General features: G+C 50.2%; 5 protein-coding genes across 10 annotated transcripts; 2 read left to right on the top strand and 3 right to left on the bottom strand.

The window, feature by feature from the left end:
* Positions 1-2,270: 2,270 nt before the first annotated feature.
* Positions 2,271-76,613, bottom strand: KDM4B (lysine demethylase 4B). 2 transcript variants are annotated; one of them, XM_071451578.1, is made up of 23 exons: positions 76,490-76,613; positions 67,211-67,361; positions 65,134-65,309; positions 64,074-64,188; positions 62,638-62,831; positions 48,712-48,761; positions 46,281-46,384; positions 44,267-44,404; positions 33,229-33,425; positions 32,725-32,757; positions 29,604-29,773; positions 24,501-24,940; positions 23,351-23,471; positions 19,674-19,852; positions 18,173-18,395; positions 15,294-15,370; positions 14,079-14,134; positions 13,487-13,595; positions 8,216-8,401; positions 7,605-7,769; positions 6,783-6,902; positions 5,856-5,948; positions 2,271-5,180 (listed from the first exon to the last, which is right to left on the bottom strand). In XM_071451578.1, exons 2-23 carry the CDS (start codon positions 67,349-67,351, stop codon positions 4,995-4,997), a joined length of 3,273 nt encoding a protein of 1,090 aa, XP_071307679.1. In that variant the 5' UTR covers positions 67,352-67,361; positions 76,490-76,613; the 3' UTR covers positions 2,271-4,994. The 2 variants fall into 2 exon arrangements, with proteins under 2 accessions (XP_071307679.1, XP_071307680.1); XM_071451579.1 differs by lacking the exon at positions 32,725-32,757.
* A 1,860-nt stretch (positions 76,614-78,473) lies between these two features.
* Positions 78,474-95,234, bottom strand: UHRF1 (ubiquitin like with PHD and ring finger domains 1). Of its 4 annotated transcripts, none has more exons than XM_071451901.1 (17): positions 95,146-95,234; positions 94,398-94,470; positions 87,589-87,852; positions 86,668-86,840; positions 86,041-86,256; positions 85,798-85,904; positions 85,441-85,627; positions 84,604-84,727; positions 84,422-84,529; positions 83,551-83,655; positions 82,842-82,948; positions 82,195-82,357; positions 81,970-82,107; positions 81,495-81,606; positions 81,221-81,378; positions 80,868-80,966; positions 78,474-79,913 (listed from the first exon to the last, which is right to left on the bottom strand). In XM_071451901.1, the coding sequence occupies exons 3-17, from the start codon at positions 87,850-87,852 to the stop codon at positions 79,767-79,769; spliced, it is 2,208 nt and encodes a 735-aa protein (XP_071308002.1). In that variant the 5' UTR covers positions 94,398-94,470; positions 95,146-95,234; the 3' UTR covers positions 78,474-79,766. The 4 variants fall into 4 exon arrangements, with proteins under 4 accessions (XP_071308002.1, XP_071308000.1, XP_071307999.1 ...); XM_071451899.1 differs by lacking the exons at positions 94,398-94,470; positions 95,146-95,234 and adding exons at positions 90,453-90,615; positions 91,520-91,624; XM_071451898.1 differs by lacking the exons at positions 94,398-94,470; positions 95,146-95,234 and having other exon boundaries at positions 87,589-89,377.
* A 4,636-nt stretch (positions 95,235-99,870) lies between these two features.
* Positions 99,871-104,145, top strand: LOC139602078 (perilipin-3-like). The gene is made up of 9 exons (XM_071451586.1): positions 99,871-99,930; positions 100,363-100,558; positions 101,138-101,220; positions 101,501-101,602; positions 102,245-102,370; positions 102,488-102,584; positions 102,996-103,195; positions 103,380-103,508; positions 103,585-104,145. Exons 1-9 carry the CDS (start codon positions 99,871-99,873, stop codon positions 104,143-104,145), a joined length of 1,554 nt encoding a protein of 517 aa, XP_071307687.1.
* Positions 104,146-105,344: 1,199 nt separating this feature from the next.
* On the top strand, positions 105,345-109,111 carry TICAM1 (TIR domain containing adaptor molecule 1). Of its 2 annotated transcripts, none has more exons than XM_071452231.1 (2): positions 105,345-105,537; positions 106,606-109,111. In XM_071452231.1, exon 2 carries the CDS (start codon positions 106,779-106,781, stop codon positions 108,858-108,860), a length of 2,082 nt encoding a protein of 693 aa, XP_071308332.1. In that variant the 5' UTR covers positions 105,345-105,537; positions 106,606-106,778; the 3' UTR covers positions 108,861-109,111. The 2 variants fall into 2 exon arrangements, with proteins under 2 accessions (XP_071308332.1, XP_071308331.1); XM_071452230.1 differs by having other exon boundaries at positions 106,252-109,111.
* A 2,205-nt stretch (positions 109,112-111,316) lies between these two features.
* On the bottom strand, positions 111,317-115,359 carry FEM1A (fem-1 homolog A). The gene has a single exon (XM_071452233.1). It carries the CDS (start codon positions 115,187-115,189, stop codon positions 113,180-113,182), a length of 2,010 nt encoding a protein of 669 aa, XP_071308334.1. The 5' UTR covers positions 115,190-115,359; the 3' UTR covers positions 111,317-113,179.
* Positions 115,360-121,896: the final 6,537 nt, after the last annotated feature.

Raw genomic sequence — 121,896 nt, 5'->3', positions numbered from 1 at the left:
AAACCAGATTATAACCATGGAGCTGGGAAAGGTGGCACAGAGAGGGTGCACTGCAGGGAAAGGAACAAGGAAAAGGGAAAAAGGGAAAGGGAAAAGGGAAAAGGGAAAAGGGAAAGGGAAAAGGGAAAGGGAAAAGGGAAAAGGGGAAAGGAGAAAGGGAAAAGGGAAAAAGGAAAGGGAAAAGGAGAAAGGGAAAAGGGAAAGGGGAAAGGGAAAAGGGAAAGGGGAAAGGAAAAGGGGAAAAGGGAAAGGGGAGAGGGGAAAGGGAAAAGGGAAAAGGAGAAAGGGAAAAGGGGAAAGGAGAATGGGGAAAGGGAAAGGGGAAAGGGAAAAGGGAAAGGGGAAAGGAAAAAGGGGAAAAGGGGAAGGGGAAAAGGGGAAAAGGGAAAAGGGAACAGGGAAAAAGGGAAAGGGAAAAGGAGAAAGGGAAAAGGGAGAAGGGAAAAGGGGAAAGGGAGAAGGGAAAAGGGAAAAAGGGAGAAGGGAAAAGGAGAAAGGGAAAAGGGGAAAGGGAAAAGGGAAAAGGGGAAAGGGAAAGAGGAAAGAGGGAAAGGAAAAAGGAAACAAGGAAAATGGAACAGGGAACAGGGAAAAGGGAAAAGGGAAAAGGAGAAAGGGAAAATGGAAAAGAGAACAGGGAAAAGGGAAAAGGGAAAAGGGAAAAGGGAAAAGGGAAAAGGGAAAAGGGAAAGGTCCATCAGTGCTGGGAAGCTGCAGCAGGACATGGCAGCTCCCAGGACGGGCTGATCCCTGTTCCCAGGCTGGCAGGGCCCAGGTGTGGTGCCAGAGGTGTTGTCACCCCTGTGCCACCCCTGTGCCACCCCTGTGCCACAGCAGCTCCCAGCCGAGCTCCCTCTGCCCTCACGCCCAGACTGAGCCCCAGGATTTCAGGAGAAACTCTTGGGAGAACGTCAGGACTGAGCACAAACACCTGCAGCCAGAAAAATCCCGAGGACATCTCTCACTTCTGAGAAAAACCACAAGGAAATGCATGTGGACAAAATGGACCAAGCCCTTGGTTTGGGAGTATCACAGAAGTGAGAGAAATTGCAGTGTTTAACAAGCAGCCAATTGTCTCTAAGCTGAATTAGTGAAAAATGTGATGATAAATTGCTCCTGGAGCCCAGACCCATCCCTGAGCCGAGGGATCTCACACTGTGGTTCTCAGGCAGATTTTTCACTTTGTGCTGACAAAAATCTCACACTAATCACCCAAGCCAGGCCACAAAGCTCCTGGATTGCAGTGTTAATTCCATGTTTCAGCTGAATCCCAGATCATCCAGGCACACCACAGCTCCAAGAGGCTCTGAGCTGTTCAGGTGACAAAGGGAAGGAAACCTCAGCTCCAAAGCAGAGCCAGGAGCAAATCACACCTGCACAGAGCCCTTCTCCAAAGAGAAAACTGGGACCCTCCTGGACCTGAATCAGCTCCAATCCATCTCTTGGGCCCTTCTCCAAAGAGAAAACTGCCCAGGGACCCTCCTGCACCTGAATCAGCTCCAATCCATCTCTTGGGCCAGGCAGATGAATCCCTGCAGCAGCATCTTGGCCTGGACCAGGGGCACTGACCATTCCCTCCTGATCAAAGACAATTTGCTGCATTTTCCAGCGATGGCTCTGTTAAATGAAGCAGATGAGCAGAGGATCTGGCCATTTCTTTATTTTTAAACGCTGATCTGGGGCACAGGGGAGGGGATCACTCCTGTTTCAGGGACAGGCTGGCTCGTTTGCTGGGGGATATCAGCAGCTGGCATCTGAAATGGCAAGGCTGGGCTGGAGAGGTTGAGCCAAAGTGAACTGTGCTGAAGCAGAGCCAAAATCCTGTTTGTTCCACAGGAAAAGTGGTTAAACTGTGGTCACTGTGCAATTCCAAACAGCATTTGCACAGCGACCTTTACATTTCCCCTGATGGAAACCAAAAATTTAATTGTTTTGCTGCTTTCAAGCAGAATAAATAACTCCCACTGATTTTCTATTGGTGAGCAAGTAACCCAAGGACTTCTCTTCTTCTGCTACCAAAGCTGCCAAATAATTCTGTGTCAACAGCTCCAGCTCATTTGAGTCTCAGGATTGTGCCAAAACTGCCTTTTTTTGTGTGCCTGTGCCAGCACAGTCATCCTTGGGAACAAGAGATGACCTGAAAGCTCTGGAGGGGAAATTAAAGGGGTTTAAATGGAGTTTCAGGAAGATGCTGTTTGAGGAGGTTCAGCGACCTCCTGCTGCACAAGACTTCAAACTTAGAAATGAAGAGACTTCAACCCCCCAAAAAGTGTCATTCTGAAATGCTCAACAGCTTTTAATTCATTTTGAACCTAGAGGCAGAGAAAAAAAAAATAGGCAAAAAATACATCACAGCCTTAATCTAGGGGGAGAAAGGAAAAAAAAAAATCATTATTTTTATAGCACATAATCAGACACAAATATATTTCACTGGAGGAAGGGGTAGGAATGTGCATTTCCTATTTCCTTTTCAACAGGCTGATGCCCAGGGGCCATCAGTATGGCCACTACCCTGAATCTGCACAAGTCATTCCTAAACCAAAATGAGGGATTTTAAAAACCAACAAAAAGAGAGAAAATCCTTGCACCAAGGAAGGGCATTCGACAGTTCCAGGTTCACGTTTCAACATAACTCAGCATCTGAATATGGGGTGAGGGAACACACTTGTGTTTTTACAATATAAATAGCATTTGGGAAAGGTACTACACATGGATACAGCTACTGCAGGACTCCAGCATGCAGAGGAAATTCCCCGTCGCTCACAACCACTCATCCCATCCCACCCTTCCCTCCCACCTCCAAAAAAATTCCTCTGCTGGTTAAATTTCTCTTTCAATTGTTTTAAATATTTCTCTCGTGGCCTGGCAACATTCTTAGTCTTTTATACAGCAAGTTTTCTATTTAATCACATTTCAACCGACAGGAGACAGCTCTGTGGGAGGAACAACCCAGGCTCGGGAGAACCTTGCCAATTTTTAAACTTTTATTAGTCTCAGTTTGGTTTTATTCGTGGAGACATCCACTGAAAACGTCAGAAACTCAGAAACAAAAGAACCCAAAAGCAGAGCCCTGTTTGCAGGGTCTCACAACCACGCAGGCGCAGCCAGGCACAGGAAAAGGACCCGTAGCAGAGGCAGGGGAAAGGATGGGACCTCCAATCCTCCAGGGAGAACAAAACCAAAGTAAAAAAGGAATTAAATCGCTTTATTCTATCTCCACTCTTTCACTAGGACAGTTTAATACCCATGGAGTCTCTTAAGATGCTAATCTACCATCTGCTAGCCCACAAATCCTTCCCACTTATTCCCTTAAAGATCCAGCCAGAGCTTTGCTTAACAGCCTCTCCCCAGAACGACAACCACCTTGCAAAGGGGCTTAAAAATAATAATAAAAACAAGAATATTGTCTCTCTCCATCCAGTAATTTCAGGGAATTAAGTGGAAGAGATTGCAGGGCAGCATTCCAGGCTGGGCTGTGGGGAGAGGGGAGGGTCTGGGTGCCCTCTGCTCTGCTCTCCCCCCTGCACCTGAACCTTCCCAGCTCTGCCATGGCCCCTCCAGCTCGGGACCAGCACTGCCTCCTTCTCTCCTCTGAACTGACTGAGCTCCTCCAAAGAGAGGGGAAGATTTTCCAGTGGCTCCAGCAGGGTTTGGAGCAGGCTCTTTGCCAAGCACTGCTCCACAGCAGCTCTTCAGCCCAGGGCATTTCCAAACGTCCAGGGGGGAGCTGCCCCCTCAACACTTCAGGGCTGGGCTCTGCCTTTAATGCTCCTTCAATCCTCAGTGAGCTGAGTCCAGTCAAGGCAGGGCTTGCACTCCTCTTCCCCAGGAGGAACTCACAGGCTCAGTCTTGGCTTAAGGAAAGGATGTCACGACAATCAGATGTTTGAGGAATTTCTTCTTTAATAGGATAAAAGAAAAACATACAAACACCTCCCAAGCTTCTGTCATGGAATGATTCTCACACTGTAAGGAGCACAACTCAAAAAACAAAAAAAAAAATTAAAATTAAAAAATAAAGAGACAAAGGAAAGAGAAAGGAGAAGTGCTGAGGGAGAAGCGCTGCCGGGGAGCCTCTGGCTCGTGGGGAGCTAACACAAGCAGCAACAGAACACTTGCCAAACCAGGGTGGCACACTGGAACTCAAAGCCATGCTGATCCTGAACTAGAAAGCAACTGTGATGGCAAAGATGGGGAAGGAAGGTGAGAGGAATGACCCAAACCTGGTCACGTCTTCCCTAAGCCCCTCCCTGGGGACGTGACAGCGATGCCAGGGCCCATCCCAGGGCGTGCAGAGAGCCAATGGCAGGAACAGCCCAGGGGAACATTGCTGCCCCACCTTCCCCAGCTTACAAAGATAGTGTTTCTTTACAAAAGAAGAACCCAGAACATTCCAGGACATCTGCTCTTGCTCTCCCTCTCCCCGCTGTAACATCAGTCACAATTCATTTGGGGGTGAGGGGGGAGGATTTAATTTATTTTCTGTTTTAAAGCCATAATCTAGAAAAATGTTTTGTGGAAACTTTCATTTTCCTATTTTTGCTTGCTTTTTTTTTTTAATAATGCTCATTCATAGAAAACTTCACAAAGGTGACGTCTATGTACAGAAAACACGATTCCAAAGGCTGCTTCAGTAGTCAATGTAATAGCACCTTGAAAGACAAAAGTTTGACAGATTTGAAAAAGTCCTTTTGTTAAATTTTAACCCTTTCCTCATAAAAAAAGAACCAGTCACAAAGCTCCATCTGTAGAAACTCTTCCAAAGTCTCCATGTGAAAAGCTGAAGGGTTTCCAAGCTCCCCAGCTCTTGGTCAGCAACTCCTGGCAAGGTCGAGGTAGCAGCCAGACAGGGATTTCCTGCAGTCCAAACCAAGAGGAGATGAAAGAAATTCACAGCAGGCTATTGCACAGGGCTGGTCTTCCATTCCACAGTTTCCTATTTGTTTTTCCACTAACTCAAAAAGGGTTAATTGAATATTTTGGATGAATCCTGGTTAAAACATGTTGCTCTGAGTCCCAGGCTGGTACTGTGTCTGCAACAGGCTCTCCATAAAGGCCAGGTAGTCTGGGGTTTGTCCATATTCCTCAGGATTCCTGGGATTCCCCAGCCGGGGACGCTTGGCTGCTCTCACTTCATCTCCCGAGAACACATCTTCCTGAGGGGCCCCGGTGCTAAGGGACTGCAGGAGACACAAAACAGCCATTAGGGGCACAGCAGGAGCACAGGGAGAGACCCACAGTCCCCCTGGGCTGGGAACAACCTGGGCACTCCCCAGCCCCATCACCTGGTTAAATGGAATGGCTTTAAAGGGTCTGAAAACACCCAGCAAGTCTGGAATATATTTTAAAAAAAAGCTAAGAAATAAATCCCTCATCTTTTCTAGGCTCACTAATTCCACTGTATGCACTCAAAGACAGCCTGATCTTGTAGATTAAAAGATTTATAGGTAAGAGCCACACTCTAAATCTCCAGTTTGGTGAGAAAAGGGGGTTTGGTCCCACGGAGATAATCAGTTCTCCAGAAAGCCCTGAGCTGCAGCCCAGCTCACCTCACCCTTGGACAGGATGACTCCATATAACTGAATTCATATGGTGTAAAATGATCTGAACATAATCTTTTAACCAGAGAAAATAAAACTCTGAGCTGAACACATGCAAGGGGAAATCATTTCTGTGATTCTCAAGCATCCGTGGCCAGGATTCCTTCCACTCTGTGTATTTTGGGAATGAAAAGCAATTTTACAGCCACAGAAACTGGAGGCTGCATTCACCTAATGTCTAAAAAATACATGAAGAAAATGTGAAGGGGTTCTGCAAGCTGCAGCTGGTTTCTTGTTTGCTATTTTGGTACCCACCAGGCGAGACTTGACTCTCTTGGGAAGCTCTTCCTCCAAGGTATAAATATCCCCACGCTTCACCATCAGCTGAGAGCCATCTTCAAACTCCACCTGCAGGGGGGCAAAAGGTGAACTCAGAGCCACGTCTGAACAGCCCAGTCCCAGCCTGTGGCACAGCTGGGCCCCCCAGGCACACCCAGGAAGCATCAGGGGCCAGCTCCCGTGGGTGTCTCTGTGGAATGAGCACTCCCAAACCATGGGGAGGATGCTGAGCCCAAAAAGTGCTGCTTTCAGTGCTGTTCAGGCACCTCTGTCTTATCCAAGTGGATTCATTCAGTGCTCCATGGATCCCAAAATATCTGTACTCCAGCTGGCCCAGCACCTCACATTTCTGCTGATTTTTGATTCATACCCTGAAAAAAGCAGCTTTTCACTTATGATAAAAGCAGCCCTTTATTCAGGCCAATATGGTAATAAGAATTTCTTTCATCTTAAACAAAGCATTTTTACAGGTCACAAGGAAACAACTCCAGCTACTAAAGTACATTTGTATTTCAACCAGCAGAAATAGTCAGCCAGGTACAAAAAACTCCTCCCATGAAACCCTTTCTGCTAAGCACTGATTATATCATGAATTATGCATCAGATGTTCCAGGGATGTTTATTCATGGAAACGTGCACAGCAAAATGTTAAAACTATTAAAAGTTTTTAAGGGATTCTTATTTCCTTTGCCCAAGATTTTAATACACTTTTCTGCATAAAGCAGAAGGACACAGAGCACAGTTTAATAGGGGTGTCAAGTTCAGGCTGGACAAACTCAGAGGGAATAAACCATCTGCTCCCAAATCCTCCTCCTGCTCTGCCCAGCTCCTGTAGCCCATCTCTGGTGCAGGCTCAAGCTCTCCCATCCTGGAGCAGAGCCCAGGGATGCCTCTGGCACTCACCTGGTAAATCTGACTGATCTGGGCTGCAATGAACTTGGCCTTGTAGATGATCCCGTCCGTCCACTGCAGCTGCACCAGCTCCCCCTCCGGAGGGGGCCCCATCTGGATGCAGTCCCTGCTCTGAGGACAGAGAGAGAGGGGTCAGAGACACAGCTCCAGCAGAGCTCAGGGGCCAGAGGTGTGCTAAAATCACATGGTAATGAGCAATGGGATGCATTTCTGCACTTGTGATTAATTGTGGGCATCTCAAACAAAACCAGCCTGAGAGAGCAGCAATTGACTCTGGCAGCTCCTTCTGCTGCCAGCACCCAGTTCATGGACATTTCTCATTACAAATCCCACAGCATCACATCTCCTGTATCTCAGAAACAAGCAGGGCAACTCAGTGAATCAGTGGCACAATCAGGAAGGCAATGCATGAGCTGACAAATCAGCCTCTTCTAGACATTCCCTCTATTAAGTGAATTCCCTGTTTTGAACCAGAAGTGCTTACGAACAATCTGCTTCCCCCATGAATCACACTTGTCAGTTGAAAAATAAGATTATTCAACCACAAAACAAATAGGATGAAATTTAGAACAAACACTGCTTTCTGTGAAGTCATCTGCATTCAGCAAGATCACATCTTTGTAAAGCAACCAAAAAATAAATGAGATAATGTCAGAAACAAGATCTGTCACGAAGAGCGGGATGAGATTTTTCTAGGCGAGCAGCAACTTAAAAATTAAAATGAAAAAGTTAAGCTTTGCTTTGCTGTTCCAGCCCAAGGCACAGCTCAGTCTGTAGTGCCTGTGCCACAGCAGTGTCCCAGCAGTGCCTTACAATGATGCTCTCGGGGTAGACGTTGTCGCTGTAGGAGCCGTCGTCGAAGTTGACCTCGTAGAAGGTCTGGGTGCTGGTGCCAATGACCCTGCAGCGATAGTAGAGCCCGTTCCTGTTCTTGGTGATCACTGTCTGCCCCAGGGCCACCTCCCTGCGGAACGGGACCTGCAGGGACACAGGAACAGCTGCCAGACACAGCTCCAAAAGCTGGGTCTGAAATTCCATGGAATCACAGAATGGTATGGGTTGGAAGGGACCTTCAGTCCCACCCAGTGCCACCCCTGCCATGGCAGGGACACCTCCCACTGCCCCAGGCTGCTCCAAGCCCCATCCAGCCTGGCTTTGGGCACTGCCAGGGATGCAGGGGCAGCCCCAGCTCTCTGTGCCACTGTTCCACCCTCTTCACAGCCAGGAATTCCTTCCCAATACCCCATCCAAACCAGCCCTCTTGCAGATGAAAGCCATCCCCAACAACGGCTTCCTGGACAATCCTTCTGCATGAAAAACACAAAACGTTTGGAGCCAATACAGGTGGGGGAAAAACTATTTTTAAAAAACCCCAGGAACCAAAAAAACCAACAAAACCCCAAATCCCCCAGCCCAAAACCTACATTCTGGTTTGCTGCTTTGTGCTTGAAGCAGGTGATGGACACCACGTAGGGCCAGTCGTCGGGCTCCATGGGCACGCCGGCCGCGTGCGCGCACGTCACGTGGAAGGACGTGGAGCAGTGCTCGTAGGAGCACTGCACACAGGCCCCAGACACCTTCTTCATCCTCTTCCTGCAGTACACACACCTCTGCAAGGGAACACAGCTGGGGTCACAGCCAGCTTGGCAGGGGAGCACAGCTGGAGTCACCTCTGCAAGGGAACACAGCTGGAATCACACCCAGCTCTGCAAGGGGACACAGCTGGGGTCACACCTCTGTAAGGGAGCACAGCTGGAATCACCTCTGCAAGGGAGCACAGCTGGAATCACCTCTGCAAGGGAACACAGCTGGAATCACACCCAGCTCTGCAAGGGGACACAGCTGGGGTCACCTCTGCAAGGGAGCACAGCTGGAATCACCTCTGCAGGGGAACACAGCTGGGGTCACAGCCAGCTCTGCAAGGGGACACAGCTGGAGTCACCTCTGCAAGGGAACACAGCTGGGGTCACAGCCAGCTCTGCAGGGGGACACAGCTGGAATCACACCCAGCTCTGCAAGGGAACACAGCTGGGGTCACCTCTGCAAGGGAACACAGCTGGAATCACCTCTGTAAGGGAGCACAGCCAGAGCTCAGATCTCTCCAGGAGCAGAGCCTGGAGCCCTGCAGAGACCCCACAGCCCCCACAGGAGTGGCACAGGGCACAGGGCACAGGGCACAGAGCCCCTGGCAGCAGTGCCACAGCCAAAGGATGCTCTGTGCCAGGACTGTCTGTGTCACCCACTCAGGATCCCTCCAAGGCAATGTCCAGCAGCCACTGTCATTCCCTGCCTCACCACTCCCATGGCCCTGCAGAGCCACACTGGGCACAGACAGACTGGACTGGGCAAACACCCACCAGTGGCACCAGAGAACTGCTGCACCCTCATCCTCCTCACACAAACAGTGCCCCTTCACTTCATTAACTCCAACAGCAGCTGGATGCTCACAGGTGCACTGCTGGAAAATAACATTTCCATTTTTCTGAAGGAACAGAACACAGTAACTGGGTGGCAATTTGCTCGATTATATTTAATGGGACATTGTATTGATCAGATCTCATGGAATATAAAATCATATAATGGAACAAAAATACTGTGTGTTTATTTTAGATGCATAAGCACATCAACCATAAATATTTTATTGGCATCCATGTCAGATGAGCCACTGTAGATAATTCAGTCAGTTTTGCAAACAAAAGAAATAAAAACATTGTAGGGAAAAAAAACAGAATTATCAGGGAAAAGGTCTGAAATCTCAGAGACATTTTCACACTCATTTTCTGCAAAGCAGATCCAGTTATGAGGTAAATCGATGTAAGATGTGGGACTGCTTTAAAAAGAAATTACATTTTCTCAAAGCTAAAAATCCTGAGCCTGATGGCACTGACAGTGAGCAGGAGCTGTAGTGGGAACAAGACAAATTTCCTCACTCCCTATAACAGCACCATTTCTTGTTTCCAGCCCCTCAGAAATACAGAAAAGGAGATTTTGGGAATCCCAGTCTAAAGAATGGATTCTTGCATAATGTTCCCAGGGATCCACTTGGAAACACCACTCAGTTTTTAATGTTTCCAGGAATCTGTCCCTGATCAGCAAATCCCAGAGTGGTTTGGGCTGAAGGACCCTAAAGCTCATCCCAATCATCCAGTCCATGCACTGGCCTTGGACACTTCCAGGGGTGGGGCAGCTTCTTTACCTTATCTGAGGCTGGCACAAGGCAAATCAGGGCAAAATTAATACCAAACATAGGAGACAAATGTGCCCTTCATGATTAAAATGAACAAAAGGTGTCCCTGATCATGGCAGGGGGTGGAACTCCAAAGCCTTCAAGGTCCCATCCAACTCGAATCATTCTGGGATTCTGGGATTCCTTCTCCAGGAACAATTCTCTTCCTTGAAAGCAAAAGATGCCAAAGAACAGAAGATTTGTTCTTCCTTATTCCTGTGCAACACCCCCTCCCTGCCTGGGCTCTGCCCCACATTTCTATGAAATAAGTCCCATGAATTAACTGAAGGCAGTTTGTTTACACCAAAGATTAATTTGGCCTTTTTACACAAACGAACAAAAGCCAGGAAATTCAAAGCCAGAGCCTGAGTGCTGCCAGAACGTGGGTTTAGCCTTTAATAAGCTGAGCCTTTATCACTCTGCAAACCATGTTCCAGAGCTGATAAGCAGCAGGAAAGTGCACAGCAGGACTGAGGGGAGTCAATGGCACTGGTGCCATTATTAACCTGTCCATATCCCCCTGTCCCAGCAGCAGGGACAGCTGCTGACACACAGGGGGCTCAGGGAGCATTAACCCTGCCAGGGCAGGAGGAATCTGCCCCTCCTGATGCCAACAGGGATCTGCCAAGCCAGGATTAGCACACACCCAGTGCCTCCCTGTGCCCACACAAACTCCCTGTGACAGGCACAAGAGCTGCAGCAAAGGGATGTTCAGAGCAAATATGATCAACAGATAAATGTGAGTGACAGTGAGCTTGATGTGTAAGGAGTGATGGAGCAAGTGACAGTTCTTGGCTGTGAGGGTGGTAAAACACTGGCACAGGGTGCCCACATCCCTGGCAGTGCCCAAAGCCAGGCTGGACAGGGCTGGCAGCAGCCTGGGACACTGGAAAGGGTCCCTGACCATGGCAGGGGTGGCTCTGGGTGGGATTTAAGGCCCCTTCCAACCCAAACCAGTCTGGGATCGTATGAAAATGCAGATCTGGAAGTGTGGGAGATGGGATGGACAGAAACACCAGTGCCAAGTGCTGTGGGAAAGCTGCACAAGGAGATTTAAAAGCATTTTCTGTGGGAGGGAAAAGAGTCCAAAGCACAGAAGAGAAATCTTCAGAATAAATGCACACCAGAGTCAGGTCACTGCTGAGAGTAAGAAATGGGCTGTCTGCTGCATGATGAACACTGCAATTCATTTACTCCACTGAGGAATGACAGCTAATTATTCCAAATTTCCACGTCATAAATAATTTACGTGCACAGGCCTGTAATGTGCCATCAATCTGGGAGCAGGAAACTGCAGTTCTGAAAATGGTGCCATACCCACAAATGGACTGAAAAGTCTGTGCTTGGTCCATGCTTAGAGAACAGGTTATACCTTTCACCAGATCACTGCCACTCCTTGGCACCTCAGCCCTCATCACAGGAAAACAATACAAACATATTAAAAAATCAAATTATAACCATGGATAACCCCTGCCCCCTCTCTCCTCCACTACCCTCATCTATTTACATCAACTATCCTCACCCTTCACATCATTCCTTCTCTCCTGTTCCAGCTTTTCCAGCCACAAAGGTCATCTTTCCAATTTTATCAAGTACTGCACCACGTCCATCATTGCCAAAGTCAGGAGCTCCAATGCCATCACCTTTCAGTCTCCCTCAGTTTATCTTCCTAACTGCAGCTGCTCACCTCCAAAGCTCTCAGCCCCCAGCTCCTCCAGTGACTCCCCACATGCTCCAGGAATCACCTGGAAATTCCCATGAAGAATCCTAAACCTGCCCACCATGGCTCATGAGTCTCTGCACACAATCTTGTCCAATTTACACTCCCTTTGTACCTCACACCCCACAGCACTACTGCCTCTGTATTCTGCCATCCAAATTAATTGTTTAATCCTTACCTAATTGAAAACTCTAAAACTTTCCCAGTGAAGGGCTTAAAGCCAGGCTTTGACATTTGAGCTACAAGCCAGGCTCTGGCTAACAGCAGCATAAGGAATATGTGCCTGTAAATTCCAACACTGGCCTGTGTAAATCAAGGCACTTCATGTAAAAATTCTCCAGGTTCCCTGAGAAAGGAAGAAAACACGAGGTGCAAATCGAATACAACAGAAGAAATCAAACAAAATTTCCTTCCAGAGCTCCAGCAGCATTTGGACAACTCTCTCAGGGTGGATTGTTGGGGTGTCTGTGCAGGGCCAGGAACTGGACTGATGGCCTTTGGGGACTCTCGTAACTCAAGATATTCTGGGATTCTATGAAACTTTGCAGTTTTAATTGAGGAATGAAGGAGAAATGAGTGCAGTGGGTCCGTGCAGAGGCTCTGGCAGGCACAGGCTCTGCTTTGGAGCAGAGCAAAGCAGCAGAGTCAGACACACACAGACACTGCCCCGGCTCTGCAGCACTGCCAGGCAGCCAAGGAAGGGTTAAAGAATTAAGTCATGTTTCCTTGTGAGGCTCCATTAAGCAATACAAGTGAGTGTTGTGTAAAAGGATTTTAAGTTCAGCGTTACAAGTGCTGGTAATGAAGAGGATGCACGTTGGAAGTGTCAGCTGATCCATAAAGAGCCACGGCTGCAAGATTTATCACCCTGGCACTGCGCTGCCCCATCACTCCTGCTGAATAATGGATGCTTTTTACATTCACATTTGTGTACAAAACCCATTTGCACAACAGAGAAATAACTCTGGAAGCAGGGATAGGTTCCTCCTAATCTCTCACCCGGGCTGGCTGCACTAAGTAGCAGCTCTGTTAACGAATCCATCAGCACTAACCCATCTATCACTGCTCCAGCACCTTCCCCATCCCACACTGTGTCACCCAGCTGACTTCTGTACCAAAAAAAGCAGCAAAAGCACAATTTATTTTGCAATAACACACTATAGTGATGGAGCATTAACTAACATTAAGATAAATTGCTCTGAGCTAATGAATCGTCCATTACTAATCCCTCGGATGAGGCCACACAGCTAAATAACAACTTGGAGCTGGGCTGGTATTAAAATCCTTGCAGTCTTGCCTTGCAGTCGGGGTCACAGAAATGTTTATTCATTTCTACAAGAGGTTTCTTGATAGAAAGAAAGAAATGTTGCAAGGAAAGGTGAATTAGAGATGAACAATTCAGCTTCTCTCTTGTCACCATGTCCCTCTGCACTCCTGCTGTGCAGCACTTGGAGTAAATGGAGCTTTTAGGCACTTTCCACCTGACTGCAGGTGGGAAGGAGTCCCAGGCTCTGCCCAGGGTACAGCACACTCACAGAGAGTAAAGGCACATCTGGAAATCAGAGCTGGTTGTGAGTCAAAGCACTGACAGGGCTCAGCAGACACAAATGCAGCTTTTGTTTGGAAATGAGAGCGAGATCGCCTCCAATCTCAGCTGCTTCACGAACCCACACAATGATTTCCTGTCTAGTTACAGCTTTTCCCTTTGGCTCCTGTTCCCAACCACTGTCCCCAGGAAAAGGCACCCACCAGTTTCCACCTCTGCTCGGGGATGGCGCTGATGTCCACAGGGTGACGCTCTATGACATTGAGGAAACGCGCCTCGGGGACAGCGATGGCACAGATCACATGGACCCACCTGGGGAGCAGAGTGAGGACACAAATCAGGGCCTGCCACCATCTGAATGAAATGCTCAGGAGGGCAGTTAACATTTCCCTGCCTCCCTCAGCACCGAGGCACATTTCCAGGGGTTGGCAGCCGTGGCAATGCTCCCAATTGACTGTTAATCAGGGTGGCACAAAGTAAATGTCTCTGGAACAACAGAGATCAACCTTCCCCTACACCTCCTACACCTGATACTGCACAATGCTGAACATTCTCTGACAAGACTTTTCTCTGAGCAACAACCACATTCAGCAGGAGTTCAGAAGTTCTGCTGTCAAGTAGCCTGGTGCAGTGTAGGGCAGTACAGTCCCTCGGGCTCATCCTGCCAAGTCAGCGAGGAGCAGTTCCCTCCAGAACCCCAAAATTTGCTGCTACACTGAGCATTAAGACCAAATTCACGAGACAAGGAGATCAGGTGCAGCATGGACGGAAAACACCCTCAGAACCAGCACTCACCGGCCATCAGTGGTCATCTGGAGAGCTCCTCCCCTGAGATTGCACAGGCAACATTCCTGCGGGAACACAACTCCTTCAGAACGGGCCCAAAAGCTCTGCCAGGCTCTTCATCCTCCCCAGAAAGTGACCACACCCCACCTGGGACGTCAAAGGCAATGTGAATCCTCCCCCCTGTGTGTGTGGAGCAGTGGGTGGGTGATGCCAGCAGTGCCAGGGCTGCTGTGCCAGTCCTTAGCACTGCCCATCTCCCACCTGGGATGTCCAAGGCAATGTGAATCCTCCCCCAGCCATGTGTGTGGAGCAGTGGGTGATGCCAGCAGTGCTGTGCCAGTCCTTAGCACTGCCCATCTCCCACCTGGGACATCCAAGGCAATGTGAATCCTCCCCCAGCCATGTGTGTTTGGAGCAGTGGGTGATGCCAGGGTGCTGTGCCAGTCCTTAGCACTGCCCATCTCCCACCTGGGATGTCCAAGGCAATATGAATCCTCCTCCCCTGTGTGTGTGGAGCAGTGGGTGATGCCAGGGTGCTGTGCCAGTCCTTAGCAGTGCCCATCTCCCACCTGGGATGTCCAAGGCAATGTGAATCCTGCCCCAGCCATGAGTGTGGAGCAGTGGGTGGGTGATGCCAGGGTGCTGTGCCAGTCCTTAGCACTGCCCATCTCCCACCTGGGATGTCCAAGGCAATGTGAATCCTGCCCCAGCCATGTGTATGGAGCAGTGGGTGATGCCAGCAGTGCCAGGGCTGCTGTGCCAGTCCTTAGCACTGCCCATCTCCCACCTGGGATGTCCAAGGCAATGTGAATCCTGCCCCAGCCATGTGTATGGAGCAGTGGGTGATGCCAGCAGTGCCAGGGCTGCTGTGCCAGTCCTTAGCACTGCCCATCTCCCACCTGGGATGTCCAAGGCAATGTGAATCCTCCCCCAGCCATGAGTGTGGAGCAGTGGGTGGGTGATGCCAGCAGTGCCAGGGTGCTGTGCCAGTCCTTAGCACTGCCCATCTCCCACCTGGGATGTCCAAGGCAATGTGAATCCTCCCCCCTGTGTGTGTGGAGCAGTGGGTGGGTGATGCCAGCAGTGCCAGGGTGCTGTGCCAGTCCTTAGCACTGCCCATCTCCCACCTGGGATGTCCAAGGCAATGTGAATCCTCCCCCTCTGTGTGTGTGGAGCAGTGGGTGGGTGATGCCAGCAGTGCCAGGGTGCTGTGCCAGTCCTTACCGCTGCCCAGGCGCCGGCCGAGCATCGCGAGCAGGACCAGCCCTCGTTCACCAGCTCCGGGCGTATCCCGTAACAGCCTGCAACAAACAGAGCCACAGCCTGTCAGAGCAGCCCTTCCACAACGCCTCTGTTCCACTCAGTTTCACTTCTCAGTTCCACTCCATGACTTTTCAGTTCAGAAGCAACTCTGAGAGCGTTCGAGGAACTGTATTCCAACAAAATGGGAATTGGGACCAGCAGGTCTGAAAAGAACAAACCAAACCCCCCCACACAGGTAACCCTCACATTTGTTTTTCACTTTTCTAAGGACTACAATAGTAAGATTTTGTTTCCTTAGGCAGGAACTGGGCTCCAAGGTGATGCCACCACTGCTGGAGTGCACTCATGCATGGAAACACGCATGAATTTTAGCAAAGTTGAAGCAGTTGAAGCAGTTGAACTTTGAAGCAGTTACTTTTGCTGAGTGGTGTTATGAGGAAGGACAAGGCAAATAATACTGTAAGGAAATTAAATACCTGCATTCCACATGGTTACCAGTATTTAATTTATGGTTATAGGAAGTGTGAAAACCATCTCATTTTACAGAGCATCAATTACTGTAACATGCAAACACCAAATCCTCCTACAACACCACCAAAATAGTAAAGTGGTATTATGCCCATTATAAAGACAGGGAAATAAGAACAAAAAAAAGTCCTTAAAATTCTATAAAAGGCACTGAGGTTTGTCACCAAAAACAATGGGGAAAAGACACAAGTACAGTTTTGGAAAAGTAGATTTGTGATTCCTGCAAGCTTGTAAAGTGAGTAGAAAATTGAAGATAAACATCTCAACTAACACACAACTCATTCCACCCAGGCTCTATCCCTCCTAACAAAATCTCATCCAGCCTTCACCTATCCTAACAAACTGAACAGAAAATTTCAGCTGGGAACAACAGTCTCAAATTACTGAATTAAACTTAAAAGAAGACATTCAGAAAGCAGTGGGATTGCCACCACAGCCTGATTTATAAATATCATCCACTTAACCAGATAAACAGCATGTCAAAAAAAGTCAATACTATGGATCTGCAGCTGCTCTCCACATCTGAGGTCTCTTTTCATCATATGGCAAATCAGGGCAGCAAATTCCACCCAGGCCTAGAACAGGGACAGGGGTGTTCAGTCCAAAACTGAGCTGAGGGAGAGCCAGACCCTGAGCACAGCCTCAAGCTGCACCAAGGGAGGTTTAGATTGAAAACTAGGAAAAATATCTTCATGGAAAGGGTTGGAACAGCCTGCCCAGGGCAGAGGTGGAATCACCATCTCTGGAAGGGTTAAAAACATCCATGGATGTGGCACCTGGGGACATGGCTGCTGGCAGGCAGGGTGGTGGTGCTGGGCTAACGTTTGGCCTTGATGGCCTTAAAGGACTTTTCCAGCTTCAGTGATTCTGTGAGGGCAGAACAGTCCCATTTACTGAGCCCCAGGTTGTCCCATAGGGATAATCCAAGAAAAATATGCTCTTTTTATAGCTTTTGTCAGTGCCTCAAAAGCCCAGAAACCTTCCCAAACCTTCCCCTCTCCACAGGGCCTGGCTGCTGGAACCCAGCACAGTTTGAGAGGGCACTTCCCAAGAACACACAGGCTGCCAGCTGCTTTACAGCCAGCCAAAATACACCTCACCACTGCAATCCTGCAATAAAAGCAAATGGATTCTCTGCAGCAAAGTCAAAGGGATGTCACAGAGCACAAGGAAACAACCAGGCACTGGAGCTTCCATCAGATTTAACACCTGTCCTGTCCTACCCTCAAGGGGAGAGTACAGCCAAAATATAAAGCTGAGTTTCTCTAAAAACAGATGGATCTCAGGTCTGAGCCTGCAGATTAACATCATCTTGCCCACAGCCCTCTGTCCTTAAATAGAATTTGGCCACAGAAACCATTCTGATAGACTGGACTATTGCAGGCCTAAGGATAGAGAAGATGCAGGAGCACTGAATGGTGAAGGCAGGATGAAATCTTCCTCCTCACACCCACTCTGAATCCCATGGCCTGATTAGCCAGAAATGACCATAATCAGGGATTCAGCACAGAAACCAAAGTTGCTTCCAGTTCCCCAGCCCTGCTGAGCTGCACAGGGACCTGCAGGCTCTAAAATTGGAACAACAAAAGTAATTCCAGCTGATGCAAGTCAAATAAGATTCCCCATCTGTCAAGATCAAACAGCTGAACAGTAATTCGTCACAAATGTTAACTGGATGCTGTACAATCTCCACTGAAGGTACACTCCACCAGGATTAATCAGATCTTCTTTTAGACATAACTATCAGGGAAGCAAACAGACATACGTTCCCTTTTGTAATCAAGTGCCATTACTACAAACACTATCACAGACACTAATAAAATATATCTCAAACTACTCCATAATCTCTGCTGCATGCAGGAACAATATAGCCTCCCCCAGCAGAACAATATTGGAACAAAATATGTGAGAGAAAAGAGTGCAATAAAGCCTTTGAGTTCTGCTTTATTACAAAAAATGAAAGGTATCAAAAGAAAGAATCTTTTCTCTGAGACAGAGAAGAATCAACCAACAAAATAAGCAGTAAAAAGAATATTGGTGTGTATTTTTAAGATCAGTGGCTGCCAAGATGGACTTGAATACACAGATGTGCTTTGAGAGAAAGGTTCCCTGCCCATGGCAGGGGATGGGAACTGGATGAGCTTTAAGCTCCTTCCAACCCAAACCTTTCTGGGATTCCTGATATCCTTGTACCAAGAAAGATAAAAATGGAAGTGACAGGATACAAACCTGACAAGAAGGAACTCAAATACAGCAACACAAACTCCTGGTTTCTGGGGAGCCAAAGGCTTTGGGGAAGGTGAAACACTCACTGGCATGAACCTGCAGGCAGCATTTGGCACAGGATATCAAGGGACTGGTTCCATCCTCTCCAATGTAGGAGTTTGAAGGAAGGGGCTCGGTGTTTTCTCCACTTGAGGTAAAGCACATCTCTGGGATCAGGGGCTTGGTCTTCTGCCCACACTTGGAAAGGTGCACAAATGAGGATGGCTCCCCTGTGGAGCTCGGGGCAGCTTCCTTCTCCACCTGTGAGGACTGCAGAGAAAAGCCCATCACTGGAACCTCCTCTTCCTGGCCATGGTGCTCACTGTCCACTCTGAGCACTCCCCTTGCACAGAGGTCACCCACACCTGACACCAAACAGCCAACAAGCAGCCTAAAATCCTGATTCCCCCCTTGCTTGTCCCCCTCAGGCATCAACTGGGATCTGTAATTTGTTGTGGAAGCTCAAAGAAGCATTAGAATAACGAGCAGCTTCTCCTGGTTTTCTTCTGCAAAAATCTAAATTCCTAAATTGCAGCTGAAAACACCAAGGAAAAATAAAAAGGAAAATATTACTAAAAGCAAGGCTTTCCCTCCCTCTCTCCCATCCCCTTGGCATCCTTCCCTACTTTTCCTGCAAGAAGTTCTCCTGAAGGACATTTCAAGGTTTCTGGTAGCTGACAGAGTTAATAGCAATGGATAAAACCAGCTCAGCTGCACCCAGCTTTCCTCACAACAGCCAGCAATCAGAACAGATATTTTCTTTTCAGTCTGTATAATAAATCAAGAGATTTTATTGAAAGGGGAGGTGGGTTCTGCTTTCCTCAGGAAAAGCTTCCAACACAGCTACAAGTATCTAAGGCACGAATTCCTGGTGGACACACAAAGCCAGATTTGGCTCTATGTGAGAACAAATCAATGCACAACTGCACAAATAACTAATTCATCTGATGAATTTTGCCTTTCTGCTTATAACATCTCCCAAAGCATATTGGTAGTTTCCAAAAAAAGGTGATGGATGTGCTTACTCAGTAAATTTTTATTTTGTGGCTTGTTTGCATAAATTCAGCAATTCGGGCCCGTATGGAATCAGGAGCCTGGTGTGACTTTTCTCTGCATGGAACAGTGTTTGCAAAGCTCTTTCAGTGTGATTTCAAAATGAACACTGAGCAAGGCAGAGAAGCCAGGAAAGATAACAAAAAAAGGCTCCAGCCACTGCCAAATCCAAACACATTTCTTTGGTGTGCAAATTTGTGTGGGTTTGTCTGTATCAGAAATGTCTGCATCCTAACTCAGCCATCTGAGCAGTGGCAGAGGTTTAGGTGAGATATATGGGGAAATCTCTTCATGGAAGGTGTGGTCAGGCAATGGCACAGGCTGCCCAGAGAACTGGGGTCACCATCCCAAAAAAAACATGGATACAAAACCCATGGATACAGAGGGGGGGACGTGGCTTTAGGGTGAGCACAGTGGTGGGGGATTAACAGCTGGACTTGATCCTAGATCCATTTCCAACCTTAATGATTCCCTGACTCACTGATGAGGAATTACCTGGTTATAGGGGTAGAAGAGGGTGCAGACAGCACAGTATGGCTCACTCAGGGCAGCAGCTGCATTGAACTTCCTTTCAGCTGGGAAATTAAGTGCTTTGTTCTTCCACTGGAAGGAAAGTAAAGATTTCAAAGCCTCTGGATCACTCATATCTTCCTCTCCAGAAAATGGAAACATTTCTAGAATGAAAAGGAAAAAGAGAAATCCCAAAACAATGAGCAGTAAGTAAAGACAAAAGAGTTTATGGTGAGAAGAGGCAAAAGGAGCAAGGGTGAGTTAAACAGCTCAGGTCTCAACAACACAAGAAGTGCAATAAACAAAAACATTCAACTCCTCCATGGCCTCCCATATGCCTATGCCCCAAACACTTCCTTAAATGGACAGGACATCCCCTTTGGGGACAGGACACACAAGACAGGGGCAGCAGTGACCTGAAGGAACTGGCCACGAGGAAGGAGAGAATGGAGATTTACTGCCATTTACTGCCTGTGCAACTCCATCCCCTTCCCAGCTGGGAAACCTCCACCATCCTTTTCATGAAGATTTCATTTGAACTTTGCTAAGTTCCAACCACATGATGCCAGTGCAAGGAAATGCCCCTTTCCTGTCTCCAGCAGGGAGCTGTGTGCTCTGGGGATGGAACTGGTGCTGCTGGGGGCCAGGCCAGCTCCCAGTTCTCAGCTCCCAGTTCCCAGCTCCCAGTTCTCAGCTCCCAGCTCCCAGTTCCCAGTTCCCAGCTCCCAGTTCCCAGTTCCCAGTTCTCAGCTCCCAGTTCCCAGTTCCCAGTTCCCAGTTCTCGGCTCCCAGTTCCCAGCTCCCAGTTCTCAGCTCCCAGCTCCCAGTTCCCAGTTCCCAGTTCCCAGTTCCCAGTTCCCAGCTCCCAGTTCTCAGCTCCCAGCTCCCAGTTCTCAGCTCCCAGTTCTCAGCTCCCAGTTCCCAGTTCCCAGTTCCCAGTTCTCAGCTCCCAGTTCCCAGTTCTCAGCTCCCAGTTCTCAGCTCCCAGTTCCCAGTTCCCAACTCCCAGCTCCCAGTTCCCAACTCCCAGCTCCCAGTTCCCAGCTCCCAGCTCCCAGTTCCCAACTCCCAGTTCCCAGCTCCCAGCTCCCAGCTCCCAGTTCCCAGTTCCCAGTTCTCAGCTCCCAGTTCCCAACTCCCAGCTCCCAGTTCCCAGCTCCCAGTTCTCAGTTCCCAGTTCCCAGCTCCCAGTTCCCAGTTCCCAGCTCCCAGCTCCCAACTCCCAGTTCCCAGTTCCCAGCTCCCAGTTCCCAACTCCCAGCTCCCAGTTCCCAGTTCCCAGTTCCCAACTCCCAGTTCCCAGTTCCCAGTTCCCAGCTCCCAGTTCCCAGCTCCCAGCTCCCAGCTCCCAGTTCCCAGTTCCCAGCTCCCAGTTCCCAGTTCCCAGTTCCCAGCTCCCAGTTCCCAGTTCCCAGCTCCCAGTTCCCACTCCAGGCTGGCCCAGCTCTCCCCAGGTGCATCCCAGAGCTGCCCTGCACTCACCAACCCTGCCTGGGGGTGCCTGGGCTCAGTGCTCTGCACAGCCATTCCCACAGCACTGCACCTCCCACTGCACTCCCCACCACCCAGAGCTCTGCCACAGCTCTGCCAGCAACTGCTCCTGCTAATTAGTTTGCTAATTCTTTATTTTATAAACCTTTCAAAGGTCCTTGGCATTTCATGATTAAACCACTGCCGAATCCATCTGTGGCAGTCTGGGGGTCTGAGTTCTTTACCCTTCCTAATGAAGGAGCTTTGAGTCACTGTAAGTGTTAAAGACATTTTCCACACAAGGCTGAGTGTAAATCACTCCCTGCATCACCAATCTGCAAAGTTTCCAAAAGAACAGAGAACTCAAAACCATCTTGGAAGAACATTATCCCCAGAGCTCAGCACATTAAACCAAATTGTTCACTGCTTCACTGTTAATTACTGGAAATAAGCAGTTTATGTTCTGCTCTACAAGTCTAAGTCTCCTCCTCAGTTCTCCCTCCCTTTGAAGATTTTCTGACTCTTGGGTTACCTGAAAGGATAAAAGGAATTTGGAGTAAAATGTTAATGGCTGAGTTTACATCTCAGATTTTAAATGTTGCCCATAACATATTTGTCAGACAATGTGGAAATTTTATTGTGTTTTATTAATCCCTTTTTTGAGATGATGAGTGCTGGGTGTGTGGCTCTGTCACATTTCATATGAGGGTTACCCTCTAAAAAGTGTTTATTTACAAGACATGAATCAAAACCCACATTTCTTCAAATTTCAGTCGAGGCACATCAGGTGACAGAGCAGGATTTATGACACCAGTGAAATCAGTGAGAGCAGCAGCCTAATCCAGAGTGACAGATGGAGAGAAGAAAGGGAATGGCTGTCGTGTGCTGTCACCTTGGCTCCTCCTAGGATGGATCCAGGGGGACACAAGGCATTCAGGATGGCTCCCACATTGCAAACAACTTGTCTGGGCTGAATCTTTGTGTAAAATGTGCATTGCCTTAATTTACATGCTCACTGTTCCTGCTGCAGCCTGCAGCTCATCCTGCACATCATTCCCTGGAAAAGCCTGGGGTGCAGAGAGCTGCCTCTATTCCCTGCTGGGGAGGGAAGAATCTGTTTGATCAGGTTTTGCCCAGCAGAGCTGGAAATCACTCCCCAAGAAATGCCAGCTTCCACAAGAGCTGCTCCTGCTCCACCAGCCAAGTCCCCAAACAGCATCCAACAAGTCAAAGCAGTGAGAAGAATCTGCCTAATGAGGATCCTCCAGCTCTGAGCTGGTTCCAAGGTCTCACACCAAAACAAGATAACAAGTCTCAGCTGCCTCTGCACACTTAACTCCATGTTACACACTTGGAAGGCATCAAATGCATCCTCCTTGGTGAGGAAAGGAGCTCTGTGAGCTCAGGAGAAGCCTTTCCTGCAGGAGGGAAAGGCAGGAAAAGGCTCTAAAATCAATGGCTGCACTCCTGAAGGAGGGTGAATAGGAAAGATAATGTCCTTTGGAATGAGGAGCTGTGAGCAGAGACTGCCAGCTACACCCACTGACCAGCACACAAAAGCTCTTTCCTGGGGCATTGTCCATATTCTGAGTAATGTGGAAAAGGCCTCAAAGTGGGGAATACACCACAAAACAGTGTGAGAGGTAAGAATCTTTTCTTTCCCCTTGGTCCACACTGTTGGAGACTGGAATGTGGGGAAAGAAGAATCAGTTAAACACCAAAAAACATTTTAATTCTCATTTCTGCATCTGCCAAGGAAAGCTGGACCCCAACACTGATGTGAATTAGGAGACAAGCAAAAGGTTAGAATTGGTTTTCTTCACACACATGGGAGCAGATCTGACCTCCACTGCCTCCAAGGACCAGCTCTCAATCCACTGCAATATCCAAGACAGAGCTTTGCCTTTAAGTTATTATTTTCTGCAAACTCTTTTTTTCCCTTTGCCCAAAATGCTGCCTCATTCTGCAGCCAGCAAAATATTTTTCTTGAGTGAAAAAAGGGTGGGAGGTGAGAAGTGACACTTCCCACGGAGGAGTTTTGTTTCCAGCTGGGTTATCAAAACGGGAACACGCTGCATTTCCTACCAGCTACATGTAACACAGAGTTTCAGGCCACCCAGTTTTGTCAAGAGGCTGCAGCAATTCCCTGGCTCAGACAGGACCTGCCCAGGTCCCTGGTGCTGCTCACTCACCCTCGTCACTCGAGGTCTCCTGCTTGACCACGGACAGCGGCGAGCGCGTCGGGGGCTTGCCCAGAGGGTGCCGACGGCTCTTCTTGATCTCCATCTTCATCTTGGAGAAGGCAGAAGCAGCCTGGAAGGAAGCACAACAAGCTGGATGGGCACCCCAAAGGAGGGAACAGGACAAGAGAGTCAGAGCCCCTGTCAAAGAGAGTTCTCGGATTCACACGGAAAACTTTTCTGCCTTTTGGCTGAACCACTGAAGCCTTCCAAGCCAATTCCTGGAGCAGATAAAAGCCAACACCAACTCTTAAGAAGTTGGGTAAACTACAGAGTTTTCTTCAAATCAGGACAGCCTCAGAACATCTGCAAGCTGCCAATTCCATCAGCTTGTGAAAAGTCTGCTCAACCACATACACAGTTGGGAACTCCACGGAAATCACGACTCATGGAGTCCCAGACTGGTTTGGGTTGGCAGGGACCTAAAAGACCATGCAGTTCCAACCCTGCCACAGGGCTGTAGACCTCTAGACCAGGTGGTGCTTGCACCCAGCCTGGCCTTGGGGCTGTCCTCACACTGGTCACCGCAGCCTGCGAGCCACTGACTGTCACAGTCACATTTTCTGGAAAAATCCCTTCACCCAGGATTTCTCTCCTGGGAAGCTGAGAAGCCTCAGAGAAAAAGGAAAACAATAATTATCTCATTGCTTCTCCTGTGTTTTGCTGCTTTGGAATGTCATTGGACATTGTTTACCAACAGGTGATTGTTTCATTGGTTTCATGTGAATTGTTTTGACTTATTGGGCAATCATGGCCAAGCTGTGTCGGGGCTCTGGAAGGAGTCACAAGTTTTCATTATTATCTTGTTAGCATTGTTTAAGTATTCTTTCTGTATTCTTTAGTATAGTATTCTTTAGTATAATATAATATCATAAAATAATAAATCAGCCTTCAAGAACGTGAATATACACTTCAAGAATTCTCTCCCCAAACAGCACCTCAAATGCCATTCACCAGCTTTACTGACTTCTAAAGGGTAATTTGACAGCAGCTGGCACTGAGAACTGTGCTTGAAAGTTTTTGCTCATTAAGATGAACAAACCAGCTTGCAAGTGAATCTATGGAGTCAGACTGATCATTCCTCCCTGCCACAAGAACTGACCTCGGCGGCGAGCTCGGCGCGCTCGGCCTCGGCGCCGTCCTGCTCCTTGCCGGGGCCCTGCTGGCGCCAGCCCAGCCCCTTCTGCGTGGCGAACTGCTCGAAGGCCTGCTGGCAGGACATGTGCTCCTTGTCAAACACCACCTTCTTGCTGCGGGGCACCACGTACAGCATGGGGATGATGGGCCGCGGCCTGAAGTCGTCCTCCTCGGCTGGCACCTCCGAGGGCTGCACCACGTTCAGGGGGGCCGTGGGCCGGGCCTGCTCCGGGCCCGGGGCTGGGGAGGGTCCCGGGGGCCGTGCTGGGCCCGGCCCGGCCTCGGGGGGCGGCTGGGGGGCCGGGACGGGCCCTGGGACAGGCCCCGGGGGCTGAGGGGGGAACAGCTGCTTCTTCTTGCGCTCGCCCTTGGCCTTCGGGGGCCGCGCCTTGGCCTTGCACTCCCCTGTGGAGACAAAGGCGACACTGAGCCCCCAAATTCTGGGAATGCAGCACTGAGCCAGATTCTGGGAATGCAGCACTGCCCTCCCTTCCCAGAGCCCTGTGCTGGGCTAGCATGTTCCATCATGGAATTCAGCATTTCCCTCCCTCCTCAGGGCTCCGCTCTGGGCTAGCAAGTTCCACCATGGAATTACTGCTTTCTCTCCTTCCCAGAGCTCCGTCACGGAATTCAGCACGTTCCATCATGGAATTACTGCTTTCCCTTCCCAGAGCTCCACTCTGGGCTAGCACATTCCACCATGGAATTGCTGCTTTCCCTTCCCAGAGCTCCACTCTGGGCTAGCACATTCCACCATGAAATTACTGCTTTCCCTTCCCAGAGCTCTGCTGGGCCAGCACATTCCACCATGGAATTGCTGCTTTCCCTTCTCAGAGCTCCACTCTGGGCTAGCACATTCCACCATGGAATTGCTGCTTTCCCTTCTCAGAGCTCTGTGCTGGGCTAGCACATTCCACCATGGAATTGCTGCTTTCCCTTCTCAGAACTCCACTCTGGGCTAGCACATTCCACCATGGAATTGCTGCTTTCCCTTCTCATAGCTCCACTCTGGGCTAGCACATTCCACCATGGAATTGCTGCTTTCCAACGGGTGCTCTGAAAGCTGCATGCACCCAGCTGTGCCTCAGCAATGACCTAGAGAAGCCACTTCAGAAAGAAAATACTTGTGTCATTTCTATGGACTATTAAATTCCTGACTGGAACACAAAGGCTGCTAAAAGCAACGTTTCCTAGAGGGAAAATATCTAAATCCCTAGGAAACTGGACAGTGTGCCAAAAACCCTGTAATATGTCACATTAGCCATGACTCTGTGCTTCAGGTTTTTTGTCCTCCAAAGTCAGAGGCACAAAACCATCCACCGGGGTGCAGGAATGAAATATTTTTGTACCATTAATATTTTTGTACCATTAATAAAATAAATATATTTAAAAGTTTTTTTTTTTAATCTTTATGCCTTCCTTTTCTAATCTCTGTTTTTCTGTATATTCACATTAGCATAGAAATACACGTGTGCATGTGTATTCCTGTGCTATATTTGAATAAATGTGTACATAAATAAAGACATACATCAGGAGGTGTGCTTAGATTCTTTTTTTTTTTGCTGATAAGGAGGTGCAATCAAAAGAGTTTGGAGACCCCCATTCTATATCAGTAGTTTGCTGCTCCCTGTGTTTGCAAGCACAGCTCTTATCTGGGTATTACTGCGTGTCAATGCACCCAACAGCCCCAGGAAATGAAGAACTGAAAACAAACTGAAAACAACTGAATCATTATTACCCAAAGATTTCTGCTATCAAGCTCTTTTAAAAAACGCTTTTAAAGCATAAATCAGGTGCAGCACGGAGCTCAGCTGGATCCTGAGATATCCTTTACTCACACCCATGTCCTTGTTTCTCCCAGCTCACTGTCACTCAGTTTATCTGCACAGCCCTCATGGATGTGACAACACTTCTTGAGCAGATAAACATCTCAGCATTGTCACCAGAGGCAGAATTGCCCTGGAAAAGTCTTCCCCACCTCTCTTCCCTGTGAAGGGATTCACACACTCCCATTTTACAGCAGGGATTAAAATTCCTGCTCTCCACTGAGGGGGAGTCTCCAGGTTGGGATGATCAGGGACAGCCTGCTCACCCCAGGGAAGAAATTTCACCAACCCCAACCCATCCAGACCCCTCCACTTCAGGCTACACCAAACCTGACCAGCCCAACCCATGAATGGAAAACCAGAATAACCATCACACAATAGAGGTTTCTGCATGAAGAAGGGTGAATAATCCCACAATAGGATAAAGTGCCAAAATCCCTGCTGAAATCCCTTAGGGATCACCTTAACCCCAGCATTCCACAGAAGTCTGATCACTTTATTTACAATTTACACTAACTTATAAAAATGGGAACAAGTCCAGCTCAAATAATTATAGTTGTACTCATGTAGGCAGTCCCTCAGATAAACTGGTTTGTTCTATCACAGAGAAAGGAATATTGAATTTCCTTAGAGAAACAAACATATTGAATGAAAGGCAAATTGGATTTCTCCCCAGTTGCACAAAACCAGATCATATTTACTCTCTATACACTCCAAGAATTCTCTCCCCAACAGCACCACAAATGCCATTCACCAGCTTTATTGACTTCTAAAGGGTAATTTGACAGCAGCTGGCACTGAGAAACTGTGCTTGAAAGTTTTTGCATTAAGATGAACAAACCAGTTTGCAAGTGAATCTATGGAATCAGAAGCCAGGAAAAAGAGAGGAAAAATTCCAAGAGCCTATCTGGCTATCCTGAACACTTCCAGGAAGGAAAAGGATCTGAAGGCACACATGCACAGGCAGGTTCAGAGAGGAATGTCTTTCCTGTCCTTGCACTGCAGGATGGCAGCTGTGGGTGGGACATGAGGAACTGCAGGTGACACAAGGTGACACAAGGAACAATCTGAATCCTCAACAGAGCTCAGGAAACTGGGGAGCAGCTGAGGGAGCTGGGAAGGGGCTCAGCCTGGAGAAAAGGAGGCTCAGGGGGATCTTGTGGCTCTGCACAGCTCCTGACAGGAGGGGACAGCCAGGGGACAACAGGCTCTGCTCCCAGGGGACACCAGGACAAGAGGGAACAGCCTCACACTGCACCAGGGGAGGGTCAGGCTGGACACCTGCAGGAATTCCTCCCTGGAAAGGCTGGGGAGGGCTGGAAAGAGCTGCCAGGGAGGTTTGGAGCCCCCAGGCCTGGAGGTGGCACTCAGGTTTGCAGTTTCCCTGCTGCCTCACAGGGGGATTTCTGTTCCTCAGCACCCCCAGACAAGGGCAAAGCCTCAACACTCTCCTTCCTAACGTCCCAAGACAACCTGCTAAAATTCTAAATATATTAATAGCAACATAATAAATTATGAATATAAAGCTGAGTCATAAAAACCAAAAGTAAACACCATAAGGGATCTGGGTCAGAAATCCTGAAAACCTCGAGTTATAAATACTCAGCTTGTCCAAATAACCAACACAAAGCACCAGACCTACTTTGGAACCATGACTGCTTTGAAATCCCATTCTTTCTCCTTCTCAAGGTCATGTCTTCTGGTGTAATAGAAAATGAAGTCAAATTAAAACCAGGGCAATAAAGAAAGGAAGTGCAGGAGGGGGTGGGAGCAGCGTTACCACAAGCAGGGCCATCCAAACAGATGCTGTTTTCTTCTTCAAGATGAAACCCTAAGACACTGGTGAGAGGCAATGCAGACAGCAGGATGTGGAAAACTAGAGAAGCCATTGGGATTTAATTGCTGTATTGCAGTGGGAAAGCTGAACATTTGCAAGCAGCCACACCAAGCTGGAGTTTGCTCCAGTGGCACTTCTGCAATGGTGCTGAAAATCAGCTTCTCCCTCCTGAGCCAACAGTCACAGAGCTCTTCAGAAGTAGTGGAAGTGTATGATTTGGAAGCCATTCAGCTAGAACAGAGTTTTTATTATTCCTTGGCCATTCTAATGATCTCAGATCTGTCCTTGTCACTTATCTCTCGTCTCCGAAGAAAAATCAGCATTTTTGGGCCATTTATTACAAGCATCAAGTGTTAAACTTGTACAAGAGCTAAGAGCAGACAATTTAACACACTGCTGATGCTCTCAAGCTTAGGGCAATAGAAATTAAGTATCTGCACTGTGCAACAATGGTTTTCCAACTCCTTATTTCCCATGAAAAGAGAAAATACACTGTCTAGCTGAGAGACTGAACAAAGCCCTCAATCCTCTTCCCAGAGCTTCCACAGATTTCCTTTATGATCCTTATTGAGGCTCTCTAAACAGTTTGCAGCATCAGTTTCTCCAAATGCTAAACAAATAATGGATATATACAATAGATGTAAATTAACTCCCTGTAAGCAGTGCTGGAGAAGCCTCGAAGAGGGAGTGAGTGTGTCACAGACATAAAAACCACTTCTCCACACATCAGGGGGGGAAAAGCAGCTTTTTCCCAGCAAGAACTCCAACCTTTTCTACACAGCCAAGAACAGGGTAGCACAGAGAGAGCCCCCTGCACAAAGGGGACTGGATGTGCAGAAGGAATCCCAAAGGACTGGGAGTTGTCGTGGCCTGGTTTTATTTTCAGCAAAGGTTTTATATTTCATGCAGAGGAAGCTGCAAAGCTGCCCTGCCCCAGCTGAACTTGAAGAAACCCAAGTGGGACTCGTGCAGCAGCTGGGGATCCCACCCAAACTGAGCTCTCTGGATTCAGCCTCTGAAAAATGGCAACAAGGGAGGGGAAGAGGAAAGATGAATTGCACAAGGCACTGCACAAATCATTCTTTTTTCAGAGCAGGACATAAAACTACATCTATTTGTTTCTCTATGAAATAATTTAAAATATTCCTCACATAATATATATTTTTTACAATCCTGTAATAGTTTGAGCCTATAGAATTTTCAAGCCCTGCCAAAAAAGCTATTTGGATTGAATCCTTAAAGGAAGGGAAAAATCAATTGCTGCTGTGAGTGATGACATATTTCAGTGAGTTTTTAATATTGGGGAAAACTCTGCTGATATTTCAACAGAAATCAACAGCAGCAGACAAGTTATTCACAGAGGTGTTTCAGAGCTCACCCCAGCCCCTCACTGCTCTGGCCTCACCTTCTCCCTCCATCCCTTTGCTTCTCTCCTCTTCCTCCAGATCTGGCCCTCTTTTCAGCTCCTCTTTTACTTTCACATCTTCCAAGGCAGTTTCAATAGCCATGACATCCCCAAGAGACTTCTGATCCTCTGTTTTGTGTCTTCTGGGTTGACTCCTTTTTCTGTGAGACCTGAAAGTACAGAAGTGTGATTTGACATAAAAGAACAGCCTTCAAAATAGCAAACCAGCACTGACTTAAAAAGCTGAATAAAAAACAAAAGGATCTTCTTTGGAGAGAAAACACAAGGTAGCTAAAATAGCTACAGGGCAAAAGAGATATCTGAAAAGGAGCAGATGAACCTTGCATAACACAACATTTAAGATCCATTCACAGCAGCCATTAATTGTCTGGGTTTCCTGAAGAGCTTTTTCCTACCATTACTAATGTAAGCTCACAAGCTGCAGTTAAAGTGATTTTAATTGTGTTTTCAATCTATTTTGCTTGTATTTCAAAATACAGATGAAAACTTGTTTAAATCTCTCTTTCATCCTCTGCCTCCATTCCATTATTTCTTTTCATTCTGTCCGTGCCTCCCTTTGGCAAACTGCTGGAAGTCTGCAAAACATCATCTTCCAGCTCTGAGACATTACCCAGCACTGCCAGTTCCCAAAAACACACTATAATGAATGCTCACAGCACAATCAATAGGCAGTCTATGATTTTTCAGCAGTAAATTCAGAAGGTCCAAGTCCTTGAAGAAATCTAACTAAAAAATATGCATGTTAATAAGAACAGACAAATACTAACGAGGCAACAGCAATGCTGTTCATTCTTTTTAAAGCCAATGCCACTAAGGCAAAGATTACAGGAGCCACAATGCAAAGAAAAATGGAAATTCAGAAGCCAGGACAAGATTTTTGGGCTGGGAACTGTACCCTGACAGACACTCCCCACTGCTCAAGAGGGACAGGGAGGGAAAACTGGAAGAACAAGAGCCAGAAACTTGAAAGTCAAGACAAATGCAGTTTAGTAGGTGAATAAAAGAATTAAGGAGGAAAGAAGCCCAGGAAATCCACTCACCACCTCCCCAGGCACAGCAATGCCCAGCCAGTCCCCAAAAAAGGCACCTTAGAAGCCAAAGCCCTCCTTCCTCCTCTCCCCCAGTTTTTATTGCTCCCCATAACATTTTATGGCACAGAATTTCCCCTTGGCCACTCATGGCCAGCTGGGTCCCCTCCCCAGCTCTCACCCATCCCCAGGGTCCCTCTGGGCCAGAGGGGGACAAGATAAAGCCTTGACACTGTGCAAGCACAGCCAAAACTTCAGAGCCCCAAACCCCAGTCACTCCATCCCAGCCAGCCCCAGCACAGGGCTTTACAAAATCTGCAGAATTGCTACTTGAATTTCAGGTTTAAATCTAACAAGCTCTCCTTTTCCAAAAGGACTGATTCAGAAACTTGTGATTTTTCCCCATTTTCAGCATGTAGGCACTTCTTCTTTGGTTGAAAGCTGCATTTTCCTTATGGCCTCACATCCATCATCGTGTGACAAAGACTAAAACACACTTTACTCATCAGTCCCAAAGTCTAGAAAAGCTAAAAAGCAGCTCCTGATCCTCAGAGCCCAGAAAACTCAGCTGCTAATTACATTTGGAGCACAACAGACTTAAGAGCCCTTAATCAGCCTTTAAACTGACAAAGAAGGGAGAAAAAAACTTCAACCTGAGCTGAATGATGAATAGAAAAGCAAGTTGATCCATATGCACGGGGACCTCTAATTGCCAGACTCTGAGCAGATGGTGGCCCTCCAAGAGGAGCTGGTGCCTTCACACCTGCAGGACAGCCACCAGCAGGAACAGGGGCTGAGCCCAGGGGGACCAGCTCTGCTCTTCAGCCATACTGCAAGAACGAACACACCACCTTCCCTGGGAGGGGAGGGCAGGGTGGGAGGTGAAGATAAAGCTGTAAGACTTTGCCACTGCAGCTGGAATGTTCTGTAGCCGAAGGAGGAGTTGAGTCGAGCGTTGCAGGCTGGTTTTAGCAAAGTGTGTTTTACTCCTGTGGTGTGTGGAAGTGCCAGGCAAAAATTACAGCACAGAGCTTTGTACTCACAGGAGAGAAAAAAAAAAAAGATCTGTTTTGCAGTGCTCTTCTCACTCAGGGGTTGTGGGGGAGAGAGGCAGAAAGCTCAGCATTTAAAGAAAGTGCTTCCAGAACTGCAGGCTGAAGGCTGAGCACTTCCAGAAGTGAAGCTGTTCTGTGTCTGACAAATTCACACACCAGAAATGAAATGGGAACTGGACTAAAACAGTCTCTTGCTGAAGCCATAAAGTAAACAAAGTTGGGTTTTTTAAGGTAACCAAGTCTGACTGACCTTAGAGAAGAAATAACACCTCTCTGCAGAGTTTAAAAGCTCCATTTTTCCAAGAGGACTGACAAAAAAGCACCGTTTGTACTCTTTGAAGAACAGACCACAAAGTGACTTAAATTAAGTAGCTACAACTGTGAAGGTTTGGGCAGAGGTGAATCCCATCCCTCCATCCTGCTGAGAAAAGTCAGGCTTCAAGTAAAACCATGTCTTGGAAAGACATAAGCACAGGAGAAAGTACAGCTAAGGAGTATTGAACAGCTTCAAAACTGCTTCAGGATAATGCTGCAATAATCCAGGAAACGCTGAACTGATAAGCAAAAAAAGCACCTGGATCTTTTGCAATAGGCTCAGGCTGAGACAGAGGCTTCTCTGCTGGGTAATAGGCTCAGGGAGGGAAAATAATCCTTGGTGCTCATACAGTACCTTCCAGTGGGCACACCAGCTACATCAGGAACCTGAACAGTCTCAAAACAGCAGCAGCACTTCCACCAGTGAGGATTTGCCTTACCCCACCCCCAGGTACAGCACACACCCCTGCCAGCCCAGGAGAGCAGCCCAAGAGGGAGAACCACAGGAGCCACGAGGCAGTTGAGGTTCTCCAGTGATGGAGATCACAGAAATCCAAACCAAGATGAAACCTGAGGAGCCTCAAGGCTTGAAGATTTCCTGGGGGCTTTCACAAAATGAGGAAAAGAGTCCCAGGGCTGCTGTTTAAGGAATTGCCAGGAAAAAGAATGAAGGGGTTGATGTTGCTGAGGGAAGTCACATACCGGTGTTTGTTGTCCTCTTCCTCATCTCCTATCCTATAAAGCAAGATTCCAACAGGAAAAGGTTAGCATGCCAAATTTTCAATTCAAGCATGCTGTAACACACAAAAATCACAGACTTGTAGAAAATTAATACAAAGATCAAAGGAAGCACAGAAAGGCATGCATAAAATCCCCTTTGCAACCGATGGGCTTTTTTAAACTCCTGCTTTCTGATCAGTGAAGCTCTAAATGTTCACTATAGATTTTTTTTTTTGTCTTCCAGGATAAGAGATGAGATGTGAGGAAGCACAAAGTGTCCCACTTTGAAAAGCATGTGCTTTTATAACATGGGAAGGAAACAGCACCACGAGGGACACATTCCCCCAGACAAACGGCACGAGGAACTGTACGAAAAGAACAAAGGCAGAAAATAAAAGAGTTTGAACCATCTCCAGTGGAGAAGTGCAGCATTTACAAGCGGAGCACTTGAACTCCAGGCAGGGCTCAGCCCCTCTCTGGCCTTACCTGCGGAGCAGCTTTGCCTTCAGCTCTGCCTTGGTCTCGTTCCAGGCGTCCAGCTCGGGGCTGCTCAGGGCCGTGGGCTTCATGTGGTCCAGCACTGCACTGTCCTTGCCCTGCTTCCAGAGCTCGTAGCGTTCTGGCTGCAGCACCCTGACAAACACGTCCATGGAGATCTTCACCATGTCCTTGCGGCACGTGCACTGCGAGAGAGCCCACACGGTGACAGGAAATGGCATTTGCCAGAGGAAAACCAGCTCTCCCCACGCTGCCTGCTCCTGGAACACCAGCTGCCACTCCAGCACCATCCAAGGCTAGTGGAAAACTCTTTCCCAAGGATTTTGTTCTCCCTTTTAAGCCCCCCAACAAGCCAAAGCCTCCTGGGAGTGGCAGTGCTCGAGTTCTGTGCTGCAGGCATTGGACACAATCACTGTGTCTGGTGCAGCCCAGGTCAGAGCCTGCCCTCGAGCCCATTTCCCTCCATCAGCCTCTCTCTGGCAGAGTTTTCCAGGCTGAAAAGATATTATTGGTACCAACTTCATAACTCAGAAAAGCCTTACAGGAACCAAAGCCTGACCTAGAGCACAGGGCAGTTAAACCTCATAATGATACATCCTGACATGGCACAGCAATCCTGCACAAAAGGGAAGAAATAAAAACCCTGCAGTAACTATAACCTGCATCCAAAGCATTAAGTGGGAGAAAATGTGCTTTATTCATTTCAGCTGGCATATGCTCATTAAAACTAACCTGGAGTTACACCCCTGCCATTGCACAGAGAGGACTCACAGGTGGTTTTCCTTGGATGAATCCCTTTGCTGTGATGGATCAACAGATTGAGTGCAGCAAAGGGATTCTCACCCTGGGCACTGATGTCAGTCTCAAAGACTCAGCCTTTAGAAACTCCATCAGAAGAAGGCAGAGGATGGAAAAGGACCCAGGAACCCCCAGGTGCCTCTGGGGGCTGCAGCCACAGCTCTCCTGGGGGTTCTGCTCTAAGGTGCAAAGCTTTGCTTGCACTAAATTGCTTTTCAACTCCAAGCTGGGGCTGAGGTAATTGGAGCCACTTTGCAGGATTGGTTTGGGGTTTTTTCCACCTTTCCTTCATATCTTTTCAATACCATTCTATCCATGCTTTTGGCAGAAGTGTCTGAAATTAAACCTGCTTCTCCCCTTTCTCCCTTCCCTCTTCACCACCAGCACTAAATAATTTATGGCCATAGTTGAGAATTCACTGAGAGAGGGAGAGAGAAGATTTCTTCTGCACAGTTCTCCACCATCCCACATCCTCCAGCTCCTGTTTCTCACTGTGCAGGGGCTGGGGCAGTGCTGGTAACCCCAGTGTGCTGAGTGGGAAGGAGCATTTATGGACAGGCACTTTCAGGAAAACTCCATTTAATGAAAAACAGCTGAGGCCAGAGAGGCTGGAAATGCAATTTGGCCACAACATGGCAGGAACACAGATGGCACCCAAGCTTCCAACCCCAGCCCAGGCAGGAGCTTCCCACAGCACCTCCACCAGTGCTGGCCTGAGGGATTGAGCAGATTTTCCTTCAGAAAGTTTAAAAGCACCTGTGCAGAGCTCAAAGAGGAACACAAAAGAGCATCCCCAGCACAGCTCTGGGGATTACCCTCCTCAGAGGCTGAAAAATGGCTTCAAAGGGGAGCTCTGCCTTAGGCGATGCTGAGCTGGACCCAAGGGGTGCAGCACAGACACCCCCACACCTTCAAATCTGCCAGCACAGCCCAAGGCACTCAGGGCCAGGGTCTGCAGAGCAGTTTCCAGCCCCCAGCAGCCCCAGAGGCTCCCCCAGCAGCCCCAGAGGCTCCCCCAGCCCCTGGGCAGTGCTGGAGAAGCCCAGGCTGAGCTCTGGGGACGCTGCTGGGCTGGACTCAGCCCTGGCACTGTGGCCTCCACACCCCCCAGCAGCCAAGCTCCTTTTTGTCCACAAATCTACCATGATGGATGTTTATATTTCAATTTTAATTTAATTCCATTGCTTTCACAGCAGCCAGCATGAATAATTTACAAAGCCCTCCTCCTCTGGGGCTCCTTCTGGAGCGTGCAGCGCTGTTTCCTCAGCTGCTGCAGTTGTGTCACAGCCACATCCCCAGCATGGCCAGGACATTGTTCCATAGCCTCCCCTCAGACAGCACTGGGATCCTGCTGATGCTTCCAACACAGCTGGGAAAGGGAATGTTCTGTGTGTGTGAGAGAGCTGGAGAGGGAGAATGGGGGAGGCCAGGAGGAGGGTGAGGCTACAGAAGGGTGAGGAATGGCCTTTGCCATCAATTCCCTGCTCTGCTCCATTCCAGCAGGACAAAAGCAGCAAGGTTGTTTCAGTCCCACACCCTGCCTCCCCCCTTCCACACACACAGAGCTGTATTTCATTCAAAGTGTTTCACTGTGGCCATAAACACATGTATTTCCTAAAAGACATTATGCCTACACCCCCATCTCTGTCCCTCCCCATCCCAATTTCTGCTGAATATATCCTCCCAAATTCCCTCCAATTCTAACACTTTTCTATTCCACTATTATTAAACTTTATAGAAAAAAAAACCCCCTAACATATCTACACTAAAACACCAGCACTAAGGAGAGATCTGAAACCTCATTTCCTTTACGTGAGACAAAACTGAACCACGAGGCTCCAGTTTGGGAATTCACAGAATTCCTATGGATCAACAGCCCTGAGAAGGATTTTGGGGTGATGTGATCACCCAAAGCACAGGACTGAAGGGCAGCACAAACATTTGGTCCAAATGGCAGGTGAGAAATTCCAGGAACTCTGAGATCCCACCCAGCACCTTCCCCTCTCCCCTCCATCCCTCAGCCCTGGGAGCAGCAGGGCTGGCAGAGCCGCAGATCAAACAGAGGAATGAACAACAGAATATTCACAAAAACAACAGAATATTCACAAAAACAACAGAATATTCACAACTGGCATCTCCAAGGACCCTCTGCAAGTCCTGAAAATGGGAGTGAAAAAAACCAAACAAAAATCAACAGCTTTAGGGTCAGTTCTGTGCCCTTGGTTACAGGGGAGCTGAGACCCAAAAGAGCAACAAGAGAGGAGTTTCCATATTCACCAAATCTGCAGGAACTTCACTTTTTCCACCCTCTGAAGGCTTTTCCCAGCCTCACCTCTCCTTTTCCATAAGTTAATGGCTTTATTAACTATAAGCACATGGAAAAATACTGTAAGGAAATGCACAATTAAACCTTTTTCCAGCCTAAAACCTCAACATTCTTCCTTTCCTCATTATTTTATTATCTGCAACTGTAATTTGGAGCCTGTGGTAAAACATGTGACCACACCAGGAGCCCTGCCCCATCAATTCTAACTCCAAGACTGATAGGGGGGAATTTGTGGCTATGGAATGTACAGCCATTATCTTATTTGCAATATTTTTAAACATAAAAACACAAATAAGTCTCTATAAAATAACAGTCAAATAAAATGACTGTCTCCTTGAAGTCATAAAATCAAACGATTTATGGAAAAGTGCAGACTCATTCAACTTCAACCTTCAGCAACAGTTTTGGGAGGATATTTCCTTCAATTCCCAACTATTAACACTGAACTGAACCTCAGCAGTTCCACCACATAGGAAAGGTTAATGGAAAATAATCCTTTTCCTTATGCAGAAATAGTCACCAAAATGACATCTTTTAAGTGGCACCACTGGTTTTCACGGACAAAACCCTTCATATTCAGATGAAAGCAGTTGGTAAGACTCAGCTGAGCCTCCCACTTTCCCTAAATGGAAATTCATCCATCACAAAACCCAACATGCTCGAAATTGAAGCTCTTTCAGCTTTGAAATGCCAGACCAAGATCTTTGCTTAAAGCTTTTCTACCTGCTTTTCAATATAAATGGAGCCTAAAAGCAACTTCCTGGGAAGGAGGGGTGGTTCTGGGAAAAGGCAGCAGAGGAACACAGACAACACCTCCCAGCTTCTCCCTGGGCACTCCCAGCACAGAATTTCAACTTTTGGGAGAAATCTCAGCTTTTGGGAGAAACAAGCCCCCAGGAAGCCAGGGCTTGCACAGCAGCAGCAATCCAGCTTGTTCCCATACCACAGGTGAGCTGCTGGGATCCAAGAGGACACCAAAAAACCCAGGCTGAGGCTCCAGGTTCCTTCTCCTTGCACTGAGGCAGCCCAAGAGGGCTCCTGAAAGATGAATGGCAGCGATTCTGTGAGTGAATGAGGATCCAGCTCGGAGGAGGAGGAGGAAAAGCCCAAAGTGCAGTTTGTGGGTTTAATGCTGGTGGTTGGAAGCTGGTGGGAAGGAAGATGAGCCCTGACCCCCCGTTTGCAGAGTAATTAGCGGTATCAACAACAACCCAGCTCATTAGCAAACCCACTGGAAACCTTTCCAGAGCCTCACAAACAAAACCATTAGGAAAAATTGCCATGGACTCCCCCCTGTCCTGGCTGCAGGGCACGATTCCTGCCTGCTTTGCTTCCCTGCCTGCCCCACAGCTCCCTGAGCATCCCTGGGGTGCAGGAGTGGGGCTGGGGGCACAGCCACCCCCTCCCTTCAGACACAGCATTTGTGGGGCACAGGAATGCTCTGGGAGCATTATCCCAGAGCTGGGATAAAAAATAAAATAAATCAATAAAATAAAAAATATTATTATATTAAAAATATAAAATAATAAATAATAAATAAAAAAAACATTATCCCAGAGCTGGGATAAAAAATAAAATAAATCAATAAAATTAAAAAATATTATTATATTAAAAATAATAAATAATAAATAATAAATTAAAAAAAAACATTATACCAGAGCTGGGATAAAAAATAAAATAAATCAATGAGCTGGGATAAAAAATAAAATAAATCAATAAAATAAAAAAATATTCTCATATTAAAAATATAAAATAATAAATAATAAATTAAAAAAAAAAACACTATCCCAGAGCTGGGATAAAAAATAAAATAAATCAATAAAATAAAAAATATTCTCATATTAAAAATATAAAATAAATAATAAATTTTTAAAAAACATTATCCCAGAGCTGGGATAAAAAATGAAATAAATCAATGAGCTGGGATAAAAAAATAAAATAAATCAATAAAATAAAAAAATATTCTCATATTAAAAATATAAAATAATAAATAATAAATTAAAAAAAACACTATCCCAGAGCTGGGATAAAAAATAAAATAAATCAATAAAATAAAAAATATCATATTAAAAATATAAAATAATAAATAAAAAAAAACGTTATCCCAGAGCTGGGATAAAAAATAAAAAAATAAATCAATAAATAACCCATGCCAAGACCCAGAAGGAGCTGGTGGCACTGAGCCCCCCAGGGCCATTCAGTCACCCCACCCAGCAGCACCCCCAGCACTGGAATCCTGGAAATCCCAGCAAATCCAGGATTGATTCTGCTCACAAAACCCCACTTTGGTTTTTCATTAACAAAAATCGTGCCCAGAACCTCCCAGCCAGAACTGCAGGAGAGGAGCTTGGAAAAGTGTTGATAAAACAAAGCTTCCAGACAGTTTCCAAAAAAATAACCATCCCCTTTCCACCTCAGCATAAAAAAAAAAAAGCTGTAAAAGTTCCTTTTTCTTGCACAGAATCAAGAGCATTAGGGGTGTTTACAAATAATACAAGAAAATAAGTATGAAGAAAGGTGGAAGAATTTGTTCAAGAGCAATTTTGAATCTGTCTGATGGAAATAAACCATGGAAATGTTATTCCATAATAGATTTCTTTAATGTATTCTAAGCTTAAAAGGTCTAATTAGAGTAAAAGAGCAATTTTGAACGTCTGACAAAAATAAACTATGGAAATGCTATTTCATAATAGATTTTTTATGTGTTCTAAGCTTAAAAGGTCTAATTAGAGTCAGTTGAAGCATAGACACAAAGTAATGCAAAAATACAGCTCTGATTTGCCTTATTTTGGGACCAATTTTGCAGTATTACCAAACAGGCTTCTGCAAAAACCTCACAAGTTTTATTTTCTTGGGAAATACAGACATATTGAAGGGAAAAAAAAATATCTACCAAAATGTGAATAGTAAGAAGAAAGCTTCAATTTCAGCTGGAAAATGATATGCTAGACAACATGAAATCACAGATATTCCAAGTGTAAATTTGAGATTATTTCTATATTACATATACAGTACAGAAAAAAGAAATGAGCAGAAGGTTTAGAAGCAACAAGCCACGTAAAGGATCCTGGGATGAAGTGAAAGCTGTTTATTTCAAGCCCAAAATGCAGGACCTGGGCAGGAGGGGCAGCCTGACCCCATTTTATGTTGAGAGAGAGAATTCCAGCAGTTTTTCTGGAGTAAACAGGAGATAAAGGAAGGTGTGAAAGTGGCAGCCAGCAGGAACCCAGACCTTCTCCAGGAGTGGCTGCACTTAATTGAAAGGAGAGTGCAGGGATTGTTGCACTCCCATCCATTTATTTTCAGTCCAGTTTGCCAAAGAAATAGAAAAGCTGAGGTGGGATTTGAATTTCTGCTAAAACTCTGAAAGGGTCTGTGAATAGCAGGAGGCTCACAGGCCACTGTGACTGCAGGGAGGGCACTTTCCTGAAGCCCCTGCTTTAAAAGGGTTGTTTGGGCAAAGACACAGCTGTTAAAATCCTCTGGTGGTGCCATCCAAGGGTTTTCAGAAACAAAAAGCCAGGCAGGAACTGCAGGCTCGTGGTGCAAAATAAAAAGAAATTTAATAAAAAAGATGGTAAGGAATGAAAATTATAATTTCCTGCCTTTCACTCAGCAGCTTTTTTCAACAACTAAACAGAAAAAAAAAAATATGACAAATGGAAGACAAATGGCTGAGGAACTCCAAGTGCAGAGAACAAAGGGAAATATTTCTCCCTAATTCCTAAGCTCTGCCTATGCAGGCAAACATTAACTGTAGTACACACAAATAAACCCATCCCTCCTCAGCTGAATCAGGAATGCTGAAGTCCAAAGCAAATATTTGGATTACAGCTGACTCTGAAACATTGTGCCAGGATCTCCAAGGCTGTGAAACCCCTCTGAACTCCCTTCCCCTGTCTCCTTTTGCTGCACTGTGACAGTGACACCCAACAGGAGTGCAGCTGCCAGGAGCATTCCCTGCCACAGCTCTGGGGGTCTGGAATGGGATGAATCCACAGGAGACCCCTGGGAAGAGCCCTGGGACATGGGACCAGCCCTGGCAGCCCCAGGACCACTGGGGGTTTCTCCATCCCTGAACAAGGATCTGGGCTCAGCTTTAGCCCAGGATCACTGAGGGTCTCTCCATTCCTGAACAAGGATCTGCTGCTCAGCTTTAGCCCAGGATCACTGGGGGTCTCTCCATTCCTGAACAAGGATCTGGGCTCAGCTTTAATCCCAGGATCTCTGCAGGTCTCTCCATTTTTGAACAAGGATCTGGGCTCAGCTTTTGCCCAGGATCACTGCAGGTCTCTCCATTCCTGAACAAGGATCTGCTGCTCAGCTTTAGCCCAGGATCACTGGGGGTCTCTCCATTCCTGAACAAGAATTTAGGCTCAGCTTTACCCCAGGATCACTGCAGATCTCTCCCATCCCTGAACAAGGATCTGGGCTCAGCTTTACCCCAGGATCACTGCAGATCTCTCCATTTCTGAACAAGAATTTAGGCTCAGCTTTACCACAGGATCACTGCAGGTCTCTCCATTTCTGAACAAGAATTTAGGCTCAGCTTTTGCCCAGGATCACTGGGGGTCTCTCCATTTCTGAACAAGGATCTGGGCTCAGCTTTACCCCAGGATCACTGCAGATCTCTCCCATCCCTGAACAAGGATCTGGGCTCAGTTTTACCCCAGGATCACTGCAGATCTCTCCCATCCCTAAACAAGGATCTGGTGCCCAGCTTTAGCCCAGGATCAGGTGCAGGAGGAAAGCTGAGCTTGGCCTCAGAGTCACCCTGGCTGGGAGGACTCAGCTGCAGCACCAGGCTCCTCCAGGCCAGATGGAGACATTTCCATCAGCACAACAGCTCAAATCTGTTATTTCCCTGTCCAGCTGGATGGGGACACCCACCTCCCACTGGGGCACCCTCAAGGCTGTGAAGGATCCAGACCCTTCCTCTGGACCTGACACTGGCTGAGAGCACAGAGAACCAGTCCTGAGGATTTCTGCACATCACAAAGGACAATTTGTGCAATTTGTCTGTCACAAACCACTCTCAGCACTGGGGCTGGAGGAGTGATTAGCAGGAGGATCAGAAAATCAGACCCAAGGGGCAAAAGCACCTGTTCTAACTAAAAACCCACAGAGAGAAAGACTCCACATTCTAAAAAAACTTTGAACCAAACAGGACAGCTCAGATTATTCACTTGCTATTCACCAAACCAAATTCCACTGGAATTTCTAAGGATCTGCCCCTCCTGGTTACTCATTTACAGACACAAGTGGATTTACCCACTGTTAGTTTCCCACACTACTCTGCAGCCATTGCTATTTTTTTTTTTTTTTTTTGCTAATCCTGACACTTGTTCTACAATTAGAGCAGGACCAGTGTCTCAGCAGCTGATCTTTACACTCCAGGCTGGTTATTCTGTATTTTTTACAGGTTCTCTGTGGGATGCAGAACATTGCACCCATCTGGCAGGCAATTAGCACAGCTCTGCTCTCCGAGGTGAACCATTACCTTCCTCCCCTGCACTGCACCACTGCCACACAGCTCTCAGCAGAGCACAACCCAAATCTCCTCCCCAGGATAATGTCCAGGAGAACATTACAACTGGCTAATTATGAACCTGGCCTTGTCCCCATTCTCCTGAAGGCAGGCAGGACAAGAGAGCTGTGCTGGCAGCCCAAGGAAAGGAGGGAATCACCACCTGGGTCACTGCAGGAACAGCAGGGGCCTGTAAAGCTTTGCCCAGCTCAGACTTCCCAAGATCTTCTTTAAATGAGTACATGGTAAGGAAAAAACCCCAAACCTGTCTGCATGTGAGCAAGGACAATCTAATTGTGCCTGGGAGCATAGAAATCAATGAAGCCATTTCTGAAATAGAGGAAAGCTGCAGTAGTTAACTAAAAATCACATATACTCAGGAATGGGGTAGGTAGGGAGGGATAAATCCCTCTCATCCATTAAAATCCCATCTCATCCCACTCCTGCCATGGCAGAGACTCCTTCCACTGTCCTGGAGTGTCCAGCCTGGCCTTGGGCACTGCCAGGGATGCAGGGGCAGCCCCAGCTGCTCTGGGCACCTGCGCCAGGGCCTGCCCACCCCTCCAGGGAGGAATTTCCTCCTCTCCAGGAATTCTCTGCCCACAGAGGTGCAGGCAGCTCCCAGTGCACACCCTCAGCTGATCACTCCCTGCTTCACCTCAAATGAGATTTCAGCAAAGCTTTGCCCCCACAGTGTAACAGAGTCCCCCCTCAGCTGGCACCCCCAGCCTGGCAGCCCAGGTTAATTAACCCTGCTTTGGAGCAGTATGAAGCAGGAAGCTCAGAACAGACAAGTGCCACGGAGTGCAGGGGGAATAAATCGGGCATCTCCTTCCACACTTCCACTTTGTGTCCCCAGATCTGCTCCTGCCCTGCTGCTGCTTGTTCAGTAATTTCACGCTACGCTGCCTAACAATGTAAGCATGGAGGCTCCATCTAAAACTGCACTTCCCAAATGTCACTTGTTTGTGAACACATGGCTGAACCCAAAATTGCTTTTAATATTCGAGTGGTGCCTGCTGGCTCTGTTGTAGTTAAGGGTCTGTCTGAATTTCCATGATAAACCCCATTTTCTGGGGTGTAATACCATGACCACTCACTACACAGAAACCTGCTTTACAAGGTCACAGCAGACAAACATCATTTTTTACATTTTTAAACCAAGACTGCTTGGCTATTTTTGAGTTTCAGACACCTGCCACTGATTTGAGGTCTCTTACAGTTTAAGGTTTTTCTTACCATCCCTTTAACTCCAGAACAAATCCAAATGTCTGACCCATCCCTGGAAGTGTCCAAGGCCAGGATGGACAGGGCTTGGAGCAACCTGGGATAGTGGAAGGTGTCCCTGCCCATGGCAAAACTTCCCAGATTCTACTGAATGAGCTTTGCTGGTCAGTTATTCTGCAGACTTCAAACCAGGAGAGCTGTCACAAACCAAAGTACACCAGGAACCTGCCCTAATGAGAAATAACCACACAATCATAACCCTCCAAACTTAACTGAGTGCACAGATTAAAGGAATTCAGGTATTTTCAGTGTTATTACCATAGTGTTATTAAAGCTTAAAAGTATTTCCAGCTTATTCCTTCCCCTCCAGTGTGTACCTAATGAGTTGTGCTCAGTTACATCAGTCACCTTATTCACTGTGAAACACAGCTTGGATGCACCAGAAAACTAATTCCACTTTACCAATCCCAAAACAACCTGTTAAGAACCTGAATGCAGCACTCGAGAAAGCCATTCCTACACCCTCAGAATAAAATGGAGCTGGGGGTGCTCAGCCTGGAGAAAAGGAGACTCAGGGGTGAGCTTATCACTCTCTACAGCTCCCTGAAAGGTGCCTGTGCTCAGCTGGGGCTGGGCTCTTTCTCCAGGAACTGACAGAACCAGAGCACACAGACTTGAGCTGCACCAAGGGAAATACAGGTTGGATATTGGGAAAATGTGTTTTACAGGAAGGGTGATAAAGTTCTGGAATAGTTTTCCCGGGGAGGTGGTGGAGTCACCATCCCTGGGTGTGTTTAACAAAGCCTGGATGTGGCACTGGGTGCCAGGGTTGAGTTGAGGTGTTGGGGCTGGGTTGGACTCAATGATCTTTAGGGTCTCTTCCAAGCCAGTGATTCTGTGAGTTCTGTGAGTTCTGTGAGTTCTGTGAGTTCTGTGAGTTCTGTGATTTCTGTGAATTCTGTGAGTTCTGTGAATTCTGTGAGTTCTGAGAAAACAAATTATCGAGAGGCAAAACCAGCAGCGTGGGACAGTGAGAGAGCCCATCCCAAAGCAGAGGCACTTTCTGTGCTCTCCTCGGGAATGAGGACAAACAGGTGGCATGGCTGTGTGTGCCAGCACTGCCCCAGCTGTCCCTGCCAGCTGCCCACCTGTGTTGCCATCTTGCCGTAGTCGATCCAGCGCAGGGTGGCAAAGTTGGTGGACTCGGCGCAGTTGAAGCCGTGGTTGAAGCCAGCGTGGTACCCGTAGGGAAATGTGATCATGAACTCCCCAGCTTCCTGGGTGATCTGCAAAGCAAAGGAAAAAGGAGGAGACACCCCACAGGGCACTTAATGCAGCAGTTTGAGAACAGAGACCCATTAAAAAGCCCCACAGATGAAATCTCTTCCCACTGGAGGGTTGGCAGAGCAGCACTGCCTGAGTCTGGTGAACTGCAGGAATACTCAAGGATTTCTCTTAAGGGAAAAACTCAGAACAGTGGATGGAAGGGGTTACATGACCTAACTATTTACACCTGCAGGCTCCAGTTACAAAGGAACATTCAGGCTGCAACATTCCAAAAGATCAGTGCAGCACCTCCCCTCCACAGGGCATGGAAGAGGCAGAGCTTGACCTTCCCTGTCCTTCCAACCAGCAGTGCTGACAGAGCTCCCACAGCTGTCACAGGCCAAGAATTCTGCTTGGATTCCTTCCCACAGCCACAGCCCACACCCCAGCAGCTCTGAGCCCACAGAGACCCCAGGGGACTGCACTTCCAAACACAAGGATGGGGCCAAATGCAAAATGGAAACACACAGAAGTTCAAACGCTCCCCCCTCAGCTGGGCCGACATCTGAACTTGCAGATGTCATTAACATTAGAAGAATAATTCAAGAAAGAGGGAATAAAAGCTGCTGTGATACACAAGAAGCTCCTGCAGGATTTCAGGAGGAGGAGGAGGTGCTGAAGTCCAGCCTGCATCCATCCCCTCCACAAACCCCAGCAGTGCCACTCTGCTGGCTCCAGGAGATGGACAGATGATGTTCCTGTCAGTGAATGCACATCCTGATGTCTCCATTTCAAGCCCACATCATCCATGGCACTGCTGTCAACATTATCCCACAATAAATTAGAAAACACTCCAGATGATGGATAGGCCATGCAGAAAAGTAATAACTATTGAAGGAAAGCCAGCACAAACTGCCACTCATGAAGAAAGCCCCAAATTTACTGACTTCTGCAAGCTCTTGAGGAATAAATGGAGAAATCAATAGGAGATTACAGAAATACACATTTTTAATTATTAAAAAGCCCTAGTATTGATCTGTTTCTTTTTTTTTTTCCAGAACAGCATTATAGAGATTTATAAATGCTGCCTATTTCAACTTCATTGAAATCTGCCAAGGATTTGGATGCAGGGATCCTATCTCTGTTCCTCAGGAAAAATGGCACTTGTTCCCTGTTTGTGAATAACAGCCTCCACTGTTTCAGGACAGGGCTTGGAGCTTGGGACAGTGGAAGGTGTCCCTGCCCATGTTTGGGATTTAAGGTCCCTTCCCACTCCATGATTCCATGAGAGCACTTTGGAGCAGGCCTCTGTGACACTTCCCCCGTCCACAGGCAGCTCTGGCTCCGTGTGCTGGGAGCAGCCAGCAGCAGCAGCAGCAGCAGTTTGAGTGATTCTGCACAGATACAAATCCCTGTAACCATCCCTGGCTGAGGAGATTTACTTCTTGCCACAAGACTTTAAGAATAAGCACATTAAAACGATCATACCAAATAAACATGACCCCGCTTTTCAAATCAGGGCTTAAGAGCTGCAGGGATCCTTCCAGGCTTAGAGCAGCATGAACACTTACACAACAGGGAACCAGCACAGCCAGCTCCACTTTGGATCACACTGGATCCACAAGAAAATCAAAAAGTGTTTCTGAATCACCACTGGGGGTGATTATCAGCTCGCCCCTCTCTATATGAGAGGCTCCCTAACTGCCAGAGTTTGTTCAGTGACAGCTTTTCCTCTCCTCAGTGTCTCAGCCAAAACCCAAACTCTCCTTTTTGCAGCAGAGCCGGTTTGAACCCCAGGCTGCCCTCAGCACAGCAATGCCCTTGGAAATAAAGCCAATTCCCTGGGTGGACTCCTCAGGAGAGAGGAGCTGTGCAGGGCCAGCCTGCAGGACCTACCCTGTCAAAGGGAATCCCATATTTCTTCAGGATGGAGGGAGAAATGAGGGTCATCTTGTGACGGAGGAAAGCATCACATCCCTGAGAGCTTCCTGGGAAGAATCCTGTGGAGACATTCAAAGGAGGAGCATCACTACAGGGCTGTCCTTGGGAAAACAACACAGCCTGCTGGATTCCACATCAACCTGCCCTACATATCACTATCTAAAGGGAGAACATGTTAATATTCAGGGAAAGGAAAGGGCTCCATGCCAGGCAGTGGCACAAGGGACACGTTCACAGTGGTCACCAACAAGTGGCAGAGGCACCAGGACCTGACCCAGTCAGCACCTCAACACCCCCAAGCCTTAAATTCTGCTACTGAGTTATAAATTGTGCCACTAATCACAAATAATTAATTAGTAAACACTGCCCAAACCCCTCAATGGCAGCTCAGCCAATGTAACCCAATTTTCCTCACTATGTCCTTCCCTCCAAGTGGCTGATTCCATAACAAATTGTGCTTGTAGGAACTCAAACCCATCACAGTTTAGGAAAACAAATAACCCAAGCCCTGGAACCAAAACTAATTGATGAGACATAATGGAAGGGGTTTCAGAAAGTCAAAAGGATTACTGGATTCCAGGTTTACTTATATTTTTGTACTAAAAGCATTTCAATTCAAATTATGACTGTCTGCTACCCAGTCTGTCGTCCCTCTCTGCAGTTCCTCTTTTTAATGCACAGTTTAAGTGGCTCTCATTAAAGCCACTAATAAAGAAGCACATTTTAAGTGATTAGCACCAATAACATGGCAACACATTAACATTCTCTCCATGGGCTCCATGGCTCTCCCAGTGAGCCCATTTACAGCTCAGCTATTCATTTTCCATATTAATTGCACACTCATTTCTCCATAGTAAACTTCTCCCCACTGATGCACAGGACAGGAGAATGGCCAGGCAGCAATTTTGGCTCTTTGCAGAGTTAAATCATCACCCACCCATCTTTTAGAGACAGGAAACTAAAATAAAGACCAGATCATTGATAATTTGCTCCTGGTTTTACAGCACAAACCATCTCCATGCCTCAAAATTGATCATCCGTAAAAATTAGTTACAAACAGCAAGAAACTTATTATTGCTCCTGTCAGACTTGGAGTGGTATTTCAGAGTCTGCAGAACACAAGTCATCTGATTGATTGACTTCTTATAAAAATTACTTTTTTCATCTATTAAAACCTGGCAAATTACTGAGCTGTAGCTTTGAAATGCAACATTTCTGAGCAGCCATTTCCAGTGTTATTTGTATTTAGGGATCAGGGAGCTCAGTGCCCATGAGAACAGCACCAAGCCCCAGGACACTCATCCCCAGTTATTCTGCATTTACCCCACACAATCAGCTGCTCCCCTGGACACCCTGGAGTGTGCTCAGCAGGAAAAAGCAGTACAGGAATTTGTCTGTTTTCTGGGAAATCAGCATTAGAACTTTTCTTTTGCATCGGAGTAGAACCTTCCAGATTTCCCTGCCTGCTCCTGCCTTCACCACCACATTAAAACCACCCCACTTCCCTCACTGGAGATGAACCACAGAAATTTGGAGTTAATTATTCTGAGCCAGCAGCTTTTTTTTAGCTGGGCAGCTCCTTGAACATTTGCAAGTGAACAAAAATAGAAACAACACCAACAAGTTAAAACATATCCACTTCTGCAGCCAGACATCTTCCCTGAAGCTTGAGAGGTGGGAGTTTGCCACAGCTCAAAGTAACTCTCCCTCCCCTCCACTCCCATTTTCCTTTTCTTTTCCCCTCGCTTTCATTTTTTCTTCCTTTTCAATAGGAACTCTATGGCACTGAAAAATAAAGGAAGATGAGGCTAAAATAAAAGGAAAACAACCAAATGCAAAATGTGTTTATAGGGTGAAGGAGCAATGGCTACAAACTGGAAGAGGGGAAATTTAGGCTCAGTATCAGCCAGAAAATGTCTGTTGTGGTGTGGTGAGGCTCTGGAACAGGCTGTGGCTGCCCCATCCCTGGGAGCATTCCTGGTCCAGGGGAAGGTGCAGTGAAAGGATTTTTGGAGTCCTTTCCAACCCAAACCCTTGTGGACTAAACCCACTGCCCAGACATGGGAGGGTTTGGCCTTAATGCCTCAAAATCCAAAGGTTTTTAAGGAATTTTAGTTCAGGTCAGGTTTGGTTTAGTTTAGTTTAGTTTAGTTTAGCTCAGTTTAGTTTAGTTTAGTTTAGTTTAGTTTAGTTTAGTTCAGGTCAGGCCACGCCAGGAGACCGAGGCTTGGAGGGAAGAGCTGAAGGAAAATTAAAATTCCCTGTCAAGTTCTCTGGCTCTGAAGCTGCTCCCCCAGCTCAGCAGGTTCCTCAAGCAGCCCCTGACGTCCCCAGCAGGTCCAGTCAGTGCCAGTCCTTGCTGAGCCCAGCCCAAAGCCAGGCTCACCTTTTGCCAGGCGTTCCAGCCTCTTGCCGTGCTCCGGGGGAATGGCATACCTGGGAGAACAGAAACCAAAAGATCATTATATGTGATGGAACCAAGGCATTTTTCATGTAAAAACAGGGAGAGGACAAGGCTAGGAACAAGTGGGGCAATAACCCTGAGCACAGCACACAATGGCTGCAATAAAACCAAAATTCTGTGTGTCTGAAAGGCATCAGTAACACACAATCCATGGAAAAATGGAAAAAACAGCATTTAATAAAAGTCCTCAGACATGTCACATGAAATGTGTGTTTTCCTGGCACCTTCTCAAACAGCATCAGGTAAGGTAAAAGGAAAATGGAGAAGACAAAGTGATGATGCAGCACTGGAAACCCCAGGAATAACTGAGTGCAGGGAACAGCAGGTGTGTTCTCCATGGGGAAAATATCTGCAAAATAAAACTGTGCTAAATATTAATAAGCAAGAAACAGATGGGCTGAAAAGGTGTGAAGGAGGGTCTGTGTGCTTTGGAAAAGAATAAGCCTTTTTCTGTGCAAATAGCTTTCATTTTATTCAAAAAAGTGAATATTCTTCAGCTCAAGCAGTCATGGCTCAATCCTTATGTCCCTGCTGGATTTTATTGTCTGATGTGAAATAATGGAATTCAAGTATTCAATAATTTTCTTGATGAGGTGACCCTGAAAATGCAGGGTCTGCTGATGAAAACATCATTAAAGGGTGTAGGGAACAACTTCTACACTTCCCAAAGCCAGCGTTCTTAGATTTTGGGTCAGTAAAGTGCAAAAGAATTTGACTGGAATTTTTTCAAGAGTGCAAATAATTGAATGTAATTCTGGAAGAACAATCAACTGTCCCTCAGGTCCCAGCCACAGGGCTGGGTGTGCCCAGCACGTACAAACACCAGGGAAGTTTCAAATGGCTTTTTCTTCCCTAAAGCTGTTGGTTCTCTTAGTGCTTTGAGGTTCACAACATTCTCAGGAGCAAAGCCCAGGTGACAAAGATTTATGTGTTCAGGTTATAAGAAGGGAGCTGAACACCAGGACACATTTCAATGTGTTTAACATGATGACACACAATAATATTGCCAATGGAAATTTGTAAATCGTTGGTTACATCCTGCAGCAAATTAAATATGGCTCTCCTTGCTTTTTGTGACAGAGAATTCTGAGAATTTACATTTGTGGGAATGGCATTTATTGCCAGCTATAACTTCTCTTCAAAGTGAATAATAAAAAATGCATTATTTTTGCTATTTCCAATAAAGATGTCAAACCCATCCTTCTCATTACCCCTCACTGGGATCAGGAAATTGCAGGAGGGGGCTCAGCAACAGGTGCCCAGCACTGCCCCTCCTGGGCTGGGGGCTCAGAATGCACCTGAATTTGGGAGGGGTTTCAGCCAGACAAATTCTGCATTTTCCAGTGTAAAACCATGACTGGGAGAAGCAGCTCAAGGCCCAACCTGTGCCAGGAACTCAAACACACCTGGGCTGGGCTGGCAGGGGGATGGCAGCGCACAAATCCCACACGGGGCCCTGCAGGGTTTAGGCACTAAGCTGATTTGAACTGATGGCTTGGAAAAAATTTAAGGTAAAACACGATGCAGCACCTAATCTTGTAAAATAATAAATGCAGCAATGGACTCCCAACATTCCCTGACCAAAGTTTGACAGTGCCTTAAATTGCATAATTATCAAACAATTCAATTTCATTTGTCTGGGACAAAGCTTGTGGCTTTTATTTTACAAAGACCATTCATCACTTACATAAATGTGATAAAACTAATCCCGATCCAAAGCTCCTTTGTGGGATTAATGTCCCTTAAAACAGGGAAATGAGACATTCCATTCCTTCTGGGAAAAATGCTGAAGGATTGGGAAAGAACTAATTTATGGCTACAAGGCTGCTGATGATTAATGTAATATCCCCAGTCTACAATGCAACCTTCACTTAATTAGTGCCTGTAATTGGGAGTTGTAAAGATAAGATTAATTGAATCTTGAGGATGTTAAAAGTTTAATACATTGGAACATGGTTATTGTGTTATCTGAAACTGCAGCCTGCAAAAAGCCAAGCAAGGCTTCAGAGAACAGCCCATGGAGAGACAAAGAAAAAAGACTTGCTTGGACAGAAACCAGCCAGAGAGGAGGAATTTCCAGCTTACAAAAAAGAACTATATGGAATAATATACAAATCAAAATACCCCAGCACAGAATGGTAATAGCTGACTCTGATTTTAGAAATTAACTTTTTTCTTTGGGCCAGTCTTTAGGAAGCAGAGCCTACACATCCCTCTGCCTTTATTCTTAGGAATTCAAAATATTAACTGCAGAAGAGAATTAAAATTAGGTCAAATTCTGCTTTAAGTTATGCTCACAAATCTGACTGATTTACATAAAGATAGGCAATAAAGACAGAATTTGGGCTGCTATTTAAAACCAGAAAGAGAAACAGAAGGCTCCTGCACGTATGGCACAGATTGAGCTGCATCTACACACAAAATGATTGATTCCAAGGCAGAACAACAATGGAAAGATTAAAAACTGCTGCAACCCAAGGGGTGCAGTCCCTGAGCCACGAGCACCCGGCAGGGCTGGCTCTGGGTGCCACTGATGCCCCTGCTCTCTGTGAGAGCCAGCACTCCTGTGCCTCTCAGCAGTTTGCCACCATCCCCACAGCTCAGCTCAGCTGCAAAGCCTCAATTCCACAGGCAAGCCACAGGTAAAAAACATCCAATAATTTCCTTTTCTTCAGGCACGACTTCAGGAGCCCCCAGTGCTGGGAACACTGGGCTGGATGTGCCCCTCTGGCTCAGCTGTCCCCAGCACAAGGGGCACTGATGGCCAAAGCAGCAGTGGCTGGAGATAAATCACAAATCCAGCCCGATTCCAAGGGTCAGCCTTGCCCAGAGTGACCAAGACAAAGGGCCAGGCTTCACCCAAAACCCTGCCACTCAGCACTTTGGGGATTGCAGCAGGAAAAATGTGCTGCTGCTCTGCCAGGGAACAGGAGATTTACACAATGGGGAAAGAAAAAGCAGCTTGAGATAAAAAAAAGTTATAGTTCTGTGACTCAAATGTCATCTTACCCCCAAGTCAACAACCTGAAAGTAATATACTGAGCCTTTTAAATTACCTTTTTCTACTTTCCACCAAAACAACAGAAAATCCCTGAAGTGGATCAAGTACCACTTGTACACATCTAGAACTTGCTGTTCTCTGGGAAAGACACTCAGCTCCCAAACTTATTTCATGAAACCTAAATCCAGCATTTCTGAACTCCACTTCCACGCAATTTTCTGAGTCTTTGAGTCAGAATCACAAGTCCAAAAGGTTTTGCCCCAAAGCTATAAATGAGTCAGAAAAAGATCTTCCTGGAGTGGTGGCTTGCTTTTGGTAATACGGAATCCCAAAATGGTTTGGCTTGGAAGAGATCTTAAATATCCATTTCCACCCCTGCCATGGCAGGGACACCTTCCACTGTCCCAGGTGCTCCCAGCCCTGTCCAGCCTGGCCTTGGGCATTCCAGGGATGCAGGGGCAGCCCCAGCTGCTCTGGGCACCTGTGCCAGGGCCTGCCCACCCTCACAGGGAGGAATTCCTTCCCAACATGAGTTGAACTGGACAGTTCTCCTCTCCTTAACACTAAAGAGAGGTCTGTCCTATTTGCCATCATAGGATATCATTAATAGAGTAATTTTCTTGGTGTTTTGTTTATTCCCTTGGAATGGGGCTTGATGGATGTGGATAATTATCAGACTATAAAAGCCAGCAAATGTGCTATTTTCTATCGCTCTAAATCATCAAACAAATAAAGTGTGAAACAGCATTTCTGAATACAATTTTCCCCTCTAATGGTTTAGAATTATTATCAGGAACAATGAGAATAAATAAGCAAATGTCTTGTGAATTAAGAATTAAACAAGTGTGTCAGTAAAAAGGAGCATTCAGGCCATCCTGGGATACAGGGATGCCTTTGGGGCCACCAAGGAATGATGAAACAGGGAATTCACTTGGGCAGCTTCCAGCACCAGGTGCTGCTCAGGGACCTCCCAGTCCCAGGTTCTCCCCTCCCTGCTGCTTCCTCAAAGGGAGCCAAGCTCAGCTTTGGCTTCCAGTGGCCAAAACCCTAAAACTCCATCCATAGCAAAGGCTCATAGCTGTTTTCTCCTTGTTTGAGAGGAATTTTTCTCACCTGAAGCCATCCCTACCTTTGGCAGAGGACCAGACCATCCTGTCCCTTCGCCCAAAGCTTCCAAGACCTTTTCCCACTCCAGCTGTCACCCCCAGAGTTTTTGCCAGTTCCACCTTGTTCCACACCTCATTTACACTCTCTTGCACCAACACAGAGCAATTAAACAGTGATTATTAGTTCACCAAATCCCACACCCCACTCTCTGGGAGCCTGGGCTCCATGGGCAGGGGGAGGTTTGAACACAAGACTCTGGAAATGTCACTCCAGTGCCATTCCTGGGAGAAGGTAAGAAACTCAATTTCACAGTGTCTGCACAAGGTCTGCCCAAGCAGGCCCCACACAGTTTAACACACCATAATTATGGAATAAGGAACACAAACACAACAGGAGCAGCACATTTAAAATGTCCAGGCCAACGTGTCAAGCTGGGGTGAGTTATCTGTCTTCAAAGCAGATTTAATTGTGCCAAGAACACTGACCCTTCAAGATTCAAATGCCAACCTGCTCTCAGCCACGACAGGCAGAATGAAAAGCTGCTATTTCAGCCCCTGTAAGGCAAAGGGTGCCCATAAACACAGAATCTGAACCCTGACTTCCAACATCTTTAGCCCCCACAACAGCAGCAAAGCCTCCAAAGGAAACCCCTTGGTCTATCAGGAATATTTATCACCCAACAGAAGCATTAAGAACCAGCATTAGCACAGGGTGGTCCCTCCCTGCAAAGTTCAGATCCTGCTCCTGAGGCCTCATTTTTCTACAAGGTAAAACATTAAACGACATCTCCTCACTGTGTCAGAGCAAAGCTCAGGGTAGAAGTGGGGGTTTCCATGCTAGAATCTCCCAGAATATCCTGAGCTGGAAGGGACCCACAGGGATCCTGCTGTGCAACACTATTTTTAAGCTGGTTTGCCTGTATGAGAAAAGAAAAAAAAGGTATTTCAAGAAGAACAGGTTGTTCCTTTGTTGGTAGCATTGTCACCTCCCTTCCACGGTCACCTCTCTTTTCCTCACCTTTACCCTCCTCCAAAATTAACCTCCCTTCACCCCTCTCTCCCAACAATTTGTTAAAATATTGAAATCAACTCCCTTTCCTCTTCCCCTCACATCAAATCTGAGGTTGGCCCGCGCTGAATGGGCTGGAAATCTCCCATTTCCCATTTTCTCAAGATCCTGGTTAGGAAAGGAGAATCCCTGGCCTCCTTCTCCTGCCCCCTTCTGCTGTGGCTCCTGCCATCAGCAATGCAAACCCTGCCTGCAGATAGGATCACAGAGGGACCAGAGAGCTCCCTGCTCCTAGGACAGAGCCTTTATCAAGTGCCTGCAGTTTTATCTTGAATGGATCATTCCACAGCACAATGGATGATGGAATTCAGTGTCTTTAACTAGCAGCATCAATGAATTCAAATAATGACATTTTTATTGAAATACACCCAGAGTGAGAGATAAACACACAGGCTGGGGAGCATCAACTCCAAAAGCCATAATTAGGAGTAAACAGGACCAAATCCCAACTCCAAAACACACCAAACCCACCTGCCTCCCACAGCTGCTCAATGCAACCCCTGGGCAAGCAGCACAGGGAGAAAATCAGGGCAAACCTGCTCAGGAAGGGCCTGGGCACCACCAAACACACCCAGCCCTCACCCACAGGGCCCATTTCACTGCAGACAGTCCCTTCCCACACACAGAACTTGCTCATGACCCACAATGGGAAGAAATGGCAGCGATTTTGCTGCCAACAGAACAGCAGGATGAAAAACTTCCTCCTTCCCCAGAGAAACTGAAGTTGTGACTGCAAAGTCTCCGTTTGTTTTCCAGTAAGGATGGGCAGAATATCTCAGGTTACTCTGAAGCTGGGATCAAACCCCTGGAGATTGAGCACTGGAAGATTAGAGCCAAGCCTAACTTGTGCCAATCATGTACTTCTGAAAGACTCTCCAACCCTTAGAGCTGCCTTGAGCTAGAAATAGGATTAAAGAGCCATTAGTTTCAAGAAGTGACATTAGACAGGAGCTTTTTAAAATGCAGATTTTAAAGCAATATGAATTTTCAAGAGGTACAACTGAGCTCCAAGATTAGCACAATGGGCTACTTCCAGTGTGATTCACTCACCCCCGACTCAAGGAACACAAAGAGGAGATTTTTCCAGAACTCCAAATGCAATTTTCAAATACATTTTTTTTTTTAAAGCAGAGAATTTAATGTGAACAACCATCTGCTCTTGGAAAGACTCTCAGTGCCCCAGTCCAGTCAGCTCCACAGCACAAGTGCCAGGCACAAAGCACAAAATTGCAGAGCACATTGGAGTCTCTCCCTCCACATGTAAAAATAACCCAGGGCCTGCCTCTCTGCCTGCAGTGAATGAGCAGCATGAAGGAGCCATTTTACTAAGAAAAGGTGTTTGGGGAAAAACATTATGAAGTCATTTACTCATTCAGTTTAGCCAAGAAGATAATTAGTACACAATTCAACAGAGATGAATGACTACAATATTCATCCCCTTGCCATTCCCCATTATTTGTTTGGAAGAACCTGTTCACATCAGATTTATTTCCCTAAACTGGCAATCAGATTATTAATTACTGGTTGTTTTTGTAGTGCATACCATACAAACAGAAAGAAAAGCAAAGATTATGCTTCAAAGAGCCTGTATTCTGAAATAATAGCTCATTTCAGCTCCAGGAACAAGGAGAAAAAAGGCAACCAGGGGAGATCAGAGCTATCTGTGCCTTGTACCAAGTGACCTGTGTGAGCTGCCTCCCTCACCGGGCCCAGCACCACGAATTCCTGAAAAAAACACCAGGATAATTGCCTCCAGCAGAACAAAAGAAATTTGCTCCTGAGTAATGAAAGATATTCTTAGATTAGGAAACCCCTTGTGCTAGAGGTGCAATGCCTCTACACACACACACACACACACACTCTCTTTTCTTTTCTGAGAGAAAAAAATCCAGCATTCCAAAGGTTTAATGCTCCTCATCCATCAAACTGCACCGTTCCCAGCTACAACTGCTTTGAAGTGAGAGCTGTGTTCTTGTCAGCATCAAAGCCACAAGTGTTGTAGCTGAGATTTGATAAAGATCACTGACACAGTTTGGAAAGTTTCCTTTATTTCTCCTGTTTGATCCCCTTTGTGTGGCTGATTGGGCAGCTGGAAATGAAGTGGATGCAAACCCAGCACATTTATTCCTTGGAACATTAAGGGGTTAACGAGTGCTCAGCTCTCAGACAGCACCGAGTGCTATTTAAGTGCTGTCATTACTACAGGCTCCTCTTATTTTAAACCTCACTTGTGCTGCACTTGGCATCACCCCTCGACAATTTTCCCCGCTGAGTAAAGGAAAAAAAAAAAAAAAAATCCCCGCTGATTTGTGCCAATGTGTTAACAAAATGTGAATAAAGACAAAGCTCTGCAGCAGCACTCCTGCTCCCTCCCAGCCCTCCCAAGCCCTGCTCCCAGCTCTGTGCCAAGCTGGAATCTGCAAGCTCATTGTCCCACGGGGAGGCAGATCAGGCTGAAGGAGTGAGATGGAGCATGGAAGCACATCTCCCTCCCCTCCAGCCCCAGTGCTCTGCTCAAAAGCCTCTGTTATTAAACCAATCTGTGATCCTGTCAGACTTCCATAGATCTTCATTTCAAAGCAGGCCTGAGCTCGGAGCAGACACTTTCAGAAGGCAGGAATGGTTGGAGCCCTCCTGGATCAAAGAGCTGCTTCTCTCAGTCCAGCTGGGGCTCCTGGGCTGCAGCCACAGCAGGGACCACCCCAGGATGCTGCTGGGACCCCAGATCAGCACCTCCTCCTGCTAACATCATCCTGCAAAGTGCCAGGAGGGAGCACAGGTGGGAAGGGTCTCCTCTCTGCTGGGCCAGGTACCACAGATGAACCTCAGCCTCAAAGATTTCTAATTTCAACCAACAGAACAGGCTCAGTACAGATGGACATAAAATGCACGGACTGAAAAGTGAAATGGCAGCAAAGCACAAAATAATTCCATGCCTTTTGCAGGGGGTTTGGGTGAAAATAAAAACCAAAGATGCTCTGGAGGGGAAGCACAAACAGCAGGGAGCTGAGAGAAAGGGGTGCTGAGGCTGAGATCAATCCATCTGTGCCTCCTCACACAAGTCCCACAGCTGATTCCATCAATCCCCCAGCCTGGCTTGACCTTCATTTTCTGGCATTTTCTCTCAGTTAGATGAGGGTGAATGAAGAAAGGCAATACTTGAGTCCTAACTCCCCAAATCCTGTGCCTCCTCTGCAGCACAAAAATGACCTTTTAATAATCTGTCTACAACAGCCTAATGAAAGACCACAAAAACTTGAGTCTATTAAAAAGAGAAATCTCCACTATTCCAGCAGCAGCACCTGATTGGGAAGATAATCCAAGGCAGAGCTCATTCAGGTCCTGCCCAACGTGGTGACCCCATGGATTCTGAAAGCAAACCAGCAGCGAGCACTGAACCCCTCACCCTTCTCCCACAGCACCACCTCCAGGAGGAAGGGCTGGGGAGAGGGCTGGGAGTGCTTTGTGTTGATTAACTAATGACTGCAGCTTGCAGGGCTGGATTAATGACTCCCTGCTCCCAGTTATCAGGGAATTACAGGGGGATACAGCTCTGCATCCCAACACCTCCCTCCTCCCATGCATCTCCAGCAAACCCACATGCACACGGATTCTCGGGGCAGAAAGCAAAGCAGATTTCACCTTCATTTTAGAAAAGTCAGGAGAGTGAAAAGCTGTTCTGCCTGGCCATACTTTATCTCACTTTCCTTTTATCCCTTTTAATGAATATCCCTGTTCTTTTCTCTCTGCCTTTTATCAACAGAAAAGGGTCTTGCTCTGCCAAATCTGCCTGAGAGCAAATGGTGTTGCAGTTAATCTATAAATCAACCATCACCATAAATTCTGCTCTTTCTCCATCCAAAACAGCAGAGCTGTAAAACAGATTACATGGGACAGCAGAGGCAGGAAGGAAATCTGGGAGCTGTGAGGAGCTGCCATCACAGCCAAATGGCCTTGCCTGCTTCTCCTTTCTCCCCACTCCACCCAAAAAGCCTCCAAACCTCTGCTGCCAGGCCTGGAACAGTTTTAGGAGCAAGGACACCTCACACACTTCCCATGGAAGATGATGCAGACTTGGGGATTGAGGGAAGAAAGGGAATTCAGGAGAAGATTCTGCAGCCTAACACCAAGAAACAGGAAAAGCAAAATTCAGAAAAATAAAAATCTCGTGTGGAGCATCAGCTGTGAATCCCAGCTGTGACTCCAGCTAACGCAGCCTAAGGAATCTCAGCATCTCCAGGGTGCAAGAGACCCCAACAAGCAGCACTGGCAGTGACACCTGACCCTGCAGGGATCCCAGCAGCCTGGGCAGAGCCCCCTGAGGGGAGGCAAGAAATGATGGAGGGACCATGGCTGGCCCTGCAGCCGCAGAGCTCTGTGCCAAACATGACAGCAGCTGCCTGCAATGGGTCACCCCGAGCCTGTGGAACACCTGGGGGATGGCAGAGCAGGGGCAGAGCCCAGCAGCACAGGGATGGTGACAGGTGAGGGGCAGCACCCTGCAAAGGAACAGTTAAGCTCCATGACTGCTTCAGGTCATTTTCCTCCTCCAAGGCGGTTTTCCAGGGATGAACATTTCCTGTCCTGTGAGGGGAGGACAGGACGAGAGTTCAGCAAAGAAAGCTGCAGCTCTTGCAGACCAGAGTGAGCAATAAACCCAGGGAGATGCTGAGAAGCTCAGAGGGGCTCTCAGCCAAGGCCAGAGAGGGCTCCTTTGAGAATCCCTCCCCAGGGAACAGCCAGTCCTGGCTGGAATCTCCCCTCACAGGCCTGTGGAAAGGTGAGCTGGCCCTGACGACAAATGAATTAAACTGTAGATGTGACAAGAGAGCCATGGAGCCCCTGGCTGGTTTGGCTTGGAAGGGACCTTCAATCCCCCCCAGTGCCACCCCTGCCATGGCAGGGACACCTCCCACTACCCCAGGCTGCCCCATCCAGCCTGGCCTTGGGCACTGCCAGGGATCCAGGGGCAGCCACAGGGAGGATTTGCCCTCCTTGACTGGATTTGTCCCATGCAGGGAGCCCCACTGGGTACCTGGAGGGAAGAAAGCAGAAATTCTAAAATATTTCAACCAACAAAGGTTAGGGGTAACTGCATGGACTCTCAGGTTTGCAGTCCTTTCACAAGACAGAATTCCAGAAGTGTTTCTGGAATGTAATTGTATCTGTGACCAGCGCTTCCAACTAATCATATTATTTTAAAGTTCCTTTGGTAATTTGTCCTTAATTCCACACAAACTGCTGTTCTGGCATAAAGTGTACTTTGTGATATCAAAGTCAAACAGATTAGGCATGATCCACTTCCAGTGAGGGAGTGTTTTGGAGAGGAGATGATATAACTTAAAAGCTAAAGCTGGCTCCCTGTTTTAATTAAAGGGGATTAAACATCCATCATGATAAGGGAAAAGGGACATTTTATAAAAATCAATTACCTTCCTCAGTGTCAGTCTGGTTTAACACCTGTGGTTTCTGGGAGAAGGGAGAGTGTAACATCCCACCATTAAGGTAAATTAAATACTGTTACTGTACAGCAAGACCACAAAATATCCAGGAAAAATAACTGTATCACCCAATCAGGCGGTACTGACAAAATAAAATGTTACACTCCCAAAGTGTATCAGGCAAATTCACAAGACTCAGATTCAAAGTTTCCTGCAGCACTTCCCCAGCCAGGAAGCCTCCAGGTAGGGACTGCACATCTTTATGGAGATAAAAGGAAGCGCTGGTGGAAGACCTCAGCGTCTAAAAATATTCTTTTGGAATTGCAAAGGCTGAGCCACATCCATTCCTCAATAAAATGCCGTAATAACCATGAAGAATGAGGCCTGGCACTCAGCTTTGTTGCTTCTGTCATTATAAAATCAGTTTCTGCTCGCACCGTTTGACAATATGCTCAATTTTAGGTCTCACACAGGAGTGTATGAGGTAATTATACACAATATGTATAATTGATACAGCAAAAATTCCCACCACCAGAGGTTTAATATGGGGCTGCAGAATTAAATACATTTCAGTCATTTCAAAAGTTTGAGACTGTGAAAAGGTGGCAATTAAATTCCTAATGCGAGAGGGACATTTTAGTGTAATTTGAGAAAAAAGCAAGTGAAAGGCTGGATCTGGCAGCTCCTGCCTGAGGGGCTTCACACGAGGTTACACAACTGCTGCCAGCCCCGGGGGTCAGTGCCCACACCTCCTGCTCCAGCTGTCAGACTGCATTTCCAGCTGCAGCAGCAGCAGGGTGGGAAGGTGAGGAGCAGAGCCTGTGCCTGGGAACAGCATTTCCACAGGGAAAACCCCCCTGGAAAGGAGGGTTGTGAGGGAAGCAGCTCCTTTCTCCTCTTCCCTTCAGAAGGCAGCAGGGCTGGTGGCTCCTCACCCTTCCCACAGCCCCAGATAATTTATGGGAGGCACAAAGAAAGAGTTATGGTTTTTAACGAGCAATTTTGAAGCAGATACTACCAATATACAGAGTCCTTGGTTCCGCTGAATAAATATCCCTGACAGCCAAACAATAACTCTGCCTCTTATTTTAGAGCTCAACCCCAAACTGGTAGACTCTGTAACTCTCCACACTCCTGCTATTCCCTGAGGTGCTTCCAAGATGATCACTGTCAGAGCCACGGAGTCTATAAAAAGGATGAAGGAAGCTGGGAAATTTCCACAGAGGTGGTGCCAGCAAAGCAGAAGGAACATTTCAGCCATCCCTGAGCAAAGCCAGGCTGCAGCACTGCAATTCCAGCAGTGCAGTCCAAGAGCTCCCCCAGCTGAGCTCTGGGACAGCTGCAGTCACTCCCAGAACAGCTCAGGTACCTGGAAAGTTCCAGATCTGCTCCAAGGGGATTCAGATTTACTCTCTGCAGCCAGTGCTTGTTCAGAGAAGAGCTGGAGAACTCTTGAGAGGAGCTGTCATGGTGCAGGACAAGGAGTGGCTTGGGAAGTGGCAAACTCCTGCCTGATGCTCAAGGGAAGGGCAGGGAGGCCCTGCCAAACCAGCAGTGGCATCCTGTCACAATGCATCCCATCCCGTGTCACACACTGTCCCCTACCCATGAAAACTCCACTGAGAGGGAAAAGCTTCTGCTCCAAACACGGCCTTGTCCTCAAAACCCTCACCTTCCCCAGCTGGGGCAGCTGCAGAGGAGGAGTGACTCTCCCAAACACAGGAAGGCTGGAGAAAGGATGGAACAACCCAGCCCAAAGCTCAGGCCAGCTGCTGCCACCCCTCCTGGAGCAGCCCAGTCCTGCTGGGACACTGCTGGTGGCCCTGAGCTCCACAGCCAAAGGGGACCAGGAGCTTCCCATGGGCTGTGGCACCATCTGCTGGAGATGGCACCAGGAAAATGGGTTGGAATTAAGGGATTCTGGAGGAAGAACTGACAGGATCCAAACTGAATCATATTCTGAGCTGGAAACCCACAGGATCATGTGTCCAACCCCTGGCCCTGCACAGACACCCCAACAATCCCAGCCTGTCCCAGAGCAGTGCCCAAACACTCCTGGAGCTCTGGCAGCCTTGGGGCTGGGGCCATTCCCTGGGCAGTGCCCCAGCAGCCTCTGGGGGAAGAACCTTTCCCTGGGATCAGTCACATCCCAGTCATAATCCAGAACCACATTTCTGGAGCTCCACTTGCTTAACAGAGGTATCACAAGAGATTCTGCAAAATCCTCCTGCAGCTGCCTCAGAGAGCGAGCCCAAGGGCCAGGAATGTTGGGAAACAGACTTCATGATGTGCTGGAAGGGTTTTAAAAACTCCCATTGACGTTCCAGAGAGTCAGCCCCTCCCTGCACCCTTCCCAGGCCTGGAAAAGAGCACTGGAGCCATTCATTTACAGCCTCCTGGCTCCTGGGGGCTTTTATGTGCCACAGGCACCAAGACCCAGAGCCCCCAGGGAGCCATAGCCCTGAGAGGTGGGAGGATGCTGCTGCCACTGCCAGGGCACGGTGACAGCACAGCCTCCCTGTGACATTTCTGCTCTCATTTGCACGCAAATGTCAATATTTATTAGTCACATTGAGATCTTCAGCAAAGCTCCCCTGGGTTGCTGAGTCTCTGCACTTATACTTTTAAATTGCTTTAAAAAGAAGCACATTGGCTCTTGGTAACTTATTCCAGACTTCCTACATTCTTTATTTCATCCTTAACTATCTACTGCTTTTGTGGGAAGTTATTTCCAAGCAGTCTATGCATCAACAGTGTTGAAAAATGCTTTACCATCACACCAAAAAATGACCATGGAAAAGTAACCTTTTCACTTAACTCGTCCCTGGAGCTGTGAACATATTTATGTATTTAAATAATGGAAATCTGAAAGTAACAGATGTTTCCTGCCTAGAGCACAGAGCAAGAACAACAGTGCTTCACTATTACAGTGCCTCTGAAGCATCCACACACTCCCATCCCCATTTGCTCTCCTGTGCATTAGTTTGCAACAATCCCCAAGTGTTGAAATCTGGTTTTAATCGTGATGTCAACAAGTCTCCCTAATCCTGCTGAAAGTCAGGAATTAGGCCTCTGAGCAAGCCAGCATGAAAGAAAGTGAAATTGCTTTTAAATGTAAAGTAGGAGGGAAGAGGAGAGAAAAAATGGGAATTGAGAGATTAGGTAAACCTGATGGAATTTGGTAGAGCTGGGGAAAGGATATTTTAGTGGTGTCCAAGAGCCCTCACTTACCAGGATTTGGGCTCCCCAAAATGCAAGTAGTTGATGCTGTAGAGATCCATGTCCTCTGTATGCCAAGCAAAAGTTGTTTTCCACATGCCAAAGTAGAGGTAGGGAGTGTTCACCCCCTCGATGATGATGCCACACTCGTGTTCCACCATGTCCAGGAGGGTGTTCAGGTTGCCAATGTTCCACTCATCCACGTCCTGGAAGCCAACAGAAATGGTTTGTGCTGGGAATGGCAGGGGCAGGCACAGCCCTCAGCGCCCTGCAGGGCCTCAGGGGCTGCTGCTGGTGCCACCTGCATTGACTGAACCCCCTCTGCCTCCAGGAAGGTTTCTTTGGTGCTCCAGCACTCTGAAGAGGCTCTTGCACTGTGCAATACCTCAGCAGTAATTAATTGTTCTGGTAATGAACGCAGCAAACACTCAGGGTAAAACACACTCCTCTCAGATGTTCTTCCCCTGGGCAGAAACCCCAGTGTTTCCAAAGGGGCAGAACCTTCTGCCTCAGGCCAGAGCTTCAGGTAAAACCAGGAAACCACCTGAGAACAGCTGTGCTGGTGCCTGGTTGTGTCCCCACCCTGATGGCAGCAGGGGAAGGATGTGACACTCCCAGCCAAGCACCAAATCCCCTGCACCCCTGAGAGTGCATGGCTCTGAGCACCTCAGATACCTCTGCTTATTCTAATTAATCCCATATTAAACCACAGTGATAATAAAAAGATACTCATGCACTCAGACACAATCAGACAACACTCCAAAGAAAGCCACTTCCCACTCAAAAGAAAACTACAGAGGAAGAGATTTAAATTATCTGCCTAAAAAGAGTAAGAAGAGAGAAACCTTTATCGTTTACAGAATTACTTGAAGCAGAGGATGAAATTTCACCATGGAAAAGCTCAAACAATTTGAATTGTAAAATAATTCAGTGTGCAGGTGCATTGTATCCTAATGGAGTTGCCTACAAGGAAAAGATCCAAATGCAAATAATTTAAAATCCAAATGTAAATAATTTAAAATCCAAATGCAAATTATTTATGTTAAGACTCAAAAAATATTTTTGATGTAGCACAATTTCCTTAAAATGCTGTTTTTCTCTGGCTTTCTAAGGAGCTTCAGCAGAAATCTCCATTTTATTCCTTTAAAAAAGAAACAAAACCCAAAGTATAGACAATTTTTTGCCACAGTGTGCAAAAGAATTTGTTTAAATCACACTTTTCTTCATTTTTCTACTAAAAGTCAGCTTTTCACAGCTTCCACTGACTATTATCCTGAATCTCAGGGGAAGTTTAGTCCCACTTTTGTAATGAGGGGAAAAACACAAAGGTATTGGGGTTTTTTTAGGGTGGCTACATCAATGAAATTCTGAATTACAGCTCCTCAATGAAAAAAGTGCAATAAAGAGGTCAGCATCTGAAATAAATGAAGGAGAAGCACTGCACTTACTGCATCATAGAGGGAGCCACTGATGTCAGCCCCATAGATGGGGGACACAAAGGTGAGATTCTTCCAGTACTTGCGCTCCAGGTCCTCAAAATCCTGGTGCCGAGGGGTGCAGTACCTGCCAGGGAACACAGGGATGGAGGAGTCCTGAGAGCAGCCAGCACAGCAGCTCTGAGGGTGTATTTCACCTCTAATTCACAGAATTGCTGCTTTCCCACCTCTGCACAAACCCTCTGGGGCAGGCTGGACGTGCAGCACCACATCCCCATCCCATGGAAACGTGAGGTGAGGTTATCCCACCTCAGGGAAACTCCAAAGCTGATTATCCTGGAATGGTTTGGCTTGGAAGGGACCTTAAATCCCACCCAGAACCACCCTTGCCATGGGCAGGGACATCTTCCACTGTCCCAGGTGCTCCAAGCTCCAATGTCCAACCTGGCCTTGGGCACTGCCAGGATCCAGGGGCAGCCCCAGCTGCTCTGGGCACCCTGTGCCTGCCCACCCTGCCAGGGAACAATTCCTGCCCAATATCCCATCTCAATCCACCCTCCTTCAGCTTAAAGCCATGACTGCATCATCTCAGTCCTGATTAAAGCCCAGGGTCTTCCAGAACTCTGGAGAACTCCAGACTCTGGAAGCAGGATGAGACTGCAGCTGGCACATCCCAGCTGACTGAAGTGCCCTGCAGAGTCCCCAGGCACTGTGGAAGACACTCCTGTCACCAGTCTCAGCCCAAGCACCCCAAAGTATTTGGATTTCTACCCCAGCCATGGAACACCTTTTCCAGAAGAGCCAAGAGATCTTTTTTTGGTCCCAAGCCATTCTCTTCAGAAAGATCCTCAGCCAAATGCTGACCCTGAACAATCCCTCTACACCAACTCTCAGCTCCGAGATACACCAAAACCCAGCAAGTCACAAACTGGTTTGAGACTCAATAAAAGCAGTTTCCCCCCAAATGCTCCACATTTAACACGGCTGCACTTTCTCATCAGCCAGTTTAGGGAAAGGAAACCTTCCCAGGAGCTGCCCCACGCCCATGTGGAGCCCTTGCAGGCACACGCACTTCTCGCTGTTGGCCAGGCGCCGGTACTCGCCCACGGTCATGGGCTTCTTCTGGATGTTGTACTGGGTGAAGAGCCCTGACTGGCCCGTGACCACCTGCTGGATGGGAGCTGGGATCACCATGTCATCAATGTCATCGTAGGTGCGCCGGGGCTTCCACTCCTTGGGGGGGATCACCTGCAATGGGGACAGAAACATGGAACTGTCACAGACACTGCAGAACAAAACCATGGAACTGTCACAGACACTGCAGGGGACAAAACCATGGAACTGTCACAGACACTGCAGGGACAGAAACATGGAACTGTCACAGACACTGCAGGGAACAGAAACATGGAACTGTCACAGACACTGCAGGGAATAAAACCATGGAACTGTCACAGACACTGCAGCTGTGGGTATCACCTGCACAGGGACAGAAACATGGAACTGTCACAGACACTGCAGGGACAGAAACATGGAACTGTCACAGACACTGCAGGGAATAAAACCATGGAACTGTCACAGACACTGCAGGGACAGAAACATGGAACTGTCACAGACACTGCAGGGAACAGAAACATGGAACTGTCACAGACACTGCAGCTGTGGGTATCACCTGCACAGGGACAGAAACATGGAACTGTCACAGACACTGCAGGGAACAGAAACATGGAACTGTCACAGACACTGCAGGGACAAAACCATGGAACTGTCACAGACACTGCAGGGACAGAAACATGGAACTGTCACAGACACTGCAGGGACAGAAACATGGAACTGTCACAGACACTGCAGCCCTGGGTTTGGTGGGCACCAGGGGCTCCACTTCCTTAGGGGGGATCACCTGAGTGGGGACAAACCATGGAACTGTCACAGACACTGCAGAAAACAAAACCATGGAACTGTCACAGACACTGCAGCCCTGGGTTTGGGGGCTTGTCAGCACTTGGGCCATGTCAGCACAGGCTGATGAGATCATTTGCTCTGACAAGGACTTGTTATGAGTGGTGTTTAGCTGGCCTTAATAAAGCACAGTGGAGAAATAAAGCTGTTAGGCATGAAATAATTCTTATTTCTTCTAAAACACAGGTCAATTACTGGGTTTATTGCTGCTCTAAAGAGAGCTGGCTATTGATGAAGAGCTCTCCGTGGAATGTTTCCTTGTCCACTCAAGTGTACAAGCAATTACCTTCCAGGACTTTGCTAGGGAGATTATTTTAATAGAGCTTGTTGGTGACTTCCAGATATTGTAAAGAAATTACTTTACTTGTAGGATTAATATGAGTATTCCAGGTCAGCCAGCCCCTCACCTTGGCCAGTGCTCACCTTGCCCAGCCCTGCCCCGGCCATGCCCTCACCTTGCCCACCCTCACCTTGCCCAGCTCCTCACCTTGGCCATTCCCTCACCTTGCCCAGCTCCTCACCTTGCCCAGCCCTGCCCGAGCCATCCCCTCACCTTGCCCACCCTCACCTTGCCCAGCTCCTCACCTTGCCCAGCCCTGCCCTCACCCAGCCCCTCACCTTGCCCAGCTCCTCACCTTGCCCACTTTCACCTTGCCCACCCCCTCACCTTGCCCAGCCCTCAGCTCCTCACCTTGGCCATCCCCTCACCTTGCCCAGCCTTGCCCTCACCCAGCCCTCACCTTGCCCACCCTCACCTTGGCCATCCCCTCACCTTGGCCACCCTCACCTTGCCCAACCCCTCACCTTGCCCAGCTCCTCACCTTGGCCATCCCCTCACCTTGGCCACCCTCACCTTGCCCAGCCCCTCACCTTGGCCATCCCCTCACCTTGCCCAGCCCTCACCTTGCCCATCCCCTCACCTTGCCCAGCTCCTCACCTTGCCCACCCTCACCTTGCCCATCCCCTCACCTTGCCCAGCTCCTCACCTTGCCCATCCTCACCTTGCCCAGCTCCTCACCTTGCCCAGCTCCTCACCTTGCCCAGCCCTGCCCTCACCCAGCCCTCACCTTGCCCACCCTCACCTTGCCCAGCCCTCACCTTGCCCATCCTCACCTTGCCCAGCCCTCACCTTGCCCATCCTCACCTTGCCCAGCCTCACCTTGACCATCCCCTCACCTTGCCCAGCCCCTCACCTTGGCCAGCCCTGCCCTGTGGGCTCCCTGGGACTCCATGAAGGCGATGAACCTCCCGAAGTCGCGGAACTCCTCCAGCGAGGGCCGGAAGGTCATGATCTTACAGCCAGGGTTCTGCGGGCTGGGGTTTTCCGACCCCATAGCTCCAGTCCTGCACAGGGGACACACAGAGAGGAAAGGACACACTGGTTAAACCTTTGGTTTTTAACTCCCAGCTCTGAGGAGCTCCACAGAAAGCCTGCAGAGATTTTTCATTTCCTCCCTTGACTCCCGCAAGGGGGGATTTGGAAGAACGACCCTCTGACATGGACATGAGGAGCTCCCAACCAAAAATCCACTTAGTCAGGAGCTCCTGACACCAGGATCACCCGAGAGCTCGGCCAGGGGCTAAATATAAACCACATCTGCCCCCAGTTCAGCACAGAAAGTGGTGCCTCATGAGGATGGTGCCACAAAAATAACAACTCCTCACCGCCTTCAGCTTTGGCACTGTGCACAACCTGCCACCCCACAAGTGTTCCAACAAACACTTCACCGTTTTCTGTTTAGGTTCAACCCAACAGCTTTCCCAAATTTGGGGTTTTTTTTCATGTGCTAAACTACACTAAAAATTATAAAATTAAGGGGTTTCTTTTTTTTTAATGTATTTTCATTACACTTTGTCTTTGCAACGTACATAAACAGAACAAAGTGTCAGGCAAGTCTTACAAGAAATACAGACACACAATTCCAAACCACCCAAAACAAACTCTCAAACCGTTCAGGGTGAAATCCCGATTTTTAAAATGGACTTTTTTAAGGTTATGCAGGAAATCCGTAAGGGAAATAAGAGGTTTTAGTGGCATTTCAGCTGCAAATATGCCCAGGAAGGAGCTCTCCATGAGGAGGAGCTGCAGCAGCTCCACACCCTGAGCACTCACGAGATGGCAGTGCTGGGCTGTGGAGGATGAACTGCAGGGAAACAGCTCCTGCCAGGCTTTAACGTGGAAAAAAAAGCATTTAAAGTGTGTTTAAACTGATTTCAAAGCAGCCAAGGAGCATTGCAGATGCTCCTGGAAGTACTCACAGTGTTAGGAAAACACCAAATGAAGCAGGGAGTTCTCCCAGCTCTGTGTTTGAATGGGTGAGTGTGGCACAGAACTCACCCCAGAGAGAGCCAGTGCTCCCAGCCCCTGGAATTAAAACCAGCTAAAGTGGGCAGACTCCACACCCAGGGCACCAAGGTTTCATTTTAACTGGGTAAAACTTTTTATTTCGAAGGCACATGAACAGTTTTGAGTGAAATTTTAGAAGCCAGAAAACATTAGAGTTTTACACAGTAACTTTTATGCAAATTTGTCTCAAAACAAGGATCTGCAAGTCTTATGTCCTTCCCCAAGGAGTCTTTAAAAGAATTTTATGCATAAAATCACAGCTTCTCACAGGCAGAAAAGCCCTTCCCAAGCCAGGAGCCAGAGATGCAGAACCCAGCCCAGAATAAAATCAAATTATGAATCCCAGTATTGCAGGAAATCCCAGAGCAAAACAAATTGAGGGAGAAAAACACCATTTCACCCTGTTCACCCCAAGATACTTCACTTCTCATCTCCAACAGGAATTGTTGCAGCTTGGAAACAAAAGGGCCATTTAAGCAACCCCTCCATCTTCAGGGTGGCCCTGCCCAAGGAGATTCCCAACCTTGCCAAAGAAGGAACAAAAATTGCCTTTTGAGAACAAAACCTGCTGTTCCAGGGTCAGCACTGCAGGAGAAGCAGCAGATTGATCCGTGCCCAGGGGGAGGCTTTCCTGCACAAATGTCTTGCAGGAGTACGAGGAGGAAATCCCTGGGATGAGCCAGGGGAGCTGGGGACCCATCTGCCAGAGGTTTGCTCAAATCCCCCAGGAAAAGGGGGCTGAGCTGGAGGAAAGGGCTGCAGGGGATGGGACAGGGGCAGAAACCACCCCACAGCCTGCCACAACCTTCTGGGAACACTGGGGCTATTTTTGGGCAGGGTCTGGAAAAGGCAGGGGCCGAGGGGAGCGGGGAGCCCCGGCAGGAGCTGGCTCAGGAGTGAATTCCACCCTGAGCAGGAGCCCTGCCAGCACCATCTGCTCCAGAGAGGCTGCCCAGGATCTGCAGCTTTACCCACAGCCAGGGCAAAACAAACAGCCAAAGCCAGGCTTTATGCCGTCCTTCCCTCAAGATTCTCTCACAAAATTCCAATTTTTTAGGCAATAAACTCGGAGCAAAGAGTGAAAATACGTGCTCCTGTAAGGAAGGGAGAACAAAAACTACTGCATGCAAAGCTTAATCAATTAATCAAAGGATAAAACTACTTCCTGCAAAGCTTAACTAATCAATTAAAAGGTCTACTGCCTCAATACAAGCAGCATCACCTGGCACTCTGGAATTCTATAGTCCAGAGACAGCAAAACACAAGATTTTTCCATGTGCAGTCCCATCTAAAGAAGACTTCAACACCTGCCCCAGATAATGTACATTTAGCTAATCAAACTAATTAAACTATTGCAATAAAATGGCCAGAGAGCTCATGGGAAGAGGGGGGAATCAGCTCCATGAGCTCAGTGAGATGTGGGAGCTTCCCCCAGCAGCCCCAAGGAGCTGGGAACACCCAGGCCCAGGGAAAGCTTGGGGAGGGGAGAATTTCTGTCCCAAGCGCTTCCCACATGGAATTGTTCTGGGAAAGCACTGCCAGGACCTGGACTCGTGGCCACCTCCATCCCAGGAGTCGTGGCCAGCTCTGTCCCAGCTCCTGGGATCACCCAGGACACGCAGCAGGACAGGGGCTGCAGCTTCATCCGGCATTTTCAGGAGATGGCCCCAATTAAGCAGCGCCCTAACGAGCTGCCAGCATCCCTGGAAGGTTCCAGAGAGGGATCTGTCTGTCCTGAGAGCACTGAGGGCCCCTCCCAGCCCCAGCAGGGCTGCAGGTGAGGGCCAGGGGGGAACAAACCCTTCTCTCAATACTGAGGAGGAGGATTCTGCACTCAGAGCCCCCATCAGCTCCCGAAAAGAAGAGTGAAGGTATTTGTCTCAGCTGGATCCATTCTGTTTCTTTGTGAGAGAGTAACAACCTGGAATATTATGAAAACCTTCTAATTTTCAACCATTGTGAGGAAGCACAAAAACTTGTCTCCAGAGGGACGATCTCGGTGCACACAAAGAATTGAGCTTTAATTTCAATGACTTTCACATGAGACGTTTCCCTTCCAAAACTGATGTGAACCAAGGCACTTTTGTGACTGAAATGCTGCACCTGTTGGCTGAAACCTTTGTACAGCACAGAAAAAGTCCAAGACACCCAGCTGAGATCAAGGACTGAGCTTGCTACAGGACTGACAGGCTGGGAATCCTTCCTCCAGGAGAAGGGCTGGGATTTCTGAGCAGTTCCTGCTGCTGCCCCACTGATGATCTCCTTCCCCTCTATTCCCAAGAATCAGATTCCAGCACTTAGACAAACAAAATGTAAATTTTTAAGTCTGAAGTTTGCTGTTGCTCGGCCCGGTTTTAAACAACTGTGCAATTACAGCAAGGATTTAAACTAACACCTTTCCCCCAGAAATATTTATAGATTCAATTCATCACATTTTTAACATTCAAATTGCTTTGAGTCTTGTATATCCTCCATAAAGGCTAAGTAAACACAACAGAGGAAATATTTGGGAAAGAGGAACAGAAACAACATTCCCACCCAGCACAGGGATGAAGATCTACAGTGCTTGGGATTTGACAAATTGAGAGTTATTTTCTATCAAATTTTACACTCCACGAGACTCCTCCACAATTCCAGATCCTCCTGTACTTGAAATCAAGCAGCATATGTAGCTCATTAAGGGAAAATAAAATTTTCCCCCAAAACACCCTCTTTGCTGTAGAAGTGCACAGTTACTCACACACTTCTCTAACAACAAAATTATTTAGTCACAAACTGTATTTAAAAGGGAAAAAAAAAAAAGTGGTTGCATTTAAGAGCAATAAATGGGGATGACTTTAAAACAGTTTATTATTGCCTGAGGCAATAACAAATAACAATAACATGTAATGGTTATTTCTGACTAAATCCAGATCAGAACCTCAAAACCTCAAAAGTTTGACCGAACAGACGAGATAAACTCACCCTAAAACCACACAAATCAGTTCACAAAGCTGATTGTGAACTGACTGAGGCCCAGCCTCCCCAAGACCTGCAGGAGGCTCAGTTTGCTGCATGGCACCAGTTATCTCTGCTGCATTTATTATCTCCACTGCGAGGCTTCAGGGGTCTTTCAAAAACAACTTAAACGAGTGTTATAAAAGGCACTTGACGTGGACTGAGCCGTGGAATCTGAACAGGAATTCCAAGTTTTAACCCACGGCACCTCAATCCAAGGCAGCATCACTGCAAATGTTAAAATAAATTATCCCACAGTCTTTATCCCTACAGGAAAGGACATCAGAAACTTTGCAAGGCAAGCAGGAGCCTCGATTATTTGTCACAACTTAGGGGTAGAGCCATTTGCTGCCGTGGCTTAATTAAGGTACTTATTTTCATTTATATTTTCATGGGGTCAATCACTCTCCTTTATAAATGAGGCAGCTCCTCACAGTCTTTATTCCTACAGGAAAGGACATCACAACCTTGCAAAGCAAGCAGGAACCCCAATTACTGCAGAGCTTTGCCCAAAAGGTGATTCCTGCATCAGAAAACACCTTAGTGGGGACTAATTCCCAGTTTTCCTTCCAGAACAGAAAGCCTGGGGTTCTCAGCAACTTGCTCGACTTCTCTAAGCTCCTTTAGATTTTTATAACAAAAGCCCTCAACAAACGGGGCTGTCAGAGGCGTTTTTAACCACCCTGCCCATACAAAAGGAAGCCCTGGGCTGGTTTTGTGCCCGAGGCAATGCCCGGGCTGGGTGTGACACACTGACCCACTTCCAGCCGCCGGCACATGCCGGGAATGCTCCCGAGCTCGGGCAGAGGAGCAGCGAGCCTGGCTCAGCCCTGCGGGACTGCAGCGAGCCTGGACAGGAACCCCAGGGAACCCCAGGAACCCCAGCCCAGCACAGCCCTGCAGAACCCCAGCTCACCTGGACAGGTACCCCAGGTACACCCAGGTACCCCCAGGAACCCCAGCCCAGCATGGCCCTGCAGAACCCCAGCGAGCCTGGACAGGTACCCCAGGTACACCCAGGTACCCCCAGGAACCCCAGCCTGGCACAGCCCTGCAGATCCCCAGCGAGCCTGGACAGGTACCCCAGGTACACCCAGGTACCCCCAGGAACCCCAGCCCAGCATGGCCCTGCAGAACACCTGCCCAGGTAACCCCCAGGAACCCCAGATACCCCCAACCCCTCCCCAGCTCACCTGGACAGGAACCCCCAGGTAACCCCCAGGAACCCCAGCCCTTTCCTGGCTCACCTGCCCAGGTACCCCCAGGTACCTCATTCCCCCCCAGGCTTCTCCCAGCTCGCATCCATTTCACACCTTTCAGCCAAACCTGCAGCTCCAGGAGTGACAATTTAAAGCCTAAATTAACCCCAGAGCTTTGAGGTGAAATGAGACAATTTGGATCTCTCCCAGCTCTGTTTTACCCAGGTCTCTCTGGAAGCTGCAGCTCCAAACTTGACCCACCCCACCCAGGCAAAGCTGCGCTGCTTGTTCTGCCAACAGAACTGAGATCAAATATGGGAAACTCCATAAAAAGTTCTTATCTGCACCAAAACCTCACCAAAGGCCTCTCCATTGCCCTGGGCTGTATCCAAAATTGTGAAGGAATATCAGAAAACCTCAGAAATCACCTCAGCCCCCCACCAACCTCCAACATTCACTTGTGGGTCATATTCAAAAGCAGGATTTCTAAGAGATTTAGGAACAAAAGGGCAATCCTGTATTCTCTGGGGATCTGGGAACTGTGGCTTGTTCATGAGCCTTATAAAACACAAAAATAACGAAGCTTCAGGTCACTTCTGCCAGGAGTGAGGCACACCCAGACCAAGGCAGGGCAGAACACAAAAGTGTTCTCCTGGGTAATCCAGTGAGAGCACGACTGAGGAGCTGCCTCATTTATAAAGGAGAGTGAATATGAACATATAAATGAAAATATAAATGAAAATATAAATGAAAATATAAATGAAAATAAGCACCTTAATTAAGCCATGGTAGCAAACGGCTCTACCCCTAAGATGTGACAAGACAGAACATATTTGGTCCAAAACAAAGGTTAAAAAGAGAAAATCTTATTAAGCAACAATCAGTTTAGTGAAGAACAGGGGAAAGGGAGAAACCTTTCTCATATCCCACAGTGATAAGCCATTAATATCCCCCAGCCTGTGGGAAATCACAGGATTTCTGCCAACATTCTGCAGCATCCAGGGTTTCAGCTGCTACTGCAAACGGACAAACCCCCTCGAATTCCTCACCAGATGACAAATAATTCCTTCCAGCAGCGCCCCGTGCGGCCCCGGAGGATCCCAGTGGCATCCAAAGCCATTAAGCAAATCCCTCACTTGTGTGACACATGGAGCTGTCATCCATCTTCGCTATTAACAGATGCTCCAGTGAAGGAACGCGGGGCAGCGCAGGCTCTGCAAACCCTTCCCCGCAGCACAGCCTGAGCCTGGGTGAGTCAGGAAGGGGAATCCACCAGTCCCGAGCCCTCCTGACTGCCCAGAACTCAGTGAGGAGCACCCAAGTTTCCCCTGACTGCCAAGAGCTCTCCCTCCCTTGCTCCCAGGCTGCTGCAGCTCACCACGATCATTTCTGCTCTCAGGTGGATTGCCCGCTCTAAAAATGAGATTTAAACTTGTGAGGCGAATCAGAGCCTCCTGATGCTGACACTGTTTGCTGGACATCCCAGGAGGAAATAAAACATAACCCTGCATAAATGTGAAATCCCCACAGAGCCCTTCCAGCAGGGCTGGCCAAACTGGTTCTCCCAACTCACATCAAATTTCTTACAACCTTTTATATGGAAATAGCTCCGAGTTTTTCAGGAGCTGTCTGTGTTTTGGGTGATCTAAACCACCTGCAGAGCCGTGGAACTCCCACTTTAGCTGCTGAATCTTTCCCTGGTGCTTGACAGGAGTTGAGAACAGCTCCCAGTGAGAGCAGCAGTGTCCCCACAGCTCAGGGGAATGGGTGAGCACTCCCCATGACCAATAGCCAGGATTATCTACAGCAAACAGGTGGGATTCTCCCTGAAAGTGAATTTTTCTCTTGACTTCCCATCAAAAGCTGGCGAAATCTCTATTTATTTTTATTTATAAAGGCCCACGTTCATCCTAAAGCCAAACTTGGAATGTGACACCAAAGTGCTCTGACTTACTGACAAAACTGACTCCTTCTATATATTTTTATATATAAAAATATATTTTATGTCCCTTTGTATATATATTAATATATAACATATTTCATACATCACGTTTATATATAGGACCATATATATATATATATATATATTCTGGTCCCACTGGGCCAGTCAAGGCAATTATCTCTTTCCAATCAGCTTAAAAAGAACAATCCACCACGGAGGGTTAGACAGAATTTTCCTGTCAAAAGATGCTCCAGTGAATGTTTCATCCATGAACATCAGCTCTGGAACAAGGAATCACTTTATATCCACCTACATCTCCTTTTCTCTTTTGCATGGGAGGAACTCCTGCCTCTCATGAGGCAGGAACAGCCGTGGATTCCTTCAGGATTCCTTCAGGATCCTTCTGGCACTGCAGGAGTTGGTCAGCCCGCCCCAACTTCCTTCTCTTGTTACAGGGAAGCCCAAGAACTGGGAACTTGCTGTCACAGAGCAATTACTGGGTGCTCCAACAGTTACTTGATGTAATTGCTAAAATGTAACTGTAAGTTTGAGATTCTAGGCTTGAGGTTTCCCTGACTCTGTGAATTTCAGTGAAACGGGAAAAGGAAAGTGACGAGAAAAAAGCAAAAGTTCCCAGGAAATAAGCAATGTTGTGGGTGAAATACTATCAGGTTTCAGACGGACAGAGCTCCTTAAAATTCACTCTTTTTGGTTAAAGGAAATTTAGTTTTGGGAGGGTCCTGCTTTCACAAACGAGTTACAGAGCACAGATCCAGTGTCCCAGGGCAGAGCAGCAGCCCAGCCCCTGCAGCAGCTCCATCCCAACGCAGAGGGAGCGGGGATGAAATGGACCCTCCCTGGTGCCTTCATTCTTCAGTACACAGGGCTCCAAAGCTGCCTCTCTGCAACACCCCTGGCTCCTCAACACCTTCAAAACCACGAGCCTCAGGAAAGCCAAGAACACCTTTGGGCGAACCCCAGAACGTCCCGAACCGGGAGGGACCCACAGGAGAATCCAGTGCAGCCCCCGGCCCTGCACAGACCCCCAACAATCCCACCCTGGGCATCCTGACGGGGCCGGGACCATTCCCTGGGGAACCGGGCAGTGCCCAGCACCTTGGGCAGTGCCCAGCACCTTCCCCTGAGCTCCATGCCAAGCCCTGGCACCGCTCCAGCCCTCCCGAGCTCCTGTCCCCTCTGCAGAGCCCAAGGAAGGGTTTCCTGAAGGGTTCCCCCTCCATCTCATCCCCTCCATCCTCTCTGCTGCCGCACTCAGGAGCGGCTGGGGCCGGGGCAGTCCCCAGAGCCCGGGCACACAAACCCCGCAGCTCCCGAGGGTCCGGGGCTGTGCCCGTTCCCCCGGCCCGGGGACAGCGGGGCTGTGCCGGGCTCACACGGCGCACACGCACGAGGAATTCACAGAGGAATTCACAGAAACGGGAGAGAAGCGCCTCGGCTGGGCCCAGACTCTGACAGTGTCGGAGGAGGGAAGCACCGATAGAACAGCCCAGCCCCGGCCGCTGTCACCTTCCTGCCCCCGGTTTTCCCAGCACCGAATCACGGAGCCAGCGGCAGCTCCTGCTCGCCCCCAGCCCCCGGCCCCGAGCCGAGCCCCGGGGTCGCCATTGATCCCCGTGTGCGCCCGAACCCCGCGAGCGGTGAATCCCCGCGGGCAGCCCCGGCTCGGGGCACCGGGACCCCCGGGGCCGCCGCTTCCCGGGGGTGCCACCCACACAAAGCGCGGCGGGGCCGGTGCGGGCCCGTCCGGGCCGGCCTGCGGGGGAGGCCGCGCGGGGGCCGCGGGCCCGGAAGGGAGCGGCAGCGCCGGGGCCGCGCCGGGAGGAGCGGCGGGGACGGGGCCGGGGCCGGGAGCGGCGGCGGGCCCGGCGCGGCGGGGGGCGCAGCGCGGGGTGGCGGGGTGCGGGCCCGCTCGGGCCGGGGCCGGTGGCGGTGCCGGTGTCGGGGCGGGGGCGCGGTCCGGCCGTACCTGCGCGCGGGGCCCTCGGCGGCGCGGGGGGCGCAGCGAAGGGGGGGCGCCCAGGCGAGCGCAGCGCCCCGCGGCCACCACCTGCGCCCGCCTCCCCGCCGCGCCCATTGGCCGCGCGCGGCACCGCCCTCGCGTCCATTGGCCGCGCCGCCGGGGACGGACGGCGAGTTCAGCCAGTGGCGAGCCCGATCGCCGAATAACAAGGGGAGCGCGGGTGTTGATTGGCCGGCGGCGCGGAGCGACGGTCCGCCCACCGACGGGCGGGGCAGCGGGGAGCGCTCCCGTCACTCAGGCGCTTTCCGCCAGTCGCACGCCGCCTTCTGCTGCCGGCGGCCCGCCCCCAGCGGCCATTGGGCGAGGCGGGCGTCGGACGGGCGCTGATTGGCGGCGCGAGGTGCCCGTCGGGCGTGGGGCGGGGCGGTGAGGACGTGAGGAGCCGCACAGAGCGGGGCGGGGGCGCTGCGGCCGCGCTGCGCCAATGGGGGAGCGGCGAGCGCGCGCGCCCCCGCGCCGCCGGGCGGGGAACGGCGGGGACCGGAGGGGACAGCGGGGATTGAGGGGGTATCGGAGATCGGGGGGATACCGGGGACCGGGGGAGACAAGCAGGGACTGAGGGGGACAGCGGGGATTGGGAACCGGCACTGACCGGGGGGTCCCAGGATCACCGATCCCCGTCCCCGCAGCCCCCGGGCACAGCCGAGGCTCGGCCGGCGCTGCCCGGGGAGCTCTGGGGTCCCGGTCCCCGCCGGTGTCCGGGCACAGCTCGGGGCACGGCGCCTGTCCCAGCCCCGGGAAGGAGCGGGGGCATTCGCCCATTTGCGCTCAGTTAGGCCCAGCAGAGCGCGCAGTCCGTGCCCGGCCTGGGAATGCCCAGAACAGGAGCCGGTCCTTGGTTGGGCTCTTGCTGCTGTCGTTCCCCTCCCTGAGTCTTGCCCCAGGAAATTTCATTCCTGTTCCCCTTCCCATCCGGGGATTTGGCCCAGAAACGGGCCCGGGTGGGAGTGGGAGGTGAAACATCAGCCCAGCACATCAGCCCCAGCACAAAATCCCTTTGTACCCACAGCCAAACCCGCTCACTGAGCAGCACAGGCATTTCCCCGGTAGGGCTTTGTAATTTGGGACAGGTAATTTTGGCACATCTCACCAGAAAGTGTCCAATTTGCAGAGGAATTGTGATTGTTGCTTAAAAAAGCCACGAACAGAACAGTACATTGGCACCTATGGAGGAAACAAAGTTTGTTTTTCAAGTTCTAAATAACGGCAAAACCAATAAACGAAGGAAATCGTTGCAGTTATTGCTATTTAAATGCAGAAATACTTCCTCACTTTCACTCGCTCACCCCCAATTCTTCCCCTCACAACACAGAATAAAAAGCACAAGAACATTTCCAATGAAATCTAAATATCTGAAAGTGTTTCATGTGAACAATGACCTTAAAATAAACTTATTTTAAAGAGGGCAGATGGTGCTAGTGCTGCCTAATTTAACAGATTCTGTTTTTACCACCTTAATGTTGCTTTATTTCTTTCATCTGCCTTTGTGAAAACCTCAGTGGCTGAATTTATTCCTCTGGTTTGTGGAGAAGCTCACACTTGTTCCTGTAACACCTCAAATATGATGCAGGACTTGGCATTTGCAACAGTTTTGGAGTTTATTCATTCAATGGACAAACAATTCCAACTGCCAGTTGGTATTTGTGATTCTGGAGCACTGGAAATTAATCCAAGTTAAAAGAAAAGTTTGGGGAATCTTGAACATGACACACGGCCTCAGTAGTGCCTAGAAGCAATTATGTTGAAGAACAGCAAATGAGGATTCTCCAAATTTGCAGTGAAAAATCATAATGAAAATCACAACCCTTAGAAAAATAAAAGGCATGGCTTAATGGGGCATAAATTCAACCACAAATTCAAATTCCTGCACAAGGAACTGGGTCTGGGAACCCACTCTGGATCAAAAGAATTGAAGGAGAACAGTCAATAATCAATCTGAAAAGATATTTATTTTGAGAACATCAGCTTGCACATTATACAAAAAATTGACAAATTCACCAAAAAACGTATAAAATGTTGCGGGGTCTTTTTCCCTAACATATTAACATAATCACTTTGCAAAGGGTAAGAATTGAGGAAACCAATAATAGGCACATTTGTTCCAGTCTGTCTGCAGAAAAGTGTGATTAAAAATATCCCTGTCTTGCTGAGGTATCAAACTGCAAACTTTGGTAATGTTAGAGGGAGACCAAGGGAGCCTTCTCTAGGCATGGCCAATACAAAATGGTTCATAAAAAGTCAGAATTGGTTATTTTTCATTTCCAAGTAGAAATGCAATGAAACAAAGAAAAAAAAAACTCCCCAATACACCTATAACTAGGAAACCTGATCCTCTGCAAATCCCCACTAATCACACACAGCTACAGTGATCCACGCTCCCAAAGAATCCGGCTGGCAAGTCCCAACAATTCAGTGCTTATGAAAAAAAGGAGACCTTGATGGTGATTCAGAGCCCAGTCTTCCAGCAAAGGACAAAAGGCACTTAAGAATGGCTTTAGGATATTCCACAATGGCATTTCGGGACAGGGGACAGCGCCCAGCTGAACAAATCCTTCCCTAAAGAGAAGTCCAGTGAGGTAGTACTTCATATTGCTCCAACCACTTGGCTCTAAGCAAGCAGCCTTCTGGTTCTGAGATACAAAATTAGCGGGAAATGGCTTTTTGTCAAACGTATAAAACCCAGTTCTTACAAAAAATAGTAAAAACCCACTTGTGGTAGAAAGCCAGGAACCATCTTGTACAAATTGAGTATCAAAATGCTGCCAAGGTGATGCACGAGTCTACCTTGATGGCCAAATCCCCAGACAGTGAAGATTGTTCTAGCAACCAAGCCATTTTTGGAATAAAAAATAAAAACAAAGGGGGCACAGGGGCACTCTGAGAACTTTCCTCATCATTAGCAGCCTCACCGGAAGCACTTTCAGTCCATTAGAAACAAATAATTCTGTGCTGATGAATGGCAGGTTTGAGGGGATGAAAAACAAAAATAAAAATGCAAAGTTCAACACAGAGAACAAAAACAAAACCCAGGAACATACAAAAGGATAATCCTTGGAGTTTACAGGTTTGTTTTCAAAACAAGGAAGACTTCAAACCATTTTTTGCGAAGGGGGCGGGGGGTGGGAGAAAACACAGACTAACATTTTTTTTTTGTTTTAAATTAAGCCCAGGGTGGGTGTGGCAGGCAGGGAGGGAGGCAGGGAGGGAGAAGTGCTCTGGGGGATCACCGGCCGCTGCCGTAGCCGGGGAAGAGCTGGGCCAGGACGCTCTGCAGGGCCTCGTTCACCTCCATGCTGTAGCTGCGGCCCAGCTCGTAGCGGCACGCGGGGCAGCTGAACACCGAGGCCTTGAAGGACCTGTCCAGGCAGTCCTGGGGACAGAAGCCAGCAGGGTCAGGGACAGGGAGCTGGGCTCATTTGGCACAGCTCTGACACAGCGAGCCAGCCCTGAGACTGCTGGGGAGGGACCAGAGAGAACGGGGGCACTGCACTCCCAGCTGAGAGCATTGCTGTGGACACAGCAGAGAGCAGGGAATTCCAGACTGGCTGGACATGGAGAGACCTTAAATCCCATCCAGCCAGTGCTGCTGGACACAGCAGAGAACAGGGAACTCCAGCCTGGCTGGACATGGGGAGACCTTAAATCCCATCCAGCCAGTGCTGCTGGACACAGCAGAGAGCAGGGAACTGATCCCTCCCAGCCTGGCTGGGATGGAGAGACCTTAAATCCACCCCAATGCTGCTGGACACAGCAGAGAGCAGGGAACTCCATCCTGGCTGGGCATGGAGGGTCCTTAAACCCCACCCCAGTGCTGCTGGACACAACAGAGAGCAGGGAACTCCAGCCTGGCTGGGATGGAGAGACCTTAAATCCACCCCAGTGCTGCTGGACACAGCAGAGAGCAGGGAACTCCATCCTGGCTGGGCATGGAGGGTCCTTAAACCCCACCCCAGTGCTGCTGGACACAACAGAGAGCAGGGAACTCCAGCCTGGCTGGGATGGAGAGACCTTAAATCCACCCCAGTGCTGCTGGACACAGCAGAGAGCAGGGAACTTCAGCCTGGCTGGGATGGAGGGACCCTAAATCCCACCCAGTGCCACCCCTGCCATGGCAGGGACACCTCCCACTGCCCCAGGTGCTCCAAGCCCCAGTGTCCAACCTGGCCTTGGGCACTGCCAGGGATCCAGGGGCAGCCCCAGCTGCTCTGGGAATTCCATCCCAGGGCCTGCCCACCCTCACAGGGAACAATTCCTCCCCAACAGCCCAGGCCCAGCCCAGCAGAGCCCAGCCCAGCAGAGCCCAGCCCAGCAGAGCCCAGCCCACCTTGCAGACGTTGTGCTGGCACACGGTGGTGACTGGCCTGAACACGACCTCCTGACAGCAAATACACAGAAAGGCCTCCTCCACTTTATTCAGAAATTTCTGCAAAGAGAACGTTTGAATCAACTTAGTGCTGAAAGATAAATTAACCCAAACCCCCATCATTAAATGCAAGGGATTACTTTGATCATAGAAAGATTCTCAACAAATCTTAATATGCAAATCCTGTCCCATTAAACCTGCTGGGAGTGTTTACACTAAAATCAATCATTTTAGGTCTGAGGCTGTTCTTTAATTCAGCCAAGGGTTTGTGTCTGGGAACAGCACAATTACAGCTGGGGAAAAGCCCAACGTACCGGTCCATCTTTGAGAGCCTCTAGGACTTCATTCCACAGTTTTTCATTGGCTTCATCACTTTTTATAAGAGATTTCTGCTGGGATGTCAGTTTGTATGGCTCAACTTTAGTTTTCTTTGGAGTCCCTGCTGGAGAGGTGACGGGTGTTTCCTCCCCACCTGAAAGAAAACACAAAGATTTTTTTTAAAAACAAAAAACCACCAGGAAAGAGTAACCAAGTAAAATGCACAAAAACCTCCAAGGTTTTCTATATCCACTTGCCTACTCCACAAACCTGCTGATTTCCTTTTCCTCTTCCCTTTCCCTGGGGTATCAAACTCATCTTCCCCGTTATTTTCTTTTTCCTTGTCTTTGTTTGCAACAGCTTCCAAATATCCTTCAGGATACTGCAGGGAAACAAAACAAAGAGCACTCAATGCCAACACACTGGATCAAACTTGCAGACCAGGACAGGTCCAAGAGTGACCTCTGGAGAACAGCTCCAAGGGCACTTTGAATCTATTTTAAGCAACAGATCCCTGCTAAAGGGAAGCACTTCACAGCCTATAGAAATTCCATACCAGAAATAAAGTGAGTTTTATCCTTTTAGCCTCTTGATGTATAAAAACAAACAACCCAGCAGACTGGAAGCATTTATGTCCCCTTTAGTCTCAATTTTTTGCTAAGGATCATCCTCATTAAGAGCATGTAACAGAAAAATCCCTGCTCTCCATCAAGCTGAGAGTCCAGCTGATATCCCAGGCCAGTACCTGCATTGTCAGGCCAAGCTTTTTCATCCTGTCCTTCCCCTCTTTGGTCCAAGGAGCAGGTTCTTCATCGTCCCTCCTCAGCAGGTAACGCCACACCAGGAACCCAGATTTCCCTGTCTCGGGCCAGTATTTCACAACCTGAAAAAGCCACAGCAAGTCCATCACCCTCTGTACAAGCCCCCTGGCCACGAGCACGTGCTCTTGTCCCAGCTCAGCCCTCCTCACCTTGTAGATGCCGTCGTATCTGTTGCCCTCCAGGGGAGCATACTTGCTGTGCTTGCCTCCCTTGACGTTCCTGACCACCCTCACCGGCTTCCCCGCCCGCCAGTCCTTGGCCTCAGCCCCGTGCTTGTCATTGATGGGGGCACTGCAGTTCAGAGCCAGGGCCCTGCAGGAGAGGCCAGAGTTCAGTGTGGTACTGCCATGGAACCCTGTGTGTGACACTGGGGACCCTCCTGATGGGGGCACAGCTGATTATTGATGGCATGACCCTAATGCACCAGCCCAGAGCACCTCCTCCGCTCAAGTCCAGGCTTATCTGTGAGAGTAACAGTTCAGAATTACAAATGGTCTGGTCTCCTGCAATCAGTGGCTGCAAAGGTCTCCAGGAGAGAGCAGGAGAACTCCTACACCAATGTATTGCTCTGTTCCTTAAGTGTCAGCCAGCATTGCAGGTGACACCAACCCCACTCACAGTTCTGTCCCACACAGTGCTCTGAAAGGAGCCTTCCCATCCTGTAACTGATCTGCAGCCTAAAGCACAGCCCAGACCCAGTTCTGGCCCTTGTTCCAAAGCTTAAACAGCCCCAACACCCCCTGTGCTGACAGACTGCCAGGTGCTGAGGCCAGAATGGAGCACAGACGTTGCCAACCTGTTCATGTTGGTGAGTTTCTGATCACAGGACTGCTCTGCCGTGCGCTTGTTCCCAGAGAGGTCTCGGCCCCCACTCCCCGTGTAGGTGAAGGAATTCCCATGATCCTGAAACGAACACGGATGGATTTCACAGTCACAAAAAGAATTCAACAAAAGCAGCAGGAGAGTCTCTCAACCAGGTAGGTTTAGCAGGGCATTCTCAAAAAGGAAAGGTGCTTCCTGTGTATTTAAGCTCCCAGACTGGGCCAGTCTCTGGCTCTCCCTCAGGACAGGAGACCAGGTGACAATGGTGACAATGTTGTCTTGTCACACCCCTGAGCAGCCCAGGCTCACACAGGATCTGCTGCAAGTGAACAGCTGGCAGCACAGCCCACGAGACTGTTCCAATGTGGGTGTAAGGCAGACCTTGGAAAGTCAGAACTCTGGCATCAAAAGCTGACACAGGGATATCAGACTGGGTTTGGATGATCCTGTGGCTCAGGCTGGCACAGATCACTGCAGTTTTTTCAGAACTCTGGGATCAAAAGCTGACACAGGGATATCAGACTGGGTTTGGATGATCCTGTGGCTCAGGCTGGCACAGATCAATGCAGTTTTTCCTTGCCTCGTTTGCTTCTGAAGGGAATGGGTGAAGCTGGGCAAGTGTTTGGTGTGGAGTTTTACCAAGTTTGTTTGGTTCTGCACATAAATAATCAGAATCCACTCACAATGTCATCTTCATATCCTCCTGCCAGCACCAAGGAGTAGGCCCCATCATTGCTCCTGCCGTGGATCCCTGCCACGTGGGGCCTGTGCACCCCAGACTCGCTCACCTGGGAGACAAAAGCAGCTTTGGAGGCACCTGCCCTCAACAGGCCCCACACAGCACTGGGCTTGGAGCTGAACCAACTGTGCTACTTCACATTTGCTTTCCATGTGTCACAGGGGGAAGCTGCTCTCACCATCATCCTCCAAAAAGCTCCAGGCAGAAGAAACAAAAAATAAAAACACGTCTAAAAAAATAAGGCACTGACTGTATCGGTAAATTGAACACATGGATAAGGTTTGTGTGCAAATCTAACAATTTGGATATTTCTTACTGAAATTGCTTATTAAAAGCCTCCAGGTATTTAAGAATAATACAGATATTAAATATCTGTATAGTTTTGAAAGAGCTGTAATAGCAACCTTCCCTCAATACTTGAAAGCAAGATCTGGACAGGCCTGTGCTTTTTTTCTGCCCCAGCTTTCTAACAGGATGGGAAAGCTTCTGTTTCATGTATGTGGATATTTGAGACACCCTTGCCAGGGCACACTACACACCTCCAGGACAAACTACTGGGAACAAATCCGCTTGCTTTGGGGTTTTTGAGTTACCAAAAAGAGCACTACAACAAAATAAACCAGCCCTTGACGGTCCAACAATGCAGCATTAGTTATGGAACACTTGATCCAGACAAAGCCAGAATTCTTTTCCTTCTGCACTTCCATATATCCAGTGACACACACGTTTCCACATTAACTGTTTCAGTTTCTTGTAGGGGCTGGATCACTCCCATTTTTCCCCACAGTAGGTCAGGCCAGGATTCAGCTTCATACCTGAACTCTGAATTTCCACATGGTGCCAACAGGGATGCCAGGGATTGGTCCATAGTGGTTGGAGGGGACAATGGTGCATTCCTTGGTGCGCCCCACACACGCCATGCCCTGGGCAGAGAGCAGCATCAGCCAAGAGCCCAAAGGAACAAACACAATTCCAAGTAAAACAGCTTTGGACTGACCTTGCCCCAGTCTCTCCGGGAGGAGGAATTAGCAGATGCCATCTTTTGTTTCTTTTTACTTTCTTTTAATTTCTCTCCTGCTAAAACCACCTCACTTGCATCATTTCGACATTCAGGGCAGTACCTAAAGTCAGTGAAAATTAACAAGTAGCAAAGCCTTCAATTAGGAGCATTTCCTCCAAACACAGTGAGTTATGTTACAATTTCCCCATGTGAAACTAGACAGGACATGGAAACACTTTCCATACTGGAATTTAACCTACAACAGCTCCTGTCCTTGCACCAGCCACTGCAGATGTGTCAGGAAATGGCTGTGCCATAAAATCATTGTACACAGTATTGAAACACTGAGGGGATAAACCAGTGCATTTCACTGACTCTGTGTCTATTGAAAGGTGTATTTCACTACCCACTACTCTCAGTGTACACATCTCATGCAAACCTGCCTGATCTGATGATGGGGCCTGCCTGCAGTGACCCATAAAAGCCACTGCACAGCTGAAGCATCAAGCTCTCATTTGTTCCTCTTTGGATCCCAGGTTTGGGCTGGAAGGACCCTAAAGTTTATCTCATTCCAAGCCCTGCCATGGCAGGGACACCCTCCTCTATCCCAGGTTGCTCCAAGCCCTGGCCTTAGGCAGGTACACAAAAAAGGCATCTAGATCCCAGAGCTAGGAAAAGGAGTGTGCAAGCCATGGGCTTAAAACCTACTCTCATTAAGCTCATGAAAATTATGAAGTTTTACCAAAAAAAAAAAAAAAACCCCAAACACCCACATCCCTCCCTGTTGCTAATCAGATGTAACTGTGACACCCCACACACCTCCTCAGAACCTACCAGTCCTCATCATCTGGGATTCTGCTGAGGGGAGGGTTGAGGCAGTAGATGTGGAAGGCCATGTCACACTCATCACACATGAGCTGCTTGTCTGGATCCTGCTTCCCCCCACAGATGTGACAAGCACAGACCCTGCAGGTCTTGTTTGGGTTGTCCTTGCAGGCTTTACACACGGGTCCACTCTGTCCTGTGGGCAAACACAAACCACACTCAGCAAGTGCCAAGATCCACTGGCAACGGTCAAAGGAGGCACAAGTGAATGTGTCTTGGACTCTTTAAACCTCTGACCCTCACAGAGACATCTGGCAGGACATCACAGGGTAAGACAGACATGCAAGAACTCCACATCAGACTCACGTTTTGGGGTTCCAGAACTGATGGGTGAAGCAGTGCCTGGCTCTTCAATTTTATAGATTTCATCCACTAATATAATTGTGCAGTCATTCAAGGAATCACCAGCTTCCCTAGAAGAAGTTGAGGAAACATCAGAGTTTGGAAGTATCCCACAGCTCGAGTTCACAGATGCCAGCAGAGTCACTCAGACCTCAGAAAGCTGAAGCAGAGCAGGAAAACTCCATTTATTCCACATGAACAGCTTACCCAAGTAGTATCTTTGCATTGAGCTCCCTGGTCATTTTTGTTTCCCTTTTCTGCAGGATCTCAGCATCGTACCAGAAGCCCCTCTCCTTGGGCTCATCAGGGTTGTAGTTGACCATCACCACCTGCCCCACCTCCAGCTGGTGCCACTTGAGGATGGTCCGTGCCCGAGCCCGCACGTTGCCCGAGCTCATCTGCACCACCCCATTCTCTGGATAACTTGAAGGGAGGGACACAACAGAAATCAGATTCAACATCAGCTCTGGGGAGGAACAGGTGTTATGCAGACAGGTTGACTTTGCTGTGCAACACAACAATACCATCAAGGATAAAATCTCCTCCCACACAGACACAGCCAGAACCAACCAGGCTGACTTTGATATTATTGCCTCCCTTCAACCCTTGGACACCAGCACTTCCTATAAATGCTGGTGTCCATAAAAACATGATTCCAGCCCCCTGGAATTCCAACTGCAAAACAACCCTATAGTTGCCAGGACACAATGACATAATTACTATGTCACTGCCCAGTTCTGTTTTAATTTGTGCAATATCTACAATAGAATTTCCCATCAACATCACAACCCAAATGACTTTATTGGGCCAAGAAAGCAACAAAACAAAACTCACTCATCGTATTTCACATGATAAATTACATCCTCTTCAGGGACAGCTGTGGGCTGGTCAGGATCTGTGCAGCTCTCAGCTGATCCACTGGTGGGTTTTTTCCTGGTTACATTCACCACTGTGGCTTCAAACCACGCTCCCATGTCCGTGTCCCGAGCATCCACCAAGTCATTGATCTATAGAGAGCCAAGAGCACAGCTCACCAAAACAGATTTGAAAATTAGGCATTCATTTCCAATCTACTTAAAGATTTAACCATCTCAAGAACTGCACCATTATCAACATATTTAACTGACCACCTTAAAAATTAAGATTTCCTCTGCTCTCCCGGTCCTGTTGTGCAGCCCTACAGCCTGCTTAGGTTGAATTTGTAAGGTTATAAATCCATTCTACACCAGCATGTGTAAACCCAGCCTTGTTAGCGAGCCCAAACCATTATTGGTTAGTCTGAAATAGAGTTTCAAAGCGTCTTGCTCGTAACCTGGCAAAGACATCACTAGATCTGTAATAAAACCCATTGAAACAGAGAAATAAAATGATTCTGAATAGCTGCTCGAGATTTTCTTTTGTTCATTCGAGAAAGTTTCAGCTTTGACAAATGTAGTGACTCCAAGCAAAAATATTGGGAAAATTTGTAAAAAAATCAAACCAGACACTCTGAATACTTTTTTTTTTTAATTAATGCATTGTAGTTTTATTTCAAAGGACAAAACGAAAAAATTAAGTTTTTTGACCTAGAGCATTTTGCACTGAATTGGTTTGTGGGTTGGTTGGTATTTCTGCCTTTGTTGTCGGAGTGTTTGAGAGGAAGAAAGGCACTGCCCACACAATTGGAGTGCGAAAGATTTCCAGCGATTCTCCAGGCCAGAGAACGACTGCCCTGGGCAGGCGCAGGCTGAGGGCTCCCAGCGTGCCAGCACCCACCTTGTAGAGGCCGAAGCAGGGGTCAGTCCAGTCGGGCTGGGCGGCTGTGCCGGGCTGTCCCTCCAGCTCCAGCGCAGCCTCCCCGTTGTGGGAGCTCTTGTCGGACTCACTGGGGCCGGAGCCGCAGCCGGAGTCGCTGTCCGAGAGCTCGGGGTCCTTGTCCTTGCTGCCCGCAGGCAGCACGGCCGGGCTTTGTCTGACCAGCAGCTGCACGATGTCGTTCAGCCCCACGCTGTAGTCGAACAGGGAGTGCCCATCTTCCATCTGCAGGGAAAGCACAGAGCTGCTCACGGAACCGCTGACGGAACCGCTGACGGAGCCGCTCACGGAACCGCTCACGGAGCCGCTCGCGGAGCCGCTCATGCCGGGCTGGCTCCAGCCTCCCATCGAGCTCAGAGCCCGCCAGCATCCACCACCACGTGGCTTGGGAACCATTATCAGCCAGATCTGGGCCCTTCTTCTCTCTCAGCTGTGATATTTAAATGCTGTTTTTTCAATCTGCCAGAGCAAGGCTTCCATGCTGCTCTGGACTCGCTACCCAGCCTCTAGGAGATGTGGAAAAGTTTGCAGCACGTTCCCTAGAAACATCAATTAACTACAGACCCCCCACATTCCCATCAGGATTCAAAGATAATTCCACGTTACCTACAAACACAAAGGGAAATTATTTCTTCCTCAATTCAGACACATCCCAAAGCTAATGCAGATTATCTTTATATTTTAATTGTGTGTGATAATAATAATCCAGATTATTGTTACACCATCTCCATAATTCGTAGCAGTAAGTAGAAGCCAGAGTTAATCACACACTTTTCTCCCAGCAAACACACATTTTTTCCATTGAAAGTAAAATCAAAAAAGATTCAATTCAACTTGAAACTACTCGATCGCTCTTCAGCGTAGCCTGGCGTGTCCTAATTTCACACTCCCTCTAATTCTAAGAGTTTATCTGGCAAGTCTGGCACGGTTTGTAGTCAAATCAAGACCCTGCCCCTGCAAAAAGAGAAGTACAGAGGCAGAAAGAGGCCCCTCAATAGCCTCTCAAGAGCTCTAAGGAGCACAACCATTTTAGAGTTAACATGTAAGGCTGGAGCCCACGGAGCAGTCAGAAGTTCAGACAAGCTTCCCCACATATTTAAGGTCTGACTAAGAAATTATACAGGAAATGATCATCCCTTTCCAGCCTAAACCACCAGAAAAAGCAATCCCTGGAGCTTTGTTCTCTATCAGGGGGAAGCAGAGCAAAACCACAAAAATTTACACTTCACAGGAATCACTATGATAATTCAATTCTGATTTATGGCATCAAATGGCTGTGGAACAATCCCTGGAAATCTGACTGCACAGGAAGAGGTCTGAGCTTTTTTGCTGGTTCAGAGATGAAAACTCCTCGAGGGGCATAAGAACACACCAGAAATTGGTTGTTCTTCTCAGCCAGGACACAGTGTCACCAACATGGGAACAGCAGCAGAGGACATGAGTGACAACAGGTGCAAAGTGAAATGGAAGAGCACAGGAACAGGACAGGAAACCACAGGAGCTCAAAGCACAGCCAGAAAGAAGAGCCCGGCACTGAGGACAAGCCTCAAACAAAAGAGGCAGGTTTGAACTCACAGCTAATTCCCCAACCCCACTGACAAACGCTCATGAGTAAGAATTGGAACATTTGCAGGGGTTCCAAGAGCCAGACAAAGCACAATGGGAACAAGGCCTAAGAGAGGCTGGGTCACGTTCCTGCCTGAGCCAGGGAACACTGGAACTGCAGGAGGAGGGGTTCCCTTTGTAGGGCAAGGGCAAACTGACTGAAAGTCACCACTTCTGAAAATCTGCTTAACCCCAGCTGCCTGCACAGACCTCAGGGAAAGGCTGACAGGTAGCACCTGCCCTGAACCAACCTCCCTTATCACTTGATTTACAACACAAATGGGTCATCAATGCATCCAAATCTACACCAAGCCAACAGAAAGGTGATGCTACACCATCCTACAGGCCTCTGTTTATGCTAGAACTGGTACCTGAGCTCAGACTGAGGCTAGTCCAGGTGTATTTCCATGTTCTACAGCCACACCTGCTAATTACAGAGTACAGTTAGCTCAAGACTGCCTAAAACAGAAAGAAAAGCAGCCAGAAAAAATAGTCCATCTGCAGTCAACTCAGCATCCCGCTGCTTTTCCAGACACTAATCCTGTGATCAACCAAACACCAGCTCAGGAGTTTCTCTAGGACGAAGGTTTAGCAGCATAGAACTAGGCAGAATACAGCAATTGTATTTTTAAATGGTTTTGATTGACTTCACTGCTAATTTAGTTACATTATTAACTGACAGAGAATAAAACAGCTGTGCAACAGCAATTGTAAACGTATTATTGAGAACATAACACAGCACTGAGCCACTCAAGTGTTCTGTACCTAGTGAGAATTTGACATCAGACCTGAAGAACTTCAAAATCATGAGTTGCTTTTCCCAATTTACAAAGGAAAATGAGATCTTTACGGCTTTCAGAGCGGTGAAACTTGCAAGGCACAAAAACATTGAGCACTTTAAAGACCATAAAATCACTGGTAATTTCCAGACACTTCATAAAGGCGATGTCAAGGCAGAAGAGCAACACATTAGGTAGAAAACAGTAAAGGAAAGTAAGAATAAAGGCAGCGGGCACCTCTACTTGCAAACCCACGGACAGGGCAGCGCGGGAGGGAGCGGGGATCACTAGATGGCAGCAAAACCCCTTATTTCCACGCAATTAAAAATAAATAAATAAAACCATCCGTCCGCAGCTGGAGGGGAGCAGGGGCAGGGTGGGGGTGTCCGGCACCGCGCTGCTGCCGCTCCCCGGCTGTCAATGCCCGCGCCGCGCCGGTACCTGCTTGCCGCGGTAGAAGAGCCGCTGCCGGTGGGGCTCCACGCCGAACACCTCGTGAATCCGCAGGCGCAGCCCCTCCACCTTGGTGAGCTTGGAGAGGGAGTCCACGCGGTGCGTCTGGCTGCCGTCCATGGTGCGCACCTGGATCCACATGGCGCCGGCGCTGCCCCGGGAATGGGACCGCGCTCAGCGGCGGCACCGGCGGGGCGGGCCCGCACCCGCGGCCGCGCCCCCCTCACGCGTCCGCCGCACGCCATTGGCCGGCGGCCCGGCCGGCTCGGCCGCTGATTGGCTGCGGCGGGCGGGCCTCGCCCACCCACGCGGGAGCCTAACGGCTCCGCTCGCGCCGGCCGTATCTCGCGCCACAATTGAAACCCGCCCGCCGCGCCCACGCGCCAAGTCTCGCGCGATCATGCAAATGAGAGAGGGGATAAAGGGGGATAGGGGGCGAAGCGCGTGGTCTTAAAGGGGCCGTCACCGGCACAACGCGGCCCGCGGCCCCTCCGCCGCACACCCACCCGGGACAGGACGGGAACCGCGGGCCGTCAGCGACCCCCGCCGCGCCCGGACCCGCCCCAGCCCGGCCGCGTCATCCCCGCGCAGCCCCCGGGGCGATGCCACTCCCCGGGCCCGAGGGCACCGGTGCCGCCGGCACCGCCCCTGATGGCCACACCCCCTCCCGCGGGCCCGTTCAGGGGCGGGGGTCGGTCCCGCAGTCGCAGCCCCGAGCGACGCGACCCCTCCGGGGCACCAGACCCAGCTGTCACCGCCCGGGCACCGCGGAGCGCTCCCGCCGCTTCTCGCACCCCCCGGGCAGGGCGGGGAAACCCCCGCGCCCCTCGCTGCCCTCCCGCTCCCGGTGCCACCGGCCGCTCCCCGGCCCGCGGCAGCATCGCCATGGGCGGCGGGGCCGGGGCTGGGTGTCCCGGCGGACTCACCGGGTGCGGGGCCGGTGCCGGGGTTGGGGGTCCCGGCGGACTCACCGGTTGCGGGGCCGGGGCTGGGGGTCCCGGCGGACTCACCGGGTGCGGTGCCGGGGTTGGGGCTGGGGGTCCCGGCGGACTCACCGGGTGCGGTGCCGGAGCCGGTGCCGCGCGCGCTTTCCGCGGGCTTTGGAGTTTGGCGCGGAAAAGCCCCGCGCGCGCCCCGTGCGCGCCCATTGGCCGCCGCTGGCGGGAACGCGCGGGCGGGGCGGGGCCGCCACCGCCTCCCGGGGCCGGGGGGCCCTGGGAGGGAAACGGGACCGGGAAAATACCGCCGGCGACCGGGGGCGACAATGGGGATCCCCCGCCAATGACCCGGCCCGGCGCCCCCTGCTCCGCTGCGATACCGGGGGCAAAACCCCCCCGAATCCCCAAGGGCTCCGTCCGCCCTGAACCCCCGGGGCCGCGGGCACGGCACCGGTTATTGTCCTAAACCTGGTGAGCCCCAGCTGAGAGGAGACTCCAATGACCCCTCTATGACAGCCACCCTTCCCCAGGGGTCCTGTTCCCCCAGGGGGGCTCCAGGAGGATTCTTGTCCCCCTGGGGGGCTCCAGGCCCTACCCTGATGCGAATAAACCGAATAATCCGAATAACCGAATAATCCGAATAACCGAATTCCAATAAACAGAGCAATCCGAATAAACCAAATAATCCGCAAAAGGGCTCTAACTCCCCAGGCCGTTAGCTCCAGGGGCACTCATGGCGCTGTGCAGGGCCCCACTGGTGACAACGTGGCCTGGGTGACACGGCACGGCCGCGGCGTGGCCGTGTGAGCTGACAGAAAGGGCAGATCCAGCAGGATGTTTATCCCCAAACCCACCGATGCTATGAGGAAATCAAAAATGATAATATTTGCTTAAAACAACCGTCGGATGGGGGAAAAGCGTGGCCAAGAGGCCCCTGAGAGAAGCCTGCTCCAAGAGGAGGATGAGAGGCCGAGGGTTGGCGCTTGTGGGGGAGAGAGAGGCCAGGCTGGGGCCGCGGGGATGGCGCGGCCTGGGCTGGAACAAAGGAGCGCGAGGCGCGGGAGGCCGCGGCACGGCCCGGCACGGCCCGGCACACCCCGTTTCCGTGCTCCCCTCCCCGCCCCCACGGCCTCCCCTCGGCACTGGAGCACAGCCAGCAGCGGGATGTGGTGCCCTCCCACGTAGGGGACACGTAGGGGACAGGCAGGACAGGTGCCATCCTCCCTTGGAGCCGCCATGCACCCCAGGGATGAGCCACGGTCGCAGGAGCCGGGATGGGCTCGATGTCGGGGCACTCAGGCAGCCTGCAGCAGCCAGGCTTCATCTCCTGCCAGGGCTGGAGGCTCTGCCTCGACACAAAGGCATTGCTGGCCCTTGCAGATGTACTGGAGGATGAAGCTGAAGCCGCTTCCTGCAGCCTGGGAGGGTTCTGGGATACTGGGCAGGAATTCCTCCCTGCCAGAGGTGCCCAGCAGAGTTGTTCACCACTGCTGAGCCAGCTCGTCCCACAGCAGGGACAGACAGGTCCCAGCCTCCCGGTTCCTGCACTGGCAGGATGTTCTGTGGAGTGGAATATCCCTCTGGCCATGCTCCCACCCAGCTCCTTGTGCCCCTGCTCGCTGGCAGAGCCTGGGAAACTGAAAAGTCCTTGATTTGGAGGGCAGGTGCTGGGGAGCCCAGGTGGGTGCTGGAAGGGGAGCAGGAGTGGCTCACCTGGAGCAGGCACAGGAGACAGGAGGGTCCTGCTGGGCTGATGCAGAGGGAGGGCAGCAGAGACCTGCAGCAGGTCCTGGCCCAGGAGAGTGCTCTGAAGGCCTGGGGGCACCAGGAAGGTTGGTGGGCTTTGCACAGCAGTGAATGACAATGACCCAGAGCTGGCCCCTCCGTGGGCCCTGCAGAGCTGCCCAGGCAGCTCTGGGAGCCCAAGGGCTTCGCTTACCTGAGGAACAGAACCAGAGCTCCTCGTGCCCCAGCCCTGAATCATCATTCTCATCCCTTCTCGTGCCTGTGCCTGCCCCAGGGGAGGTGACAAGGGGAAGGTGACCATGGCAGGGTGGCAGGTTACTCATGCACTGGGAGAGCAGCAGGATGATTTCCGCTGCAGCGGATGAACACTTGCAGGGGGGACTCCAGTGTCACATGTGGCCTCTGGGCCCCAGAGGGACAATGCTGAGCTGTGACACACCTCAGAGCAGGGAAAGGAATGGCTCCCAACACAGGGGTCTGACCCTCCAAATCCCACACACACCTGCAGGTTTGCACTCAACAGAAACCCCAGCAGGACGGGACAAGTGAGAAGCTCAAGGCTGAGGCCTCGTCCCCAGGCAGAGCCAGGAGGGAGCTGAAGGAGCTGGGAGGCAGCTGAAGGAGCTGGGAGGCAGCTGAAGCAGCAGGCCTGAGGGACAGGGGCTCCTGGCCCCCACAGGAGCAGCAGGTGGGGTTCACATCTGAAGGATCCTGCCCTGGGTCTGGATGCTGCAGCTTTGCTCAGGGCTCCCAACCAACACAGCTCCTCTCCCTTCCCCAAACGTGTTTCTCCACTTCCTCCCACGCCCTTCCCACCCCACCAAACCTCTTATGATGATTTTATCTTGGATTTAGATCTGTGGCTTTCATACAGCACCAAGGGTCACAGAAGCAAATTGTGCAAAGCTTTGCTCTGATACTGCAATCTCCCAAATCCGGTGTCCTGACCCTGCAGGCAGCTCTGCCACCCAGCAGGAAATCCCAGCACTGACATTTTACCCTAATATCAAAGCCACTCATTAGATATTAAACACTGCCTGGTTAATTTTAATTACTGGCTATCACTTCTCCCATTCCCCTGTGCCCCACCACAGCCATATGGGTTGTATCATGCAGACAGTGCTGTTGCACTCACTTAGGGGAAGAAATAAAACCTGTCCCATGAGACTTTCACCATGCCCACAGCACTGACCCACTGGGGCACTTCACACCCAGGAGCCACCTGGCAGCTGGAGCACTGACACCTTACCTGAGGATGCAGCACCAGCTATGGCAGGCCAACACTCCAAAATACACAGGACTCATTTCTTGATTCCTGGTTCCTGTAAAAAAAACTTCATTCCATCAATTCTTCACAGGCCAAGAACAATTTTTATTTCCCTTACAAACGTCACAATTGCTGGCTTCAGTTTTAGTACAAGATATCAAACACTTCAGAACTGCATCAAAAATTTAAGGTCCTTCCCACCCAGGCCATTCTGGATCCTGTGACTCTGTGACAGGCTCCCAGGTGGTGATGGAATATGGAGCTTGTGTCACACAGACAAATGCACAAGGACTGTTTCCAGCAGTGCAGGTGATCAAACAAGAGGCAAAAGCCACAATTTGTAGCTGGAGAGGCTCAGAGTGGACACTGGGAGCAGCTTCTCCATTAATGCAACATCCAGACCCAATGGGTCCAGCAGCCAGAGAAGCTGTGGGACATCTCCATCCCTGGGAGGTTCCCAGACTCAGCCAGGTCCCAGCTCCCAGGACCTCCTGAGCTCCAGAGGCCTTTCCAGCCAGCCTCAGGGTGAGGATTCCTGCCAGCCCCAAAGCTCAGGAGTGACAATTCTCTACATTTTTGTCAGCTTAACAGCACATTTTTCAAAAACCACTGGCACCCCCCTGCCTGAATGGTAATACAGAACCAGAGCCAAGGTCTCCTGCATCCAGAGGCCCAAAACAAGGTGACTCAATCGCTGTAATAGTGTTAGAAGACTTCAGATAATTTTTACCTGTGCCTCAGTTTCCTCCCCCGCTGATCTTGGAAACAGACAACAGGAAGCTTAATTGATGTTTTCAAACCAGTTTTTGAGAGCTGAAGATGAAAATAGAAAATAAAAGCATTGACTGGAGTTTTCAGTATTTGTTATAGCTGTTAAAAAGCCCTGAGCTCCCTGGAGTCCTGCACTGCTGGGCCCTCTGCAAGGATAGAAACATAAATTAACTCCTACCCTGAAAATCCCAGCAAACAGGAGAAGCAAAAGTTTCATCATCAGGTGTCTGCAGGGCCTGGCACAGGCTGAGGTGGGAGAGCACTTCTGGCTCCTCAGGGAGGCACAGCAGCCCCCATGTGGGGAGGGGGAGCTTTGCCGAGAAAACATCAGGATGATGATGATGATGATGATGGTTCACACCACAAACAGCATGTCCTGCTTCCCTGGGACTTGGTGACAACAGCTGTGACCCCTGCAAGGAGCAGCCCCGGGGCTGGGGGACAGACAGGGGCTCATTCCTGTTCCAGCACCCCGTTCCCAGTGCTTGGCCTCCACGAGCAGCTCTTGCAGGAGCAGCCTTCGGGCACGGGGGGATTGTTGGGGTGGCTGTGCAGGGCCAGGGGGTCCCAGTTCAGGGTGTTCCACCATCCCATGGCCCCAAGGCCAAAGCACCAGGGCATGGGACACCCTCTGACAGATCCCCTGCACACCCTGCCAGGTCCGTCCCTCCTGGGGGGACAAACAGCAGCTCCCAGCACCCGAGGGGACCCCAAGGGGACCCTCAGCCCCTCACCTGCAGCCCCACCCCGCTGAGCTCCCCTGCCATTGGCCAGGCCGGCTCCGGATTCCATCGGCCCCGCGCTGCCAATCACCCTGCGGGGTATTTAAGTGGGGCGGCGCCCCGCGCTCCCAGTCTCACCAGTGCTCCCAGTGCCAGCGGTGCCGGGCGTGGAGGAGGCAGGTAAGGCTGGGCTGGGGGCTCTGTGCCTTGTCTGGGGGCTTGGGGTGGCTCCCCAGAGGCTCTGCAGCCCTGGCCAGGGCAGAGGCTGGGTGGCCCCGGCTCGGTCCCCGCGGGAGCTGTGGCTCAGAGCTCCCTGGTGGCACCCGGTGTGCCGTAGGGCCCTTCCAGCACCCTGGCAGGGCAGGAGCTGGGTGCTTGTCCCCGCTTTTTCTGTGCGTGGGGGGGCTTTGCTCTCTGAGGCCAAAGGTGACATTTTCTGGTGCTGTGATGTGTCTGCCTTGGGTAACGGCTGGGAGGCTTGGGGGGTGGAACCAGGTGATCCTTTCCAATTCAGACCGTTCCCTAAAGGCTCCTTCCCAGCCCTGAGACCACTCCTTGGTTACTCTGTGGATCTCTGACCTGCGATAGAGCAGTTTGGGGTTTAAAAGCTGCGTCCTGCTTCTTGTTTGCTGCGGATCTCAGCTGGGGGGTCCGCAGGAGGTGACTCCCACCAGTCACCTGCACAGCGTTGTGTTTGGGGATGGTGGGGACGAGGTGGATGCTCCAGGGGCAGGTGACCAGCCCGGCATTCCCTTCCTGTGACAGCGCTGCCAGCCCTGCCCGGGGCTGCTTCTCGTGATCCTTTGGTGGAGGCACGAGAGCCGAGTGACGAGAGAGCTCCTGCTCAGGAGCACCCTGTCCCTGCAGGGCTCTGCCAGCCCCCAGAGGGAGCTTAGGCAAACTGGATTAGTGTTTCTCAAGACTAACGAGGCTTTAAATGTGGTCATGACTACGCTGAGCTGTGGATGGCTGGGAAAGATTTCAGCTTCTGTAGCTGGTTCTGCTGAAAATTCCAGATGGGAATGTGCTGAGCTGCTTGCTCTGCAAGTTACAGCTGCCAGATGAAACCAAGAACTCTGTCCTCATGGAAAGATTGGGAAGCCCTGAGAAGCTGTTTCAGTTAAAGCTTCCTCTCCTCTTTCCTAAACTATCTCTGTTCCAGGCAGTTGCTGACCCAGTGGTGGCCATTGGCTGGTGTTTAATTTCTGCTGGAGGTGTGTGGGGGAAGCCCTGCATCCATCAGCAAGGGTGGCTTTGATCTTTGAGGTTTCCTAGTGCTGCTGGTTTATCCAGAAAGGTGAGATGGGCACCTCTACCAGCCCTCGAAACTACTGTCCTCAGGTCAAAGCTGGGAATCGTTTGATCTTCCTCCTAAAACTAATTCTGTCCTCAAAGCATTTGCAGCCCATTCCTCACAGACACCCCATGACCCAGTTCTGCATTTTTGGGAACCGGGTATCAGTGGCAAATCTCGAAAAGAATGTAAATAGGTGCTTTAAGCACAATTGAATTCCTGTGCCCTGATTAGCCCTCCCTGCTCACATCTAAAGCACTAAATTTAGCTTTGTTTTCCTCGGTGGTCATTAAGGAATTGCCAGTTAGGCCCCTGAACCAGCCATGCTGGCTGTGGCTCAGGTTATCTCCCAAGGTGAAATCCCTTGGAAGGGGGAGAAGCTTCCTGAACATGAAGATGCTACAGGAGCCCACACCAGAGCCTGTTTGCTCTCATGGAGCTGAGCTGCTTCCTGCAGGGAAACCTCCCAGCCAAGGGGAATAAAGAACCAGTTTTGCATGAGCTGGTCACTGCCAGTGCCAGAAATCAGGGAGCCAGCCCTTGTTCCTTCACTGACTCCAAATGGGCAATGATCAGGAGTTCAGCTCCTGAAACCAGAAAATCTCTTGACCTTGATGCCAGAAAAAAGCACTGAAGTTTCATTGTTCTGAAACCACCTGTTTCAAGAGCTTTCTCCAGCAGTGACCTAATATTTCAGATGTAGCAATGGTGTGAAGTCATCTGATCATCACTTTCATATGAAGGAAACCACAGCCAAAACAAAGTGCTGCTGTTTCTGTTCCTCTGCCTGCTGGGATTTCCACTCCCAACCATCCTGGCTTGGCTGTGGCTTCTCCAAAGGATTCAGAACCACCTGACCCAGAGTTGCCAAGCACTGGGCTTTCCTGCAATCTCTGAAGCAGAGCAAGGGTTGTTCAGCACTTCTGCAGGGAGAGAGAAAAGAAAACCATGCTGTGGAGATCTGCCCACACTGCAAATCTGAGTGTTGCAAAACATGGATTTCTCCTCCACAGTGGAGAACAAACCTTGTTCCAGCATGACTGTGCTGAAGGATTGTCCCTGGCAGGCTGCATCCATAATTAACACGGGATCCCTGTACTTCAGAGATTGATCCAACCTTACAGCAGTTTTTACATCAGCCAAGAAGTTACTCCTGAATTGTTCTAACCAGAGTCCTCCCCTCTTCCCTTTGCTGCTGTCTCTGTGCTGGCCTTGACACCAAGGCCACCACACTGTCAAACTCCACAGTTGGAGCTTTTTCCACCTGTCCAGAAGCAAAATAACTGAGCAAAGGGGTTGTTTGTGATGGTGTTGAAAGAGCTGTGCTTTGCCCCCAAGTCAGCCCTGCAAGGCTCTGAAGAAATAACAAACCTGCCCTGAGGCAGAGCAGGAGGGGCAGCCACTGACAGAAACCCTGTGGACTTTGGGACTCAGATTTCACATTCAGCCTTGCTTCCTTTGCAGCAGCTTTTTACAACTTCTCCCAGCCTGGTGAAGATCCAGTGGTGGTTTTGCTGTGCAGATAAATGGGGAGGGCTCCCAGAGGAGCACTGGCTCCCAGCTTCTCACTGGGGAGGCTGGAGGTGACAACTTGTGTGACACTTTTGCTATAGGCATGGGGCACTTGGCATCCCTGCCCTGCTCAAAGCTCACTGAATTCTGCCTGATTCAGTGGTTATTGCAGCAATATTTGGTGTTTTGCCAAGTCGCCTCCTGAGGTGTCCCTGGCCAGTGGCAGAGCCCAGTCCAGGGCTCACAAATGCTGGTTTCACTGCTTCTCTCCATCTCTCTGTTCCTGTTTCTCAGCAAAATCAAAACCTTGCATGAGGCAAAGAACACAAGAAACAGGACAATGGGCTCCACCACAACTCAGATGGAAAGGTTTTTGGGAAGAGTCTGCCAGTGAGCCTGGGGCAGTGCGTGGCTTGGAAATCCAGTTGGGGAGGAATTCTGGTTTGAGGGTTTTCCACTGGAAAATGCCATAGCAAATCTAAGAATAGGAGTTAACTGGCAAAGGAGAGAAAAGCAGACTCTGTCCCAAAGAACAAATGTGCTGAAATCCCTGCTGTGCCTGGCTAAGGCTCAGAGTAAAGCTGGGTTTATTACCAATACAGGAGTGACCAGATACCACAGGAGATCTGTGCTGGGGAACCAATACCCGTTTGGATTATTGCAACATTTTATACTTCTTCAATCCCATTGTGTCATGAGAATGTCTCTGAGCCTGGGTTTCACAGGAAGTGAGATTTCCTGCCTTGCTGGTCAGTAGGATGTGAAGGCAAGTCTCCAGGTAGCCATGGAATGCTGCAGCTGGGAATCCTGGCTCACCCTCCAGGGAAAACTCCACAGGATTTTCATGTCCTTCCCAGCCAGCTCTATTGTTATATTTTCTCTCCCCTGCCCAGCTGAGGAGGGGGGTGATGGAGTTGTTTTAGTGGGTACCTGATGTCCTGGCAGGGTCATCCCACCTCACAGAGAAAACACAAGAAAGATAAAATAGTTCTCACCTATTTCTAACCTGACCCTTCCTGGGATCAGCTGAATGTTGGATCCCAGCTTTGTTGCTCTCTGCTTTTCCCCTGTTCTGGCAGGATTTTATTTCTTTGGAGGCAATGAAGTTGTGCTCATGATAATCTTGTTTTTCCTTCCAGCTGCAGCTGAAGTCAGTATGGCCTCAGGAAAGACCCCAACCCCAGACCTGCTGAAGGCTGAGGAGCAGCAGACTGTGGTAGGTGCCAGGGCACCCACAGCACTTAAATCACCCCCTGACATGTACTGGCAAACCTCTGCCAGCACCCCAAAACCAGGCTGGGGGGACAGATTAGCCCTATGAAGCTGTGGCCAAATCCAAACCCCCTCAGTACAGAAGGTAATTGTTTTGCTCAAGAGACAACTTCAGGGCTGGCCAAATGATGCAAGTATTTCTGAAACAGGAGCTGTTACAGGTCCTGCTTCCACACCTGCTTTGGTGCTGAAATTGGAGTGACTCAGAATTCACCAGCTCAGAGTTCAGAGTTCTTAACCCTGGTGTGTTGGAGGCCTGTGGATGAGCAGAAGGATGAGGAGATGGATTTGCTGGGACCTTTCTGGACAGCCACATGGCTGTGTTCACCCACCAGCTTGGGCTGGGCTCTAATGTCAGGGTTTCTCTTGGGTTTAGAGCGCTGTCAATCGAGTCACCAGCCTGCCCTTGCTCAATTCTGCCTTCAACCTGGTCTCCTCTGCCTACAACCAGACCAAGGAGTCCCACCCCTGCCTCAGTGGTGTGTGCAGCGTGGCCGAGACCGTGGCTGCCGTGGCTGTGGGCAGCGTGGTCGGAGGGGCACAGCCCATCCTGAGCCAGCTCGAGCCACAGAGTAAGTGCAGGGCTGGGGGAGCCTGGGGACAGGAGGGAGGGGAGGTTCAGGTGCCTGTCAGGTGATGCCACCTCCCACAGCAGCTTCTCCTCTGCACTGGGCCTCCCACCCGGCAGCTCCTGGACGCTGAACTGCCTGGGAATGAAACTGTTGGCAGCAGAAGCAGAGTTTAATTTCTTGAGGTTACTGAATAGTAACTCCCTGCTCACTGGCTCTCACTGCAAGTTCTGACCATCGCAGGGAGGAGCTGTGTCAGTCTGGAACAGAGCTCAGTCTGGCTTATCCCAACGCTTTTCAACCCTTTAAACCCAGTTTCCTACCCACCTAGGGCAGGTGCTACAGTGCAGTTGGATTAAAGTCTGCTGTTAGAAAGGTGGGAAGGCAAAATGGAGACTATTTGAACCTGCTGAATTTTAGGGTCTGTTCACTTTTAACAAGATGCCCACACACATCCTGCCCTAGAATGGGGATTTATTTTTCTGGGGTTTGTTTTCATGAGTGTATCCTGAACTGGCCATTGTAGGGTCAAAAACCCATCCCCAAATGTAAGAATAAACAGGAGCCTGTTGTCTCTTCCAGTTGCTCTTGTGAATGAATATGCCTGTAAAGGTCTGGATCAGCTGGAGGAGAACTTGCCCTTCCTGCAGCAGCCAGCAGACAAGGTAAGGAAAGGCTTTTCCTGGGGAAGCCATGGCTTGGTGGAACTGCTATGGGTGCAGAAGAATATGAGGAAATAAATAAAGCTCAGCAGCAGGGAAAGCTAGAGAGGTGCTCTCAGCAGGCAGGAGTGAACATGTCCATGTCAGTACAGGTGTGCTCACCTCCCTGGCCATCCCACACACTGCAAGCACAACTAACCCAAGTGGAAAAGCTTTGTCAGGGAGGGAAAACATATTTTGGAACAACAACCAAAAAATATTTCTCTGCCTCTCCCTGGTGCAGGTGATCTCAGACACCAAGCAGCTGGTGGCCACCAAAGTGACATCTGCTATGGATGCTGCCTGCGAGGCCAAGGAAGCAGTGGCTGACAAAGTCACTGAAGCTGTGGACCTCACTAAAAGCGTTGTTGGGGACAGTGTCAAGCTGACCAGGTCTGTGGTCACCTCCACTGTCAGCAGCGCTGTGGAGGCTGCCCAGGGGGCCAAGGAGCTGGTGACCAGCAAGGTGACAGAGGCTGTGGATGTCACCAAGCACATGGTGGAGGACAGTGTTGACAGGACCAAGTCTGCAGTTGCTTCTACAATTGTCAATGCAGTGGAGGCTGCCCAGGGGGCCAAGGAGCTGGTGACCAGCAAGGTGACAGAGGCTGTGGACAAGGTCACCAAGGCCGTGGATGTCACCAAGCACATGGTGGAGGACAGTGTTGACCTGACCAAGTCTGCAGTTGCTTCCACAATTGTCAGTGCTGTGGAGGCTGCTCAAGGGGCCAAGGAGCTGGTGACAGACAAGGTGACCAAGGCAGTGGACCTCAGTAAACACATCGTAGAAGACAGTGTTGATATGACCAAGTCTGCAGTTGCCTCTACAATTGTCAATGCTGTGGAAGCTGCCCAGGGTGCCAAGGAGCTGGTGACCACCAAGGTGACAGAGGCTGTGGATGTCACCAAGCACACGGTGGAGGACAGCATTGACAGGACCAAGTCTGCTGTTGCTTCCACCATCACTGCAGCTGTGGGGGCTGCCCAGGGGGCCAAGGACCTGGTGGCCAACAAGGTGACCGAGGCAGTGGACCTGACCAAAGGGGCTGTTCAAGACAGTGTTGAGAAGACCAAATCTGTGGTCACCTCTACGGTCAGTACAGCTCTGGATGCTGCCTACGGCACCATCACCAGCAAGATCAACACAGCCCTGGAGCAGGGCAAGGAGGTTCTCCAGGAGGGTGTGGAGATGACCAACTCAGTGGTGACCAGCAGCATAAGCAAAGCCAAGGCAGTGAGCCAGGCAGTGGCTGGAGGTGTGGAATCTGTCCTGGGAATGTCAGAAGATCTGGTGGATCATTACCTCCCAATGACCGAGGAAGAGCTAGGTAAGAAACTATGTACCTGGCGCTTGTAGATGCAAGTCCTTTCCCATGTGAGCAGAGAGCACCTGACACAGCAAGACTCAGCTTCTGAAGCAGACAGGTGCTCTGAATTTGTCACCAAGTTGCTGGCTGTCAACACCAAATTGCCACATGGCATGGGACAGAGTTCAAGCATTTGCTGGCTGGTCCTTGTCCACCAGCCTCAAAGTAAATAAATATATGGGTTCATGCTTCAACCTCTCCATCAAGTCTGCTTACCTGAAGATTGAGCAGGGACTAACCTGCCTTTAGCACATGAGCAACTACAAACCTCCTGCTCCCACACAAGCTTCAGCCTTCATGTTTTCCAATGGGTGATCCCACCCCTCCGAGCTGGCAGTGAGCCTGGCTGCACTGTGTTCTTGTTTCCTCCAGGTAAACTGGCCACCACGGTGCAGGGCTTTGGCGTGGCCTCGGTGGAGGAGCAGAAGAGGCAGAGGAGTTACTTTGTGCGCCTGGGCTCGCTGTCGGGCCGGGTGCGGCACCGAGCCTACCAGCACTCCCTGGCCAAGCTGCAGGGCTTCAGGCAGCGCACCCAGGACCCCCTGTCACGGCTGCAGCTGGCAATAAAACTGGTACCAACATGCTTTGCCCTCCTTCCTCCTGTCTGTAGCCTTTCCTGCCCGGCTATCCAGCTGGAAGCTCTTCCTCCATCCCCCACCAGCTCCGTGCCACCTTGGATCCTTCCCTGGCAGGGAAGAGCTTGTGCCTCTCTGTGCGTGCTTGCAGTACAACCTTTCCTCTCATTTTTCCCATCAGATTGAATCTGTGAAACAGGAGGTCGGCCAGAAGCTGCTGGAGGGGCAGCAGAAGCTCCATCAGCTGTGGGTGGACTGGAGCCTGACACAGCCCAAAGGAAACCAAGTCAGAACGGCGTGCCAGGCAGAGGTACCCGGCAGAGCACGGAGCAGCCCCGCGGGGCCGGGCCCTCCCGAGCCGGCCCTGAGCTCTTCTCTCCCGGCAGGTGGAGCCGCGCACTCTGGCCATGCTGAGGATCCTCACCCAGCAGCTGCAGCCCGCCTACCACCGCCTCAAGCTCAGCATCCACGGCCTCCCCAGCAGCATCCAGGACGCGGTGTCTCGGGCCGCTCGACACATCCACAAGCTCCACAGCTCTTTCTCCAGGGCCGGGTCCTTCCAGGACCTCTCCAGAACCACCCTGGCCCGCAGCCGGGACCGCGTGGCAGAGGCCCGCAGGTCCCTGGATGTCCTCTTTGAGTATGTCACTCACAACACCCCTCTGAACTGGATTGTGGGGCCCTTCAGGGCCATGGCCAAGGTGGCACAGGACAGCAGGAGGCACAAGAAGGAAGAGATGAGGAGTGATAGAAAATTACCCAAGTTGGAAAAGGCTCCGCTATCACAGGAGGTGAAAAAGGCACCTGAAGAGCCAAAGGGAACCAACAGGCTCTCAGAAAAATGGTATGAAGTGCTAGAGAAGCTGGAGGAGAAGGCAGGGAAGGACACAGAGGTGGCCCTGGCTGCAAAGGAGATAAAAACCAGTGCAGCAAAGGAAGATCTCTGATAAATCCCAGCTCTTCTGGCCAAGGCTACTTGGCTAGAACAGCACTGGATCTTCTAATTGTGTGCCCACTTGTGCCATGAGTGCCTCTGCTGTCTGAATTTAGAGTCAGATGTAGTTGTAAGGAGGTCTGATAACCAAGGTGGGGAGATTCTGAATCTTGATTTACTGTTTTTAAATCCAACTGCTGTGCTGAAAGGGGAGATGGGACCTGCACTGCAGCTTTTTAACTCAGCCCAGCTGTAGCTGTGAGTGCCTAAGTCCTGCTGAGACAAGTTGTGGGAGAGAAGTGATTTCAATTTATTTTTAATGCTGGATTTGTTTTTAATTTGCCCAAGCTGCGGAACTCTTGAGAAGATGCTATGCTTGACTTTGATACCATCTCCCACCTTCTCCACATTTAAAAATACAGGTTCAGACACAACTTCCTTTGTGCCTGTTGTACTTCTGGGAAGGCTCAGCCCTGCAGCACATCTGGCACAGCTGGGGGCAAGGAGCTGCTTCTCAAGAAGAGATTTCTCTTCATGGATCAGCCAAACTCTTCTTCCTTCATGGAGAAGCACTCAGCAGTGTGTGGTTTTCTTTAATCATCTTTCTAATTTCTGTGAATGACTTCAGGGATTATCTGTGAGTAACTCCATGTGTGAAACACTTCACAGCCATTAACTGAGGCAGCTTTTCCCAAGAGTTACTCTGCCATGGGATTAGGATATCCTGTTATTAAAATAGGGGGCATTTTAATCCAGGTGCTGGTTCTTTCCCAGAAAATGCTACTTTGTAATAATTTCTAATGTAACTTATTCTGGTAACTGTTCCTGGCATTGTCCCTGTGCCAGGGCTGGTGAGCAGACACTGGAATAAAGCGTGACCTGTGTTCAAAAACCATGTGGGTTTGTGTGTACCTAAAGCTGCAGCCTTGTGTTCTCCCCTTACCTGAGCTGTGCTGAAGCTTTGCCTTTACCAGATCTTGTCCCTGGCCTGCTTGTCTGCCTTTAGCAGGTCCCATGCTTTCTTAAGCAGAAAAACACCTTAATCCTTTTGTCTCCCTGACTTCTGTCCTCCCGAGGCTCAGGTGCGTCTATCCATACCCCACTGTTCCTCCTCACCCCTGGATCCTGGCCTTTGCATTGCTCGTCCGTATTCCAGCACTGCCCGCAGGGGAAGCTCGGTCCCTGCCTGTCCCCAGCGCTCTGTGTCACCTCCGGCTGCCCATGCGGGGCCAGCGGAAGGTGCGGGTGGCTCACCCGGCCAGGGCCCTCGTGCCCGAGCAGTTCCCGAGCCCGGGCTGTGCCCGCCCGGTGCCTTCCCGGTGCCCGGTTCCTGCTCCGCCCCGCTCTGCCCCGCCCGCGCTCATCGGCCCGCGCTGCTTCCGCCTGTCCCGGGCCCCGGCCGCAGGTAGGCTGCTCCCCTGCTTCCCTCCATTCCCGGCTGCTCCCCTCCTTCCCTCCCGCCTGACCCCTTCCTTCCCTCCCTCCCCGGGGCACGGGGCTCGCCCCGAGCGCTGCCCCGGCTCCAACTTCCTGCAGCCCGGCCGTGCCACCCCCGAGCCCATCGGGGGACACAGGGCAGGGCCCCGGGAGGGAGGGAGGGCAATTGGGCAATTGCAGGCTTTTCATGAGACAGGAAAACAAAACCGAAATTGGGAAGTTTCTCTCTAGCTGAGAGTTATTTCGGGGCGTTTGCTGGGGCTGCCTTTATATAGGGAAATGTTCTGCAGCGGGCTCAGGCAGCGCCTGGAGCAGTGTCCCAGCGGGACCCACTCCTCCCCTCCAGACACTCCTGTTGTTTAATTAAAATCCCATCAGAGGCCTGGGGTGAGTGCAGGGGCTCAGGGATCACCTGTGGATGGGGATATAAAGTCTCCCAATGAAAGGACGTGGAGCTGCTGGGACAGAGTCCAGAGGAGGCCATGGAGCTGCTCCAAGGGCTGGAGCCAGGCTGGGAGAGCTGGGGGTGCTCAGCTGGAGAAGGCTCCAGGAGAGCTGCAGAGGGACTGGGGACAAGGCCTGGAGGGACAGGACACAGCGAATGGCTCCCACTGCCAGAGGGCAGGGTTAGGTGGGATATTGGGAAGGAATTCTTTCCTGTGAATCTTCCCTGGTAACACAGGTTATCGGCTGGAAAGGGTTTCCTCCACACCCGTTTCATTCCTCGACTGCCATCACAAGGAGCCTGCAAGACCCCTGGAACCAGCTGCCTGAAGGAGACATTTGGATTTACCTAAATCTAGCATTCTTTCATCAATTATCTTAAACCAGTTGTAATTAATGTGAAATGAATGCAAAGAATGTGCTCTCTTTGGTTAATCACAGAGTTGGAATAATGCACAGAGCACTGGCACAGCTGCAGGCACCGAACAGATGCAAAAACATTCGGGAGGTGTGAGAGAGAAGCTGTCAGCTCCAGAGCATCCCCCAGTGCCCACAGCACCCCTCTGAACGCTGTCCTCTGTTCTCCTCACAGACTGCCAGCACTGAGAGGCCCCAGCTCCCAGCAGCGTCCCTGGGCACCGGAGGTTCGTGCGGTACAAGGAGCGTGAGCGGGGCACCCCCAGCCCCACAGGCTGCCAACCCTCTGCCATAAGATGCTTTTGCCATCCCTGCTCCAGTCCGTGCTCTGGGCCAGCAGCTGCTGAGATGGCACAGAGCGCTGAGCTGCAGCCCAGCTTCGAGGACGTGTTCAACATCCTGTCCCAGGCCCCAGCAGAGAAACTGCTGAGCCTCAAACTCAAACTGAAGCACCTGATACCTGGGCCCTGCAGCAAGTTACTGCAAGCCATGGTCCTGCTCACTCTGGGGCAAGAAACGGATGCAAGAATTTGTCTGGATGCCTTGAGGGACAACCGGGCAGCCCAGTACATCCAGCAGATCAAACTGGGCCCTGCAGGAGTGCAGGAAGATGGGGAGGATTTGCAGCCTCCCCAGCTGGATGCAGGGGCTGTGGCAATGCTGGCACAGGTGTACACAGTGCTGGCACAGGAACAGCTGTGCAGTCCTGAGGCCAGGGACAAAGCCTGCCACGCCAGCAAGGACACTCAGCGGGGGACACTGGACAACATCCCTGCCAAGGAACGGGACAAGGAGCGCTCTGCAGCCAGCGGGGGCTCAGGGGACAGCTTTGGGACACTGAGATCCCATGAGGATGCAGGATTTCCCCACACAGCCAGCTCCCACTGCATGCTGAGGAGCTCACCAGTGGAGATCAGAGGCAGCTCAGACCTTTCAGGCCCACGGACCCTGTGCTCTGTGGGGAGCTCCTCCCTGTCCAGCTGTTTGGAGATCAGTGCATCACCAACAGTTGCTTTTCACACCCAGCCCTCTGTCTCCGAGTGCATCCCCTGGCCCAGCCGTGCTGCACACCCCAACGGGGACACAGAGAGCCACGACCCACAGGAATCCAGCTGGGCCAGCACACCCAGCTCTGCCCCCGGGCAGGGCACAGCTGCTCAAGAGCCCCAGCCAGAGAAGGTTCTGCAGGTCAGTCCCTGTCACCCCACCCATCTCCCCGTTCCTGAGACACCGCTGCCCTCGGAGCCTGCCCAAAGCAGTGACGTGTCCAGCACAGTGACAGAGCCTCAGACACCAAGGGAAAAGCAGGATGAAAAGCAGGATGAAAAGCAGGATGAAAAGCAATTACCTGCTGATGTCCCTGACTCAAGGGCTGCAGTGGATACTGCCCCTGCCCTCACATCCATACAGGACTCCTACATTCCAGGAGGCATTTCCTGTAACTCTGATTCTACTTCAACCTGTTCCCTTCCTCCTCCTACTTATTCCTCCTCCTCAACTCTTCCTCCTCTTCAGGAATCTTCCTTCAAACTACCATATCCCCCTCCCCTGCGTTCATCCCCCTCTCCAGCCAGGCCTCCTGCTCCCCCAGCCATGGATCCAGCAGGGCCAGATGGTGCCGAGTTCTTCACGTTTGTTGTCCTGCACGCCAGTGAAGATGAGCTTGTGGCCCACCAGATCAAGCACCTGCTGGAGAGCATGGGGGTGTCCCCCGGTGCCACACTCAGTGAGGATTTCTTCATCGCCGGGCGCAGCCACATGACTTGCTTCCTGGAGGCCATGGAAAACTCTGCCTTCATCATCCTCCTGCTGACCAAGAACTTTCCCTGCAACCTGTGCCTGTACCAGACAGACACTGCTCTGATGCAGTCCATCCTGGACCCCTCCAAGCAAGACTCAGTCATCCCATTTCTACCCAAGGCAAACGCCCTGGAGTGCAGCCAGATCCCCAGGATGCTCAATGTGCTCATCACCCTGAAAGAGAGCTCTCCTCTCTTCCCCAAGCATGTGCAGAACACCTTTAACCCCAAGAAGATCAGCGAGAAGAAAGCCATGTGGGAGCAGCTGCAGAGAAGGAAGCTCCAGGAACGCTGGCAACAGCACCAAGCCCAGCAGAACCTGGCTGCCCTGAGCCTGGGCTCCCCTCCCTGGGTGCCTCCAGCAGCACGGCCGGGGCCACCAGGGCCATCAGCCCAAGCCTGGTGTCCCCCTGCCCCCATGGACCCCCCTCCTGCTCAGAGGGGTCCTCTCCCTTCCCAAGCACAGCTGCCCCCAGGCCACTACAACTTCACAGCGGGCCAGGCAGGGATGCCACCCCTCATCATCCACAACGCCCGCATGGTTCAGATCGGGGACCACAACGTGATGCAGGTGGAAACTGCCCCACCTGGGCCAGGGCACAGCCAGGAGCAACCCAGGAACAACCTCTGACCCGGGGCAGCCAAGTCAGAGGCACAATTCATTTCAAATCCTGGATTACAGTGATTCTCCAGGGACTGGGACTATTACTCTATGCATCAAGATTGCCATTTTCCTGAAGCACAAAAGAAAATTCTTCAATTATTGTCAGAAAAAAAGATGTAGTGATCTCTTGAAAATGTTTTTCCAAGTAACTGAGAAAATTATTTTCCTGATTGTCTGGAACTACTTGAAGATTTTATAAATAAATTTTAATTAATTTATTTGTGTTCTTCTGGTTCTTTCCTGAAGAATTAGAAAAGGGGTAGTCAGGGACATATGGAAAACTATTCTGCATGTTGGCTGGAGGGGCTGGGAGATGGCACTGACCAAATGATTTGAGGGCCAATCTGCAAGGCATGCTTTGGGAAGCTGCCTTTAAGGAAAAAGCAGAATGAAAAACGAAAACCAGTGAGCAGAATAGTGCAGAAGGGTGGAGAAATCCAGGAATGGAGAGCAGGAGGGGTAAGTCTGCAGGATCTGAGCCAGGGATGTACCAGGGTGGTACCTACTGAGCTTTAACACCAGGAGGGCACCTGGAGCAAAGCCCTTGCTGCTCCTCCCATGCTCCAGGCACAGCCATTTTCCTGATCGTCAGCAGAGGTCACCCCAAAGCCACCGAGAGACTGGAACTGGGGCTGTTCCCTCCCGGAGCAGAGCCCGGAGCCGGCTCAGCCTGTGCCAGGAGCAGGGCAGAGCTCCAGGCTCCTCAGGAGCCACTCCCAGCACACGTGGAGGCCCCTGGGATGAGAACAGGGAAGGGACCCCATTGCAGGAATCCCTGCAGGTCTGTGTGTGCCCCTTGGCTGTCCCAGCAGGGCCCAGGAGGATCCAAGCCCATCCCTGCCCTGTCAGGCCTCATTCCAGACTGCAGCCTTGGTCCAAGAGCCCTCTGAGCCCCAAGCCACCCCCTGAGTGAGACAGATGTTATTAAATCCTTGGAGGAGGCTCTGAGATGCCCCCAATTCCTGGCTTCCAGCTCTCAAAGATTGGATTTTAACTCTGCAGGACCCAGTGTCGATGGATGAACTCATCCACTCCTTCCAGAGCCTGCTGGCATCCTCCAAGTGCTCCAATTCCTTTGATTTTCCCGGTTTCTCTCCTCCACAGCACCATTAGGAGTTGCTGTGTTAGTGCAGCTCCTGTCCCCTGCCGTTGGTGCAGGACAGTCCCTCCCCTTGGGAGCACTCCCACATCCCTCCCTTTCCAGCTCCTCTCCTACTATAAATAATCATGCAAAATTAGTCAGCTGGAAGCTGCTCCAGCTTGTAAACAAGCTCAGCACAGCCACATCCAGCGTGCTTGGATCACACACAGGGGAGGCAGAGCTGTGTCTGGGGTACAGGAGGCTCTGCAGCCACCACAGTGGAGAGAAAGCTCCTCTCTGTCCAAGAATTAACAAAATAATCACTGAAACATTGCCCTGCTCCTCACAACTCTGTGTTTTGCCCACATGGAGCTGGCCCTACACTCAATCAGGCCTGTTCAGTGTAATTACCCCTAAATCATGCAATGATTTCTTCCACCCTGTAATTACTATCAACATTTAATTGCTGGGGCTCTCTATGTAATTACAGATTATTTATGTGTTTAAAAAAAGTGAAGCCTTTTCCATCACACAGAATATTCTCCTCCTTGGGGCTCTTGCACCTGACTGGGTCCCCCAGCTCCCTGACCACGAGAGTTCCAGAGTTGCTCCTGCCTGGATTAACCCCCTTCCCTCCCACCTCTCTGGGTGCAGATGGAATTGCCCTGAGGCCACCTGGCTCCTGGCACCTGCCTGGCAGCTGCTCTGCCACACCTGGAGATCACCTGCAGCACAGGAGGAATGGGAGAAGCACAGCCCCAGGCTCTACAGACACTGCTTAAATGGCATTTTTAGCACGAAGGCACCATCCTTCAGCAAGAACTAAGGATGGAGCAATAGACAACAGGACAAACATTCAAATATTTTATCCACCCACCCTCCCTGAGGAAGACCAAGCAGTTTTGGGATCCAGGTCCCTGTGTGGAACTAACTCCAGTACCATTCATTCTGGTTTTACAATCCCTGATGGATTTGGGGTTGGAAACCAAACTGATGCCAGTGTCCCTCCTTCTGCTTGCTGTGTCCACTGTCCCACACGTGTAAGGCAGGTAATTCCTGAATCAACACAGATTCTCTCACGTTGTTTGATTTGCAAAGGCAAAACACAGAGGCAGAGCTGTCATTTCAGTGTCAGGGTTACTCTTTTCCAGGGGAAGTTTGCCAATGCAGCACAGATTGGTTTTTCACAGGAGTAACCATGAAATGAACCAATCACACCTGTTTAATTGCAAACACCCCAGAATTCCATACCCACAGTGTCCCATCCCTGGGAAACAAACTGAAAATAGAGGAAAACACCTGAATGTAGAGGCTTATCAGGAAGAAGTCCAAGGCACTTGCATTCTAGCAGCCATTTTTTGTTTTATTATTTAAAGTTAAGAGCGCTCATCAGCTCACAAAGGAACAAATCCCATTCCTGCAGTTTAGTTCAGGTTTCAGCCAAAAGGAAAAAAAAAAAAATAGAAGGCAGCTAAACTAACTCTGCACTTTACAGCTCAATTCAAGTTAAACCTCCTCGCTTTATAAATAAATGTTATAGTTAACACTGCAAAATGTACTGGCAGATCTACAATATCTCGAAGGGGCAGAGAGCGTGGTTATTGAGGCTGATAAATACAAGTAGAGAAGCTTCAGTAGCACAGAGAGCGAGGGTGGGGCCAGGGGTCTGCTCTGCCAGGTGGACCTTTCCCAGAGCTCCAGGCAGCTGCTCCCCCCTCAGCTGTGCTTCCCAGCCTGCTCAGGGCCAGGGAAGGAGCCACAGGCTGCCCATCACCGCCTGCACGAGGACAAACTGCTGGAAACTCTTTGTTTTCCACCATGGAGGGGGTCTGCTCATAGAGGCAAAAACCTGCCCTGAGACTACAGAGTTAAAAAGAAGGTGTGTGCAGATCCTCATCAAAGGAAGGAGCTTGCCCAAACAGCAGCCAGGTGAGATTTCAAATTCCACCTTGGAAGTAGCACCATCCTCAGTGAAGTTACAAAAAAAAAAAAAAAAGAAAAAAAAAAAGAAAAAAAGACTCAAAAGCCCAAACCAGCTGCTAAGAACCCACTGCATGAGGTTTCAGAATGGGGCAATAACAGAGCCCAAGCACATGATACTAAAACCTCAGAAGGACAAGGAGGCACCTTAAACTTTCATTTCTTGCTTCTTCCTTCAGCCCACCCTGGTGCAAACCCACCACAGACACTCACTTGCTTTCATAACCCCCTCCAAGCACCTCCACACTGCAGGTACCTCCTGGCCTAAAGGGCTTGCAAGAGCTCAGCTTTGAAAATAGCTCAAAATGTGCTGTTTTGGCTCCCAAACCATCCACATTCACCCTTCCAACTCAATCCCTGCTGCCCTCTGGAGCCAAAGCACACACATGCTGGGAATGGAGCAAATGGGTGTGCCATGGACAAGCCAAGGGCCTGAACACCACATCAGGATTTTGTTCTTAAGTTTTTTTCCTCCCCATTCATAAACTACAACATCTATGGATGAAACTGTATAACCAGAACTGACCTTCCTCTATCTTACAGGATTGGAGAAGTCTTGCAGCATAGATAGGGCCTGGCTCTACGAGAGAAAAAACATCCCAGCTTTATGCACAATCATGGAAATCTCAGGCCTTTAACACCATTTGCTACTTGGCCAACCAAGAGAGAGACAAACCCCATCCTCAGCACACCCAGCCCTGTGCCATCCCTGGGCAGAGCATGAGCTCCTCAGCTGTTGGGCATGGGCTGTCCCAAACCTGACAGGAGGGAGGGGAAGGGATTAACTGGAGGGTATTTCATTCCTCACTCACTTTCTATCTGTTGGGTGTGTGGGGTGGGAAGGGCCAGAGCACATGAGGGATGTGTAGCTGCTCCAAAGCTGAACACTGAGTTAATCCAGCACTAACGGGAGAGGCAGCAGGTCCCAGGGAATCTCCATTTCCTTCCTCCTCAGGACACGATGGTGGCATGGGGAAGGGCAGGGGCTGTGGCCTCTGTGGACAGAGTGCACTGGAGAGAGCTGGTACCTGAAGGTGACAACGAGGGACAGCCATGAGCTCTGGGGCCTCCTCCTCCCCTGCCCCGACACGCCAGCTGGGTGGTGACAGATGGGGACAAAGCTCAGCACAGCGACAGCCCTGGGCACTTTGGCACAGCCAGCCCGAGCCCTCCAGCTGCACAACCTCAGCAGGGCGGGACAGGCTGGGGACCATCGTGTCACGCCCTAGTGCAGCTCAATGAAGGCTTCCAGCTCCTCAGGGATGAATCCCTTGTAGGGAATCTTGTGCTTGTCCAGGGCACGAGCAGCAAGGCACTGGAGGGTGATGTAGTTGAAGGGCTGCATGGTGCTCTTGGTGAGCAGCTTCTCGTCCAGCAGCTCGTAGGCCGTCTGCTTGAAGGCGTTGGTAGCGTCCATGTGCGCCCCGGCCTCCATCAGGGCGCTCATGATCAGCGGGCAGTTGTTGCGGGCGGCCACGTGCAGGGGGGTGTTGTTGTCATAGTCCCGGCTGTCCGGGTCCGCCCCGCACTCCAGCAGCAAGTTCACCACGTGCAGGGATGGGAATTTGCCCACGGGGTACCGCCCCACCGTCGTGGTGTCCTTGTCCACGGCCATGTGCAGGAGGGTGAAGCCGTTCTTGGCGCGGGGGCTGCACTTGAGCAGGCGGTAGATGGTCTGGCGCTTCTGGTGCTCCTGCTCCGGGGTGCACTCCACCTTCTCCAGCAGGAAAACCAGGTGCAGGATGATGGCCAAGGTCTTGGTGAACTGCGCCGAGTCGGCCACGGGGTCCTTGCCGTGCACCAGGGCCCTCTCCACCTCCCGGACCCCCTTGCTCAGCACCCCGATGAGGTCGGAGAAGCCCAGGTGGGTGGCTAAAGTGCCTTTGGAACGGTCCTGGAGCACGTAGGAGTAAAGCTCAGCAAAGGAAAGGAAACTGCTGGCAGTCATGGGGCTGAGGGGCTCCAGGTTGCCTTGCTGCATGTCCAGGGCGTACTTCCACAGGTTAATGCAGCGCTCGAAGTTGCCCGAGTCGGCGTAGACGGCGCCACGGTATCGGATGTAGTAGGAGGTGTCGGGGTGGGAAGGGCCCAGGATGCGCTCCCGGATCAGCAGCGCCTGCATGCGCATCTCGTCGGGGTCGGTGATCAGGGCTTCCAGCTCCTCCAGAGAGCTCACCTCCCGCGAGTAGTCGTAGGCCAGCACCAGCTGCCGGGGCTCGGGCTTAGGCAGGTACTTCCCGCCCTCGCAGCGCAGCTCCATCGCCCTGCGCCAGTATTTGTGGGCTCCCAACAGGTCTCGTTTCTTGTCCACAAACGTGGCACCCAGCAGCTCCAGCGCTTCCACGGCAGCCTCTCGAGTGCAGAACACGTTCGGGACCTCGTCCTGACTGGAAGCCGAAGCACCGCAGCCCTCACAGCCCTCTTCACTGCAGCCCCTCTGATGGCTCCCACCTGAGGCACCGCAGCTCCCACTCTGGCCCCCCGCAGCCTCGTCCTGCTGCAGCCCCCCCTGGATCAGGTACTCCACGATGTTGGTGTGGCCGGTGACGCTGGCGGCGAGCAGAGGAGTCATGCCATAGCCGTCCTTCTCCATGCGGGCCTTGGAGCGGAGCAGCAGCTGCAGGATCTCCAGGCTGCCCGACTCGGCGCAGTCGTGCAAGGCCGTGTTTCCCTTCACGCTGCGCCGGTTCACATCGGCCCCTTTCTCCAGCAAGTACCGGGCGATCTCGCGGTGCCCTTTGTAGCAGGAAATCATCAAGCACGTGTGGCCGTGCCGGTTGGCCACCTCCAGGTCGGCCCCGCGTTCGCCCACCAGGTACCGCACGATCTCCAGGTGCCCATCGAAGCAGGCGGCCCGCAGGGGGGTGGAGTTGGTCAGCGTGGTCTGGTTCACCGAGGCGCCGTGGTCCAGCAGGCTCCGCACCACGCCCAGGTGCCCCGCAGCCGAGGCCGCCCACAGCGGCGGGGCCCCCTCGATGGTCTCACCGTCGAAGCTGACGGAGCCGCCCTCCTCCACGCGAGCCCCGCAGTGATCCAGCAGGTACTCCACCACCTCCAGGTGCCCGTGCCGGGCCGCGATCAGCAGCGGGGTGCTGCCGGCCCCGGGGCCGCCTCCGCCGCCGGGCCCCGCCGTCAGTGCCTCCAGCTCCTCCCGGCTGCGGCTGCCCAGCAGCTTCTGCAGCAGCTTCAGCTTCCCGTCGCGGGCCGCATTGTACACGGCCGTGCGCAGGTCCATGGCGCCAGCGGCCGCCTCCAGGCCATTGACCGCCGGCGGCGGCGCGGCCCCAGCGCGGCGCGGGGCGGGCGGGGGGCGGCGGGACCCCCCTGCCCTCAGTGCGGCGGGACCTTCACCGCCCGGGCCCGGCCGCCATCTCAGGCTGCGCCGCGGAACAAAATGGCGCCGCGCGGGGCGGAGCGGGAGGCGCGGTGGATGATGAGAATTGTAGTCCCGGGAGCGGCGCTGTTCGCCCGACGCAGCACCGTGCGCACTCTGTTTCCCAGAAGGCAGAGCGGGTGGGGGGAGAGGTGGGAAAGATGTGCGCCCTCTCCTTGCGGGGCATGCTGGGCAGTGTAGTCTCCTTGGCCCTCTGCGGGTAGCGCCGCTAACGGGATTGTACCAGCGCCAGGACTACACTTCCCAGTGAGCCCCGTGCGGCCCAGGTGCTGTCCAGGTGTGTCTGTGACTCCCAGCGTGTGCTGCTTTCATAGCGGTTTTATTTCTCTTAAATCCCTTGATGTTATGGCACTTCAAAACACAGCGGCTGCACAGCATTAATTTGACGTGGTTTAATTGCAGGTTTTATGAAGCCATAAGGTCCTGAGCTGTAACGGAGCCACATGGATGACGCAGGCCAGTCCACGGCCCTGCACAGGTCTGGTGGTGCGTTTTAAAATACGAGTTTCCCGCCTTGGAGGTTGCAAATCCTCGTCCCCACCAGCGAACACAGATTTATTCGCTCCAATTCCCCCCATGGAGCATTAAGTCCGGCTCACTCCATCCCTGAGCGACAATACCTGCCCAGAGTGAGGGAAAACACTCAAGCAATAAATAGCCCGGCTTAGATGAGCAAAGCTTTACTCACCAGAGTCTATTTTTAGGGCAGAAATTGAGTTTAGGTGTCCCTAATCTTTATACAGAGAACTGGCACAGGGTTTCTCCCATTGTATTTTATTTATAGCTGGGTTTTTCCTACCCAGGGAAATAAGCTTAGTCTCATTATTTCCATTATTATTATTCTGTCTGTCATGATTATTATTCAGTCCATCCACCCATTTTAGGTCTTGTCTGGAATTACAGTGGATTATCCCACTGATGCCTGTTGCCTTCACACAGAATATCACTTTTGTTGCTAAGAAACTGCTTTTGCATAACAGGCAGCAGGAGCCCAATTTTCACTCCAACAGCTTCTGCAAGTCCCCGGGAGCAGCAGCAGCTGCTCCTGGAGCAGAGTGTCCGTGGCACAATTCCCACACCAGGTCTGTGCCCGGGGATTGTTCCCTGGCAGGCTGGGATGGAATTCCCAGAGCAGCTGGGGCTGCCCCTGGATCCCTGGCAGTGCCCGAGGCCAGGCTGGACAGGGCTGGGAGCACCTGGGACAGTGGGAGGTGTCCCTGCTATGGCAGGGGTGGCACTGGATGGGCTCTGAGGTCCCTCCAGCCCAAAACTTCCTGGAATTCTGTGGCACAGCGAGTTTGTGTTTGAGAAGAAAAGGGGCAAAGGTCCCTTAAACACCTGCAGGGTGCCTGTGCTGAGCAAGGGCAGCTCCCTGCACGCCAGGGCAGGAGGAACCAGGGAACCCTTCAGCTTGGAAAAGCCCTCCAGGACCACCAAGTCCAACCTCTCCCTCAGGGCTGTGGAGACACAACTCTGGGCACGAGTTCATCATGTTTTCACCCCGAAAAAACCCCACGACTTCCATCTGAACACTGTGAACCCTCTGGGTGTGTCAGGGCATTCCCGGGCTGTGAATATCCAAGCTGGGAGTGTCCCTGTCCCCTGTGAGCACAGGCAGTGCCACCCCCAGCTGCCAGGCTGTTTGTGCTGCAGGTCAAGGCACAGGCACGGTGACATTTCCTCTCCCCGCTGGCTCTCGTGTTGCCATGGTGACCAGATGCACTCGCTCTTTTATCTGAAGTATCTATTAACCAAAGCTTCCTATTAATTTCCCCTCCATAGAATCCATTAGGAATTCACCAGAACACCACACAGGTTTTTAGGTCCCAAACCCAGCTCTGGGTGGGCTCAGAGACATCACGGGGTAAAGTGCAGCTGATGGAAATGGGTTTTCCATTAATAAGAAATTTCTCAGTAATGAGGGAATAAAGAGCAGGAGGAGAAGTGTCACAGCAGCCTCTCCCTGCAGATCCCTGGGTGTGGAACGTGCTGGAGCCTCAGGAACTCACCCCAAACCTTTTATAGACCACGGCTCCAAAACCAGTCCAGGCTGGCCTTGGGCACTGCCAGGATCCAGGGGCAGCCACAGCTGCTCTGGGCACCCTGTGCCACCCTCACAGCCAGGAATTCCTGCCCAAAATCCCATCCAGCCCTGCCCTGTGGCAGTGGGAGCCATTCCCTGTGTCCTGTCCCTCTATCCTTTGTCCCAATTCTGCCTCCAGCTCTCCTGGAGCCCCTTCAGGCCCTGGAGGTGGGGCTGCTCCCCAGGTGTGATCTGTGCCATGCCCTGAGGGTGCCAGGGACCTGTGGCTGCTCCCCTGTGATCTGTGCCATCCCCTGAGGGTATCAGGGACCTGTGGCTGCTCCCCTCTGATCTGTGCCATCCCCTGAGGGTGCCAGGGACCTGTGGCTGCTCCCCTGTGATCTGTGCCATCCTCTGAGGGTATCAGGGACCTGTGGCTGCTCCCCTGTGATCTGTGCCATCCCCTGAGGGTGCCAGGGATGTGTGGCTGCTCCCCAGGTGTGATCTGTGCCATCCCCTGAGGGTATCAGGGACCTGTGGTGCTCCCCAGGTGTGATCTGTGCCATCCCCTGAGGGTGCCAGGGACCTGTGGCTGCTCCCCTCTGATCTGTGCCATCCCCTGAGGGTGCCAGGGACCTGTGGCTGCTCCCCAGGTGTGATCTGTGCCATGCCCTGAGGGTGCCAGGGATGTGTGGCTGCTCCCAGGTGTGATCTGTGCCATCCCCTGAGGGTGCCAGGGACCTGTGGCTGCTCCCAGGTGTGATCTGTGCCATGCCCTGAGGGTATCAGGGACCTGTGGCTGCTCCCCTCTGATCTGTGCCATGCCCTGAGGGTGCCAGGGACCTGTGGCTGCTCCCCTGTGATCTGTGCCATGCCCTGAGGGTGCCAGGGACGTGTGGCTGCTCCCAGGTGTGATCTGTGCCATCCCCTGAGGGTGCCAGGGACGTGTGGCTGCTCCCAGGTGCTCCTGTTGAGCTACAGCTGCTGCTGCTCCTCCCTGGAGCTGCCAGGATCCTCCCCAGCTCAGGAATTGGGTGAATCCCCACAGCTGGGGCAGGAACGAGGGGCTCCGGGCCCCCACATCCCTCCCCTGCAGACCCCACAGGGGACACCTGTGTAGGGTTTTTGGGACAGCACGGAAAAAGCCCCAGCCAGAGTTCTGGGAAGAAGAGGGGAGTTAAATCCCCACGGGAGGAAGAGCAGATAATAAATGAGACGTTGTGACAGGGCTGCCAGGCTGCGTGGCAGGAGGGTTAATTTTTTGTGAAACTGCCATTTCATATTCCCTTTCAGACAAGCAGAATTACACGGTGCTGGCTGCTGCAGGAGGAGCATAATTTCCTTCACAGAAATAATGACAGGGTACTTAAAGAGCAAGTGAATGGATGGCTGAAGTACTGGGCAGAGACTTCAGAAATCCAGGCTGAGCCTTCACCTTTACAGAAGGCTCCTTTGGTGACCTTGGGCCAGTCATTTAATCTTCCTGTGTCTCAATTCCCTGCCAATAACACAGGAATAATAACTGTTCTCTGCCTGCCTGGCTTATTTAGGCTGCAAACTCGGAATTTACAGCTCGTGTTTGCTGTGCTTTGAAGCCCAAGAGCTTCAGTCCATGCTGAGGTGTCTGGGACAACCACGGTGTTCAATGTGGAGAATAACGAAGGGCTGGGATGGATGGTTTGGAACATCCTCAGTGTGAAAGGCTCCAGAATTCCTAATCCATTGCTCCCCAACTCTTCCCTCAAAATGTGGAGAAGTTTGGAGCTGTGCTAAGAGTTCCAAAAGCATCAAAATAATTTAGGAGCAGAGCCCATAGTGATTTATTGAATCCCTGAGTTCCTTCTGAAGCAGAGAGTGGATAATTTAGAAACCTGCAGAAATTTCCTTTGTGCTCACTCAGGGCTGCAGCAGCTGCTCAGGTTTTTCAGTGTAAATTGAAGTTCCCGTGTACCCAGGTTTTATCCATCTCCAGCTTTCAGCAGTTTGTGTGATTTCCTGAAGGCAGGAAAGATGGGTCCCTGCTCCCAGAGCCCCTGAACACCAGATTGTCTCTATAGTTAAGCAATTTGCTGTACAAAGGGAACAATTCTAAAAATAGGGAGAAATGGCACCCTGACATTAGCAGGAACGATGACCCAATCCCCACCTTGCTGCAGGGCCTTTGTCCTGTAACTGCCTCCATCAGCAGGGCTCTGATGACATTATTTTCTGTGCTTATGTGGGGCACAAGGCTGCAGGTACCTGGGAGGGAGGATTTTGATCAGCCTGCAGAGGATGAACACGCTGGGGAGGCTTCTGGGGGAACACTAAATCAAAGTTTCATTTACATCAGGCACCAGCCTGGCCATTGCAGCATTAATGGCTGCACTGCTGCCCTCGACATTTTGTGTGGATTTAATCTGTCAGTGGGGAAGTCAAAAACAGGGGGAGAGAGAGTCCTTGTGGTTTATGAAACCTGGATCTTTTCTTTCAGGCACTATCAGATGACAGCGATTTGTACAGGTTTAAAACTCTTCTGGCAACGGATTTATGGCTGCCCCTGGACCCCTGGAATGTCCAAGGCCAGGTTGGACATCGGGGCTTGGAGCAACCTGGGATAGGGGAAGGTGTCCCTGGGAGAGCTTTAAGGTCCTTCCAACCCAAACCATTCTGTGATTCCTAAATCACATCTGCCACAGTACCAGTGATGTGGACAATGCTGAGCCTGGGCAGTTAAAAAAAAAAAGAAAAAGGAAAAAGAGAAAAGTGCTTGACAGCACGAACAACCCAAATTATTAAAGATATTTCAGTGCTTTTACCACTGGCCTCGGCAGGATTCAAGAGTTTCATTTTCACACCTAAATACCTTTGAGAATGGAGGCTCTGAGTGGTGTTGAAAATTTGGTTTTTTTTATATTTTAAGGCCCTATTGGAAGCAAAGGGCTCAGCTCTCCAAACAAGCCCTGCCAGGCACTGAAGTCCCAGCAGTGTCTGGGTGCCCTGACCCTGCTCTGGTGCATTTGGGGGGGTCCCTTGGCTCCTGTGCTGCTTTCAGCTGGGGCAGAGTGAATTTCCTTCTCAGTGGCTGCTCTGGGGCTGTGTTTGGGTTTGTGCTGAGCACAGGGCTGATAACTCAGAGATGTTTTTGTTCTTGCTGAGCTCTCTCAGAGCCAAGGCCTTTCCTGTCCTTGTCCAGCCACACTGGGGAGGGGCTGGGGGTGCCTGGGACTGACCCAAACTGACCCCAGGGATGACCACAGGACATCATGCTCAGGATAGAAATGGGGCCAAAGGAAGAATTGGGGGACATTTGGACTGAGGAGCAGAATAAGCTCACAGGACAGGAGCTCCAGCACCCCAAAACACTTGCACACCTGGGCCGTGGCAGCCTGGGCTGTATGGCAGGCTATGATTTGTTGTCACTTTTACAAACACAACAACAAAATCACTAGTCTTCCACACAGAGCCAGGCCAGGAGAGCAGCCATTCCTCCTCAGGGACGTCTTCTCCCAGCATCCTTCCTCAGTTCTTCTCATCCTGTAATCCTTGTTCCTGTCACCCCTTCAGGGATGGATGCTGCCCTTTGCAGCGTTCCTCCTGAGACCACATCAAACCTCCCTGTAATCATCTCTCCAATTTGTGCTGTTCCCGTGAGTTTCTGCTCCATTTTCTCGCTCCAGAGACTCTACAGGGACATCAGGGCTCAGCAGGGGCTCCTCTGCCTTACCCTGGGATAAACTTCTCCAGAAGTGCTCTGTCAACTGCCTGTCTCCCAGCTGTATTTGAGTCTGACTACAATAAGCAAATGCAATATATGCTGGGGAACACTGGAGAAAAGGACTCTGCAAAGAGAAAGATAATGATAGTGCAGAGATTCCTGGAATCCCACTGAGAGGCTGATTTCAGCAAGGAAAACAAACCCCTTTTGCTGTTCCATTTCTCTGGATTTGTTGATGAGCAATCTTTGGTTCGGGTCCAGCTTTTCTTTCACTGCCCAGGTTTTCTCTGTTAATCCCTCACGTGGATGAGGTGTGGAAGGACAGTTCTGGCTCACAGCCACGGAAAGGATCTTTATTCCCTGTCCAGCAGAGCTTTGCTCACCTCAGCCACTGAAATCAGGCAGGGAACAGCCTCTTCCCATCTTCACCCAGCTGTTATGGGTACTTTTATAAGCAGGTGGGGGAAAAGGGAAAGAAATAAAACCATTCCTCAGCGTCCATGGGAGGATGAAGAGTGTGCAGCAACAGGAGAGGGTTTGGGTTTGCTGCTGCTGGCAGGGGCTGTGCCCTGTGGGAGCTCATGGGGAGCAGTCCCATCCCTCCCTCTCTTTTTTTTATAACATATGTGCTTTCTATGGACACTTTATTCTAACTCCAGATGGGTGTTTCAGTCTGGGGATTTGTGCTGCCCTGAGATAACAGCCCTTTGTGCTGGCCTAGGTAGCAGGAGTGTTTGTGATAGCTGAGGCTGATACCAGCAGATGTCCAGGTGGTCTTATTTAACAGGGAGCATTAGTGATACTGCCATTGTCCAGGAAATCAGATAA

This window comes from Agelaius tricolor, unplaced genomic scaffold (assembly GCF_023055355.1).
Source record: "Agelaius tricolor isolate 1412-34295 unplaced genomic scaffold, bAgeTri1.0.p SCAF_33, whole genome shotgun sequence".
In the NCBI taxonomy this organism is placed as follows: Eukaryota; Metazoa; Chordata; class Aves; order Passeriformes; family Icteridae; genus Agelaius; species Agelaius tricolor.
This window is presented reverse-complemented; position numbering and strand designations above follow the sequence as displayed.

Coding starts and splice junctions, on each gene's coding strand:
- KDM4B (XM_071451578.1), bottom strand. CDS start 67,351: ATGGGGTCGGAAAACCCCAGCCCGCAGAACCCTGGCTGTAAGATCATG. Junction 5,949..6,782: donor AGATCAGTCAGATTTACCAG/GTGAGTGCCAGA, acceptor GCCCCCCTGCAG/GTGGAGTTTGAAGATGGCTC. Junction 5,181..5,855: donor AGAGAGTCAAGTCTCGCCTG/GTGGGTACCAAA, acceptor TGTCTCCTGCAG/TCCCTTAGCACCGGGGCCCC.
- UHRF1 (XM_071451898.1), bottom strand. CDS start 88,023: ATGGTTCCCAAGCCACGTGGTGGTGGATGCTGGCGGGCTCTGAGCTCG. Junction 84,530..84,603: donor CCCGGAGAGACTGGGGCAAG/GTCAGTCCAAAG, acceptor CTCTCTGCCCAG/GGCATGGCGTGTGTGGGGCG. Junction 81,607..81,969: donor AGCTTGGCCTGACAATGCAG/GTACTGGCCTGG, acceptor GTTTCCCTGCAG/TATCCTGAAGGATATTTGGA.
- LOC139602078 (XM_071451586.1), top strand. CDS start 99,871: ATGGCCTCAGGAAAGACCCCAACCCCAGACCTGCTGAAGGCTGAGGAG. Junction 100,559..101,137: donor GAGCCAGCTCGAGCCACAGA/GTAAGTGCAGGG, acceptor TGTCTCTTCCAG/TTGCTCTTGTGAATGAATAT. Junction 103,509..103,584: donor GAACGGCGTGCCAGGCAGAG/GTACCCGGCAGA, acceptor CTCTCCCGGCAG/GTGGAGCCGCGCACTCTGGC.
- TICAM1 (XM_071452231.1), top strand. CDS start 106,779: ATGGCACAGAGCGCTGAGCTGCAGCCCAGCTTCGAGGACGTGTTCAAC.
- FEM1A (XM_071452233.1), bottom strand. CDS start 115,189: ATGGACCTGCGCACGGCCGTGTACAATGCGGCCCGCGACGGGAAGCTG.